The 144179-nt window shown below is 38.5% G+C and overlaps 10 protein-coding genes across 10 annotated transcripts in view; 3 read left to right on the top strand and 7 right to left on the bottom strand.

The window, feature by feature from the left end:
• LOC120853684 (olfactory receptor 11H6-like) overlaps positions 1-282 on the bottom strand; it is a 978-nt gene extending 696 nt beyond the window's left edge. The window contains exon 1 of the mRNA XM_040227638.1: positions 1-282. This exon is cut by the window's left edge and continues 696 nt beyond it. Coding sequence (XP_040083572.1) covers positions 1-276 — 276 coding nt within the window. The 5' untranslated portion in view covers positions 277-282.
• Positions 283-19591: 19309 nt separating this feature from the next.
• On the bottom strand, positions 19592-23354 carry LOC120853318 (olfactory receptor 11H6-like). Its single transcript, XM_040227049.1, has 2 exons — positions 22437-23354; positions 19592-19703 (listed from the first exon to the last, which is right to left on the bottom strand). Exons 1-2 carry the CDS (start codon positions 23352-23354, stop codon positions 19686-19688), a joined length of 936 nt encoding a protein of 311 aa, XP_040082983.1. The 3' UTR covers positions 19592-19685.
• Positions 23355-37563: 14209 nt separating this feature from the next.
• Positions 37564-38502, top strand: LOC120853317 (olfactory receptor 11G2-like). The gene has a single exon (XM_040227048.1). The coding sequence runs from the start codon at positions 37564-37566 to the stop codon at positions 38500-38502; it is 939 nt and encodes a 312-aa protein (XP_040082982.1).
• An 18029-nt stretch (positions 38503-56531) lies between these two features.
• Positions 56532-57455, top strand: LOC120853316 (olfactory receptor 11G2-like). The gene has a single exon (XM_040227047.1). The coding sequence runs from the start codon at positions 56532-56534 to the stop codon at positions 57453-57455; it is 924 nt and encodes a 307-aa protein (XP_040082981.1).
• Positions 57456-71375: 13920 nt separating this feature from the next.
• LOC120853683 (olfactory receptor 11H6-like) lies at positions 71376-72341 on the bottom strand. The gene has a single exon (XM_040227637.1). It carries the CDS (start codon positions 72336-72338, stop codon positions 71376-71378), a length of 963 nt encoding a protein of 320 aa, XP_040083571.1. The 5' UTR covers positions 72339-72341.
• An 11239-nt stretch (positions 72342-83580) lies between these two features.
• Positions 83581-84534, bottom strand: LOC120853682 (olfactory receptor 11G2-like). Its single transcript, XM_040227636.1, has one exon. The coding sequence runs from the start codon at positions 84532-84534 to the stop codon at positions 83581-83583; it is 954 nt and encodes a 317-aa protein (XP_040083570.1).
• A 17584-nt stretch (positions 84535-102118) lies between these two features.
• On the bottom strand, positions 102119-103075 carry LOC120853681 (olfactory receptor 11H6-like). The gene has a single exon (XM_040227634.1). The coding sequence runs from the start codon at positions 103073-103075 to the stop codon at positions 102119-102121; it is 957 nt and encodes a 318-aa protein (XP_040083568.1).
• LOC120853680 (olfactory receptor 11H6-like) lies at positions 103075-115356 on the bottom strand. The gene is made up of 3 exons (XM_040227633.1): positions 114464-115356; positions 108828-108855; positions 103075-103134 (listed from the first exon to the last, which is right to left on the bottom strand). Exons 1-3 carry the CDS (start codon positions 115195-115197, stop codon positions 103075-103077), a joined length of 822 nt encoding a protein of 273 aa, XP_040083567.1. The 5' UTR covers positions 115198-115356.
• Positions 115357-131819: 16463 nt separating this feature from the next.
• On the bottom strand, positions 131820-132791 carry LOC120853315 (olfactory receptor 11H12-like). Its single transcript, XM_040227046.1, has one exon. The coding sequence runs from the start codon at positions 132765-132767 to the stop codon at positions 131820-131822; it is 948 nt and encodes a 315-aa protein (XP_040082980.1). The 5' UTR covers positions 132768-132791.
• A 10749-nt stretch (positions 132792-143540) lies between these two features.
• LOC120853679 (olfactory receptor 4K14-like) overlaps positions 143541-144179 on the top strand; it is a 945-nt gene continuing 306 nt past the window's right edge. The window contains exon 1 of the mRNA XM_040227632.1: positions 143541-144179. This exon is cut by the window's right edge and continues 306 nt beyond it. Within this exon, the coding sequence (XP_040083566.1) occupies positions 143541-144179 (639 nt within the window).

Raw genomic sequence — 144179 nt, 5'->3', positions numbered from 1 at the left:
GATGGTTTTGGTCTCAGATAGGAAGTTCCTTAACATATTGGGAACAGTGGTGTTAATGTAACACATCTCCAAGAACGAGAAGTTGGCCAACAGAGTATACATGGGAGTGTGGAGTCTGTGATCCAGCTTCACTGCAAAGACAATGGCCCCATTTCCCATCAGTGTCAGGATGTAGGACACAGAGAAGAGCACAAAGAGGAGGACTTGAACCTCTCTAGAGCAGGGAAAACTCAGGAGTATGAATTCAGTCACCGTGTTGACTCTTGACACATTCATGGCTTCCTAAGAGGTGGAGAGGAAAAAATGACAGTGACGAAGATGATCTTACTCTCTAATCTTCAGGAATACTTCCTTTTAGAAATCTGTAAGTCCCTCAGATTCTATTACTGTATTAAGTAAATAATGTAAATATGCTGCTGAAGACTGTCAAACTTTGAGAATGCTAGATATGATAAGTCTTTGAATTTTGGACTTTCACATTCCTCTTCCAGTATTTTCTTATACCCAGCAAAACTCCAAAAAAGCAGTTTGGAGAAGATGAATGACAATAGTTGCAAATGTAAATAGGTATTTTATATTTGTATCTATAAGATATGTAGACCCTTAATATTAGACATAGAATTTCGATTTTGTGTTTACTTGGAATTAGAGTCATAATACTAGGCATCACAAGAGGAGGAGAAACGTAACAAATAACACAATGACATTCTGTGCATTTCACTTTTATTCTGGATCAATGTTAGGCTTATAAATGTCAGCTTCCTAAGGTGTTCTGATAACCCAGACAAGAAATGTCATGTGCCATCATTTCTTCAGTGTTCAGCATTGTTTTTTAACTCACAAAAATATGGAAAGCCTAGACATCTACATAACAGTCCTTTTACTAGATGTTTTAATACTTTTGTAAAATCTTGGTTTAGGTTGAAACCAGAAGATCTGGTATATCACAGACTTGAGATTTTTGTCTGAGATGTCAGGATTCTTATAAAACTTGCTATACTTCTAGTTTGTGGTTGGAGGCAGAGGATCATAAATATCAGATACCCATAAGCAGAGACCTCTAGGAACTAAGGACAGTGATGGGAGTCATAAGTGCTCTCTGGACATGGATTCCTCTGATTTCTACTCTCTCCTCTTGTCTCCATCCAATTACAGATGTAGAAGGTTAGAGTTGTTTTGGTAAATTGATTAATCATCTTTGTTAAAGCTTCTTTCTCTGACTCTGAATGAGACTTAGTCTTGAAGACGGTGTGACTTCTATGGTGAGAGAAGCAAAAACAAAGCCACTGAAATCACCTGAGATTCTGTTGCCAGTCATTTGGTCTTAATTTATTAATTTATTTTCTGGATCCCCTCTGTTATTGAGGGACAGTTATCATTTGTATGAAAATGACCCAAGTGACATGATTGAGTGATGATACTTATTCAGGAAAATATAAGTGCAGAATACAAACCTAGAAACATTCAATAACAGTATTCTAGCTAAGAACATTTATTAATGTATTCATGATAAAATGTAATACTTTTCAGATCACATAATGTTATAGCTTTAAGGATGATCTTGATGATTGCAACTAGTGACAAAAGATAAGAGGAAAAAATTTTCATATTACACTTCACTGCAAATTTCCCCTTCAGTCTGTGAATAGATCATATATGGCAGAACAAAGCTGTGAATAATTTTTCTGTAGGAGAAACTGAGAGTTACCCAGAAGCCAAAGTAACCACGAGGAAAGAGAAAACAGCAAGAAATATTTGGTAATGGTGTGTATGGGGATTCCATTGACTTTGTAAACCATATGGGAGTGAACTCACCAATTTGGACTGTTCAGTCATCACCTTGCTCTTCCTGCTTGCACAGGCAGTGGACCATCATTTTCTCTGTGGCAGAGCCAAACACAGCTACAGATAGGGAAGGCTTAAGTTTTTTTTTTTTTTTTTTCTGCCCTGTTCCTCATAGCTGCTTTGTCAGTTATTTCCAGATGTCACTTGGCTAACATTTTTGTTTCCCCAAAGACCTGTTTTTGACTGGGTACATCTAACTCCTGGTTAATAAGAACAGAATTTATACACATCAAAGCTCTTACCTTGTTCTTATTTCCCTCATTTCTCTGATTCCCAGACTTTTTAGCTGCAGAGATGAATCTGCTTAATTTATAAACCTGAGATTCTATTGTTTTCATGCCACACAAAGAAGGCAGAGCTAAAATGAACATCTAAGAGTTGTCTTATATTACCTCTTCTGAACCCATCTTCTTGTAGAACTCAAGGGTCTGACTTATCTTCTGTTTTTGCTGCAGCAAAAGGCATGTAAGATGGAGGGCATGACTTATTTGGCAGCCAACAGCCCAGACAGCTGGTTAATCTTGCTGGACACTGGTACTGGTTTGGAAAGAAACTGGCATATTTGCTGAAAAACAGAGATTTATCTGAAACCTATGTTTTATTTCTCCTAAGGGATATAGTCTCCTATGAATTCAAAAACTGAGTATTTATGAGGGAAGATTATTAATCATATCCCACATGTTCCCCTCCATCGGGAGTCCTTTGTTGGCCTTTGGGACCCTGTTTCTCCAATAGTGGATGATCATCTCATGTTACTTTTAGAGCAGATGTTTATTTTGTCCTTTGGTCTGATTACCTTCATGATGGTGCAAACACTCAGCATCATCAGTTTAGCTAAAGTATGACATTTTTGTTTATCTTTTATTCCTTTACATTCAATTTTATTCATTTTTTGAGTCTGTCTGCAAGTTTTGAACTCTCTTATGTGTTAATATCAGAGTTGCCTTATGGTAGTTCTTTCTTTTTCTTATGGATTCACTCTGGCTTGAAAATATTATTTCATTTTGTTCTTTGGTAAAAGGCTTTCTCTTCTGGGTGAAGCTCTGTGCTTCTAGCCTGATAGTAATAAGTAAAATATCATTTCATGGTGAGCAGGGCCTAGGAAACTGTGGTAGAAGTGGTGAAATGACAAACTTCTAGAAGATTCATCTCCATCTAGTCCTTTAAACTATGTCTCTAAAAGTTGCCATGACAGTTTAAATTGTCTTGCTTCTTTTAGAGATGACCTAAACTTCTGAACCCCTTTGTTTTTATTACTTGCATGTTTGTGCATATGCACATAGGTATGTATGAATTTAGATCAGATATTTACTTATTTTTTCTAATATTGGTTTGAAATAGTCTCTAATGAGATGGACTCTTGCTAACAATTTACTAATGACTACAATATCATTTATTGACAAAAAGAGGTTTTTCTAGGGGGGGTTATTAATTTACCTTGCTCATTTTCTCAGCGTCATTCTGTAAGGTAGAAGTGTTTTTGTCTTTTAAATGGTAACATCACTTCTTCCATCATGAAAATTGATATCTGAGGATGCATGGTCATCAAGTTTTTCAGAATGATTTATTTATTAAAATGTTTGCAATCAGGGAAGAAAAATAAATAAAAGGAATCCAGATTGGAAAAGAAAAAGTAAAACTCTCACTGTTTGCAGATGACATTATCCTCTACATAAAAAACCCTAAAGACTCCAGCAGAAAATTACTAGAGCTAATCAATGAATATAGTAAAGTTGCAGGATATAAAATTAACACACAGAAATCCCTTGCATTCCTATACACTAACAATGAAAAAACAGAAAGAGAAATTAAGAAAACAATTCCATTTGCCATTGCAACAAAAAGAATAAAATACTTAGGAATGAATCTACCTAAAGAAACAAAAGACCTATATATAGAAAACTTAAAACACTGATGAAAGAAATCAAAGATGACACAAATAGATGGAGAAATATACCATTTTCATGGATTGGAAGAATCAGTATAGTGAAAATGAATATAATACCCAAAGCAATCTATAGATTCAATGCAATCCTTATCAAGCTACCAACAGTATTTTTCACAGAACTAGAACAAATAATTTCACAATTTGTATGAAAATACAAAAAACCTTGAATAGCCAAAGCAATCTTGAGAAAGAAGAATGGAAATGGAGGAATCAACCTGCCTGACTTGAGACTATAGTACAAAGCTATAGTCATTAAGACAGTATGGTACTGGCACAAAGATAGAAATATAGATCAATGAAACAAAATAGAAAGCCCAGAGATAAATCCAAGCACCTATGAACAGCTTATGTTCGACAAGGAGGGAAGAGTATACAATGGAGAAAAGACAATCTCTTTAACAAGTGGTGCTGGGAAAACTGGTCAACCACTTGTAAAAGAATGAAACTAGAACACTTTCTAACATGATACACAAAAATAAACTGTAAATGGATTAAAGATCTAAACGTAAGACCAGAAACTATAAAACTCCTAGAGGAAAACATAAGCAAAACACACTCTAACATAAATCAAAGCAGGATCCTCTATGATCCACTTCCCAGAGTAATGGAAATAAAAGCAAAAATAAACAAATGACATCTAATTAAACTTAAAAGCTTTTGCACAATGAAGGAAACTATAAGCAAAGAAAAATAACAGCCTTCATAATGGGAGAAAATAATAGCAAATGAAGCAGCTGACAAAGAATTAATCTCAAAAATATACAAGCAACTCCTGCAGTTCAATTCCAGAAAAATAAACAACCCAATCAAAAAATGGGCCAAAGAACTAAACAGACAAGAAGACATACACTTGGCTAACAAACACATGAAAAGATGCTCAACATCACTCATTATCAGAGAAATGCAAATCAAAACCACAATGAGGTACCATCTCACGCTGGTCAGAATGTCTATGATCCAAAAGTCTACAAGCAATAAATGCTGGAGAGGGTGAGGAGAAAAAGGAACACTCTTATACTGTTGGTGGGAATGCAAACTAGTACAGCCACTATGGAGCACAGAGCGGAGATTCCTTAAAAAACTGGTAATAGAAGTGCCATACGACCCAGCAATCCCACTCCTGGGCATACACACTGAGGAAACCCGAATTGAAGGAGACTCATGTACCCCAATGTTCATTGTAGCACTGTTTACAATAGCTAGGACATGGAAGCAACCTAGATGTTCATTGGCAGACAAATGGCTAAGAAAGCTGTGGTACATATACACAATGGAATATTACTCAGCTATTAAAAAGAATGAATTTGAATCAGTTCTAATGAGGTGGATGAAACTGGAGCCTGTTATACAGAGTGAAGTAAGCCAGAAAGAAAAACACCAATACAGTATATTAATGCATATATATGGAATTTAGAAAGATGGTAACGATGACTGTATATGTGAGACAGCAAAAGTGATACAGATGTAAAGAACAGACTGTTGGACTCTGTGGGAGCAGGTGAGGGTGGGATGATTTGAGAGAATAGCATTGAAACATGTATATTATCATATGTGAAATAGATCACCATTCCAGGTTTGATGCATGAGACAGGGTGCTCAGGGCTGGTGCACTGGGATGACCCCGAGGGATGGGGTCAGAAGGGAGGTGGGAGAGGGTTCAGGATGGGGAACACATGTACACCCATGGCTGATTCATGTGAATGTATGGCAAAAACCACCATAATATTGTAAAGTAATTAACATCCAATTAAAATAAATTAATTAATTTTAAATGTTTGGTGTTTGAGGGTGCAAAGAATTTTTTGACACTAATTTCTGACAAAATTATGATTAAGAACAAAGAATTTATTTAACTGTCAAAAGATGAAATGTGATGTTTCTGATATTTGAACTGAAATTAAATTACAGAATTTAATCAGAGTGAATTGAGGAACACTTTTGAGCTTTAATGTATCTATATCTCTAAATATATAGTAAAGTTCTCCCTTCTGTACAGTCATGATCTGACCACTAAACAAACCAAGCAGACTTAGTAACTACACATAACAGGTGATAGAGATTTCACAGAATTAGAAAAAAAAAGTCTAATATAAATATCAGAAACATGAATAACAAAACCCATAACCGCAACAAAACTTGGAGAAGTGGGGGGAATTTGATGTTCAGAGTTTTCACTTTATATTATTTAAAACATTCCATTTTAAATAAAAAAGAGAGACACATGCAAGAAATACAAAGAAATCATATGGCCCATATACAGGAAAAAACAGCAGTCCAAATGTGGGACTTACTAGGTAAATAATTTAAATGAGCTTTTATAAACAAGCTCAAAGGATTAAAAAAACTCATCTTAAGAATTAAATAAAATTATGAGAATTATGTCTCAAAATGGAAAACATCAAGAAGGATATGTGAATCATGAAAAATATCAGATGGAAACTCTGTTGAAAAGTACAGTAACTGAAATAAAAATTCAATACAGGGGTTCAACTCCTGTATTTGAATTAGTAGAAGCAAGATTCAGCAAACTTGAAAAAGGGTTAATTGGAGATAATCCAATCTGAAGAATAGAAGCCAAAGAAATGAATAAAAATGATCATTTAAGAAAGCTGTAGAACACCATCAAGCATACCAACATATAATGGGAATCCAAGAAGTAGAAAAGAGATAAAAAGATGATGAAAGAATCTTTGAAGAAATAATGGGTAAATACATGAGAGAGTTAATTCTTAGGTAGGTTGATAAAGAGTCCAGGACCCTCAAGAAGGAAGCGGTCTAAGGACCTGGAGGAGGAGAATGGGGTCTGGGGCTCTCAAGGAGGAGAAAGGTGAAAACCTTTTCTTTTTTTTTTTATATTCTTTCTTTCAGCCACATAAAATGATTTTTCTTTAGTTCCTTTCAGTTCAGTCTCTCAGTCGTGTGTGACTCTTTGCAACCCCATGAAATGAAGCATGCCAGGCCTCCCTGTCCATGACTAAATCCCAGAGTCCACCCAAACCCATGTCCATTGAGTAGGTGATGCCATCCAACCATCTCATCCTTTGTCGTCCCCTTCTCCTCCTGCCCTCAATCTTTCCCAGCATCAGGGTCTTTTCAACTGAGTCAGCTCTTCGCATCAAGTGGCCAAAGTATTGGAGCTTTAGGTTCAACATCAGTCCTTCCAATGAACACCCAGGGCTGATCTGCTTTAGGATGGACTGGTTGGATCACCTTGAAGTCCAAGGGACTCTCAAGAGTCTTCTCCATCACCATAGTTCAAAAGCATCAGTTCTTCTGTGCTCAGCTTTCTTTATAGTCTGACTCTCACATCCATACATGACCTCTGGAAAAACCATAAACTTGACTAGATGGACATTTGTTGACAGAGTAATGTCTCTGCTTTTTAATAAGCTGTCTAGGTCGGTCATAACTTTTCTTCTAAGGATTAAGCATCTTCTAATTTCATGGCTGCAATCACCATCTGCAGTGATTTTGGAGCCCAGAAAAATAAAGTCAGCCACCGTTTCCACTGTTACCCCATCTATTTGCCATGATATGCAGATAACACCACCCTTATGGCAGAAAGTGAAGAAGAACTAAAAAGCCTCCTGATGAAAGTGAAAGAAGAGAGTGAAAAAGTTGGCTTAAAGCTCAACATTCAGAAAACTAAGATCATGGCATCTGGTCCCATCACTTCATGGCAAATAGATGGGGAAACAGTGGAAACAGCATCAGACTTTATATTTATGGCCTCCAAAATCACTGCAGATGGTGATTGCAGCCATGAAATTAAAAGACAGTTACTCCTTGGAAGGAAAGTTATGAACACCCTAGATAGCATATTGAAAAGAAGAGACATTACTTTGCCAACAAAGGTCCATCTAGTCAAGGCTATGGTTTTCCAGTGGTCATGTATGGATGTGAGAGTTGGACTGTGAAGAAAACTGAGTGCCGAAGAATTGATGCTTTGAACTGTGGTGTTGGAGAAGACTCTTGAGAGTGCCTTGGACTGCAAGGAGATCCAACCAGTCCATCCTAAAGGAGACCAGTCCTGGATGTTCATTGGAAGGACTGATGCTGAGACTGAAACTCAAATACTTTGGCCACAGCATGCTAAAAGTTGACTCATTGGAAAAGACCCTGATGCTGGGAGGGATTGGGGGCAGGAGGAAAAGGGGACGACAGAGGATGAGATGGCTGGATGGCATCACTGAGTCGATGCACATGAGTTTGGGTGAACTCTGGGAGTTGGTGATGGACAGGGAGGCCTGTCATGCTGCGATTCATGGGGTCGCAAAGAGTCGGACACGACCGAGCAACTGAACTAAACTGAACTGAACTGATGGGACAGGATGCCATGATTTCAGTTTTCTGAGTGTTGAGTTAAGCCAACTTTTTCACTCTCCTCATTCACTGTCATCAAGAGTCTCTTTAGTTCCTCTTCACTTTCTGCCATAAGAGTGGTATCATCTGCATATCTGAGGTTATTGATATTTCTCCTGGCGATCTTGATTCCAGCTTGTGCTTCTTCCAGCCCAGTGCTTCTCATGATGTACTCTGCATAGAAGTTAAATAAGCAGGGTGACAATATACAGCCTTGACGTACTCCTTTTTCTATTTGGAACCAGTCTGTTGTTCCATGTCCACTTCTAACTTACCGGAAGCCAGCGTGAGGAATCCCACCCATGACAAGGTCATGTGGCAGAGATTTGATGGGCAAGGCGAGTCAAATCTCAAGGTGTCCCCCTGGTATTTCCCAGGCTTGTACCCCCAAAATAAAAAATCTGACAGCCTTTGTACTCTGCTTTTTCACTTTTCTGACACTCTATGGAAAAAGTCAAATCAGGGCTTTAGTCTTCTGCATTTGAAAGGGATGTTTCAGTTAAACCCCTCTGATAGCTCTCTAGCTTGCCTAACAGGTTCCCCCGGACCTCTTACAGCTTGTGAATTGCTTACAGCCCCCCAGCTGCGAGAGGCACAAAGCTTAAAAGCATCTTAAAGATACAGAGCCTTTTCTAAAGAGCTAAAAATCATATTGGTGACGGGTTTTCACTGTTGACTCAATGATTGCTGCCAGGCCTCCATATTCTTTATCTTTTAGGCACCTAGGAGGATGTTAATCAATGTAAATGGGATATGGAGGAAGATATATAGTAGTTTTGATATTAGCAACACTAGACTTTTCAGTTACTTTTCTTTTGTTATAAATCACTGTACTCCTTTTACTTGTTATAAATTGCTGTATCTTTGCTGTGTAAGAATGTAACTTTATTTAGTGTTTTTCTGAGAGTGGCACCAGACTTTGGGAAGATCAACACAAATAAGCCTTCTGGTTGACAAACCTTATCAGAAAAGGACTGTAAAATGTTAATTGGCCCTTTTGGCCTGAAGATGATGTAAATTACCTAAGATTTGTGTATACAACTAGGTATGCAGAGAGAAAAGCCTGGTTTTGATAAGAATCTGGGCTGCTAATGCTGCATAACTTTGTGTTACCCATTGATCTCCATGTATTATAAAAAGTATAAAAAGCCTTCTGAACAATAAAGGATGGACCAGTTTCTCAGACTAGTCTCTTGGCCTAGTTTCTTGGGAATCTGGCTCCCCCCGTGTCTCTCTCTCTCTCTCTTTTTCTCCCTCTCCCTCCCTCTCCACTTTACTCTAATTTCAGGCTGAATTCCCATCTGTAGTGGGGCGGCTCACCACATCTACTTACTTGTCCTGGCTTCTAAGACCCGCGTGAAAGGGAGCCCAAGGCAGGGTACCCTTCAATATTCAAGTGGGCGTCGGTGGCCCAACATAGATGGTGCAGATCTCTTGTCCTGAGATTTTATTGGTCTTCCCCGTAAGCCAAGTTATTCAGCCTCCTTTCTTCACTTAATTTTCCTACTACACTATTTCTTCTTAATCTCTTTTATATTTCTATATAAATAAGTTTTTTCCTCGCCTATCCGTCTCCCCTTTGAATCATCCTGGTTCCACCGGGGCTGGACCCCGGCACTAACTGTTGCTTCCTGACCTGCATACAGGTTTCTCAAGAGGTAAGTCAGGTGATCTGCTATTCCCATCTCTTTCAGAATGTTCTACAGTTTATTGTGATCCACACAGTCAAAGGCTTTGGCATAGTCAATAAAGCAGAAAGAGATGTTTTTCTGGAACTCTCTTGCTTTTTCCATGATCCAGCGGATGTTGGCAATTTGATCTCTGTTTCCTCTGCTTTTTCTAAAACCAGCTTGAACATCTTGAAGTTCATGGTTCACGTATTGCTGATGCCAGGCTTGGAGAATTTTAAGCATTAGATTACTAGCGTGTGAGATGAGTGCAAATGTGTGGTAGTTAGAGCATTCTTTGGCATTGCCTTTCTTTGGGATTGGAATGAAAACTGACCTTTTCCAGTCCTATGGCCACTGCTGAGTTTTCCAAATTTGCTGGCATATTGAGTGCAGCACTTTCACAGCATCATCTTTCAGGATTTGAAATAGCTCAACTGGAATTCCATTACCTCCACTAGCTTTGTTCATAGTGATGCTTTCTAAGATCCACTTGACTTCACATTCCAGGATATCTGGCTCTAAGTGAGTGATCACACCATTGTGATTATCTTGGTTGTGAAGATCTTTTTTGTACAGTTCTTCTGTGCATTCTTGCACCTCTTCTTAATATCTTCTGCTTTTGTTAGGTCCATACAATCTCTGTCCTTTATCGCGCCCATCTTTGCATGAAATGTTCCCTTGGTGTCTCTAATTTTCTTGAAGCGATCTCTAGTCTTTCCCATTCTGTTTTTTTCCTCTATTTCTTTGCATTTATTGCTGAGGAAGGCTTTCTTATCTCTCCTTGCTATTCTTTGAAACTCTGCATTCAGATGCTTATATCTTTCCTTTTCTCCATTGCTTTTCACTTCTCTTCTTTTCACAGCTATTTGTAAGGCCTCCTCAGACAGCCATTTTGCTTTTTTGCATTTCTTTTCCATGGGGATGGTCTTGATCCCTGTCTCCTGTACAGTGTCATGAACCTCCGCCCATAGTTCATCAGGCACTCTTTCTATCAGATCTAGTACATTAAATCTATTTCTCACTTCCACTGTATAATCATAAGGGATTTGATTTACATCATACCTGAATGGTCTAGTGATTTTCCCTACTTTCTTCAATTTAAGTGAATTTGGCAATAAGGAGTTCATGATCTGAGCCACAGTCAGCTCCTGGTCTTATTTTTTTGCTGACTGTATAGAGCTTCTCCATCTTCGGCTGCAAAGAATATAATCAATTTCAGTGTTGACCATCTGGTGATGTCCATGTGTAGAGTCTTCTCTTGTGTTGTTGGAAGAAGGTGTTTGCTATGACCAGTGCATTTTCTTGGCAAAACTCTATTAGCCTTTGCCCTGCTTCATTCCATATTCCAAGGCCAAATTTGCCTGTTACTCCAGGTGTTTCTTGACTTCCTGCTTTTGCATTCCTGTCCCCTATAATGAAAAGGACATATTTTTTTGGGTGTTAGTTCTAAAACGTCTTGTAGGTCTTCATAGAACCATTCAACTTCAGCTTCTTCAGCATTACTGGTTGGGGCATAGACTTGGATTACTGTGATACTGACTGGTTTGCCTTGGAAATGAACAGAGATCATTCTGTCATTTTTGAGATTGCACCAAGTACTGCATTTCGGACTCTTGTTGACTATGATGGCTACTCCATTTCTTCTAAGGGATTCCTGCCCACAGTGGTAAATATAATGGTCATCTGAGTTAAATTCACCCATTCCAGTCCATTTTAGTTCGCTGAATCCTAGAATGTTGACGTTCACTCTTGCCATCTCTTGTTTGATCACTTCCATTTTGCCTTGATTCATGGACCTAACATTCCTGGTTCCTAGGCAATGTTTCTCTTTACAGCATCGAATCTTGCTTCTATCCCCAGTCCTATCCACAACTGAGTGTTGTTTTTACTTTGGCTCCATCCCTTCATTCTTTCTGGAGTTATTTTTCCACCGATCTCCAGTAGAATATTGGGCACCTACTGACCTGGGGAGTTAATCTTTCATTGTCCTATCTTTTTGCCTTTTCATACTGTTCATGGGGTTCTCAAGGCAAGAATACTGAAGTGGTTCACCATTCCCTTCTCCAGTGGAACACATGATCTGTCTGTCTTGGGTGGCCCCACACAGCATGGCTTAGTTTCATTCAGTTGGACAAGGCTGTGGTCCATGTGATCAGATTGGCTAGTTGTCTGTGAATGTGGCTTTTTCAACACCTCAGTTCAAAAGCATCACTTCTTCAGTGCTTAGCTTTCTTCACAGTCCAACTCTCACATCCATACATGACCACTGGAAAAACCATAGCCTTGACTAGACAAACCTTTGTTGGCAAGGTAATATCTCTGCTTTTCAATATGTTATCTAGGTTGGTCATAAGTTTCCTTCCAAGGAGTAAGCGTCTTTTAAGTTCATGGCTGCAATGACCATCTGCAGTGATTTTGGAGCCCCCCAAAATAAAGTCTGACACTGTTTTCACTGTTTCCCCACCTATTTCCCATGAAGTGATGGGACCAGATGCCATGATCTTCATTTTCTGAGTGTTGAGCTTTAAGCCAACCTTTTCACTCTCCTATTTCACTTTCATGAAGAGGCTTTTTAGTTCCTCTTCACTTTCTGCCATAAGGGTGGTGTCATCTGCACGTCTGAGGTTATTGATATTTCTCCCGGCAATCTTGATTTCAGCCTGTGTTTCTTCCAGTCCAGCGTTTCTCATGATGTACTCTGCATAGAAGTTAAATAAGCAGGGTGACAATATATAGCCTTGACGTATTCTTTTTCCATACTGGGGGCTCCTCTAGTGGTATCTAATTTTTTAAATCAGCATTTTCCCAGTGACATATGATGTAGAATATCTTTTCAAATACTAAATTTCCATTTGTATATCTTCTTTGGAGAGGTGTCTATTAAGGTTTTTTCCCCATTTAAAAAATCAAACTGTTTTCTTATTTCTGAGTTTTAAGAGTTCTTTGAATAGTTTCAGGTGTTTATCAGATGTGTATTTTGCAAATTTTTCTCCCAGTCTGTGGCCTGTATTCTAATTCTCTTGATATTGTCTTTGTAGAGCAAAAGTTTTCAGTTTTAATGAAGATAATCAATTATTTCCATCATGTCTTTTGTATTGTATTTTTTTTCAGTACAAAATCAAAGGGATTGCTTCTAATATTTTACCACTTATAATCTTTGTAAATTTCTGGTATGGCCACAAAAATATGATAAAACTTTATTTCTGGCTTGTTTAAAACTCAAATCAGATATTCCTGATCAGTGGGTAGCTCTACTTCAAGCAGCAATTTATAAACCAGGAATTTTCCATTTGACTTTCATTTTTCAAGGTTATCATATATATTTGCATCAAACTATATATGTTGACAGAAGGGGAAAGAGCAAATGAAGGATCACGCATGGGAGGTTTTATAAGTAGTAATAGAAATGGTATATATTATTTCCACTCACATCACTGGCCAGAATTCACCTACCTACTTGCAAGAGGGCCTTGTAAAAGGGTAACTGTGAGACAGAGCCCAGCTGTGGTTATAAGAAACAAGAAAGAAGAGGTATGGCAAACAGTGAGCCAGTCTGTCACATCTGCCATGTATCAAGATTTCTTATATAGATGCAATCATCAAAACTGTAGTGGCACAGGGATAAATGAATAGATCAATAGAACAGAAAGCAGAACCCAGAAACTGACCTACAAGTGTGTTAGAAGTCTATATATGAAAGTGCTCACTTCACAAACCAGTGAGAAAATGGGGAACCATGTAGCATAGGGTGCTTGAACAACTGGCCATCTATATGGAAGCCAAAAGAAAATAATATATAAATATTAATAAATATATTGTTGTTCAGTTGCTAAGTCCTGTCCAACTCTTTGCAACCCCATGAACTGCAGCACCCAGGCTTCCCTATCCTTCACTGTCTCCCAGAATTTGCTCAAACTCATGTCTATTGGATCAGGGACACCATCTAACCATCTCACCCTCTGTCTTCCCCTTCTCCTACTTCCCTCAATCTTTCCCAGCATCAGGGTCTTTTCCAGTGAGTCAGCTTTTCATATGAGGTGACCAAAGTACTGGAGCTTCAGCTTCAGCTTCAGCATCAGTCCTTCCAGTGAATATTCAGGGTTGATGTAAGGCCATATGTAAAAATCTAGGTGACCTGAAGGATAAATGTAAAAAAGCAAATTAAATAACTGTTAAGTCTTAGAGAATATCTAATGGTGTTGTTTAGGAAAGATTTCTTAAGCATGGGAGAGAGAGAGGAGAAGAACCAACCATGAAGGAAAAGAGGGATTAATTTGTCTTTTCTGCTCCATTGTTTTGCCTGTTCCTGTGCCAAAACCACCATATACAAAGACATCCTAAATTTAAAGTATTTAAAAACCACAAAGTGGGAGAAAACGTTTTCAAAATTAAAAAGCTATAAAGGATTAATATTCAGGTTACATAAAATAACTTCTTCACTTCAGTAAGATAAAAAGAAACAACCAAAAGGAAAGTAGACAAAGGACACGAACAGCTGATATACTAAGGAGAAAATGGAATTCCCCATAAAAAAGAAAGAGATGCTCAACTTTGTTAATAATTGGGGAAATACACCAAAAAGATCATTAAGACACCGTATCATGTCCATCAAATGGGCAAACATTTAAAAGTCTGGTAGTATCAAGTATGTATTAATAAAGATGTGGGGGAAAGACTTGCACACTGCTGGTGGGAGGGCAAATTAATGCAATGACTTTGGAGAGTAATTTGAGAACACAAATTGACAATCTACATACTTCAGGACCCAGCAATGCCACTCCCTGGTGTGTTAAGCAGAGACATTTTGCTCTTATACACAAAGAGATATTCACAAGGATGCTCATTGCATAAGAAATATGCACTGTACATATGTATCACTGTATGTCTACCAGTGGAGGAAATAAATTACAGTGTTTCCATACAATGAGTTACTCTTCCTCAGGTAAAATGAATGGACCTGGGGTACATGTATCAACATGAACAAATCTCAGAACATAATGTTGAATGAAAACAAGTTGAGAATGCTTCCATTTATGTAAATATGTACCTAATAGTATGTGACAACTTATTTAAATATTAAAAATATATGACACTGTATTTTAATGGATACCTCTATAGTAAAAAGTATAAAAATGTGACTGGCAGGATACACACCAATTTATAATAATAGTTACCTATAAGTTAGTAGTAGTGAAGAAAGTAATGAAAATGGATCAAGAGGAGGGCAAAATCAGACAGAAGTAATACTATGAAAAAATCTTTTTTTAATTAATTAATTATTTTTGGCTGTGCTGGGTCTTCCTGGCAGCATGTGAACTTTCTCTAGTTGCAGCAAGTAAGAGCTACTCTCTAGTTGCAGTGTGGGGGCTTCTCATTGCTGTGGCTTTTCTTATTGTGACGCACAAGCTTAGTTGCCCCATGGCATGTGAAATCTTCTCGGACTAGAGATTGAACCCATATCCCCTGCACTGGCAGGCTGATTCTTTACCACTGGACCACCAGGGAAGTCCAACAGCAAAATCTTCAAGATTGCTAAATATGGATGATGAGCAGAAGGTTGTCATTATATTATTCTATTCTTTCATATGCATGAAATATTTTATATTTTAAAATTTAATAAAATTATTGTTTAGAATCCCAGAAAAGGGGTCTAATTGGTGTCTCCTGAGTCAGCTGCCCACTTCTGGATCAATCATTTGAGTCATGGTAGAATATGGCAGCTCTTGTTATAAGCCATGTATTTAGTAGGGGGCTGGGGATGGAGGTAGTATCCTTGAGAAGAGAGGGGAGCTGTACAGATAGAACCAAAGATACCCACTGAGTATTGGTCCTAAGGGCATAAGCAGCCAAGGTATATGGGCAATTAACCAGGGTACAGATTATAACCCTGGCAGAAAAGTTATGACCAACCTAGGTAGCATATTGAAAAGCAGAGACATTACTTTGCCAACAAAGGTCCGTCTAGTCAAGGCTATTGTTTTTCCAGTAGTCATGTATGGATGTGAGAGTTGGACTGTGAAGAAAGCTGAGCACTGAAGAATTGATGCTTCTGAACTGTGGTGTTGGAGAAGACTCCTGAGAGTCCCTTGGACTGCAAGGAGATCCAACCAGTCCATTCTAAAGGAGATCAGCCCTGGGTGTTCTTTGGACGGAATGATGCTGAAGCTGAAACTCCAATACTTTGGCCACCTCATATGAAGAGTTGACTCATTGGAAAAGACTCTGATGCTGGGAGGGATTGGGGGCAGGAGGAGAAGGGGACGACAGAGGATGAGATGGCTGGATGGCATCACTGACTCGATGGACGTGAGTTTGAGTGAACTCTGGGAGTTGGTGATGGGCAGGGAGGCCTGGCGTGCTGTGATTCATGGGTCACAAAGAGTTGGACACGAGTGAGAGACTGAACTGAACTGAACTGAGCTAATGGCTCAAGGGTATGTTTTTCTTTAAGTTCTGTACTAATGATTATATAACAACAATGTATCTTGCTTGAGGACATGTTTCTCCTTCTTAACAGGGACCGTCTAACTAATCCTGTTGTCTTATGTGGGAGTGGGTCTGGTAAGACCTTTCTACTGTTAGTTCTTTATTTTCTTTATTTATTTTTGCTTTTTTTTTTTTTCTACTGTTCATTCTAATCTTATTAATTTAAGATGTATGTTGTGGGAGTGAATCAGGTAAAGGTATATAAGGCCTTGATAAGACTAGCTAGTTGGGTCTCCATCCTCCTACTGATGTCTATGTCAGAAGTTTTCTGTGTCCTTTCTTACTGTAATAAAACTTTTGCCACACAAAAGCTTTGAGTAATCAAGCCTAGTCCCTGATCCTGAAGCTAAATCTTCTTCAAAGATCATGAATATGTCCACTGTAAGCTATCATACACACCAATTTGATGACATTAATCAACATATCCAAGAAGCTTAATAAATAATAATTTCTCCTCTCATATCTGTTAGCATTTAATTTTTATATTTAATTTCTATGTGTGCCTGCTCAAGTACTTTTAAAAGTCAAACTCCATCTATATTAATCAAAAATATTGTATTGTAATTTTCTCTTTTTTTTTGTAGTGTTTTTATTTGGTTTTGGTGTCAGGGTAATGATGGCTTTATAGAATGAATTTGGGAATGTTAGCTCCTCTTCAATTTTTTTTGAAATAATTTGAAAGGATAGATATTAGTTCTTTTTATGTATTGTAGAATTCCCCAGTGAATCCCTCTGGTCTTGGATTGTTGCTTGCTGGGAATTTTTTTTTTTTTTTTAACAAATTCAGTTTAACTTGTGATCAGTCTGTTCAAATTGTCTGTTTCTTCTTCACTCAGTCTTGTCAGGTTTTGTTTCTAGAAATTTGCCCATTTCTCCTAGGTTTTATATAATTTTTAGCATATAACTGTTCATAGCATTATCTTATGATTTTTTGTTTCTCTGTGGAATTTGTTGTCAAATCTCCTCCTTCATTTCTTATTTTATTTAGGGCCTCTCTTTTTTCTTCTTGGTGAGCCTGGATAAAGGTTTATAAATTTTGATTATTTTTTTCAAAAAACTCAATTTTATGTTTCATTGATATTTTCTATTTTATGATCTATTTTATTTATTTCCTTTCTGATCTTTATTATTTCCTTCATTCTGCTGACTTTGGGCTTTATGTTCTTCTTTTTCTAATTCTTTTAGGTGGCAGCTTAGATTGTTTACTTGATATTTTTCTTGTTTCTTGAGGAAGGTCTATATTGCTATAAACTTTCCCCTTATAACTGGTTTTGATATAGCCCATTAATTTTGGAAAGTTGTGTTTCCATTTTCACTTGTCTTGAGGTATTTTCTGATTTCCTCTTTGATTACAACATTATCTCATTCAATTTTTTGTAGCATTTTGCTTAGGCTACATGTGTTTGTTCTTTTCTCATTTTTCTCCTTGTAGTTAATTTCTAGTTTCATACTGTTGTGGTCAGAAGAAAAAGCTTGATAAAATTCCTATCTTCCTATATTTATTGAAGATTATTTTGTAACCTAGTATGTGATCTATTCTAGAGAATATTCCATGTGCATTTGAAAAGAATGTGCATTTTACTGTTTTGGGATGTATTGTCCTGCTGCTGCTGCTGCTGCTAAGTCGCTTCAGTCATGTCCGACTCTGTGTGACCCCATAGACGGCAGCCCACCAGGCTCCCCCGTCCCTGGGATTCTCCAGGCAAGAACACTGGAGTGGGTTGCCATTTCCTTCTCCAGTGCATGAAAGTGAAAAATGAAAGTGAAGTCGCTCAGTCGTGTCCGACTCTTTGTGATCCCATGGACTGCAACCTATCAGGCTCCTTCGTCCACGGGATTTCCAGGCAAGAGTACTGGAGTGGGGTGCCATTGCCTTCTCCTGTATTGTCCTACAGACATTAATTAAGTCCAACTGGCTTATTGTGTCATTTAAGACCCCTTATTGATGTCTATTGATGTCAGTGTGGTGTTAAAGTCTCCTATACTATTATTGTACTATTGTCAATTTCTTCTTTTATGTCTGTTAGTATTTGATTTACATATTTAGACGCTATTGTACTGGGTATGTATATGTTAGCAAGTGTAATATCCTCTTCTTGTATTGATCCCTTTATCATTATACTTTTCTTTTTAACATTTTTTTAAACTTAACTTTTAAAAATTGAAGTGTAGGTGACTTACAATGTTGTGCCAATCTCTGCTGTACAGCAAAGTGACTCAGTTATACACAAACAAGATTTTTAAATATTCTTTTCCATTATGGTTTATATTGAAGATAGTTCTCTGTGCTATACAGTAAGACCTTATTTTTTATCCATTCTATATATAATAGTTTATATTTGTTAATTCCAAGTTCTTCCCTCCCTCACCTCTTTCCTCCTTGACAAATACAAATATATTCTCTATGTCTGTGAGTCTGTTTCTGTTTTGCTAAGTTCATTTTTGCCATATTTTAGATTCCACATATAAGTGATATCATATAGTATTTGTCTTTCTCTTTCTGAATTCTTCACTTAGTATGGTAATTTCTAGTTCTATCCATATTGTTGCAAGTGGTATATAAAGCCCTGCTTTGTCTTTTGTTATAGCCTTCCTTTTAAAGTTTATTTTGTCTGATACAAGTATTGTTACTCTTGCCTTATCTTCCTTTCTATTTGCATGAAATTTTTTCTTATTCCTTCCCTTTCACTCTGTGTGTGTCTGGCCCTGAACTGAGTCTCTTATAAGCAGCATATTGAAGGGTCTTTTTTTGTTCCAATCAGCCACTCATTGTCTTTAATCAGAGTGTCAAACCAAATGTAACAATGTGTAGAAAGGATCATGCACCATGGTCAAGTTGGGTTTATTCACAAAGGGTTACAGAGATGGTTCAACATATGCAAATCAATCAATGTGATAAAACACATTAACAAAAGGAAGGATAAAAATCACATGATCATCTCAAAAGACACATAAAAACATTGACAAAATTCAGCATCCATTCATGATAAAAAATCTCATCAAAGTGGCTATATATCTCAACATAATAAAGGCCATTTATGACAAACCCACAGCTAACATAATATCCAGTGGTGAAAAGCTGAGCCTTCCTGCTAAACTCAGGAAAAGACAAGAATGCCCACTTTCATCACTTCTATTTAATAATATTGGAAGTCCTAGCTACAGTACAAAGACAAGAAAAAAGCCTCCAATTAAAAATAAATAAGTTAATTAAAAAAAGAAAAAAATAAAACGTCCAAATTGGAAAGGAAGATATAAAAATGTAACTATTTGTAGATGACATAATACTCCATAAAGAACCCTAAAGACTCTACCCAAAAACTTACAGCTGATAAATGATTTCAGTAAGGTTGCAGGATATAATACACAGAAATCTATTGAATTTCTATATACTAAAAATGAACTATCAGGAAGAGAAAGTACAAAACCAGCCAATTTAAAGTTGCATCAACACTCCCCCCAAACACTAGGAATATATTTAATCAAGGAGATAAAGGGCCTATACTCTGAAAACTGTAAAACATTAGTGAAGGAAACTGAAGATAATACAAATAAATGGAAAGATATCCCATGCTCTTGGGTTGGAAGAATTGATACTGTTAAAATAGTCATACTATCCAAAGCAATCTACAGATTTTGTGCAGCTCCTATTAAAATACTCATGACATTTTTTCATAGAAGTAAAACAAATAATTATAAAATTCATGTGGTGCCACAAAAGACCTTGAATTGCCAAAGCAATCTTGAGAGAAAAGAACAAACCTGGAGGTGAAAGGTTGTTGTTGAATCATGACACTGGGATTCTTGGCCCCCGGAGGAGAAGAATTCAATCTGGGGCCAGAGAGGAGCTTGACTGCTCAGAGCTTTTGTGTAGTAAAGTTTTATTAAAGCATAAAGGAGATAGAGGAAGCTTCTGACATAGGCATCAGAAGGGGGCAGAAAGAGTACCCCCCTGCTAGTCTTCAGCTGGATGTTATATAGTCACCAGCAGTCTGTTAATGAAAGAAAAGAATGTCTCAAAACTTAGAATGGCACCAGGCCCCTCACCCATAAGATGTATTTTGGGATAATCTTGGCACCAAATTGTTTATCTTGGGCCACAAAAGGATTAACTTGAATCTTGAAGAAGGGCAGAGCACCATACAAATAATTTCATTTACTTAGATTAGAGGAGTATAACAAACTGGTTTATCAAGTAGGTTCTGAGCCCAAAAGCCAGAACCGACTTGAAGACAGAGTTTGGGGTAAATGCATAGTACATTAGCATAGCTTAAGATAAACATTTCCATAAGAAAAGGGCAATGGTTAACTTCCAGTGAAACCAGGTGTCATTATGGCAACACAGAATTTTAAGAGAAACCTCCTTTTAAATTTGTATAGAGAAGGAAAAAATATCGCTAGTTTGTTTCCTCCTGCCGCTTAAGGGAGATAAAGATGTCTGACACTTGCAGGCTATTTCCTCCATTTGGAGCCCCCTGGCCTTCCTGCCTGTTACCCTCTCAAAGGTATAACCCTCCCAGACTTCAGTCTATACTATAAAGCTACAGTAATCAAAATGGCATTTTATTGGCAGCATAAAAATAGACACATAGATTAATAGAACAGACCAGAAAGCCCCAAAATAAACCTGCACACCAACTGTCAATTAACCGATGACAAAGGAAGCAAGAATATACAATGGATTGGCTGTTTAACAAGTGGTGCTGGAAAAACTGGACAGCCACCTATAAAAGCGGGAGATTAGAACATTTTCTCATACAATATGCAAAAATAAACTAAAAAATGGTTAAAATCTAAAACTAAGAATGGAACCCATAAAACTCAAGGAAGAGAACACAGGCAGAATGCTGATGTAAATTGTAGCAGTATTTTCCTGGATCAATCTTTTAAGGTAGAAAAATAAAAGCAAAAATAATAAATAGGGGGAAAAATGGTACTCTGAGGACAGGAAAGAAATATTGCTAACCTGGGTGACTCCAAAGGCCAGTACAATGCCAGAATAGTTTTTCATATTCTTTTTTTTTTCTATGCATTTATGTTTTTGTTGGTTTAGTCATTAAGTCACGTCTGACTCTTGTGACACCATGGACTGTAGTCTGCTAGACTTCTCTGTCCATGGGATTCTCTAGGCAAGAATACTGGAGTGGGTTCCTATCTCCTTCTCCAGGGGATCTTCGTGACCCAGGAACCAAACCCGGGTCTCCTGCATTGCAGGCAGATTCTTTACTGACTGAGCTATGAGGGAAGCCCCTTTTCTATGCATAATCTCTTCAAAAAAGTATGTACAAATCATTCAAAAGAGATTGCCCTATCTTGGACATAAACTTTTTTTTGGCAAGGCAGTGATTATTATATTTGGGTTATAACATGTCTTATTAAAGGTATAACCCTCCCAGACTTCAGTATATACTACCAAGTTACAGTAATCAAAGCAGCATATTATTGGCAGAAGAATAGGCACATAGATTAATGGAACAGAACAGAAGGCCCAGAAATAAACACACACACCTTGATCAATTAATCTATGACAAAGGAGGCAAGAATATACAATGGAGAAAAAAACTGGTTGTTCAACAAGTGGTGCTGGTAAAACTGGACAGCCACCTATAAAAGAGTGATTCAGTTTGATTGATTTGCACTAAAGTGGCTTTTGAAAAGAAAAGGGGTGTGTATGTGTGTGGTCTCACTCTGCGTTATCACAGAATTTTGTTGTTGTTATTTAGACACTAAGTCATGTCCAACTCTTGTGACTCCATGGACTATAGCGATGCTCCTTTGTCCATGGGATTTTCCAGGCAAAAATGGAGTGGGTTGCCATTTCCTTCTCCAGGGGATCTTCTGAACCCACCACCTGGGAAGCCCATTATAGAGTTTAGAAATTCGTAAATTTGAGGGTTCTTAACCCTCTCTGTATATTACAGTATCTTGGGGGACTTTTCAAAATACCTGTGCCTTGGTCCTAATACCCCCATTTCAGAGTCAATTAGTTGAGAACCACTGCTCGGTTGGAGGTATATGTCAATAGAAAGTGTTACATGTGGTTGTGATTATTGTGAGCCTTTTCAGAGATGAATGATTTTCCAACATTAATTTGCATAGTCCCAGTTTTAGGACCCTCCTACAACTTTCTTCAAAGCGTCTTTCATTTCTTTATTCCGGAGGCTATAGATCATGGGGTTGAAAAAGGGGGTGAAAACTGAGTAGAACAAAGTTGTGAACTTCTGCATGCCCTCTGCTTGTCCTGACCCTGGACTCACGTATGTCATCATGACAGAACTATAGAATAGAAACACAACAGCCAGATGTGAGGAGCAGGTGGAGAAGGCCTTCTTCCGGCCAGCCACTGAGGGCACCTGCATTACAACCCTCAGCACCAGGGTGTAGGATCCAGTAATGTAGAAAAAGGTGGCAAAGATAAGGAGGGAGCTCATGGTACCACATATAAGGACAGTCCCCGGGATTGGGACACATGCTGAAGCCAGGGCCAACAGAGGACCCAGGTCACACAGAAAGTCATCAATCACATTTGGGCCACAAAATGGTAGCTGAGTAACGAGTATCACTGGGATCAGAAACCAGAGGAAACCGTACACCCAGCAAAAGATGACCAGGCAGCTACAGAACTTACTAGTCATGATGGTGGGGTAATGCAGAGGGCGGCAAATTGCCAGGAAACGGTCATAGGCCATGATGGAGAGAAATAAGCATTCCGTTGTGCCCAGTGAGAAGAAGTACAACTGGAGGAGACACCGAGCAAAGGAGATGGTTTTGGTTTGGGAGAAGAAGTTGGCCAGCATATTGGGCACATCAGAGTTGACATAGCAGATCTCCAGGAAGGAGAAGTTGGCCAGCAGAACGTACATTGGGGTGTGGAGCCGGCGGTCCCAGCGCACTGCACACACGATGGCCATATTTCCAAGGAGGGTCAGGATGTAAGTTATGAAGAATATGGAAAAGAGGAATATCTCTATTTCCCAGCGGCAAGGGAAGCCCAAGAGGATGAACTCACTCACAACGTGGGAAATATTTCTGACCTTTGACATCATCATTTCTGTCCATTCTGTGAGGATTGGAGCGGAAATTACATTTACAAAGAGAATTATGTCTCCTGGTTCCTCCTCAGGAGATGAGCACATTTTCCTGAGCATAAGGGAGGGGACTAGACCAATAGTTTCTATTTTTGATTGGGCAGTCCAACAATACAGTTGTTGAGTGTACTTTTCTATATATGACTATTCACTTTTAAACTATCAACAAACCACTGTCAATAAATATAGTAAATATTAGTAAAGATTCTGAAAAAAAGTTTTCTTAGAATTAAAATAAAAATAGAATTTCAGATATTTCCTTTCTGCATCTCTCATTGGTTGCCTGGTGCACTGAACTTTGGAGAACATTGGTCTAGACAGTACAGATGGGTGTCTGCATGCATGCTAAGTTGCTTCAGCAGTGTCTGACTCCTTGCGACCCCATGGACTGCAGCCCGCCAGTCTCCCCCGTCCATGGGATTCTCCAGGCAAGAACACTGGAGTGAGTCACCATTTTCTTCTCCAGATGGGTGTCTGGCTAATGCTAAATTAATATATAAACTTTGACATGGGCAATTTAATTGTAAAAAACTAGAATTGACAGATTTACTGAACAAAAGAGTAATATCAACTAAATACCTTAAAGGAGAGAATGTGAGGCTTTACCCCTCATACTGTGTGGCTGACACAGAGCACAGTGGTATTATAATCTCGTTTGCTCTAGGAACTCATGCAGGCTTAAATTCTTTGGCTTTTTGGGGCAGTAACTTTATACTTTTGACTTTTATTGAATTTTCATTATACTAAAGTCCCTAGAGTTTTATTCATAGAACTTAAAACAGAGTGGCCCCATTTAGTGGTTGTGTCATTGAGTTTTTGAAATGAGGGAGATTAATTACTGAATTTCACCAAGTGTTTCATTGAATGAGATCTGAAGACTTTCAAATATTAACTTCCATTTGTATTTTTATTCCCTGTGAATTTGATAAAATTTCTCATGATTTTCACCTATGTGTTTGGTTAGAACATGTAGAACATTAAAAATTGCCTTTTTAGAGAACTTAAAACTTTTTATAGGTTAACACATATTATTCTCAACAATTGGGGATAGATGGCTAAGCTAAAAACAGATAAACAGCACAAAAATGGTGAAAATGACTTTGTATCTGAAAAACTCTCTGGCATACATTAATAAACAAAGGGCTTATTGAAAATTTTAAAAGTAGCTTTTAAAACTGATGCCTTTGTTCAATTTCAGCTTTTAGAACATTTTCTTCCTTTCTTTAGTATTCTTCAGAGACACCAATAGTGATTTTGAAATCACATCTGTAAATTCTTTCTGTACCCAGGGATATAATTTGCTTAGGTCTGAAAATATGCATTTATTTAAAATTATTAAGTGCTATTTTACTTTGTTTTTCTTGTCAATTCTCTTTTATACATTTTTCTTCTTTCTTTTGAAAGGAGATCAGTCCTTAGAGCTGTCCATATTCTAATTTAGATTGATTGTCCTTGCTGTTTTCTCTCCAGAGGGCAGAAGATAGCCTAGTCTTTTTCCTTCATCTCATAAACTTGCAAGCAAGGAGACCACGATGCTATCAGCTGGTATGGAAAGATGTTCTTGTTTAGGTTTTAGCCCAGTGAAAAGCTCACTAAATTTCTCAGAGAAAAACATTCCTTGTTTTTAATCACTTTATTTCACTTGTTTCTCTGTCTCTCTTTCTGTTTCTTTCTCTCTTCATTTCTTTTTTTCTTAGAATTACTTCTAAGATGACAAGATGACTTGAGATTTTTGTTGCTGGAAAATTTAAGGTCTACAATACTGTCTTATATAGTTTCAGTACATGATAATAAAGGAAAATATTTCCTAACATATTTTTATTAAAATATTTTTAAATAATAACATTAACTTTTTGATTGCTATCCATCATGAACCTTAGTTCATTTTCTATCAACTGCCACTTTGTTACCATAAACTGAATATATATATGCTAGTTACAATCTTTTCAGGCTTAGCTCCTAAATTTAGCTTTATAAGCTAATCACTAAACTAAAGAATTTAAAAAATTCAATAAAAGTTTGCCCAGTGTCTACTGCATTCTTGTATACTAAGCAAGGGGTGTTTTGGAACATATATTTATATCCCTTAATGATAAATACTATTTTCAGTAACATGAAGAGGCACTTTAAGTCAATATAAGTTTCATTGTAAATTGTGGTAGTTAAATCTATAACTCCACATTTCCAGATAAAGGTCACTAATTTAAATATGAAATACATAATTTTGATTTTTCAAATGAACAAAAATGAATAATCATGATACCAGAGTTGATAAAGGTGCAATGGAATGACACTTAGAAAAACTGTTGGAGGGTATATTAACTTGTACATTTTTTTCCTGGGTGGTAATTTAGAAATACTCAGAGCTTTTAAAGCATTTATACCCACTAAATAAGAATTAGAGGTGTAGAAAAAATTCATACAGTGCATAAGAATTTTTAGGAATCATGTTAAAATACAGATTCTGACTCAGAAGGAGTGGATGAGGTTTGGGATTCTAAATTTCTAATAGTGAAGTCGTACTGAAGTCACTCAGTCGTGTCCGACTCTTTGCAACCCCATGGACTGTAGCCTCCCAGGCTCCTCATTTCATGGAATTTTCCAGGCAAGAGTACTGGAGTGGGTTGCCATTTCCTTCTCCAAAATTTCTAATAAGTAATAAGGTAATGTTAATTCTTTGAGTAGTAAAAATTTATAAAGTCCTCCATACTTTATAGAGTTCTTTGTGTAGCAAGAGTTTATGTAGTTCTTTATATAGACTTCTTTAGAAAAAGTAAATAATATTGAAGAATATAAAAATTCCTGGAAAAAATGAAATTAATAGTAAATTTTTCAAGATCAGTGATAGGTTGCATACTTTTCTTCTTTATACATGTCTATGTTTCTTAAAATTTCAATAAATAACATATATTACTTTTATAAACTGAAAAGATAGACATTAAAATATGTTATTCTTGAAGGCATGTTTCTGGATCTTCCACTTTCCCTAACCAATTTTTGTGACCTTTGCTATTTCTGGAATGTTACAAGTTGCTAGGAAGCCCATTATTTATGTCACATGTTACTTACCATGCAGGATATCATTTCTCACTCACTTGCTACTTAGGTTTAAAGTCAATGAAGTAAGTCTCTGTGCCAGGGTTGAGGAGAATGGGAAGATTCCCAGCGGGGCATCCTAAAGGCTGTATTTTACTTGTAAGTGGCCAGCGCCATTTCATAAACCTAGGACACGGATTAGAAGTTAAGTTTAAAAAAATCAAATGTAACATCATGAGAAATGATAGCCATTAGCTTCTGGAGAGAATTTCTGTTATTAGTCTTTTCCCATGGGAAGGAAGCATACCTTATTTTCAATCAATTAATACTTTTCTTCCTTGAGAAAGAAAAAAAAAGGAAAATGATATTTTCCATTTTAGGTTTTAATTTTCTTCAGTAAATTTTAAGGAGAATATTGTAGTTTAGAATAAAAATAAAAAAAATCATGATGATATTAGACTGGATTAAATAAAGGCAATATACTTATTTTTCTTTTCTTTCGCCTTTACAGTTGATGAAATTTGAATGCAATGGTTTCTCTTTCAACTAGACAGGTAGAAAGATACTTTCTTGAACTCACATTTCCACTGTCAAAATATAACAGATATTTTTCTCTGTCCTGTGTTCATGAATATGCTCTTTGTTGAAGGAGTTGATTCAGGCACTTACTGGAATAGGAAACAGTGTCTGCAGATAAGACTTTCCTCTGCTCTTCATTTCCCTTGGATCTCAGATGTGTTTCCCCTACTCCCCATCCAGTAGTAGTAAGAATGAAAGCTTGAATTCTCCACTTATCCCCCCTGAAACTGTTGTTGGGCCAAATCCAATTTCCCTAAAGGGACTGTTTGCTGCTATTCCCTCAGCTGGATGGTCATTACCCTAGGGACTCATCTTTTGTTAAGGTTATTTCAAACATCTGATACTCCTTTTCTCATAATGGACCAATGATTCCATTCTATCAGTTGATGCTATGCATTTGCCATATAATTTTGAGCTTTTTTCTCTGATTAAAGGGACAGTTATTTTTTAAACTTATTTTTTAATTCATTACATGGGATCAAAAGCCTATCCATGCCTGTAGCTACCCTTGTACTTTGGCATACAAATATAGCAGTTAATATTTACTGAAACCTTGTTACATGTCAGGCAGTAAGATGAGTAAATTTATGAGTAATTTCATTTAATCCCCTCCAATCTGATATGTTAGATATACTTTTATTTTTACTTATGGGGAAGCTATTGAAGCTTACATTAATTAAATAATTTGTAACATTTAATAAATGGGAATGACAATATCTGAATTCAGTTCTCTCTGAGAGTGAAGCCTGAGTTCTTAAATAGTAAACTATTTATCTTCCATCTTTACCCATGAAAGACGGAAAACAATTGCTATTGATATCTTATGCTAGATACTGTGACAAATTCTTATATTTAACCCTTACAACACCTTGTGTGCTGGGTATCACTGTTGCAATTTTTAAAAATTCTGATTATCAAGGTAACTTGTGTTTAAACAAAAATTTGGAAGAGTCAGAAAAATTAAGGGAGCTTAAAAAATTACAATTTTTTCAAGCACACATAATTCAAGTAAAAACTTAACATATTCCCTCTGGTCTTTTTTGTTATAAAAATTTATACATATGAGGTCATACAGCATTTACACCTTAGTATTCTGCTTACAATAGCCTGCATTTTTCCATGTAACTAAAACTCTCTTAAATACTATTAAAGCTGCATAATAGTGAGTGTTTTAATATCATTTCCCTAGGGCTTTTAGGCTATTTAAAATTTTCTAATCTTAAAATAGTGCAATAAAAATCACTGGGCTTAAATTTTTTTTTTAATTTTATAACATTTCCTTAGAGTAGACTACTTGAAAGAAAATTACAATGTCAAAAATATTGTATATACATATATCCTTCAGATATATTCTCAGAAGTAGACTTGCTAGATTAGATGGTAGTTCTATTTTTAACTTTTTGAGTAACCTCCATACTGTTTTCTATAATGACTATACCAATTTACAATCTTACCAAGAGTGGACAAAGATCCCTTTTTATACATCCTTGATAAGCAATTGTTATCTCTTGTCTTTTTTGATGCTAGCCATTCTAACAGGTGTGAGGTGATATCTCATTGTGGTTTTGATTTATATTTCTCTATGATTAGTGATTTTGAGTAACTTTTCATGTACTTGTTGGCCATTCATAAATCTTTGTGAAAATGCCTATTCAGGTTCTTTGTCCAGTTTTAAACTGGATTATTTGTTTTTTCCTCTTGAGTTCATGAGTTCTTTATACATTTTGGATATTAACCCCTTATGGAGACCCCAGTTCAATTCCTGGGTCAGCAAGATCCACTGGAGAAGGGATAGGCTATCCACTCCAGTATTCTTGGGCTTCCCTTGTGGCTCAGCTGGTAAAGAACTCCCTGCATTGCAGAAGACCTGGATTGAGAAGATTCCCTGGAGAAGGGAAAGGCTACCCACTCCAGTATTCTGGCCTGGAGAATTCCATGGACTGTATAGTCCATGGGGTCGCAAAGAGTTGGACACGACTGAGTGACTTTCACTCAGTTCACTCACTATCAGATATATGATTTGCAAGTATTTTTTCCCATTCCATAGGTTGTCTTTTCATTTTGTTGATTGCTTCTTTTGTTGTGCAGAAACTTTGAAGTTTGATATCATACCTCATGTTTATCTTTGATTTTGTTGCTTATACTTTAAGTGTCATAGCTGAAAAGTCATTGCCAAGATCCATGTCAAGAAGCTTTTGTTTTCTTCTAGGAGTTTTATGCTTTTAGGACTTATGCTTAAATCTTCAATCCATTTTTAGTTAATCTTTGTGATTAGTGTAGGATAGGGGTCTAGTTTCATTCTTTTATATGTGACTATCCAATTTTCTCAAGATTTTTATTGAAGAGATTGCCTTTTTTTCCACTGAGCATTCTTGACTCCCTTGTCAAATATTAGTTAATTGTATATGTATGGATTTATTTCTGGACTCTCCATGCTGTTCTGTTAGTCTATGTGTTTGTTTTTAATGCCAATATTATACTATTTTGATTACTATAGCTTTGCAATATAGTTTCAAATCAGGAAATTTTATGCCTCCAGCTGTGTTCTTCCTTCTTAAGATTGCTTTGGTGTCTTTTGCGGTTCCATACAAGTTTTAGGATTGATTTTCCTATTTCTGTGAAAAGTACCATTGGAATTTTGAGAGATTTCATTGAGTCTGCAAATTGGCCTCCCAAGTGGCTCAGTGGTAAAGAACCTACCTGCCAAAGCAGAAGAAGCAGAAGATGCAGGTTTGATCTCTGTGTCAAGAAGATCCCCTTGAGAAGGAAATGGCAACCCATTCCAATATTCTTGTCTGGATGATACTCTGGACAGAGGAGCCTATGGTCCATGGGGTTGCAAAAGTCAGACATGACTGAGCACACATACCTTGGTTGAATAGATTGCTTTGGTGAGTATGAATATTTTAACAATATTACTTCTCCTGATCCATGAACATGGACCCATGGAATATTTTTCCATTTACTTGTGCTTTCTTCAATTTCTTTCATCATTATCTTGTATTGATACATCAGTCTTTATTATGAAGCCAAAAAAAAATTGAACAGCTGTGGTACCATGATATTTTTTTTTACCCTAAAAGTAAACAACCAGATGCCAGTCATCAAAAGATCAGAAAAAGGAAGAAAGAAGAAGGAGTGCTGGTTGTGGAATATGTGACTCCTTTCCATTGTTCATGTATTTATAATTTATCTGTTGTGATAACAGTTAAAAAACAAGTTACTGTTGGGAGCCGTGTTAGGCATTACTAACAAAATGGAGGCATGGCCCCAAACCCTTCTCATTCTGCAGGCATGGTCCCGGGATGAAGGAGTTAGCTCTTGTGATTCTGACTTGTTCTTTCCTTTCTTCAGCTGAGTTGGCTGGAAAGAATGTTAAGGTGCTTGAGAGAAGCATGAGAAAGCACAAAGCCTTCTGCAGTTGTGCCCAGAAAATAATCTATAAAATAACCATTGACATTTGTTCAAGGATCTTTACAAAGAATGTCCCAGGATGAGCACATAGGCCGCAGCTTGAGGCCATGGGAAGGATTGTTTCTGAGACCTGTTTGTGAAGGAAATATTTATGGCAAAAGAAGTTTAAGTTTGCTGAGCTTAGGGTTTAGGAATAATTAAGAATAGCTAGAAGGCTTTTTCGGAGAAGGCAATGGCACCCCACTCCAGTACTCTTGCCTGGAAAATCCCATGGATGGAGAAGCCTGGAAGGCTGCAGTCTATGGGGTCGCTGAGGGTCGGACACGACTGAGCGACTTCACTTTCACTTTTCACTTTCATGCATTGGAGAAGGAAATGGCAACCCACTCCAGTGTTCTTGCCTGGAGAATCCCAGGGACGGGGGAGCCTGGTGGGCTGCCGTCTATGGGATCGCACAGAGTCGGACACGACTGAAGTGACTTAGCAGCAGCAGCAGCAGCAGCAGCAGAAGGCTTTTTAGGAGATAGTGAGCTTAAGATTGCAATTGTGTTCTTTGGCATTTCCTTTCTTTGGGATTGGAATGAAAACTGACCTTTTGCAGTCCTGTGGCCACTGCTGAGTTTTCCAAATTTCATCTCACATGCTAATAAAGTAATGCTCAAAATTCTCCAAGCCAGGCTTCAGCAATACATGAACCAATAACTTCCTGATGTTCGAGCTGGTTTTAGAAAAGGCAGAGGAACCAGAGATCAAATTGCCAACATCCGCTGGATCATGGAAAAAGCAAGAGAGTTCCACAAAAACATCTATTTCTGCTTTATTGACTATGCCAAAGCCTTTGACTGTGTAGATCACAGTAAACTGTGGAAACTTCTGAGAGAGATGGGAATACCAGACCACCTGACTTGCCTCTTGAGAAATCTGTATGCAGGTCAGGAAGCAACAGTTAGAACTGGACATGGAACAGACTGGTTCCAAATAGGAAAAGGAGTACGTCAAGGCTGTATACTGTCACCCTGCTTATTTAACTTATATGCAGAGTACATCATGAGAAACGCTGGGCTGGAAGAAGCACAAGCTGGAATCAAGATTGCCGGGAGAAATATCAATAACCTCAGATATGCAGATGACACCACCCTTATGGCAGAAAGTGAAGAGGAACTAAAAAGCCTCTTGATGAAAGTGAAAGAGGAGAGTGAAAAAGTTGGCTTAAAGCTCAACATTCAGAAAACGAAGATCATGGCATCCGGTCCCATCACTCCATGGGAAACAGATGGAGAAACCGTGGAAACAGTGTCAGACCTTATTTGGGGGGGGGGGGCTCCAAAATCACTGCAGATGGTGATTGCAGCCATGAAATTTAAAGACACTTACTCCTTGGAATAAAAGTTATGGCCAACCTAGATAGCATATTCAAAAGCAGAGACATTACTCTGCCGACTAAGGTCCACCTAGTCAAGGCTATGGTTTTCCCAGTAGTCATGTATGGATGTGAGAGTTGGACTGTTAAGAAGGCTGAGCACTGAAGAATTGATGCTTTTGAACTGTGGTGTTGGAGAAGACTCTTGAGAGTGCCTTGGACTGCAAGGAGATCCAACCAGTCCATTCTGAAGGAGATCAACCCTGGGATTTCTTTGGAAGGACTGATGCTAAAGCTGAAACTCCAGTACTTTGGCCACCTCATGTGAAGAGTTGACTCATTGGAAAAGACTCTGATGCTGGGAGGGATTGAGGGCAGGAGGAGAAGGGGACGACTGAGGATGAGATGGCTGGATGGCATCACTGACTCAGACGTGAGTCTGAGTGAACTCCGGGAGTTGGTGATGGACAGGGAGGCCTGTCTTGCTGTGATTCATGGGGTCGCAAAGAGTTGGACACGACTGAGTGACTGAACTGAACTGAACTGAGCTTAAGATGCTTGGGGCAAATAGGATTTAGAAAGATAAATAAACTGAGGAATGTGGCATAAGTTACAATGTAATCACAAATTAAGTATAGGACACATAAGAGAAAGTAGATAATAGATAGTAAAGCCAATTCTGAGAGAATTGCTGAAGCAGGAACTCTGTTTGTAGGACAACAGTGATTTCTGGAGTAAATCAGTAAATCTGGGTGGGGGAAACTGAAAATGTCAAACCTCTGACCTAATGCTTTGGTCAAAGTATGAAAGAGAACCTGAAGCTTGAAATAAACATGTAGCTCCTTACTATGAGTCAGAGACTGCATCATTGTCAGCCGACACCACTCACCCCTTCAGGTTGATTCCCTGGCTGCTGGAGCTGGACTCCGGCAAGTTACTTTAAAGTTTGTGATGCTCACAGGGAAATTGGTCTGACCAAACTGTATCCGTCTCATCTAGAGCAGTTGTTCTCAGAAAAACTTTACTATGGATAAAGTGAAGCTTTTTAGGATCAGAATATTCCTCAACAGGTCTGAGATGTCACACGATTATACTTCCAGGAAGTCAGAGATTGTGCATCCAAATTGCTTCCTTTTCAAGACTCATTAAAAAAAAAAAAACAAAAACAAACAACTGTGGACCCTAGAGGGCAATCAGGACATCTCCCAGTGTTTCTTTTATGTGGGTCCTCAGGAGAAAGCAAACACATTAAGGGGCGGGGAGACAAAGAAGATGGGTTTTCCTTAAATAATAATCTTGTCAGAGCCAGAAGTGATTGAATGCTAGAAATGTATGCTTTTTTCTGCAGACAGGACCCTTGCATTCTAGTGGGGGTTGGACATACCTCATCAGAGTGAGTGTGAATGAATCCCTCCTTTTATTCTATCTTCCACACAATAGACAGATATTATTTCTGTATTAAGTGAATGAATAGATGTCTTGAGGTGGTCAGTTAATTGAGAATTTCAGTGCGTGGTATTTTATCTGTGCAAGGTGGCCAGATAGGGCAAGGCCCTAGGGTTTTTTCTTTGATAAAATTACCATGAAAATGAGCATTACTCTTTGAAACAATCCTAACATACAGGGAAATCCATTATGGAAAAAATTTTCAAAGGTCTCAGACTTCAGGTTTATTGTCTTAAAAATTTCTAAACCAGTTTTAGTCATTGGCATTATGAATAACTCAGCCATCCTTGAAAGGTCTCATAATTTAATATCTCCCCTGGTTGTATAATTATTCTCCTAGTAGTAGAATTTCCACATGATTACTTTCTATGTCATAAATCCTCTCCAAATTCATTCCATCATTCCAAGTGCTTCCCACCCTTTCCAAATCACCGTGCTGTCTTTACCTGTAATCATGTCTGGGCCACAATCACCTCAGTGATGAGTATTGTATTATTGTAGTGCTGTGTCCTGTCTATTGTCACCTTTATTAAAAGTGCTCATTCAAGTGAATGCTGGAAAAGATGGAAAGGTTGATGTTGGAGGAGAGGAGGGTGGTCCATGTTACTAGCTCAATTATTCAAACCAGGGTTCAAATCTTGTCTCTCCCATTTACTTCTCTATGACATGGGAAACTATCAAATATTTTTAAAACCTGGGTTATTTGAAGCTATTCTCTGTGTAAAAAAAAAGCTTTGTCAATCCAGACTAAAGGGATACAACTCCAGTTCTACTCTCCTAGCTTTAACATATACAAGGCAGTAAAGGATAAAGCTGTGCCTGGACTTGTAAACTTTAATTAAAATGGAAATTTTCCTCATAGTGTTTTTTTTCAAGCAACCCATACATATATATTTAACAAATCTGTAGCTGAACCGCTTTGTGGAAGGTACTAAAAGAATAGTGACCAATAGGTTGCGGATCAGAGAAATAGGAACATTGTATAGATAATTATCAAAAGGGGTTTTATTCAAAAGGTAAGGAATTATTAAAGTGATTATTTCAGTGAGCAAATTTCATGTGCTATTTGGGAATTTGAGTATATTTTTATTGAGAGATTCATTCTGAGTTATATATGATGCAATTTTAAGACTTTTTTCCATTATAAGTTAACACCATAGAAGTGCGTTGAATTCATATCATTTGTGAGATTGAATACTCAGAGATAAGAATGTGTATGGAAGCTATATTTTAGGTTCAAACAGATACTTTTAAAGGAAGAATCAGATCAATTGGCTCATGTTTTTCTTATGGTAACTAGGGCAATAAGTGGAGCTCACACTAATCATTTACTTTATTCTAGGCTAGGTGTTTTAAGAATATGTTACATTTAATATTTCATTAATTTCCATGGTAGATATTGTTACTCTGATTTTTAAAAAATTACTTATTTTTAATTAAGGATAATTGCTTTTCAATATTGTGCTAGTTTCTCCCATATATCAACATGAATCAGCCATAGGGGACATATGTCCCCTCCCTCCTGAAATTTCCTCCCACCTCGCACCCCATCCCACCCCCTCTAGGTTGTCACAGAGCACCAGGTTTGAGCCCCCTGTGTCGTACAACAAATTCCCACTGGCTGGCTGTTTTACATGTGGTAATGCACATGTTTCAGTGCTACTCTCTCAATTTGTTCCACCATCTCCTTCAGCCACTGTGTTCACAAGTCTGTTCTCTATGTCTGTGTCTCCATTGCTGCCCTGAAAACAGGTTCATCAGTACCATCTTTCTAATTCCATATACATCCATTAATATATGATATTTGCTTTATGATTTACTTCACTCTGTATAATAGGCTCTTGGTTCATCCACTTCATTAGAATTGACTCAAATGTAGTTTATGGCTGAGTAACTGTCCATTGTGTATATAAGATTAATCTCCAAAATATACAAAGCAGCTCGTGCAGTTCAATACCAGAAAAACAAACAACCCAGTCAAAAAGAGAGCAGAAGACCTAAACAGACATTTCTCCAAAGAAGATATACAGATGGCTAATAAACATATGAAAAGATGTTCAACATCACTTATTATTAGAGAAATGCACATGAAAACTACCATGAGGTATCACCTCACAGCAGTCAGATTGGCCATCATTGAAAAATCTACAAGCAATAAATCCTGGAGAGTGTGGAGAAAAGGGAACTCTCTTGCATTGTTAATGGGAATGTAAATTGATACATGGAGAACAGTATGGAGATTCTTTAAATCACTAGGAATAAAACTACCATAAGACCCAACAATCCCACCACTGAGCATGTACTCTGAGGAAAGCACAACTGAAAAAGACACATGTACCCCAGTGTTCTTTGTAGCACTATTTACAATAGGACATGGAAGCAACCTAGAGGTTACTCTGATTTTGCAGATGCAGAAATTGAAGCAGAGAGAGACTCACTTGTCCTAGGTTATAAATACTGTTTTTCAAAGATCCAGGACTTCATTATAGCCCTCTTGAATTCTACCTCTTCTTTGTGAAAACAAGATGTCATTTCCTGAAAATAAAATGTAAAACCGAAAAAAAAAAAATTCTTTTTTAAAAATTAAATTGTGATAAAACTTACATTGCATTCTTAAACAGTCACTTTGACTTTGCACTTCAGAAGCATTAAAATGTAGAGTCCTCCCTTTATTTATTTATTTTTTAAACTTAATCCTACATATTTAAAATGAAAATTGAGGGAAAATAGTATAAATTAATAAGGAAAGAAAAATAAATGGATTGAAAATCTATTCTAACTAAAAGCTAAAGTATATGATATGATTTTTTAAAATAGTAAACTAGCAAGTTTTGCAAATGGGACTGAAAGGGTATAGCAAATGTGAATGAAAGGCACTCCACAGAGGATAATTGGAATTAAATTAAAACAATTTAAATATTTTAAAGCACATGCTATATTCCTTAATTTAGACTGGGAATTGTTGCATTAGCCTCCAGTTATTTATGAGCTCTCTTTCATTTTACATCCTTGCGCTTCCCTGGTGGCTCAATCGGTAAAGAAACTGTCTGCAATGCAGAAGACCTGGGTTTGATCGCTGGGTTGGGAATATCCCCTGGAGGAGGGCATGGCAATCCACTCCAGTGTTCTTGCCTGGAGAATCCCTAAGGACAGAGGAGCCTGTCAGGGTGCAGTCTATGGGGTTGCAAAGAGTTGGACATAACTGAGTGATTAAGCACAGCACAGCCTCTAACTCAGTAGCATAACCTCCATGTTTTGCTTTCTTTGTTGTCTATTCATAGCTTCTGAAAAACCTCTAAGCTCAAACTTCTCTGGATATTATACCCATATAAGTGAAAGTGAAAGTGAAAGTTGCTCAGTTGTGTCTGACTCTTTGTGACCCCATGGACTGTAGTCCGTAGACTTCCCCAGGCCAGAATATTGGAGTGGATAGCCTAAACCTTTTCCAGAGGATCTTCCTAACTCTGGAATCCAACCGGGGTCTTCTGTATTACAGGCAGATTCTTTATCAACTGAGCTATCATGGAAGTCTGTACCCATATAGAGTGAGTGAAGTCGCTCAGTCGTGTCCGACTCTTTGTGACTCCATGGACTGTAGCCTACCAGGCTCCTCCCTCCATGGGATTCTCCAGGCAAGAGTACTGGAGTGGGTTGCCATTTCCTTCTCCAGGGGATCTTCCTGACCCAGGGACTGAACCCAGGTCTCTCGCATTCCAGGCAGATGTTTTAACCTCTGAGCCACCATAATTCTTAAAGCAAGGTGTATTTTTCACATCAGAATCAACTGGGAATATGTTTTTTTAAAATGGAAACATAAATAAATTAGTGTATTTATTTAGAGGTATGCATTATTATCGTGATCTACCAAGAGTCTATAGTAATGTAGTTACATAGGGAGGAGAGCTTATGGACATTGTGATGATGATCAATCATCACAAGGCAATGAGATAATTTAAGTCCGGCTTAATGGTGTGACTACATTTCTGAAGCTTATTAGCGCTACTTGATTTAAACAAAGGTGGCTAGTTCAGGTGTTTAATGATTCATTTCTATCTCTATTTTTCTTACAGGCTAAAATTGGAAGAAAATATCCTAGAAGAACTATTTAAAGTGAAGTAATATTTAAAGTAATATTATCAATGGTGTTATTCTATCCTATGTCAATGCTATTTTGAGAAAAATTCTTCATATTGACTAAATACTGATATTCTATCTCTACTTATAAAGCCACTTACTTCCAATGATAAATTGAGGCAAGAAAAACTGAATAAAATAGACTCTTAATATGCACTTCTGATTATGTCTGTGCACATTATAAGTTAGAGGAAAATGCATGTTTTGCATAACGAGAGTGTCACTGCTACCTTTCCTGAATTTATCCTGCTGGGTTTCCTGTGTAGCCAAGAAATAGAGATTCTCCTTTTTGTTTTATTCTCCATCATCTACATCTTGACCTTGTTGGGCAACAGTGCTATTATCTGTGCTGTGTGGTGGGACCAGCAACTCCACACTCCCATGTATATTTTATTGGCCAACTTCTCATTCCTGGAGATCTGCTACATCAATTCCAATGTGCCCAGCATGTTGTTCAACTTCCTATCCAAGACCAAGACCATCTCCTATCATGGCTGTATCCTACAGTTCTACATCTTCCTCTCTCTTTGTGCCACAGAACTCTTCTTCCTGGCCCTCATGGCATTTGACAGATATGTTGCCATCTGCCGTCCATTTCACTACCGAACCATAATGACCAGGAAAGTCTGTGGAACCCTTGTGTCTGCTTCCTGGGTGGGTGGATTCTTATGGTTAGTCACACCTGCTGCTCTTATCTCCCAAGTTCCATTCTGTGGTTCAAATGTCATTGATCACTACCTCTATGATCTTGGGGCAATGCTGGCTATATCATGTGTCCCTGTCCCCAAGACAGCTCTGACTTGTAGCACTTTCAGTGCTGTGATAACATTTATCACTTTGTTCTACATTCTTGTATCCTACACTCTGGTACTTCGAGCTGTGGTTCAGGTTCCCAAAGGTTCAAGTAGGGGAAAAGCCTTCTCCACGTGTACCTCCCACCTGATAGTTGTGTTCCTATTTTATGGCTCAGTCACAGTGATGTATGTAAGCCCAGGGGTGGCCAGTCAGCCTGGGCTGCAGAAGTTCTTGACCATGTTGTACTCAATTGCAACTCCACTTTTAAATCCTCTGATCTACAGCCTCAGGAATAAGGAGATGAAGGTTGCTGTGAAGAAAATTATGTGTAAACTTTAGAAACAACTCCTGAATGGGAGACACTTTGGTGAGCTAAAGTTCCTTTTGAGGACTGTTGTAAAGAGTCAAGGAAAATTATACTTAAAAGTAATAAATGTTACTACTTCTAAAATAGGTATTTCTAAAGGAGAATTTCTTAAAATTCAAAGTCTTCTCTATTATTTACTGATTGAGTGACTAGCTATTTAAGTTGATATTTATCTGTTTTCCTAATTTTAACTGGAGATGACCAAGTTAAATCGTATCTCCATCATAATGTGGTAATATATTATCAATAAAAATTGTACCAAAATTTATCATTACTTATTGTTGCCAAGTATGAATTTCAGCAGTTTCTTTTTTCCCAAACTTAAAAAATTATTATTTTTATTATTAAAGTATGATTCATATACAGTTTTATATTTGTTTTAGCTATACAAAATAGTAATTCAATATTTTTATACATAATGCTCAATTTAAAGTTGTTATAAAATAATGGCTATAGTTCCCTATGTTGTGCAATATGTCTTTGTAGCTTATTTATTTAATACATAATAGTTGGTATCTCTTAATCTCCTTTTGTGTCTGTCTCCCCTTCCTTCTCTTTACTGGTAACCACTAGTTTGTTCTCTGTATCTGTGAGTCTGTTTCTGTTTTGTTATATTCATTTGCTTGTTTTTAGATTCCACATATAGGGGATAACATACAGTATTTGTCTCTCTCTGGCTGACTTATTATACTGAGCATAATACCCTCCAGTCCATCCATGTTGTAGTAAAAGCCAGGATTTCATTACTTTTTATGGTTGAGTAATATTAGGGAACCCCAGGTGGCTCAGTACTAAAGGAACTTCCTGGCAATTCAGGAAACGTAGGAGTTGCGGGCTGAGTACCTGGGTCAGGATAATCCCCTGGAGGAGGAAATGGCAACCCACTCCAATATTCTTGACTGGAGAATTCTATGGACAAGAGGAGCTTGGTGCGCTACAGTCCATAGGGTTGCAAAGAGTCAGACATGCTTGACTGAACACTCAGCATGCACACATTTTATGTACATGTGTACATAGAATACTCATCTTCTTCTTTATCATTCCTCTGTTGATAGACACTAAGGTTGCTTCCACATCTTGGCTATTGAAAAAATGCTGCTATGAACATTGGGTTGTGTATGTCTTTTCTAATTAGCATTTTCTTTTTCATCAAATAAATACCAAGGAATGGAATTTCTGGATGATATGGTAGTTCTACTTTTAGTTCAAAGTGTTTTCCAAAGTGGTTGCACCAATTTACATTCCCACCAACAGCGCACAAAGGTTCTTTTTGTCTATGTGTTTGCCAACATTTGGTGTTTCTAGATGATGGCCATGTTGTTGATGATGGCCATGTTGTCAAGTTGATGATGGCCATGTTGTTAGGTGTGAAAAGATGTCTCATTTTGTTTTTGATTTGCCTTTCTTTGATGATTAGTGATGTTGAGTATCTTTTCATCCGCCTGTACATCATCTTGGAAAAACATCTATTCAGGTCTTCTGTCTATTTTTAATCAGGTTGATATTTTTTGAGATTGAGTTGTATGAGCTGTTTATATATTTTGGATTTTAATTGCTTTGTTGGTCATATCATTTGCAAATATTTTCTCCAATTCAGTAGGTTGTGTTTATCTTTTGTCGATGGTTTCCTTTGCTATACAAGTTTTATGTTTAATTAGGTCCTATTTATTCATTTTTGCTTTTGTTTCCTTTGCTGTAAGTTACAGATCCCAAAAAGATGCTTCTATGATTCGTGATAAGAGTGTTCTGCCTGTGTTTTCTTCTATGAATTTTATGGTTCTTATCTTTTAAATAATAATTCTCTTATTTTATATAAAGAAAAAATGCCTATTTAAAACAAGTTTTGAACTTCAAAAGAGGTCTGCATAAGTGCAAATCAAGAGGAGAATTTTTTTAGACTCCCCTACATTTCCTTGTCTCATGAAAATCATAATAATTATCTGTTGGACAAAATCGATGAAGACTGTCTTCTGGTTCTGCCTCAGCAAGAAACTTTCACTCCACATTTTTAAAAGAATATTTGGGGGGGGGGTTTATGTGGATCAATGGCTACCCAGGTGGCACTAGTGGTAAAGAACCTGCCTGCCAATGCAGGATATGTAAGAGACAAAGGTTCAATGCCTGGGTTGGGGTGATCCCCTAGATAAGGAAATGGCACCTCACTACAGTATACTTGCTGGAGAATCCCATGGAGAGAGGAGCCTAGCAGGCTACAGTCCATAGAGTTGCACAGTGTTGGACATGACTGAAACAACTAAGAGCCCATATGGACCAAATGAGAGATCATTTAAAAATATTTGTAAAATATTTGATCATACCAAAGTATGATCAAAAGATGAAAGCAACTTAAATGCTCATCAATGGATAAATGAATGAAAAAAATGTGATATACATACAGTGTGATATTTATTCAACCTAATAAAGAGTGGAAATTCTGAAACATGCTAAAACGTGGATGGACCAGTCACAAAATGACAAATATTGTGTGATTCCATTTATATAAGTTTCCTGGAGTAGTCAAATTGATACAGACAGAAAGTAGAATAGGGGTCACCACCAGCTTGGGGTAGGGAAATGGGGAAGTATTGTTTAATGAATATAGAGTTTCAGATTTGGAAGAAAAAATATTATAGATTGAATGGTGGTAATTGTTGCTCAACAATGTGAATGTATTTAATGCCACAGAACTGTAGACTTAAAAAATTAATTGTAATGTCACATTATGTGTATCTTACCATATTTAAAAATAACTTAAAAATGCAAGGCATACTACCAGTGTCAATTTTTCTGTATTTTATTATTATTGTTTCACATTTTTACTGTACACTTTTTTGGGCAGTCTCTGCAGCTGTAACCTTGTCTGCATGTGCATTTTATTTTCATCCATGATGTTGCTGCTACAACTTTTTCTCAGTAGTAAAAGCTACAAAGGGTAGGATGCATGCGTGCATGCTAAGTTGCTTCAGTCGTGTCCACCAAGCTCCTCTGTCCACGGGATTCTCCAGGCAAGAATACTGGAGTGGGTTACCATGCTCTCTTCCACAGGATCTTCCTGATCCAGGGATTGAACCCATTTCTTTTATGTCTCCTGCATTGGCAACAGGGTTCTTTACCACTAGTTCCACCTGGGAAACCTGAAGGGTAGGATATTTCCCTTGAAATCATGATTACTTCTCCACTCCCCAACTCCAACTGTGTTTTGTCTTCCAAGGTGCCCTTTTGTCATCAAACAGCAAAACAAAAGGGCACCTTGGAGGAGAGAGCAGGGAGGTCTCTCCCTTCTTCCAAATGTAGATTTCTACCTCAGGAATTTCTTTCACCCTTTGTCACATAATTGTTAGAAAATGCACTATCTGACCAAGAATAACTTTAAAGAAAGGAATAATTTTGGATCTGAGATAGATATGTAAGGTCAAGTCCACCTGAGATGGGCAAACTCTTGAGACCCGAAGGAATTTTCTCTGAGGCTGCCCAGTGTTATCCACTCTTCAGGTATACCAGGCGGAGCCTGGGTTGAATCTCAGAAATACTTCCTACCTGAGCCAACTGGATTCAGCCTCCTCCACTGTTAGCCACAGTTTTGATGTGTAAGGAGGAAGACAGCACCTCCTCTGTTTCTAGTCTCAGGACATATAAGGCTAAAGTAGAGCTGTCCAATAGGAAGAGGTGGGCTACACATGCAAGCAACATGTATAAGGTACATTTTTTCTAGTTACTGCATTAAAAATAAATAGTAAATTAGCCTAAAACACCATTTCAACGTGTAGTCAATATAAAATTATTAACCAGAGATCTTGCATTCATTTTTTTCATCCTGCAACTGGGGTGAATTTTATGTACATTAACAGCATGTTTCAGCTTGGATTCACATTTCAGGTGCTCAGTCGCCACATGTAGCTAGTGGTTACCATATTAGACAGTGTAGCTCTTGGCTACCTGTGTCCTCCTTTTGTAATGAGAGTGGGTGGAAGTGTGGTAAATTAAAATTAGGAGATTAGGAGCTTTCATAAGTAACTTTAGATAAATGACTTACTGTGTTTTCTTTACTCTCCCTTCCTCTTTGTCCTCTTCCTCTAAAGGGAGGCTGAAATTCAAAACATAGCTTTTAGAGAAGAGAGAGGGATAAAAACCTTGAAGTGGCAAAAGAGACAAGGAGGGCTACCAATGAAGTCAGGTCAGGGTCACTTTGAGAAAAATAGCATAGTGGAATTGTATTGATGTTTCCCACAGTGATGGTTGTAGAAAGGGGTTGGTAGAGAGGAAGAAGAGGATAACTTATTAGGAGATGACAGAGTTTGCAGCCCCATCTTTAGTCTTGCTGATGGTGGTATATAGACCAGAGGATATGCCTTTTTATACAAAAAACTACGAGGCCTGCAAGGGCTTCTTAAACTTTTAATTGTGTTCTAAGTAGTACATTTGACGTTGATGATACATAGGTGAATATGATAGAATCCTTGTTCGGGAGGAACTCTTGATTTATGGGACCACAGACATGTTAACAATTCAAAAAAAAAAAAAAATACTGGGAGAGAGGAATGCATAAGGTGCCAGAACACAGAGCAGTGTTGGACTAAGAGTACAGGTTTGGGGGGTGTAGGTGGAAAGTGCCAGAGAAGTGTTCTCAGAGAAACTGATATTTCAGCTGAGTTTTGAGTGACAAAACTCAGAGACAAAGGAGAAGAGAAAAGGAGGGCTACCAGTGAAGTCAGGTCAGGGCCACTTTGAGAAAAATAGCACAAACTTAGACAAAACTAAAGACAAAACTTCTCTTTGGAAGTTTTCTAGGTATAAGTGAGGGAATGATGGTGGTTGGTGATGTTACAAATAGTAAAAGGAGCATATAGAACATTCCTAATATATGACTGAATGCACAGTGAGTGTGGGGCTCCTGAAAGGAGATGAACTTAAACCTGGAGAAACTTAGATATGCTAAAGATATTGAACTTGATCCCATAGGTGGGAAGGAAATATATAGGGATGGAAAGCAAAGAAGAGATGACAAGATTTGCATTTTAGAAAATCTGGCATCTTTAAATTTAGGTATTGTTCTGTTTAATGCCATAACACAGCTCCTTCTCTCACCAAATATGTTGTAAGCTATCAGATTAGCTTTAAGGAGAAGATGAATTCAAATTAATTTCATTATCTCAATCTTTTGAGAATTTCACAATTCCCCTTTAAAAAAAAAACTGCTGATGTCTCAGAGTGTTACAGAGTCAAGTTAGTAACAGATCCAGTGAGTTCTGAAGGACCATATATCCCTCATGTGTACACACTGAAATAGCATGAGAACTGCCTTGGTTCTATGATGGCTTGTGAATAGTTAATACAGTTTCCCAGGTCTTTATTTGGTGGGATCACTAGCTCTGTGTTCTTGAGGATCTAGAATGTTTCAAAGGTAGCCATTGGGTCACCTTGGATGAAAAGATAGACTTAAGGGTATGTTCATGTTCTCTCAGTTGACGCTGACTCATATCATCACACTGGAGACATGAAATAGTGTTGCTACACTTATTTATAAAGTCTGGCTTGAAGAACTAGGCTAGCAGCCCAGTACACAGCTTTGGTGCTAAGAACAGAGGGAAAGGTAACGTTAATGAAGAAAGTTCTGGAACTTTTTGGGGTGAGGGAAATGTGACCAAAATTTAAAATATATTCACTCTATGACTCAAAATTTTTGTTTTTCAGGATTTATCCTTCATATACAGTTTCCTTAATTTCTCTCTGTTATTTTAAATTAGAAAGTTGAATGGAATTATTTTGTACACATATAAACTATGACACAGTTGTCGACTTAAAAAATATAGCCACAACCTGAAAGTAGAGAGTTATTTTGTTTGATGGGAATGTTTAGGACTCAGAGCTCAGGAGACAGGCAGGAGGGGAACAAAGGGAGCAGGCAGTTTGAAAGCATTCTATATGTGGGAAGATGCAAACCTCCGGCTCACTGAATTCATTCCTTTAACATGCATCTCAGGGGCCAATCTTGCTTCTTGCATTTCCCCTGCCCCCCAACCCCCCTACCCCCACCTCAGTAATCATTGTAAGGCTGGCAGCATTTGCTGGATTACAGTTTGGGGAGCCCTTATTCACAGGGAGGCCTGGCGTCCTGCAGTCCATGGAGTCAAAGAGTCAGACACGACTGAGCAACTGAACTGAACTGATTCACATTTTGAGGCCAGAATTGCTGATGGCTGTGACATTTCTTGTTTATTAACATGGCAAGAGATATTTTCATTTCACATAGTCAACCATGGATTGTTTTCTTTATATATTTATATATTTATCAAAATATAAATATTTGACTTAGTCACATTTTTGTTCTCCAAACAAAGTTCTTTTGTAGTGGGTTGCTTGAAAGATGTTTACTTACTAATTTAAATCCCAAACAGGTATTCCTGCTCCACAGGAGATTGTTCTTCATGTGATGATCTGGAACTTAGGTTTTTCCAACTTGGGCTTTGTCATCTTCAGAACCCAGCTTCTTGGGTCAACATGCTCAATCACATCAGAGAGCATCAAGGACTGTGTATGGGTAAGGCCTGAAGTATTGCACATGAGCTTTAAATACCTCACAACAAGTAGAACTCAGTCATATGAGCACACCTAGGCTGCAAGGAAGGCTTAGAAAAAAAACTTGAGTTGAAGAAGAGGAAATGGATTTGTTGCAGTCATACAATTAATGTCTCAACTTCTTGGTTGACCAATACCTATCTCGTTTGATCTATATGTGGAAATAAGGAGTTTTGTAAGGAATAGAGATAGCTCTGTGGAATAGGCTTGTGTGTGTGTGCGTGAGGAATTTCCTCAGTTCTGTCTCATTACAACAAAAATTTGAAGCGAAGGACCAGCATTACAGCCCTCAGACAGACCATGTCACAGCTCTTGGACAGATCAGTGTTACAGCTCAGTTTTATTTAGAAAATAAAGGAAAATACATCCTCGAGGTGTAAGGGTATGCTGGCCCAAGACACAAAGAGAAGAGAGAGAGACCCCCAGTCCTTTGGCTCCTCTTTTTATATGTTTTTCTCCTCCCCCTTGGCCTGCCCTATGTAAATTGAGCTAGCCAGGAGTGCTGTTTGTTTTACCTGAGGTCTTTACTCCAGTCCTTGGACCTTCTTTTGTTTGGGGGCCTCTCCCTTCTTTGTCATTTAGCCACTGCCCTTCTGGACTCCTTTTTCCACTTTCAACTACCTAACAGGCTCATTTTGGATTTAGTGGATGAGATCTTTAAATTGCATTTGGACCACAGGAATGGGAAATTCTAGGTCTAACAAAGCTTGAAGGTAATGGTACATATCATGTCAAAAAACTTTGTTAGCTAAGAAGTAATTTATAAAGTTAGGAGACACAACTCTTGAGGGAGCAATAATGTGTGAGCCTAGAATATTTGGGTGTATATGTTTGCATGTATGTGTGTTTGCATGTGAGTCTATATATAAGTGTGTGCACATGCATGTGGTTTTTATCTCCAATCTGATCATCACTGAAGATGAAACATCCTTGAGTCTGTATGATGCATATTAATTGCTTCCATTGCTCCTGGGGTTGAGATCTCCAGAGACAGGTTTTAGAGTCTGGAAGGAATAAATAATGAGAAATGGAGAGATTTGTGGTATATTCTATTCCATGAGTAAAACCTGAAAGGAATCTTTGTGAAGAAAGGTACCTAAAGGTGTTTTACAAAGGAGTTGACACCTTAGACTCCTGGGAAGCATTAGGATAAATGTATATGGGCATTTATTTCCAGAATTCTGGGAGGTGGATCATAGAGGATCCTGTTGTGGTTTATGTCAGAGAGTGTTTTGCCTATGTTCTCCTCTAGGAGTTTTATAGTTTCTGGTCTTACATTTAGATCTTTAATCCATTTTGAGTTTATCTTTGTGTGCGGTGTTAGAAAGTGATCTAGTTTCATTCTTTTACAAGTGGTTGACCAGTTTTCCCAGCACCACTTGTTAAAGAGATTGTCTTTACTCCATTGTATATTCTTGCCTCCTTTGTCAAAGATAAGGTGTCCATATGTGTGTGGATTTATCTCTGGGCTTTCTATTTTGTTCCATTGATCTATATTTCTGTCTTTGTGCCAATACCATACTGTTTTGATGACTGTGGCTTTGTAGTAGAGCCTGAAGTCAGGCAAGTTGATTCCTCCAGTTCCATTCTTCTTTCTCAAGATTGCTTTGGCTATTCATGTTTTTTTGTATTTCCATACAAAATTTGAAATTATTTGTTCTAGTTCTGTGAAAAATATCGCTGGAAGCTTGATAGGGATTGCATTGAATTTGTAAATTGCTTTGGGTAGTATACTCATTTTCACTATATTGATTCTTCCAATCCATGAGCATGGTATATTTCTCCATCTATTAGTATCCATAAACAAATGGGACCTAATTAAAATTAAAAGCTTCTGCACAACAGAGGAAAATATAAGCAAAGCGAAAAGACAGCCTTCAGAATGGGAGAAAATAATAGCAAATGAAGCAACTGACAAACAACTAATCTCAAAAATATACAAGCAACTCCTGCAGCTCAATTCCAGAAAAATAAATGACCCAATCAAAAAAATGGGCCAAAGAACTAAATAGACATTTCTCCAAAGAAGACATACGGGTGGCTAACAAACACATGAAAAGATGCTCAACATCACTCATTATTAGAGAAATGCAAATCAAAACCACAATGAGGTACCACTTCACACCAGTCAGAATGTCTGCGATCCAAAAATCTGCAAGCAATAAATGCTGGAGAGGGTGTGGAGAGAAGGGAACCCTCCTACACTGTTGGTGGGAATGCAAACTAGTACAGCCACTATGGAGAACAGTGTGGAGATTCCTTAAAAAGTTGCAAATAGAACTGCCTTATGACCCAGCAATCCCACTGCTGGGCATACACACTGAGGAAACCAGAATTGAAAGAGACACATGTACCACAATGTTCATTGCAGCACTGTTTATAATAGCCAGGACATGGAAACAACCTAGATGAATGGATAAGAAAGCTGTGGTACATATACACAATGGAGTATTACTCAGCCATTAAAAATAATACATTTGAATCAGTTCTGATGAGATGGATGAAACTGGAGCCGATTATACAGAGTGAAGTAAGTCAGAAAGAAAAACACCAATACAGTATACTGACACATATATATGGAATTTAGAAAGATGGCAATGACGATCCTGTATGCAGGACAGCAAAAAAGACACAGATGTGTATAGCGGACTTTTGGACTCAGTGGGAGAGGGAGAGAGTGAGATGATTTGGGAGAATGGCATTGAAACATGTATAATATCATGTAAGAATCGAATTGCCAGTCTATGTCCGATGCAGGATATGGCACGCTTGGGGCTGGTACGTGGGGATGACCCAGAGAGATGTTGTGGGGAGGGGGGTCGGAGGGGGGTTCATGTTTGGGAACGCATGTACACCCGTGATGGATTCATGTCAATGTATGGCAAAACTAATACAGAATTGTAAAGTAAAATAAAAAATAAATTTAAAAAAAAAAAGAAAAAAATGTATATGGGCATATGGAACAGCCACTTATTTCCCATGTCTTGATGTCCATTTCATTTTATATATTATTATGAAAAAGGAGCATAAATTTTCATGATTGCTTTCATTTACAAATACTATTTTTAATAAAAAAATCTTAATAGACATGGAATTAACAAAAAATTTTTTTGTCAAGATGTCATTTTGTTTTTTTACAAGTTGTCTTCAAAATAACTGTATTTTTCGCAGACAGGAAAATGGAAACTTTTTTCTTGACAACTTGGGCAATAATTTAGATGAATCTCTTGTTTTCTGTTCTCTTTCACACAGATGACAACATAGCAAATCAACACCCATTTTGTGTGGCTTGTGAGGGAAGAAAACTTTGTAAGTAGAGGCTAATTTATTTAATGAAATATGCAGATTCAAAAGAGTCAAAAGAAAATGGGACTGGGGAATCAAGTAGGATACTTCACAGTCTGAGCCACCAGGGAAGCCTTCTGAGACATACCCGAAGGCAAAACAGGAGTGACTATTCAGTGTGTTGATCTATGGGAACTGAAGGGCCCTTCAGTTCAGTTCAGTTCAGTCGCTCAGTCATGTCCGACTCTTTGCGACCCCATGAAACGCAGCACGCCAGGCCTCCCTGTCCATTACCAATTCCTCGAGTTCACTCAAACTCACATCCATCGAGTCGGTGATGCCATCCAGCCATCTCATCCTCTGTCGTCCCCTTCTCCTCCTGCCCCTAATCCCTCCCAGCATCAGAGTCTTTTCCAGTGAGTCAACTCTTTGCATGAGGTGGCCAAAGTATTGGAGTTTCAGCTTTAGCATTATTCCTTCCAAAGAACACCCAGGACTGATCTCCTTTAGGATGGACTGGTAGGATCTCCTTGCAGTCCAAGGGACTCTCAAGAGTCTTCTCCAACACCACAGTTCAAAAGCATCAATTCTTCGGTGTTCAGCTTTCTTCACAGTCCAACTCTCACATGCATACATGACTACTGGAAAAACCATAGCCTTGACTAGATGGACCTTAGTTGGCAAAGTAATGTCTCTGCTTTTGAATATGTTATCTAGGTTGGTCATAACTTTCCTTCTAAGGAGTAAGCGTCTTTTAATTTCATGGCTGCACTCACCATCTGCAGTGATTTTGGAGCCCAAAATATAAAGTCTGATACTGTTTCCACTGTTTCCCCATCTATTTCCCATGAAGTGATGGGACCAGATGCCATGATCTTCATTTTCTGAATGTTGAGCTTTCAGCCAACTTTTTCACTCTCCTCTTTCACTTTCATCAAGAGGCTTTTTAGTTTCTTTTCACCTTCTTCCATAAGGGTGGTGTCGTCTGCATATCTGAGGTTATTGATATTTCTCCCGGCAATCTTCATTCCAGCTTGTGCTTCTTCCAGCCCAACATTTCTCATGATGTACTCTGCATATAAGTTAAATAAGCAGGGTGACAACATACAGCCTTGACGTACTCCTTTTCCTATTTGGAACCAGTCTGTTGTTCTATGTCCAGTTCTAACTGTTGCTTCCTGACCTGCATATAGGTTTCTCAAGAGGCAGGTTAGGTGGTCTGGTATTCCCATCTCTTTCAGATGTTTCCACAGTTTATTGTGATCCACAGAGTCAAAGGCTTTGGCATAGTCAATAAAGCAGAAATAGATGTTTTTCTGGAACTCTCTTGCTTTTTCAATGATCTGGTGGATGTTGGCAATTTGATCTCTGTTTCCTCTGCTTTTTCTAAAACCAGCTTGAACATCTGGAAGTTCATGGTTCATGTACTGGTGAAGCCTGGCTTGGAGAATTTTGAGCATTACTTTACTAGCATGTGAGATGAATGCAATTGTGCGGTAGTTTGAGCATTCTTTGGCATTGCCTTTCTTTGGAATTGGAATGAAAACTGACCTTTTCCAGTCCTGTGGCCACTGCTGAGTTTTCCAAATTTGCTGGTTTATTGAGTGCAGCACTTAGAATGTATCTATTGTGCTGAGAATGGCGTTTGCTCTGAGGCATCCCAGGTGAGAGGACAATTGGAAGACAGCTAAAGAATATTACTGTGGAAAATGAAAAGTAAGTTCTCTCTTTTCTGTCTTCCTCCTGTGCTCCTTGAGCAATATTTAATTACCTCTGCTTATTTTAAAGACCAGGAGATTAGGTTTCTACTACTGCCCATCTCTTGAAACAAACCCTGGTATCTTTTTGCACATTTATTACCCAAGGTCAGGTTCTTCACACTTTCTCCTTGGGTTATCAAAACAGCTTTCTAATAATTTCTTGTTAATTTCATCAGCCTATAATTGTCTGGTGAATTGTCTTGCAAATGCAGCTTCCATAAACTCTTGATCATTTTACTGTTGTACTAGACCAGCTCCAGATTTCCACTGACTAGCAAATTAAGCCTGAATGAGTCAGATTGTCAGTGAGTCCTCTGCTATGAGGCCCTATCTTTGTACCTAATATCTGACTATACCTTTACAGATATTCTAACTTCCACTCTTTTGGATTGTTCTGTAAACATAATTTCTTGTATTCAAATCTTTTCATATTATATGCATTGATATTCTGCCTCCATCATTGCTCTTGGAAATGTGTGTTTTGCCAAGGTCCATCACCCTCTCAAAAGCCTTTCCTTTTTTTTTTTTTTTAATTGAATATAATCGTCATGTCTCACATGATGCAGAAACCAGTACTTGAGAAACCAAGCGCCACACTCAGAGAGTTGGAGAACTCATGTTTATTATGCCGGTGGGCCCAGAGGAGTTAACACTCCAGGCTCTGAGCCCCAAAGGGGTTACAGAATTTTTATACACGGGCAGGCCTGATTAAGTTGATTTACAGGCTTGCGGGGGCTGGGTGATTGCAAAGAACAAGACAAGGGTGAGTGAGATAAGCTCCAGTTCCTAGTATTGTAAGTCCCTACTTTTGAGATAGAAGTGATCCATACTTTGCAAGGAGCAAGCTGAGTTACAGAGGCAGAAGAAGCAGGAAGTTATATAAAAAATTTAACTTTTCTTCTTTCCCCTCTCTTGATGCTTCTATCACTCATTGAAGAAAGCATCATCTCATGTTTCAGTAGGACATTCAGAGCTCCCTGTCATTTAGGGGGCTATTTGAGCTATTACCATTTGTAACTTTATGGATTCAATTTTAGAGGTTATGAACTGGGTAATAGCATTGAGAATACAAGGCCAAACAAGAACACCACAAACAGTATGAAGAGAGGACCTGTTAAAGCGAAAAGTCATGATGCCCAGCTCCAGATATTGTTCCAGTTACCCCAGGAATTAGCTAGTTTCTCTCTCCTCTTTATGATTTGTTTCCTTTGCCGTTGGGCCGTGTCCCTGACTATTTCTGATTGGTTTACATGAAAGCAGCATTCTTCATTCAAAAAGAGGAAGAGTCCTCACTTTTCAACTGTCAGTATGTCTAGCCCTCTAGTATTCTGTAAAACCACCTCAGCCAGGGAGTCTAGTTGGTCCTGTAATGAAGAGCACAGCAATGATACCAATTAGGGATAGAGGCTAGGGTTGACAATGAAAATCCATTGATATTTTGATAGCTGGATCCTCAAGCTTCTTCCATGCGTTGATCGGCCAGCTGCCGGAGCGTGGCTGGAGCAAGACTGAAGAATCCTCAAGCTTCTGCCTTGCATTGACTCATCAGCTTCTGGAGTGACCAGAGCATGGCTCAGTGTCCTTCGTGGGTGAGGGCCGTTGTCTTTGGAATCAGACCTTGAGGAGGTTTTTGGGGTCCTGAACTGCTTTCTAGGTGTCCTCATCACAGGAAGTAGCTCCTTCTTGACTGGTGTGGTGGATCCAAGGGATGACACCTATAACTTTAACAGCAGTAGGGGTTGACAGGACGACCGTGTGAGGGCCTGTCCAAACTGGCTGAAGTGTTTTTTTCTTTTTCCTGCAGCCATGAAATTAAAAGATGCTTACTCCTTGGAAGAAAAGTTATAACCAACCTAGATAGCATATTGAAAAGCAGAGACATTACTTTTCCAACAAAGGTCCATCTAGTCAAGGCTATGGTTTTTCCAGTGGTCATGTATGGATGTGAGAGTTGGACTGTGAAGAAAGCTGAGTGCCGAAGCATTGATGCTTTTGAACTGTGGTGTTGGAGAAGACTCTTGAGAGTCCCTTGGACTGCAAGGAGATCCAACAAGTTCATTCTGTAGGAGATCAGCCCTGGGATTTCTTTGAAAGGAATGCTACTAAAGCTGAAACTCCAGTACTTTGGCCACCTCATGCGAAGAGCTGACTCATTGGAAAAGACTCTGATGCTGGGAGGGATTGGGGGCAGGACATCTCAGTTCTGCTAGTTGCTGGTGATCTCCCTTGAGCTTTTTATCACTGGGAGTGGTCTCCCATATAAGATCGCAAAAGGAGAATAGCCTGAGGACCTTGGGGTGCATTTATGGAGAGAGATGAGAGTCCACAGACTGATAAGGCAGTTTGTTCTAGCATTGTCTGGGTTTTGGCCAGGGGATATTCTTGTTGTACCACTACTTGGAGAAACAAACTTAACAAGAAAGTTAAAGATATATGGCCCAAAGATTAATAGATGTAGGAAAGCTGCTGAGGGGCTAGCCAGGAGAACCAGGTCCAGACACTGATTCATGAAATTAGTGTTTCTCTAGGTATGAGAAGATGCAAGAATTTGTACTCATAAAAATCTTTACCTGAAAACATCTGACAATCTGAAAGCCTATTCCTCCCCTGCCCCAAACCACCCCACCACCCCCAGAGCACAGCGTGCCTTATTTTTTTTGTCTCCACCCTAAACTCCTTTAAAGGTGGTGTTGAAGGTCAGCATCTTGTAGTTATGATTTAATCTTTATGGAGACAACTGGCAAGGGCCAACTTTCAGTCAGCAGGACCCCTTCATAACCACATGTTTGACCATGTTTTGGGGGCATTTCATGGTCATTGTGTCCTGCAGTGCTGGGAAGGCTCATTCCAAGGTCAAACAAAGATTCCATTGACAGGCCACTCAATGTCTTGTCACTAGACCAGGTCTTGTATGTAGCAAAAGTCTCTGGACCATACCTCTCTTACTAGCCTCTTGGTCCAGGAAAATATTTCCTCTTGTTGTTTCTTCTCATATCTAGAGTTACATTGTTATAATTATTGATCTCATATAGAACTGCATATCAGCATTTTATCACAGGCTCAGTCACACATTTGGTAATGTTAGAAATAATCTTCTGAAGCAAGCTACATAGAAAGTAATATCAGTCAGTCAGTTCAGTCGCTCAGTCGTGTCTGACTCTTTGCGACCCCATGGACTGCAGCCCGCCAGGCCTCCCTGTCCATCACCATCTCCCGGAGTTCACTCAAACTCACGTCCATCGAGTCGGGGATGCCATCTAGCCATCTCATCCTCTGTCGTCCCCTTCTCCTCCTGCCACCAATCCCTCCCAGCATCAGAGTCTTTTCCAATGAGTCAACTCTTCGCATGAGGTGGTCAAAGTACTGGAGTTTCAGCTTTAGCATCAGTCCTTCCAAAGATCACCTACGGCTGATCTCCTTTAGAATGGACTGGTTGGATCTCCTTGCAGTCCAAGGCACTCTCAAGAGTCTTCTCCAACACCACAGTTCAAAAGCATCAATTCTTCAGCATTCAGCTTTCTTCACAGTCCAACTCTCACATCCATACATGACTACTAGAAAAACCATAGCCTAGACTAGATGGACCTTCGTTGGCAAAGTAATGTCTCTGTTTTTGAATATGCCATCTAGGTTGGTCATAACTTTCCTTTCAAGGAGTAAGCATTTTTTAATTTCATGGCTTCAGTCACCATCTGCAGTGATTTTGGAGCCCCCCAAAAATAAAGTCTGACACTGTTTCCACTGTTTCCCCATCTATTTCCCATGAAGTGATGGGACCAGATGCCATGATCTTCATTTTCTGAATGTTGAGCTTTAAGCCAACTTTTTCACTCTCCTCTTTCACTTTCATCAAGAGGCTTTTTAGTTTCTCTTCACTTTCTGCCATAAGGGTGGTGTCATCTGCATAGCTGAGGTTATTGATATTTCTCCCGGCAATCTTCATTCCAGCTTGTGCTTCTTTCAGTCCAGCGTTTCTTATGGTGTACTCTGCATATAAGTTAAATAAGCAGGGTGACAGTATACAGCCTTGACGTACTTCTTTTCCTATTTGGAACCAGTCTGTTGTTCCATATCCAGTTCTAAGTGTTGCTTCCTGACCTGCATATAGGTTTCAGTCCTAACCATGCACAAAACTTTTTTCAGGGTCCACTTTCCAGAAACTTTTTAATCACTTTCTGTAACAGCCACCTGTTAAGTCAGACATGCTTTCTCTTCCCTTTACAAAATATAATTTTATTTTTATACCTTCTTTATTAAAATCATATATCCTACTTTCCTTATTATATTAGCAAACAAACATTAATACTAGATATTTAATATTGAATATTTCCCAGTTCACATGAATCTGAAATTTATTTAGATTAATTTTTCTTGTATTTAGAATTGCTTGATTTGTAAGCACTCTTTTCTTTAGGCCAATTAAATTAGAACTCATTTACAACTTCAACAATACTATCAGAAAAAAATACACTGAAATATATATAAATTCAGACAGACAGACAGAGATCGTGTAGATTTTTGTTTGAGATTAAAATATCTTTTTGACTCCCGCTTTTTTTTTTATTTGTTTGAAGTTCTAATTTGCTCAAGGCTGAGGTCTCAGTCAAAGTTGGCTATTTATTTCAAGGACATGGAAAGTGTTAACTTCAAGCTTTTTCCTAGGCAGGCCTTTTAACAAGCTAGTTGTTTTTAATTGCATATGCAAAAAGAATTGGTTTAGCAGTTTCCATAAAGAAAAATTTCTCTCACTCTGTTCAATCAGCAGTCATGCACTCACAATCATTCAGAGATTATCACAGTGCCTCCCTTCTCCTGAGTCCTCAGGTTTCCTTAACTGTTGCTCCCTTCCTGGGAACTCCAAGGAGGTTGTGTCACAATGCCTTCCTTCTCCAGAGTCCCCAGTTCTCCCTATCTGATACTCCCTTCCTGGGAGCTCCAAGGAGGTGATCAGTCTCCTCTTTTATCGGTTGGGGTAGGACCTGACTGGGGACTGGCCCCGGGGCCTTACCTGATCCTGTGGCCATTCCTGGTGAGTTGGTCTGTCCCTCCAATGAGTCCAGTCAGGGCGTGGCCATCCAGAGAGTCGGAGCACCATCTGAAAGAGAACCTGGAATACTGTCAGGTGGCATGTCTCCTTGTTCATCTTGGGGTTCCTTTGCTTCAGCCTGGCCAAACCACCAGTTCTGTGGCTCAAGGGGCCATTGTGGTTGGAATCTTGCTGAGGCTTCCAGAAATGATGCAGAAACCCAGTACTCAAGAAACCAAGCACCACACTCGGAGAGTTGGAGAACTCAGATTTATTATGCTGGTGGGCCCAGAGGAGTTAACACTCTAAGCTCTAAGCCCCAGACAAAGGGGTTACAGAGCTTTTATACATGGACAGACATGATTAAGTGGGCTTGTGAGTTTGTGGGGGCTGGACAATTGCAAATAGCAGCACAAGGGTGAGTGAGATAAGCTCCAGTTCCTAGTATTGTGAGTCTCTACTTTCTGAGACCTATGTGATCCAGACTTTTCAAAGAGCAAGCTGAGTTACAGAGGCAGAAGGAGTAGGAGGTTATGTAAAATTTTAACTTTTCCTCTTCAACGTGACAACAAAAACTTTCTTATGTCACATCACACTGTTAACTGTGTCAGTGGCGGCGCTACAACCTAGGTGGAGGGCTGCTAACATCCAGTCCATATTCCATATTAGCTCCCCATGAAATTACCACAAATAAACACACAATCTAAGCAAAAACAATTTCCTTGCTGTGCAAATGAGGTTCCAAGGTAATTTCCCTTGCTGTTGTAGTGCATGCACGCCCAGTCGTGTGTGACTCTGTGACCTCATGGACTGTAGCCTGCCAGGCTCCTCTGACCATAGGATTTTTCAGGCAGGAATACTGGAATAGGTTACCATGTCCTCCTGCAGGGGATCTTCCCGACTCAGAGATTGAACGTGCATCTCCTGTGTCTTCTGCATTGGCAGGAGGATTCTTTACCCATTGAGCCACCTGGAAATTCCCTTAGATCTCTTCTAATCAGATTCAAACTCCCTCTATATAGAAATTCTAAAGCCCTTAATGTGTTATTTGAAGTCGTTTTGAGCAAAAGATGTTTGACATAACCCAAAGAGCAGGGACTCTGCTTTTTTGTTCATTGTCTTTCCTACCTCCTAGAACAGTGCCTGGCAATAGTATGCACAAAATAAAAGTTTATTAAATAAACAAGAAGGAAAAGGAGAAAAAGAGGAAAGAAACACTCACTTTTCCAGAGGGAAGACAGAAATACAAAAAACCCAAATTATGGAAAAGAAACATATCTCTTCATCAGGAATTGGAAAAATATAGATATTTCTGTGTTTCTCATTGTCTCTGTTACTTCCACAGTTCAGACGAATGAGGACATTAGAGACTAATACCTCTGGGTCTGTGAGTAAGTTCATTCTCCTGGGCTTCCTCTGCCTCAGAGACCTCCAGTTCCTCCTCTTTGTGCTCTTCTCCATCATCAATTTCCTGATCCTCATGGGGAACGCAGCCATCATCTGTGCCGTGTGGTCAAGCTGGAAGCTCTATACACCCATGTACATCCTCCTGGTGAACTTCTCCTTCCTGGAGATCTGCTATGTCAGTTCCGATGTGCCCAAAATGTTGGCCAACATCATCTCCCAGACCAAGAGCATCTCCTCTGCTGGCTGCCTGCTCCAGTTCTACTACTTCTTTTCCATATGTGCGGCTGAGTGTTTATTTCTGTCAGTGATGTCTTTTGATCGATTTCTTGCCATTTGTAGACCTTTGCATTATCATATCATTATGACCCGTTGCCTGTGTGTGTTGTTAGTGGTCTTCTGCTGGGCAAGTGGCTTTCTCTGGTTATTGACACCTTTGATTCTAATATCTCAAGTGCCCTTCTGTGGTCCAAACACTGTTGAGCATTTTCTCTGTGATCTGGCTCCTTTGCTGGCACTGTCCTCTGCTCCACTATCTGGAATTAGGCTGATTTGTGGTATCATGAGCTCTCTAATCATCTTCCTCACCTTACTGTATATTCTTGGCACTTACTTTTGTGTTCTCAATGTGGTGCTACGGATGTTCTCAGGCTCAGGAAGGCAGAAGGCTTTCTCTACTTGTGCCTCCCACCTTGCTGTGGTATCCCTCTTCTGTGGCTCAGTCATGGTGATGTATGGTAGCCCAGGTTCTGGCGAATATCCAGGGATACAGAAATTTGTCATCTTGTTCTATCCTTTGGCAACCCCTTTTTTTAATCTCCTGATCTACAACTTCCAGAACAAAGATATGGAAGAAGCACTAAAAAAATTTTGAGTGTTTTAGCAAAGGAAATTTTTAAAGGCTCCAAAAGTCGAATTTAACATAATGCATAATTCATGTTTAGGAGGATGCAAGATCATGAGATGAATGAGGTTATGTTTTTTTCCCTTTCATTTTCTTTTCAAATATTGGGAAGATGACTTTGAAAAGTCCATTAGACCCATGATTTAAGTCTTAAGAAGTTATTATTCATGGACCAGATATGTTTGTACCTTAGATATAGTTGTTTTGAACGATTTAGTAAGATTTTCACATATTTCTCTTTTGGTATGCATTACATTTTGCTGACTTAACATCCTCAAATTCTGCCTTCATCAAAGCCAGTTCTTTTTTTTAGAGCATAGCAAATGCCAGCGTATTGCAATCATATGAATATTTAGCCAGTAATCCTTCAGATAACCAGATTACCAGACTTTTAAACAAAATCCTCAATATCAGAGAAAATTTAGCAGAATTTCTTTTGTGTATCCCATTATTCTAAGTATTGTTTTGGGCACCAACAAGGGTTCTTAGTAAGATTATATTGTCTTGATCAACTCTCCACATTTTGCCAGTACTGTCACTTTAGGAGGCAGGTCCTCGTCTTCTATATGCAGATACATGAAGATTAGTTCATATTCAGTGTAAGCCAAAGAGTTGTAGACTTTGTGGGATCACTACAATCCAGTCCAAAGGTACACTTATTTTCTTTTTTTAAAATTTATTTTAATTGGAGGTTAATTACTTTACAAGATTGTGGTGGTTTTTGCCATACATTCACAAGAATCAGCCATGGGTGTACATGTGTTCCCCATCCTGAACCCCACTCCCACCTCCCTCCCCATCCCATCCCTCAGAGTCATCCCAGAGCACCAGCCCCAAGCACCCTGTCTCATGCATTGAACCTGGACTGGTGATCTATTTCACATATAATAATATACATGTTTCAATGCTATTCTCCCAAATCATCCCACCCTTACCTTCTCCCACACAGTCTAAAAGTCTGTTCTTTACATCGGTATCTCTTTTGCTGGCTCACATACAGGGTTATCATTACCATCTTTCTAAATTACTTATATATGCATTAATAAACTATTGGTGTTTTTCTTTCTGACTTACTTCACTCCGTATAATAGGCTCTAGTTTCATCCACCTCATTAGAATTGAATCAAATGCATTCTTTTTAATAGCTGAGTGAGCTACCCCATACCTGAGGCTAGGGGCGGCAGCTGGGAGGAGCTAACCCATGCCCAAGGCCAGGGACGGCGGCCGGGAGGAGCAACCACACATCCAAGGAGCAGTGGCTGCATGGGTGCAGGAGAGCCGAGAGGAGCTACTCCACGTTCAAGGTCAGGAGGGGTGGCAGTGAGGAGATACCCCACGTCCAAGGTAAGGAGCAACGGCTGCACTTTGCTGGAATAGCCGTGAAGAGATATCCCATGTCCAAGGTAAGAGAAACTCAAGTAAGACGGTAGGTGTTGCAAGAGGGCATTGGAAGGCAGACACACTGAAACCATAATCACAGAAAACTAGTCAATCTAATCACAGTAGGACCACAGCCTGGTGTAACTCAATGAAACTAAGCCATACACTGTGGGGCCACCCAAGATGGGCAGGCATGGTGGAGGGGTCTGACAGAATGTGGTACACTGGAGAAAGGAATGGCAAACCACTTCAGTATTCTTGCCTTGAGAACCCCATGAACAGCATGAAAAGGCAAAATCATAGGATACTGAAAGAGGAACTCCCCAGGTAGGTAGGTGCCCAATATGCTACTGGAGATCAGTGGAGAAATAACTCCAGAAAGAATGAAGGGATGGAGCCAAAGCAAAAATAATACCTAGTTGTGGATGTGACTGGTGATAGAAGCAAGGTCTGATGGTGTAAACAGCAATATTACATAGGAACCGGGAATGTTAGGTCCATGAATCAAGGCAAATTGGAAGTGATCACACAGGACATGGCAAGAGTGAACATCAACATTCTAGGAATCAGTGAACTAAAATGGACTGGAATGGGTGATTTTAACTCAGATGACCATTATATCTATTACTGCAGGCAGGAATTTCGTAGAAGAAATGGAACAGTCATCATGGTCAACAAAAGAGTCCAAAATGCAATCTCAAAAACGACAGAATGCTCTCTGTTCATTTCCAAGGCAAACCATTCAATATCACAGTAATCCAAGTCTATGCCCCAACCAGTAATGCTGAAGAAGCTGAAGTTGAACGGTTCTATGGAGACATACAAGACCTTTTAGAACTAACACCCCCAAAAGATGTCCTTTTCATTATCAGTTCAGTTCAGTTCAGTCACTCAGTCGTGTCCAACTCTTTGTGACCCCATGAATTGCAGCATGCCAGGCCTCCCTGTCTATCACCATCTCCCGGAGTTCACTCAGACTCACGTCCATCCAGTCAGTGATGCCATCCAGCCATCTCATCCTCGGTCGTCCCCTTCTCCTCCTGCCCCCAATCCCTCCCAGCATCAAAGTCTTTTCCATTGAGTCAACTCTTCGCATGAGGTGGCCAAAGTACTGGAGTTTCAGCTTCAGCATCATTCCTTCCAGAGAACACCCAGGACTGATCTCCTTCAGAATGGACTGTTGGATCTCCTTGCAGTCCAAGGGACTTTCAAGAGTCTTCTCCAACACCACCTTTCAAAAGCATCAATTCTTTGGCACTCAGCCTTCTTCACAGTCCAACTCTCCCATCCATACATGATTACTGGAAAAACCATAGCCTTGACTAGACGGACCTTAGTCGGCAAAGTAATGTCTCTGCTTTTGAATATGCTATCTAGGTTGGTCATAACTTTTCTTCCAAGGAGTAAACATCTTTTAACTTCATGGCTGCAATCGCCATCTGCAGTGATTTTGGAGCCCCAAAAAATAATGTCTGACACTGTTTCCCTATCTATTTCCCATGAAGTGATGGGACCAGATGCCATGATCTTCATTTTCTGAATGTTGAGCTTTCAGCCAACTTTTTCACTCTCCTCTTTCACTTTCATCAAGAGGCTTTTTAGTTCCTCTTCACTTTCTGCCATAAGGGTGGTGTCATCTGCATAGCTGAGGTTATTGACATTTCTCCCAGGAATCTTGATTCCAGCTTGTGTTTCTTCCAGCCCAGCACTTCTCATGATGTACTCTGCATATAAGTTAAACAAGCAGGGTGACAACATACAGCCTTGATGTATTCCTTTTCCTATTTGGAACCAGTCTGTTGTTCCATGTCCAGTTCTAACTGTTGCTTCCTGGCCTGTATACAGATTTTTCAAGAGGCAGGTTAGGTGGTCTGGTATTCCCATCTCTTTTAGATGTTTCCACAGTTTATTGTGATCCACACAGTCAAAGGCTTTGGCATAGTCAATAAAGCAGAAATAGATGTTTTTCTGGAACTCTCTTGCTTTTTCCATGATCCAGTGGATGTTGGCAATTTGATCTCTGTTTCCTCTGCCTTTTCTAAAACCAGCTTGAACATGAGGAAGTTCACGGTTCACATATTGCTGAAGCCTAGCTTGGAAGATTTTGAGCATTACTTTACTAGCATATGAGATGAGTGCAATTGTGAGGTAGTTTGAGCATTCTTTGGCATTGCCTTTCTTTGGGATTGGGATGAAAACTGACTTTTCCAGTCCTGTGGCCACTGCTGAGTTTTCCAAATTTGCTGGTATATTGAGTGCAGCACTTTCACAGCATCATCTTTCAGGATTTGAAATAGCTCTACTGGAATTCCATCACCTCCACTAGCTTTGTTCATAGTGATGCTTTCTAAGGCCCACTTGACTTCACATTCCAGGATGTCTGGCTCTAGATGAGTGATCACACCATCGTGATTATCTGGATCATGAATATCCTTTTTGTACAGTTCTTCTGTGTATTCTTGCCACCTCTTCTTAATATCTTCTGCTTCTGTTAGGTCCATACCATTTCTGTCCTTTATCGAGCCCATCTTTGCATGAAATGTTTCCTTGATATCTCTAATTTTCTTGAAGAGATCTCTAGTCTTTCCCATTCTGTTCTTTTCCTCTATTTCTTTGCATTGATTGCTGAAGAAGGCTTTCTTAACTTTTCTTGCTATTCTTTGGAACTCTGCATTCACATGCTTATATCTTTCCTTTTCTACTTGGCTTTTCGCTTCTCTGGAATGCAAAAGTAGGAAGTCAAGAAACACCTGGAGTAACAGACAAATTTGGCCTTGGAATATGGAATGAAGCAGGGCAAAGGCTAATAGAGTTTTGCCAAGAGAACGCACTGGTCATAGCAAACACCTTCTTCCAACAACACAAGAGAAGACTCTACACATGGACATCACCAGATGGTCAATATTGAAATCAGATTGATTATATTCTTTGCAGCCAAAGATGGAGAAGCTCTATACAGCCAGCCAAAACAAGACCAGGAGCTGACTGTCGCTCAGATCATGAACTCCTTATTGCCAAATTCTGACTTAAATTGAAGAAAGTAGGGAAAACCACTAGACCATTCAGGTATAACCTAAATCAAATCCCTTATGATTATACAGTGGAAGTGAAAAATAGATTTAAGGGCCTAGATCTGATAGATAGAGTGCCTGATGAACTATGGACAGACGTTCGTGACATTGTACAGGAGACAAGGATCAAGACCATCCCCATGGAAAAGAAATGCAAAAAAGCAAAATGGCTGTCTGAGGAGGCCTTACAAATAGCTGTGAAAAGAAGAGAAGTGAGAGGCAAAGGAGAAAAGGAAATATATAAGCATCTGAATGCAGAGTTCCAAAGAATAGCAAGGAGAGATAAGCCTTCCTCAAGGATCAGTGCAAAGAAATAGAGGAAAACAACAGAATGGGAAACACTAGACATCTCTTCAAGAAAATTAGAGATACCAAGGTAACATTTTATGCAAAGATGGGGTCAATAAAAGACAGAAATGGTATGGACCTAACAGAAGCAGAAGATATTAAGAAGAGGTGGCAAGAATACACAGAAGAACAGTACAAAAAATATCTTCACAACCAAGATAATCACGATGGTGCAGGATCACTCACCTAGAGCCAGACATCCTGGAATGTGAAGTCAGGCTATTCCAGTTGAGCTATTTCAAATCCTGAAAGATGATGCTGTGAAAGTGCTGCACTCAGTATGTCAGCAAATTTGGAAAACTCAGCAGTGGCCACAGGACTGGAAAAGTCAGTTTTCATCCCAATCCCAAAGAAAGGCAGTAGTACCAAAGAATGCTCAAGCTACCACACAATTGCACTCATCTCACACGTTGGTAAAGTAATGCTCAAAATCCTCCATGCCAGGCTTCAGCAATACGTGAACTGTGAACTTCCTGATGTTCAAATTGGTTTTAGAAAAGGCAGAGGAACAAGATATCAAATTGAAAACATCCTCTGGATCATTAAAAAAGCAAGAGAGTTCCAGAAAAACATCTCTTTCTGCTTTATTGACTATGCCAAAGCCTTTGACTGTGTGGATCACAATAAACTGTGGAACATTCTGAAAGAGATGGGAATACCAGACCACCTGACCTGCCTCTTGAGAAACCTATATGCAGATCAGGAAGCAACAGTTAGAACTGGACATAGAACAACAGACTGGTTCCAAATAGGAAAAGGAATATGTCAAGGCTGTATATTGTCACCCTGCTTATTTAACTTCTATTCAGAGTACATCATGAGAAACGCTGGACTGGAAGAAGCACAAGCTGGAATGAAGATTGCCGGGAGAAATATCAATAACCTCAGATATGCAGATGACACCACCCTTATGGCAGAAAGTGAAGAGGAACTAAAAAGCCTCTTGATGAAAGTGAAAGTTCAGAGTGAAAAAAATTTGCTTCAAGCTCAACATGCAGAAAACGAAGATTACGGCATCTGGTCCCATCACTTCATGGGAAATAGATGGGAAAACAGTGGAAACAGTGGCAGACTTTATTTTTTGGGCTCCAGAATCACTGCAGATGGTGACTGCAGCCATGAAATTAAAAGACGCTTACTCCTTGGAAGAAAAGTTATGACCAACCTAGATAGCATTTTGAAAAGCAGAGACATAACTTTGCCAACAAAGGTCCGTCTAGTCATGGCTATAGTTTTTCCGGTAGTCATGTATGGATGTGAGAGCTGGACTGTGAAGAAAGCTGAGTGCCGAAGAATTGATGCTTTTGAACTGTGGTGTTGGAGAAGACTCTTGAGAGTCCCTTGGACTGCAAGGAGATCCAACCAGTCCATCGTAAAGGAGATCAGACCTGGGTGTTCTTTCGAAGGAATGTTGCTAAAGCTGAAACTCCAGTACTTTGGCCACCTCATGTGAAGAGTTGACTCATTGGAAAAGACTCTGATGCTGGGAGGGATTGGGGGCAGGAGGAAAACGGGACGGCAGAGAATGAGATGGCTAGATGGCATCACTGACTCGATGGACGTGAGTTTGAGTGAGCTCCGGGAGTTGGTGATGGACAGGAAGGCCTGCCGTGCTGTAATTCATGGGGTCGCAAAGAGTCGGACACTACTGAGCGACTGAACTGAATTGAACTGAACTGAATATTCCATTATGCATATGTACCACAGCTTTGTTATCCATTAGTCTGCCGATGGACATCTAGGTTGCTTCCATGTCCTAGCTATTGTAAACAGTGTTGTATGAACATTGGGGTACATGTGTCTCTTTCAATTCTGGTTTCCTTGGTGTGTATGCCCAGTAGTGGGATTGCTGGGTCATAAGGCAGTTCTATTCCCAGTTTTTTAAGGAATCTCCCCACTCTTCTCTGTAGTGGCTGTACTAGTTTGCATTCCCACCAACAGTGTAAGAAGGTTCCCTTTTCTCCACACCCTCTCCAGCATTTATTGCTTGTAGACTTTTGGATCGCAGCCATTCTGACTGGCGTGAGATGGTACCTCATTGTGGTTTGATTTTCTTTTCTCTGATAATGAGTGATGTTGAGCATCTTTTCATGTGTTTGTTAGCCATCTGTATGTCTTCTTTGGAGAAATATCTGTTTAGTTCTTTGGCCCATTTTTTGATTGGGTCATTTATTTTTCTGGAATTGAGCTGCAGGAGTTGCTTGTATATTTTTGAGATTAATTCTTTGTCAGTTGCTTCATTTGCTATTATTTTCTCCCATTCTGAAGGCTGTCTTTTCACTTTGCTTATAGTTTCCTTTGTTGTGCAAAAGCTTTTAAGTTTAATTAGATGTCATTTGTTTATTTTTGCTTTTATTTCCATTACTCTGGGAGGTGGGTCATAAAGGATCCTATTATGATTTACATCAGAGAGTGTTTTGCCTATGTTTTTCTCTAGGAATTTTATAGTTTCTGGTCTTACATTTGGGTCTTTAATCTATTTTGAGTTTATCTTTGTGTATGGTGTTAGAAAGTGTTCTAGTTTCATTCTTTTACAACTGGCTGACCAGTTTTCCCAGCACCACTTGTTAAAGAGATTGTCTTTTCTCCATTGTATATTTTTTCCTCCTTTGTCAAAGATAAGGTGTCCATAGGTGCATGGATTTATCTCTGGGCTTTCTATTTTGTTCCATTGATCTATATTTCTGTCTTTATGGTGCACTTATTTTCATGTAATTCTCTATAAAATTCTCTGAGTCCCTCAGAGGTAATTTCTACTCTTCTAATTTCTTGTTTTCTAAAATAGGAACTTAATTTACAATATTGCACTTCATGAGGAAACGTTATGCTAAAATTTTGTTATGGAATAGCTTCAGCAATAACTTAGTGCTGAAGTGATTTCAAACTTAGTCAAACATTAGAAAACACCCGCTGCATATTTTTGCATGAAGATACATTTCCAATTTTGATGTCTAATCCTAACATTTTAATCTTTTAAATTAGGTCTAGTCGTACTGATTTATCAGTGGCTCCACTGAGCTATAGCTTGAACTTAAAGTCTTGACATTTACTTTTTTGAAATTGAAGTATAATTTTGTTATAATGTTGTGTTAGTTTCTGCTGTATAGGGAAGTGCATCAGCTGTATGTGTACATATATTCCCTTCCTCTTGGATCTCACAAAATGAAATAGTGTGGTATTTACCAAGAGTAAGTGTAGACCAGTAGAATATAATATATGACTTAAATATATCTGATTATTAAAGAGATTTTAATATAAAATATAAATGTTTTTCATTTTTGTTGAGAAAGTTCTGAAAAAAATCTTAACAATCAATAAGGAATCTTAATTCTAGTTTTCTGTGAGTGTTGTTTTTCAAAAGGCATCTCTAATTTAACCATCTTAACCCTAGGAATACATAAATACAGTCAGCCCTCTGTATTCGTAGTTTCTGAATCTGTGGATTCAAGGAACTGGGGATCAAAAAAAAAAAAAAAAATCCAGAAATTTCCAAAAAGAAAAACTTGAATTTGTTGTATACAAGCAACTATTTTCGTGACATATACATTGTGCTTATAACTACTTACATAACATTTACATTGTATTAGGTATTATAGGTAACCTAGAGATGGGTTAAAGTATACAGGATGTGCTTAGGTTACATGCAAATATTATGCCATTTTATATAAGGAAATTGAGCATTCTCAGGTTTTAGTATCTGTTGGGGTTCCTGATATTCTTTCTCCTTCCTGATTTTCTCGCAAATACAAATAAGAGTAGAGACCACCTCGGGAGAGGATGAGTGAGTGCAGTACTTTGAGAATGCAGGAAAATATATCCTTGGAACATAAATAATCTTTGCTGGTATTAAGAAGAAGGTAGAATTGACAAGCTTGACAACTTATCTCAAAAAAAGAGCTAACAATTTCTGTCCAATGCCCTATTTAATAAGTAGAAATCTTGCTCATGATTTTTACATTATATGTCTCATATTTATGTTGTTCTCATACACAAAAGTTGGGCTTTTCTGCTGGCTCAGCAATAAAGAAACTGCCTGCAATGCAGAAGACACAAGAAACGAGGGTTCAGTCCCTGAGTTGGGAAGATTCCCTGCAGTAGGACATGACAACCAACTTCAGTATTCATGCTGAGAAAAGCCCATGTACAGAGAGGCCTGGCAGGTTACGGTCCATGGGGGCATAAAGACTCGGACACGACTGAAGTGACTGAGCACGACACACACACAAAAGTTAGATTTAATTAGCAGCATCCAAATTTTCAGTGAAGGAGATTGCTTCCATGGGAAAACCTGAAATTAAAATGTAAAGATTTATGTATGTATTTATATATACACCAGAGGAATCTGCTTTATTGTGTCATGACAGAATAAGACTAACCAATATAAGAATTATGTACATTAGCCAGAATTTCTCTTACTATGTCAAGACAATGACTAAAGTAGTTTCGCTGAAATAAAATATAGAAATATACACTTAAAAATGGATGAATAATATCCAAGTGGAGATTTATAAGTAGACAATTTTATATGCAAGTCCATAAGTGTAAGTTGAGGTTGCAAGTGGAGGTAAAAACCTAAGAAGTATCAACATATGAATGGCATTTTAAGCCATTAGATTCTTTGAGATCTTTCTAAACCGGTTCTGGGATACAATGTGAACCACGAACAACACATATGTAGTTTTTAATATTCTAATAACTGCATAAAGAAACATTGAAAGAAATAGGTGAAATTAATTTTGATAATATATTTTAACTCAATTTATCCCAAAGAGTATCATTTAAATTTATAATCAACTTAAACATTATTAATGAAATATTTACATTCTTTTATTATACTAAGTTTTCAAAATTGGTGTGTGATTTTACAATGATTACATTCTTCATTAGGATTAGTAGTCACATTTCAAGTGGTCAATAGCCACATGTGGGTCATGGCTGTTGTACTGGAAAGTGTAGGTATACATAGAGAAATCTGAGGTATAATTAAGGAGTTCAAAAACTTGTTGAGGTTAAACAAGTAAGTGAATTGTCATTTTTCAGAATACAGTTTCTTTGCTTAGAAAGAATCATTATCCTCTTATTTCACTGGTTTTCCTATTTTAAACCCCGATTTTGATGGCAAAAAATCCCACTGAGTACACTGTATTTTGGAAGTAGTTCTCTCACACATCCATGTACCATCTCCTTGAAGAAAGTCTTTCCTGAAGAACTGTATCTTCAGCTTCATTGCCCTAATTTGTTCCAAACTGACAGAAGACTCTGCAAGAGCTGGATGAAAGTCTTCTCTTAGACATTGCTTTTTAGGTGAAAATTGGAAGTGATCAGAGAGTCAGTCATTTGTAGAGCAATACTTAGGTATAATCTAATTTATTGTTCTTGCTGTTCAGTCTCTCAGTCATGTCTGACTATTTGCAACCCCATAGACTGCCGCATGCCAGGCTTCCCTGTCCATCACTAACTCCCAGAGCTTGCTCCAAGTCATGTCCATTGAGTCAGTGATGCCATCCAACCATCTCATCCTCTGTCACCCCCTTTCCTGCCTTCAATCTTTCCTAGCCATCAGGGACTTTCCCAATGAGTTGGCTTTTCCCATCAGGTGGCCAAAGTATTGGAGTTTCAGCTTCAGCATCAGTCCTTCCAATGCATATTCCAATTTATATAGTCGTTCAAAACCTATATTTTATATGTAAATGCACAGAAAAAATATGGATGTATACCCACCAAACCTAACACATTCCTGTGGAGAGAAGTAGGTGTATAGAGGTGTGGAACTATGAGGATTTTCATTATTGTGTTCAGTTTTGTTTTTTATGATGAAAATTGTTAAGTATAAAGTACATCATTTGTATAATTTTTTTAAAATATAGAGAAAATGGAATATAATTCATCCCAATGTAGCTAAATAAGCCCTCAGTTCAGTTCAGTTCAGTCACTCAGTCGTGTCCAACTCTTTGCGACCCCATGCATTGCAGCACGCCAGGCCTCTCTGTCCATCACCATCTCCCGGAGTTCACTCTGACTCACGTCCATCGAGTCAATGATGCCATCCTGCCATCTCATCCTGGGTTGTCCCCTTCTCCTCCTGCTCCCAATCCCCCCCAGCATCAGAGTCTTTTTCAATGAGTCAACTCTTCTCATGAGGTGGCCAAAGTACTGGAGCTTCAGCTTTAGCATCATTGCTTCCAAAGAAATCCCAGGGTTGATCTCCTTCAGAATGGACTGGTTGGATCTCCTTGCAGTCCAAGGGACTCTCAAGAGTCTTCTCCAACACCACAGTTCAGAAGCATCAGTTCTTCGGCATTCAGCCTTCTTCACAGTCTAACTCTCACATCCATACATGACCACAGGAAAACCATAGCCTTGACTAGACGGACCTTAGTCGGCAAAGTAATGTCTCTGTTTTTGAATATACTATCTAGGTTGGTCATAACTTTTCTTCCAAGGAGTAAGCGTCTTTTAATTTCATGGCTGCAGTCACCATCTGCAATGATTTTGGAGCCCAAAATATAAAGTCTGACACAGTTTCCACTGTTTCCCCATCTATTTCCCATGAAGTGATGGGACCAGATGCCATGATCTTCGTTTCCTGAATGTTGAGCTTTAAGCAACTTTTTCACTCTCCTCTTGTTATTGAAAATTCTATGTATCTAACATTTAGGGCAAAACCAAAGATATTTAATTTCATATATGAATATCTTTTTCAGACACCATGAAAACCTAGGTGTAAGGGAAGATCTTAACTATTTAGTTAATTGTGGCCCATTAACCTTCAGGCTAAAACTTTTTGACTCAAAGTGAAAGAGTAAATGAAGAATCTTTATCCATTCCTTGCCAGTTCTAAGTAAAGCCTGTGGGCAGCCTTAAATCTCACTGCACTTAATAGAGATTTTCTCAGACGATGGACAATTTGGTTCCCTTTAGTTGAACTTCTGTCTCTCAGAACTCCAGAGTGTAGTAATAACTTATAAACTTCATATTAAGTTCTAACAGCACTCATTGTGAGATAGACAAGCCCTCAACTACCCACAGTGAAGTTTATTTCCTCTTACTCATCCTGCTGTGACTTTCCTGTTGTTACATAGGTGGATTATTTAGCTAAATCCTACCCTACAGAACTTCTAAAGGGGATATAATGCAGGCATATCACAGGGGAGTCGAAATGAATGTGTTGTTATAGTTGGTATTTTTCTTTTGTTTTTGTTGCCGAGTATCTCAGTAGAGACTTGGAGCTCTTTGTATCTTTGTATAACTGGAGTTTTTATTTATAGGTATTAGCTCTCCCAGCCTCTGTTGCAGCTATAGTAGAGAGATGTACTCTTGGTTCCACCAAGCAGGTACAACTACCCCAGGTTCTGAGTCAGGATAGTGATGCAGGATGGAGAAATGGGATGGTAGGGGATAGCAATTTGAAATATTGGGGAAAAAGTAGCACTGAAGCAGTTAGCACACTTATTGCAGGAAAGACAAATCCCTGGTGCAGAATTGGCAGGATCTTAGTGCAGTAACTGCAGGAAGATTCTTTACCATCTGAGGCATACTCAGGATAGGCAGCACTGTGACATCTGGTGGCTCACAGCAGTAGGCATGGCTGTAGTGATAGTGATTTTTCCTCAGACCAGTTCCACAGGATGGTTTGCACATTCATCTTTGATGCTGAGCTTCAATTCTGATTCTTTCACTTTCACTGATTCTGTGACATTCCTGATATCCTGTCAATAAATCTTCCCCATTGTCATGCTTAATCAGCCAAAGTCAGCTTCTGTTGTATGCAGATAAGAAACCTGCTATAATTACATCATAGTAGATTTGCCATAGGAAGGTGCAGTCTCAGTAATCTGCAGAGAGCAAGAAGAAACTAACCCTTCTGGATTGGTTGGTTGCCTGGAATTCTCTGATTTTACGGTGATTCAGCAGCCTCACTACTTGGCATATTTTATTACAGGAAATATTCCCCAAAGTCAGAATAACTTGAAAGAGGGCTTTAAAGCCTTCTTTACTTGTTGTGTGCAAGTAAGAACCCTGTTTTCTACATAAAAACAGAAAACATGAATTGAAGTCTGGTTTGGATTGCACATTGTCAGTCAAATCAGAAGATTTTCTTTACTATATAGGAGAAAATTTACAAAGCAACCCCTCCCCAGAAAAATAAATTTTGTGCTACAGTTTAAAATATGATACATATTGTTGAACACATGAAACTTGTCTAATGTTATAAACCAATGTTGCCTCAATAATTTTTTTAATTAAAAAATAAAACATGAACATTTCAGAGTACAGGCAGATGATCAAGTCGAGCCAAAAAATTTATATTAAGTGCTGACTGTCTTGATTTAATTGGCAGAGTCTGTTTTCTGGTTTCTCATGCTTGTTTTCTGCTAACAGTAAATGTTCCTCTACTTAAAGCTTGGAAGGTGCAGAAATGCAGTTTTGAGTAAGGAATACTTAATGATTTGGCACATGTGAATATGTGCTTGTCTTTGTACTCTCTTCAAAGTTGGACCAAGAATTTTCCTTAAGAAGAAACCATATAAATTCCTATTTTAATTTGCTACATACTGTGTATAGCTCATCAGTGCTTGGTATTAAGGAAAACACAAGTGAAAAACACTACTGTTTCAGTGACAGATATTGAGTCCTTGATCTTATAAATAAGCAACTGGCTTTTTTCGTGAGCATAGTAAGTTGGTGATATTTCTCATTATAGAAAAACTTATAATTGGGAAAAAATAGTTGATAAATTTAAAGTGCATAAAACAGTATTAGGATAAAAGCCAAGATGCAAGTTGGAAACATGAGCCTTAGTTTTGTATCTACCAACTTGATTACATTAGTTTTAGGACTACAAAAAAATCTTTAAAACATAAAAATTGTATTAATACACTGGTGAATAAAAACTATGAAATTTTGCTGCAATAGATCTTTGGAACTGTGGGTATTTTCTTTTGAGATAAGATGAGAGTTTTTTGGTGTGTGTAATGAATCATACTTTTATGCGATTAAGAAGTCAAATACTCAGACATACCCAGAAAATAGTTTTTTTTAATGAGAGAAATTCTGAATTCTTGAGAGAATAATGATGTAAAAATGTATATCATTTCTCTGTATTTTTAGAAATTTCTGATGCACAGAGGACTTTCTTCAATGCATATTTCATATCTTTGTTCCGGAGGCTGTAGATCAGAGGATTAAAGAATGGAGTTGCCATGCAGTAAAACAGGGTCACAAATTTCTGTGTCCCAGGATGGCTCCTGGAGCCTGGACTCACATACATCACCATAACTGAGCCATAGAACAAGGAAACCACCAAGAAATGGGAGGCACACGTAGAAAAAGCTTTGTTCCTGCCTGAGCCAGCTGGGACCCGAAGTACAGCCCGCAAAACTAAGGTATAGGACCCAAGAATGTAGAGGAAGGTGATGAAAATGATAAGCGAGCTTACAGTGGCACACGTTAGAGTAGTTTTGGGCACAGGGGCACAGGACAGTGACAGCAATGGTCCCAGGTCACAGAAAAAATGGTCAATGACATTAGGGCCACAGAAAGGCACCCGAGACATAAGAACTGCAGGCATCAGTATTGATAGAAAGCCACCTGCCCAGCAGAAAACCACTAATCGGGCACAGACTTGATAAGTCATGATGGTGGGGTAATGCAGAGGTCGACAAATGGCAAGGAACCGATCAAAGGACATCACAGATAGAAAGTAGCCCTCAGCCGCACACATGGAGAAGAAGAAGTAGAACTGGAGCAGGCAGCCAGCGTAGGAGATGCTCTTGGTCTGGGAGATGATGTCGGCCAACATTTTGGGCACATCGGAACTGACATAGCAGATCTCCAGGAAGGAGAAGTTGGCCAGGAGGACGTACATGGGTGTATGGAGCTTCCGGCTTGACCACACAGCACAGATGATGGCTGTGTTCCCAAGCAGGGTCAGCAGGTAGATGAGGGAGAACACGACACAGAGGAGGATCTCGATCTCCCTGCGGCAGGGGAAGCCCAGGAGAATGAACTCACTCACAGGCCCAGAGGTATTACTGGCTTCTGAGATGTGCATTCTTCTGATCTATGAAGGGAATGATCATTATATTAGCCATGTCTTTCTCTTGAAAGGTCATTTTTTTAATCTTCTGACTTCTATTTACTCCTTTAACGCACTTTTGTGAAAGGGCTCCATATGGTTCTGAATTTCACTCATTTCCCAATGATCTAGCTTAGTACAATGAGAGCAGAGTTTTGAGAACCTGAGCCAATATGTTACTATATGCTCCCACAGCACCTCCTGTAACAGTCTTATTTTTTTCAGAATATAAATTTCACTGACATCATGTAACATAGAGTCAAGATTGTTTTCTATGTTTGCATTGACCTTAATTCTTCTTTGATGTAAAGTTTCATAAGATACACCCTCATACATACATCTAATTTCTTTTCTCCTTGTTGCAAAGAAAATTTTATTTAGAATTTTGGAAAATTCTAAGAAAAATCAAAATTCAAATTATTATGGTAACAGATGGTGACTAGACTTATTGTGGTGATCATTTTGTAGTGTATAAAATTATTGAATCATGATCCTGTACACCTAAAGCTAATATAATATTGCAAGTCAATTTTACTTCAATTAAAAAAAATGGCCTGGCAATATTCATAGCAGAAAAGCAGAATTCAAGGCTTGTCTTCAACAAGACAAAGAGAATCATTTTATATGAATAAGAGGTAAAAGATGAATGAAGAAATATTAAAGCTTGTCATGTTGTAAAAAAATAATAAATTACTATGAAGTTGAATTAGGTCAGTACAAAAAGAGTACCTTACTATGCTGTCAGTTAACATTTTTTCAAGATATCTGTCCTGGATGGCTCTGTTAACTGAAGCAGGGTGGTGAAGACATTGCCACAGATTCCATTTTAGACAGTATCTATTAGTTTCTTAGAGCTGGTATTTAACTTCTACTTGTCCTGTGTCCTAATTTTTGGCACTTTTTATGAAAGTGAAAGTCACTCAGTCGTGTCCAACTCTTTGTGACCCCATGGACTATACATCCATGGAATTCTCCAGGCCAAAATACTGTAACGGGTAGCCTTTCCCTCCTCCAGGGGATCTTCCCAACCCAGGGATCAAACCCAGGTTTCTGGCATTGCAGACGGATTCTTTACCAGCTGAGCCACAAGGAAAGCCCAATAATACTGGAGTAGGTAGACTATCCCTTCCCCAGCGGATCTTCCCGACCCGAAATGAAATTGAACTGGGGTCTCCTGCATTGCAGGCGGATTCTTTACCAACTGAGCTATCAGGCAAGCTCTCTGACTTGAACCAATTTCTGAACATATTTTTAAAATTTGGCTTCTAAGGTAGTGAGCATAACAGCAACTGCTGTTATGTATGAAGCATTTATCGTGACCATCATTAACATTCATTATCTCAGTAAATTCTACTCTCTCTCCTTTCCAGTTCTAGAGCCTTAGGAAAAAACACCTTCAATGTAGCATTGAATTTTATTGTCACTCTGAGCATGTTGATTCTAAAATCCAACTTTTTTCCCTACACAGATGTCAGCTATGTATATATTAGCTGTGTTTCCTTATGTATTGTATTCAATTTGTTCTTCTGCCACTTGCCTATATCAAATTTCCACTTGTGCATGTGGAGGACTAGCCTCAGTAAAGCTGTGACTGAGGCTATATACTATAGGAAAAGATTATTTACATATTTCTCACAGTCTCTCTCTATAGTATACATCAGGTACATCATTAAGATGATGAGGCAGGTATCTTCCAAACTAGCAGCTTCCATCAAATACCAAAGGGAGATCAAGTATAAAAAGAGTTTTGTGTTCATTCAGAAAGACCAACAGATGTGTGAGTTGAGATGAAGTATAAGCAATACATCCCAGGTGATGGGCTCATTAGAGAAGACTTTGGAAATTCAGTGATTGGAAGGGATAATATGATGCTTCAAATCAGAACTGCTGCTGCTAAGTCACTTCAGTAGTGTCCAACTCTGTGCAACCCCATAGACGGCAGCCCACCAGGCTCCCCTGTCCCTGGGATTCTCCAGGCAAGAACACTGGAGTGGGTTGCCATTTCCTTCTTCAATGCATGAAAGTGCAAAGTGAAAGTGAAGTCACTCAGTTGTGTCTGACCCTTAACGACCCCATGGACTGCAGCCTACCAGGCTCCTCCATCCATGGAATTTTCCAGGCAAGAGTACTGGAGTGGGGTGCCATTGCCGTCTCCTCAAATCAGAACTAGACAACCTAAATTTTGATATATAGTTAAAATATGTATAGTAACAGCCATCACACTTTTTATTGTGACCATAATTTTACTTATACAGTTGAACTGGCTATGGTGGGTAAGTACAGTTGAACTGACTATGGTAGGTAAGATTCTGTGTAAACAGGGCAAAGAAACTAGATAAAGAAAAATAGTGGAAGGGAGGTGCATTGCAGGGATGTTATATTTGAATGGGAACTCCCCCTTCACTCATGGTCAGAATCAGTGTATCTCACCTCAAAATTAAGGTAAGAATAAGAGTATGTGAGAAGTCTTTGATGTTTTAACAGTGGCTCTTGAATGAGCAGACGTTAATCAGGATTCACAATAAGAAAAAGGAAAATGTCATCAAAGAAAAAGAGAAAGAAACAACAGATTTTCTTTCAAATTTTTATCTGTAATACAACCTGGTAGTCTCATGAATGTCTTCTTTCCTTTCCTAATAAAAAACTCCTCTGTTCCTGCCTCACTGTTCTAAGTTCAATTCACCCAGGGCCCTTTTCTCCCTGCCTTGGGTCACTATGGATTCTACTTGAGACTACATGCTTATTTTTCCTTTCACTGCAAATACAGGAATTCTTCAATCTTAATTACACTTAATGAAAATAAATATAGATTACTTACAAAGTTTTATCTCCTTTGAAGTGATATGAAGCTCATTAGCTTCTATCATTTCTTTATCTGAAAAATAATGCAAAGCAGAGAAGTGTCAGCTTAAAACTTCCTGATGGGATTTTTGAACAATTGTATGCTGGATAGATGTGATTCTACCAGGAAGAATGAAGATTTTGTAAAAAATTATATATTATTTGATCTATTACCTTGTCTATAATATGAAATATATTTATAAATAAAAATCCAAAGGAACATTCACAGCCCTCCTTCTGTAGCAATAATATATACACACAGTGGACATTGCAACAGGCAGTCAAGGGGCTACCACTTGTGCTCTGTTAAAGATCGTAGATGAAGAATTTGGGGGTCCTGGTGACATTCTGCCACACTTTGAGCCTTACAAAGGATTCTCTTTAGCTGTGAAAAAAAAAAAAAAAAAAAAAGAGAGAGAATAAAATGCCAAGAAACTCTCCGTTTTAATATGTATACCTTTCTGGACACATACTGTCCCTAGAGGCCATCCCTCAGGAGCAGCAGGGACAATCAGAGCGCATCATTCAATCCCCAAGTGTGTTTTACTTTCAGTGTTGAGCTCAAAGCTGAAAAGGCCTTCCTGAATCCATCGGTGAGACTCACCTAGTAATGGCCCCTCTAGTTTGCTGCTCACCTGACACCCACAGACAGGCTCTGGATTTAAAACCAGCTCCATATTGGGTATCACCTGTTGCTTTAAGGCTCCTAGAGCTCCCCCTGTTAGCATATGTGTTTCTTCAAATGACATTGAACGTTCACTTTAACAAATTCCCAAATCCGGAGTATCTTCTTGTGGGAGCATGCTCAGTTGTATCTGACTCTTTGTGACCCTGTGCACTATAGCCCACCAGTCTCCTCTGTCTGTGGGATTTTTCCAGCAAGAATACTGGAGTGGGTTGCTATATCCTCCTCCAGAGGATCTTTCTGACCCAGGTCAAACCTGTGTCTTGCATCTCCTGCTTTGGTAGGCAGATTCTTTACCACTGAGCCACTGAGGAAGCCCAGGTATCTTCCCCATGACCCACTAAAAGTAACCTCCCTGCCTATCTTTATCAGTTTGTACAGCAGTGTTAAAAGTTGGTCTGCATTCCCTGAGTATACTCCCGGTGGCAGGGACTGATTCACACTGGAACTGTCTAGTAACTTTTAATCCTCATGAGTATAAGAAAACCTAGGGCCTCAATTAACATTCAGAGTCTCCTATCATACCCTCAACCTCAAGGATTTTATATCTTCTTAGGTTTTCAAATTACCTTCTCCTGTCTCAATGGATATAAACACTCTACCTGGTTTTTATTATGTTTAGGTGATAGTGTTTAGTATTTGCTATTTGCTGATTACTATGTCAGCAGATTTCATATGCATTACCTAATATCTATGCATGCATGCTCAGTCGATAAGTCATATCCGACTCTTTGTGACCCCATGGACTGTACCTGACCGGGTACCTCTAGCCATGGAATTCCCCAGGCAAGAATACTGGAGTTGATTGTCATTTCTTCCTCTGGGGTATCTTCCCGACCCAGGAATTGAACCTGGGTCTCTTGTATTGCAGGTGGATTCTTGACCACTGAGCCCGTAATGCTCATTAAACTCTTGAATACTGCCTCATCCTTTTAAAATGATTGAACAGAAGCCCACAGAGGGTAAGAGTTTATATTTGGCTCTAACTCAACTTGGTTTATCTTTTTCTACAAATAGGATGCCTAGAGTGAAAAATTATATCTAATCTGCCTATGGCTTCTACCTGTTACTCTTTCCTGGTCATGGTTATGCCTTTCTATCCCTCTGGGAAAATTCTATTAATCTTATTATTTTGGCTTCTTGTCTTCCTTAAATAGTTTTACTTCAAACACTATATTTGAGAAAGTTGTTCAGAATCTGGTTTATGGCTTAACATCTTATTTTATCTTGATACAACAAATTTCTCTGAAAAATGATTGCTATTGTGAACAAAGATTTGTTTAAAACAGTTATTTCCCATAAGCAGCTTTCAAGGTAATGAACTACTTTGGCAAAAGTTCCAGCAAAAATCCCATTCAAGGTCAGAACTTTAATTCTTTTTTATTTTTTGCTGTGTAAGTAGACACAGGGTAGTCTTGACAATGAGGTGCATTTGAATTCTTGGTAATACTATTCCTGCCTGAAAACTCCCATGGACAGAGGAGCCTAGCAGGCTATAATCCAAAGGGTCTCAAAGAGTTGAACATGCTGAGTATGAGCACACAATGTCTCCTAGCAAGGTAGGAGTCAGACCAGATTCAGATGTTACTTCTGTTAGACTCTATTCCTTTTGCTAGGCTCCGTCTTTCTTCTCCAAGCTTTAGTTATTTTATCACAGAGATACCAGATGTCCTAAACCAGCCAGAAAGTCTCTAATCCAAGCTGACAAAGACAGCAATATTGGAAGTAGCCCACTCACTCTGTTCCATGTCCACTAGTTCCAGCAGAAAGCAACCTGAGGGAAAAATAATTCTGAGTTAATAGTAACCAGGTCCTTGTACTGTAGCCCTGCTTCCTGTTGCTTCTTCTAGTAATAACTTAAGGTTACTCTAATTTTCCATTTTGGAAGCACCAGTGATGTATCTGCAAGTCATAGACCCACTGATACTTTCACATTGTGTTTGCAGACTCATCTTTAATCTCCCTCATTGACTTGCTTTAAAAACTTTTCATTCTTTGTTGCTTTGATGATGACAGTCTAACCTTTTAAAATATTTTGTTATTGATAATGTTTATTTTTAGTATTTCATTAGCATGTAACCTTCCAAATCAGTTCTTTCCCTTTTTAACTTCAAAAATACCTCAGAAACCAGTCCTCTCAGATATGTCAATTGCCCCAAGAAAGAAAGCCATCCTGAAAAAAATTGAATTTTTCTAGATGTTTCAGTTTCAGACAAATCTCTCAAATGTAAGTTTGACCATATATTTTTCTGTCATTCTTCATGATTATTACATTTTCTCTTTTTTCTTTTCATTCTATGACTTGCTTTCTCTGTGTTTTCATCCTAGAATTGGTGCCATGGCAACCGAGGCTCTGTGATGCCGACAGTGAGTTCACTGCCACTTTTGTTCCTCTTGATCTGTCCATGGGTAGTGGAGCTTATACGGTGAAGCTCTAGGGGTATGTGAACTGTGTCCTGTTTGGATAATCCATGACATTCTAAACTTTAGTCAAACAGGACATTTTACTGCTGAAGAGAAATTGTCCTTTGGGCCTGAAAATCGTTGCTTAAGATAGGAAACCCAAGGAAAATGAGGTGCTGATTAAGTTTCTGGATTCAAACTCTGGGAAAAAATCAGCACTGGACTTGAAAGTCAATGGCAGGAAGTGGTGTATCCTGGAAAATTGGACCTTCCCAGGCACTCTTTTTGTTCCAGGCAGGATATTGTGGAAGGTATGGCAGCTAAGCTCAAAGGGCTATGTTGAACCAGGTTCAGCTTTGGGCAGTATGGCCCAGGATGCCAGGTCCTTCTCTTTGCACAGCCTTCCCCAGGCAAGACATAAAGACTCTTGGTGTTGCTGTATTCCTTGTGAATTTGGGCAGAAGAGAGAAGTGGCCAAAAATACTTATACTGATCACTTTATACTTAACTTTAGATTGATGATATCCAAACTGTTGGAGATGATATAGGTAGTGCTTAATTTCACCATTCTGCTTTTGTTCTCACCAAACATGCCCTGTACATTGAATAATGAATTTTAAAATGAAAGCGAATTTAACTAATTTAATTCTGAGAATTTTCTGGTCTTTTGATAGTCTCCCGTGCAATTTTGACATGACTTAATCTCAGACAAGAGGTGGCATCCCTGACTCAGAAGAAGTTGGGCAGAAATATAATTTTAATAGGCTTGGAATCAGGCACCTGGGAGTGGCTCAGAGAGACCCTGATTACGTGAAAAATGCCTGTTACACCCATAAATTTCCTCACTCCCTCCACTGCTCCACACACATTCACATTGTCTTTAGAGCACTGTTTGGTGATTTTTTTTTTCTCCTCTTGGTTTCTCCCCAAATACTGATTGATTTAATCACTACTAGGAACATAATCATTTTATGGTTACAGTGTAATATAAGTAGTTCTCTCCTGTTGGACATTTAGATTGCTTTGCAATTTTTTTCTATTATAAATTGTTCTGTGATGATGTTCTCTTACAGTGAATTAGTATAAGTGGATTAGCTGATCAAAATGTATATATAATTTTAAGGCTTTTATTTGCCATATTGCCAGATTGCTTTCTAAAAGTGTTGTCCTAACTTACAGTCTAACTAGCAGATGGTGAGAAGACTCATTTTCCTCACATTTGAAACACACACACACATACAGCTTATTATAATTCTGTCTAAAAATTACCATTATGAGTATTTTAAAGTAATATTTCAGGAGCCGCATTAGGCATTACTGACAAAATGGAGGCACGGCCCCAACTCCCTCTCTTTGTCCCGCAGGCACGGACCCGGGATGAAGGAGTTAGGCCTTGTGATTCTGACTTGTTTTTTTCCTTTCCTCCGGTGAGTTGACTGAAAAGAATATTAAGATGCTTATCGTTCTTGAGAGGAGCATGAGAAGGCACAAAGCCTTTTGCAGTTGTGCTCAGAGAATAATTCATAAAATTAATCATTGACATTTGTTCAAGGATCTTTTTTAAAAAAATATAAATTTACTTATTTTAATTGTAGGTTAATTACTTTACAATATTGTATTGGTTTTGCCATACATCAACATGAATCCACCACAGGTATACAAGTGTTCCCCATTCTGAACCCCCCTCCCCACTCCCTTCCCGTACCATCCCTCTGGGTCGTCTTAGTGCACCAGCCCCAAGCATCCAGTATCATGCACTGAACCTGGACTGGCGATTCATTTCATATATGATATGTTCAAGGATCTTTACAAAAGAGTGTTCCAGGATGAGCACATAGGCCGCAGCTTGAGGCCATGGGAGGGATTGCTATCTGAAACTTATTTGTGAGGGAAATGTTTATGGCAAAGGAGTTTGCTGAATTTAAGGCTTAGGAATAATTAAAAATAGTTAGACGCTAAAGATTTAAGGAATGTTGTAATGTTAGCATATTTTACTATAGCTTATAGAGATTAGGAGTTTTAGAGATATTAATAACTAGAAGCCTTTTTAAGAGATAGTGAGCTCAGGATACTAGGGTCAAACAAGATTTAGAAAGATAAGAAATAAACTGAGGTTTCCGGTATGCAGCCTAGATATAAGCACGAGTTACAATGTAGTCATGAGTTAAAGTAAACACAATTCTGAGAGAACCGCTGAAGCAGAAGGACTCTGCTTGAAGGACAACAATGATGTATGGAGGCAATAAATCTGTGAGGGGAAATTGAAAATGTCAAACTTCTGACCTAAAGCTTTGTAAAAGTATAAAAGAGAATCTAAAGCTTGAAATAAACATGCAGTCCAAGAAAACTAAATGAGAAGCTGCATCGTAACTCGCCGACACTGCCCATCTCTTCAGGCTGATTCCCTGGTTGTTGGAGCTGGACTCTGGCAGTAATGTGTTATTATTCGAATGTGTATTTATTTAATTAGTAATTAGGTTAAGTTTAAAAAATATTTTTTGGTCATTTTGCCTTTTTTTCCTTTTCTTTTCATTTTTTTATATAACATTTTTCTAATCATTTGATCCTTTTTCTTCATTTAAAATAATTTCTTGTAACTTATAAATATCTTTGCCATTTTTGACATTTGCCTATTCAATACATGTGCATAGTAATTTTTTTGAACCAAAGGTATTTTTTATGTAGTCACATACTCTTTCTTTTAATGGTTTATACTTTGGTTTTATGCTTAGGAATATAGTCACACCCTGAGATTACATATTTATAACATATATGATATAGAAATGGAAAGATATCTGTTTTTGTGAACAGAAAATGTATGCAATTATCAAAAGGGAAACACAACCAGTCTCCAGAACTTGTGGCAATTTCAGAAAGGATAAATTTCAGAAGGATAAACCCCTTCTCCATAAAAGAAGGGGTTACTACTGTAATCAACTTGCCACCAAGTGGCTGACTCTAATGACTTTTGAGAAACTCTGAGGCAGAAATTTGAAAGATATGTGGTGGTTTTCAACTGGGACACTGTTAGTATGAGTTAAAATACATATAGAACTATTCAGTACCACTGCAGCTGAAAAAGAAGCTCACCAAAAGCATCTGCTACAATAAATGTCTGGCTCCATTACCATTTACTAGTTGTGTGATATTGGGGAAATTCCTGAACCTCACTAAAACTGTTAATTTTCTAATTTTTTAACATCATGCTGATAATAACTTGCTCCATAAGGTTGTTATATGTATAAAATAAATTTATATTATATATAATAAATGAAGTGACTGTTCTCAAAATATTCAGTGTGGTAACAGTTCCATAAGGTGATTTGGGAGAAAATAAAGTTATCCTGTCAAAATTGGATAAAGCTCCATTTCAGTACATGTATTTTGGAGATTCATAACACTTAAAATGTTTTGAAGACTTCATGAATTTGCTTAATTTGGTGTAACCCTTTACTTGCTTTATTTAAATATGGCACTTAAAAAAAATTGAGCAGACATTTTTCCTCCTTTCCTATTAACTTCACATGGATTATTCCTAGAAAAGCATGCTGGTAAATTTGGAGATAGTTTATAGAAGTAGTTTAGCTCAGTGATTAGCAACTGATAAATTCTTAGAAATAGTAGTGCATGTAATTGAAATGAAGGTAGTAGGCTGCAAGGCTGACCTCTGTATGAGAGGAGATAAGAATTTGTTTTATGGTTTGGAAAGTATGTCACTTTTTAATGGTGAGATTGAGGGAAGTATTTGAGGGAAGTGGTAAAACAAGAAATTATTTATTGAGTAGGATAGACTTTGCTTGTATCCTTGTAAATAATCTCCTAAAATAAATTAGACAAATTTGAAGTTTAGATTTCACTATATCCTTAACTTATAAAGTCCTGAATTAAGCAAAAGTTACTTTAAAAGTTGAATTTCATTTCATTTTAATTAATAAATTAATTCCATTTTAAGTATCAGCAGCCTGAATTACAAGCTAAGTGTTTCTGATATGTAAACTGTGAGATGCAAAAAGCCTAGTTAATTATTATCCCCAAGTCAGTTACAAACGCAGAAACCACACATCTTTAGAAACAACAGTACATTTTATTCACTACATATTTTAATTTCTTTTCCCTATCTGCTCTAAGAAAGCTGGATGACTGTAGAATGAACAAACCATAAGCACTCAGAAGGAAATAATAGTTAAAATAATCGAGGAAACAACATCTTTATTTTAGATGATGTTCTTAATTAAGCATTTTTGCTTAGGTAGATAATTTGTCCAGGCAATTGTTTACCCATTCAGTCCATTTTGTGAAATAGGACAGAGAAAACTTGTTATTGAACCCCCAGAAATTCTGTCCCTCCATGTCCAGACAACTTCAAATTCTTGGTTCTTTCTTAAAGGAAGTCCAATTTCAGTTGTACTTCACTTTGTGGAACAGATGATTTTCTGAAGGCTATAAGTGTGGCTCCCTTAAATTACACTTTATTTCTCTGTTATATTCTTAGAATCATCTTTAAATAATATGTACTAAGGTTGAAAGTAAAATGCATAATCAAACAAACATTTGTAACTATATATTTTATTATATATTGTAATTATATATTTTAAATAGAACATCTTTAGATACATTTTGGATAATACTTAAATATGTCAAATGGCAAAAATATTGAAATAAAATATGGTCCTACAACCTATCAATTGACACTGGATTTGCAGCATAGAGAGTTAAGTCCTGACTAATGCCCTTACATTTAGCATATATCTTAACACTATTTGAATAAACACTAGCCACTAAATTCCTAATTCTTATTTTGAGTGCTTTCTGACTTATTATTTAATATCCATCTAAGGCTATTTGTTTCTTTATGATCCTTAGAGTAGAAACATGAATTATTATTTGGAGCAGAGTGAAAATATCACACCAGTAAGGCTGTACTTATTTCACACAGTAATCCTTCCTTTTACTCAGTCACTACCAGTGGAGAATATTTTGCAGTGTAGATATCAAAATAAGTTTATGAATCCTGTTGAATCCTTATATATTGTTTCAATTCTGAAATACAAAGCAGATTTATACTTCCTTTTAAAAGCTTGGTTATAATGAAAAGATCAATTTTATTAAGACAATTTTATTTCTTAAAAAAGACTAATCCATCATGTAGTGAGTGACTTTTATGATAATAGTAGGCTTTATTGTAACAGTTCCTTAACCAAAATTATTATTAAATTTTCTAGAAAATCATCCTGTTCGTGTCTTATTCAGATAGCTTGTGTTGCAACTTAGTTCACTATGACTTCTGATTTATGTTTTAAGAACAGATATTTCAGTCCCAAAGACTTTCTTTAGAGCAGCCTTCATCTCATTGTTCCTGAGGCTATATATTAGAGGATTGCAGAGGGGTGTTATTACAGAATAAAATAAGGTCACAATTTTTTGCATTTTCGCTGGGTGTCCTGATCCAGGACTAATATACATCACCATAACAGAGCCAAAAAACAGAATTACCACAGCCAGATGAGAAGCACAAGTAGAGAAAGCCTTGCGTTTGCTGGCTGCTGAGGGCATCCTTAACACAGCCAGAATCACCAGCGCATAGGAGCAAAGGATGAAGAGAAAGGTGCCAGTCATGAAAACAGCATTGAAAGCAGAGTAAATGAGTTGTGTGGTGATGTCTTCAGAACAGGACAGCATCATCAATGGGACAGGATCACACATAAAATGGTCAATGATATTTGGGTTGCAAAAGGGCAACTGTGAAATGAGAACAACAGGGGTTAGGAAGAGAATGAACCCACAGGACCACCCAAAGATGACGAGGCCAGTGTAGAGCTCTTTAGTCATGATGCGTGGATAATGCAGAGGACGGCAGATGGCAAGATACCTGTCAAAGGCCATGATGCAAAGGAAGAAGCCCTCGTCACACCCGAAAGAGAAGAAGAAGTAAAATTGTGCAAAACAACTCACGAAGGAGATGGACTTGCTTGAGGACAGGAAGTTGGCCAACATATTAGGGACGGTTGTGGTGACATAACATATTTCCAGGAAAGAGAAATTCCCCAAGAAGATGTACATGGGGGTGTGAAGGCGCTGATCCCACCGCACAGCACAGACAATGGCTGTGTTCCCCATCAGGGTCAGGATATAGGCTGCTGAGAAGAGCCCAAAGTAGAGGAGCTGCATTTCTGGGCTTGAGGAAAAGCCCAGGAGGATAAAGTGGGTAACAGAGTGGGTGGTTTCCCTGCTGGACATGTTCATTAGTCTGGAAGACATGGGATGACAGAAGTTACTGAACTTTAACAGAGTATACTTATTCTCCTGAAAAATCCTAATTTCATTACCATTTTGAGGAGATTAAGTAATAAACAATGAGTTTTGTTTTAAAGCACCCAAACTGTGGTCACCATAACCTATTGCCCAAGAGTATGACTTCATTTTGATGTTATTGTTTAGTCAGGTAGTCATGTCTGACTCTTTGGTGACCTCATGCACTATAGCCCACCGGGCTCCTCTGTCCATGGGATTTCCCACGCAAGAATACTGGAATGGATTGTCATTTCCTTCTCCAGGGGATCTTCCTGCATTGGTAGGTGGATTCTTTACTGCTGAGCCACCAGAGAAGACCTTCATTTTGATAAGATGCAAATAATAATATAAATAAGAACATGGTTTGGCATAAACATTAAACTAGATTGGGATCCTGGATAACACATAAGTGTAAAGTGTGTAATTCTGAGTAAGTCACAACCTTCTATGTGTGTTTCCTCATCTATTTACCATAAAAAAGAATAGTACATACAAATCAGCATATGTGGAATTTCTAAAGTATTATGTAAAATTAGTTTTTTGTAATTAGTGATATAGATAATAATAGCAAATGAAATTTCAAAAGGCTCTGTCTCACTGAGATAACAAAGAAAGGATACAGGGAATATTTCTTTTTGTGCTTGTTTAAGACATTGTTCAGAGAAGGCAATGGCACCCCACTCCAGTACTCTTGCCTGGAAAATACCATGGACGCAGGAGCCTGGTAGGCTGCAGTCCATGGGGTCGCTAAGAGTCAGACATGACTGAGCGACTTTACTTTCACTTTTCACTTTCATGCCCTGGAGAAGGAAATGGCAACCCACTCCAGTGTTCTTGCCTGGAGAATCCCAGGGATGGGGGAGCCTGGTGGGCTGCCGTCTGTGGGGTCGCACAGAGTCGGACACAACTGAAACGACTTAGCAGCAGCAGCAAGACATTGTTAAGTAATGATGAAAAGGGCTTCTCTGGTACCAGCACAGGTGGTATATTATGTGACTGTACTAAACACGTTTGACGTACAAGAATGTTTTTTCTCTGTCCGGCCTGTTGGATTCAGTTCCACAGCACAAGAAGAGCCCTAACCTTTGGCACCTAAATATCTCAGGTTGAAAATTTTGATATCATCTCATGAACATGAGAACTAGATATGCCATTTGGGGCAACGGACCTTAAGGAGAGCAACTACTTGGAGTGACTGCCCTGTTGAATGTGACTAGACTTGGTCCATTTTGCTGCAAAAAGGTTGTGACGTAGAGAAAAGATTTTGATTTGTGTGCATGGCATTTCCATTATTTTCATAGCTGCTTTCTATGTTTGGTCTCTTTTTCTCTTTTTTACACATAACCTCTGAAACATTTTTATGCTCATTCTAGGCATCTTCTATTGAGACAGTCTTGACATGGAATATCTTGCTTAATCATTCTTGCTCCCCTCTTCCCCTAGTTTGCAATTATTGAATCAAAGCTTTATGTTTTGCTTTCTTAGAAGCCTACTCTTGGCTATCACATTTGGCACCTAAAGTGAAAGGACTGTTATTTATGTATTCTCATTGCTCATGGGGATATATAGATTTTATCAAGTCTGCATGCAAGCTGGTAGTTCAATCTATTTGTTTCTCATAGCAATCACCTTATATCAGGTGGCACACAGGTACTTCTGTGTGTGTGTGTGTGTGTGTGTGTGTGTGTGTGTTTATTTTGTCCTCAAAGACAGTCTCCTTTTATATACTGCAATTGTGAAGCAAGATTTTGTAAAAGAAGATTATTTAAGATTTTTATCATGAATAATTATATGATTTTTCTCAACTGAAGCTTTTGTACAGTAGCTGAGAAAGAATAAATGTCATCTTGTCTAGAAACTGAAGCTATGGAGCTAGTGAATCTTGGCTAGTCACTATAAATGAGAGTGTCTTTCACTTAAGAACATATAAATTGTACTTAAGCACATACAGTGAATACAAAATATGCAGAAACAAAGAGAAAAAGCATAACATTAAGAGGCAATTCATATGAATAAGCTTCAAAATTACCCTTAGATATCCACATATTATTCTGCTGCTTTTATTGAAGAAAAAGCCCAGCTAACACACATGTCTTAGTGGTAGCTTCATAACTCATTTGACTGAATTTTTAAAACTCATTTAATTTTCGTCTTTTATATTGCAGTGGGTGTCTTGATACCTTGAAACGCTGTTTGATTATATTGAAATTGCTCATTTTTACTGACAAGGACTTCCCCAATGGCTCAGCAGTAAGGAATCTGCCTGCAATGCAGGAGACTGGAGATGTGTGTTCAATCTCTGGGTTGAGAAGCTCTCTAGGAGGAGGAAATGGCAACCCACTCCAGTATACTTGCCTGGAAAATCCCATGGACAGAGGAGCCTGGCGGGCTACAGTCTATTGTATTGCAAAGGGTCAGAGATGACTGATGACGGAGCATGCAATGCAATCCACAATGGCACCCTAGCAAGTCAAATCAATGTCAATACTCACCCTGCTTGGGTCTCCTGTTACAGATTTTCTTGGGAATACTAATTGTATAAAGTGACAATCCAAAGAATATCCTACAAATACAAGAAACAGGAAACATACAGATGCTGAATGGTGTTTTATCACTTAAGAAAGAAACATGAAATTAGTGAGCCTGAGAGCAATATGTGGGTTGGAGGGCTGTGATATCAGAGTGGAATCAGAGATTTGTCATATTATTTCTACTGAACAAAAAACAAAATTCATTATAGTATTGGTAATAAATCTACTTCAAGCAATTTACCATTATACATTTAAAACATAAAATCACCAGGTCTCTTTGTAAACAATACCCATTAGTATTTTAAAGGAATCAGAAAATTAGGTATATATCCTAAAGCTCAGGAAAATAAGAGAAAATTAATATTTTAAAATTCTCTGTCTGAATTTTATTGTAATCAGATATTTACAATATTAGAACAAGAAGAAAACACTTGTCAGTAAATCCATGTATGCAAAAATCTCAGCATTTGAAATAGGGCATGAAAAAATTTAACTCACTCCTTACATGTGTGCCAAGAAGAAAAGTCAGAAAGGGGAAATAAAATATTCCCATAGCATGTGAGGAACTTCTGATGAGATGGCGGATCCAGTTTGTAACCTGCCATGAGACACAAAGAGTGGATTTTAAGTTTTTTCTCCCCAGCTTCAAGGGTCATATTCATAGTCAAGATGAACACCCAGATGAAGGTGTTGTTTATATTCATTTCCTTGCATCATGGCCTTTTGAGATTTGGGAGCCATGCCCTGATATTTTGAAAGTATTTGTTCAGCAGATGAGATGAGTTTTGAATTGTCTTTATTTACAATGAAATCCCAAGCCCTGCTATTCCTTGAGGAATAGCGCACTTGCAGAGTAAGTTATTATCTTCTCTTGAGCTTCCACTAATCAAGTTTTGCAAAATTTTTCTGGGGAATAATTAAATAATAGTAGCATTCACTGTAATAGTTACAATAAAAAGATGTACCATTTGACTCTTTCTATTTTGAAGAAAGAGAAAAATAAATTTTCCTCGGTAATATTCTCAAATTTTTTGTTTAGAGACATTTTAGCTGTTATTTTATGATAGACATTGGAAAGTTGCATTTTCAGGGCTAAGACTGCTATGCTGCTAAGCCTTGACTAGATGGACTTTTGTTGGCAAAGTAATGTCTCTGCTTTTTATTATACAATGTATTAATTTGATACACTTAAATAGTCAAGGCTATGGTTTTTCCAGTGGTCATGTATCAATGTGAGAGTTGGACTGTGAAGAAGGCTGAGTGCCAAAGAATTGATGCTTTTGAACTGCGGTGCTGGAGAAGACTCTTGAGAGTCCCTTGGACTGCAAGGAGATCCAACCAGTCCATCCTAAAGGAGACCAGTCCTGAGTGTTTATTGGAAGGACTGATGCTGAGGCTGAAACTCCAATACTTTGGCCATCTCATGTGAAGAGTTGACTCATTGGAAAAGACCTTGATGTTGGGAGGGATTGGGGGCAGGAGGAGAAGGGGACGACAGAGGATGAGATGGCTGGATGGCATCACCGACTCAATGCACATTAGTTTGGGTACATTCTGGGAGCTGGCAATGGACAGGGAGGCCTGGCGTGCTGCAATTCATGGGGTCACAAAGAGTCGTGACTGAACTGAACTGAACTGAACTGATATATTGCAAAATGATTACCTCCATAACATTAGCTAACACTGCCATCCACTCACATAATTACTGTTTCTCTTTGGTGGCCAGAACATTGAAGATCTTCCCTGTTAGCAAATTTAAGTATATAATGCAGAATTGTTGACAATAATCACTATGATGTGCATTAGATTCCTGAGTTCGACTTTTTAAGATTTTACATAGATGTGATATAATGCAGTATTTGTCTTTCTCTGACTTATTTCACTAAGCACAATACCCTCAAGGTCCATCTGTGTTGTTAAAAATGGCTAGACTTCTTTCTTTCTCATTGCTGAATGATATTCTACCATATATATATATCATATCTTCTTTATCCATTCGTCTGTAGATGGACAACTAGATTGCTGGATCATATGATAGCTGTATTTTTAATTTTCTGAGGAACCTCCACACTGTTTTCCATAGTGGCTGTACCAGTTTGCATTCCACTACCACTGACAGAATGTGGTCCACTGGAGAAGGGAATGGCAAACCACTTCAGTATTCTTTCCTTGAGAAACCCATGAACAGTATGAAAAGGCAAAATGATAGGATACTGAAAGAGGAACTCCCCAGGTCGGTAGGTGCCCAACATGCTACTGGAGATCAGTGGAGAAATAACTCCAGAAAGAATGAAAGGATGGAGCCAAAGCAAAAACAATACCCAGCTGTGGACGTGACTGGTGATAGAAGCAAAGTTCAATGCTGTAAAGAGCAATATTGCATAGGAACCTGGAATGTCAGGTCCATGAATCAAGGCAAATTGGAAGTGGTCAAACAAGAGATGGCAAGAGTGAATGTCGACATTCTAGGAATCAGCAAACTAAAATGGACTGGAATGGGTGAATTAAACTCAGATGACCATTATATCTACTACTGTGGGCAGGAATCTCTCAGAAGAAATGAAGTAGCCATCATGGTCAACAAAAAGAGTCTGAAATGCAGTACTTGGATGCAATCTCAAAAATGACAGAATGATCTCTGTTCGTTTCCAAGGCAAACCATTCAATATCACAGTAATCCAAGTCTCTGCCCCAACCAGTAATGCTGAAGAAGCTGAAGTTGAACGGTTTTATGAAGACCTACAAGACCTTTTAGAACTAACACCCCCAAAATATGTCCTTTTCATTATAGGAGACTGGAATGCAAAAGTAGGAAGTCAAGAAACACCTGGAGTAACAGGAAAATTTGGCCTTGGAATGCAGAATCAAGCAGGGCAAAGACTAATAGAGTTTTGGCAAGAAAATGCACTGGTCATAGCAAACACCCTCTTCCAACAACACAAGGAAAGACTACACATGGACATCACCAGATGGTCAACACTGAAATCAGATTGATTATATTCTTGGCAGCCAAAGATGTAGAAGCTCTATACAGTCAGCAAAAACAAGACCAGGAGCTGACTGTGGCTCAAATCATGAACTCCTTATTACCAAATTCAGACTGAAATTGAAGAAAGTAGGGAAAACCGCTAGACCATTCAGGTGTGACCTAAATCAAATCCCTTATGATTATACAGTGGAAGTGAGAAATAGATTTAAGGGCCTAGATCTGATAGATAGAGTGCCTGATGAACTATGGAATGAGGTTGATGACATTGTACAGGAGACAGGGATCAAGACCATCCCCATGGAAAAGAAATGCAAAAAAGCAAAATAGCTGTCTGGGGAGGCCTTACAAATAGCTGTGAAAAGAAGAGAGGTGAAAAGCAAAGGAGAAAAGGAAATATATAAGCATCTGAATGTAGAGGTCCAAAGAATAGCAAGAAGAGATAAGAAAGCCTTCTTCAGTGATCAATGCAAAGAAAAAGAGGAAAAGAACAGAATGGGAAAGACTAGAGATCTCTTCAAGAAAATTAGAGATACCAAGAGAACATTTCATGCAAAGATGGGCTCGATAAAGGACAAGAATGGTATGGACCTAACAGAAGCAGAAGATTTAAGAAGAGGTGGCAAGAATACACGGAAGAACTGTACAAAAAAGATCTTCATGACCCGGATAATCACGATGGTGTGATCACTCATCTAGAGACAGACATCCTGGAATGTGAAGTCAAATGGGCCTTAGAAAGCATCACTGTGAACAAAGCTAGTGGAGGTGATGGAATTCCAGGTGAGCTCTTTCAAATCTTGAAAGATGATCCTGTGAAAGTACTGCACTCCATATGCGAGCAAATTTGGAAAACTCAGCAGTGGCCACAGGACTGGAAAATGTCAGTTTTCATTCCAATTCCAAAGAAAGGCAATGCCAAAGAATGCTCAAACTACCGCACAATTGCACTCATCTCACATGCTAGTAAAGTGAGAGTTGGACTGTGAAGAAGGATGAGCGCTGAAGCATTGATGCTTTTGAACTGTGGTGTTGGAGAAGACTCTTGAGAGTCCCTTGGACTGCAAGGAGACCCAACCAGTCCATCCTAAAAGAAATCCATCCTGAAGGATTTAGCTGAAGCTTTGATGCTTTGACCACCTGATACAAAGAGCCAACTCATTTGGAAAAGACACTGAGCTAAGAAAGATTGAAGGTAGGAGGAGAAGGGGGCAGCAGAGGATGAAAGATGGTTAGATAGCATCACCAACTCAATGGACATGAATTTGAGCAAGCTCTGGGGGGAGAGTGGAGGACAGAGGAGCCTGGTTTGCTACAGTCCATGGAATCAAGATTGCCAGGACAAATATCAATAACTTCAGATATGCAGATGACACCACCCTTATGGCAGAAAGTGAAGAGGAACTAAAAAGCCTCTTGGTGAAAGTGAAAGAAGAGAGTGGAAAAGTTGGCTTAAAGCTCAACATTGAGAAAAGGAAGATCATGGCATCTGGTCCCATCACTTCATGGCAAATAGATGGGGAAACAGTGGAAACAGTGTCAGACTTTATTTTGGGGGGCTCCAAAATCACTGCAGATGGTGACTGCAGCCATGGAATTAAAAGACGCTCACTCCTTGGAAGAAAAGTTATGACCAACCTAGATAGCATATTGAAAAGCAGAGACATTACTTTGCCAACAAAGGTCCATCTAGTCAAGGCTATGGTTTTTCCAGTGGTCATGTATCAATGTGAGAGTTGGACTGTGAAGAAAGCTGAGCGCTGAAGAATTGATGCTTTTGAACTGTGGTGTTGGAGAAGACTCTTGAGAGTCCCTTGGACTGCAAGGAGATCCAACCAGTCCATTCTAAAGGAGATCTGTCCTGTGTGTTTGGAAGGAATGATGCTAAAGCTGAAACTCCAATACTTTGGCCACCTCATGTGAAGAGTTGACTCATTGGAAAAGACTCTGATGCTGGGAGGGATTGGGGGCAGGAGGAGAAGGGGACGACAGAGAATGAGATGTCTGGATGGCATCACAGATTCGATGGACGTGAGTTTGTTTGAACTCCAGGAGTTGGTGATGGACAGGGAGGCCTGGAGTGCTGCTATTCATGGGGTCACAAAGAGTTGGACACGACTGAGCAACTGATTTGAACTGAACTGATGGGGTCACAAAGAGTCAGACATGAGTTAGTGACTGAACAACAACATAACCAAAACAGATTGGGATACTGAAACTTGGAGTAGGGACCTCTGAGTGGACTTGGATGAAATTGAAAATCTTGAAATTCTGGTATCCAGCCTCCTTCCTATGGAATGAAACATGATCCCATGTCTTAGGATATTATCTTTCCCTCAAATCCTATTAAGGAACAGACTCCTTTTTCTTTGAAAACCAGTTTTCTCACTTGTTTTAAGTTCATCATATTGAAGTTTTTGTTGTTCAGTCACTCAGTTGTTTGTTTGTGACCACGGACTGTATCATGCCAGGCTTTCCTGTCCTTCAGTATCTCCTGGAATTTGCTCAAGCTCATATTCATTGAGTTGATGATGCCCTCCAACTATCTCATCCTCTGTTGTCCCCTTCTCCTCATGCCCTCAATACTGAAGTCATTCTGTTTTTCCCTTGTTGTGCATTTCACATGGTAATACCAGTTTTCCTCTTTAGGTATATGGAATTTAAAATCCTAATTTGTTGTTGTTGTTGTTCAGTTGCTAATTTATTCTCGGATTCAGTCCAAACTCAATTTTGTCATGTTATCTGAAAAATAATAGGAAACAAAGAGGAGTTAAAATGACTTTGGCAAGACTTTCAAGCAAATATTTCCAATATTCTCTTGGAGGGCCAAGCAAACTGTATGTGGATTTGTAAAAGAATGTCATGTTATTGTTTATACTTCTTTTTCTATAAGTGGATATATGTATATGTATCACAGATCCACTTCACTGTGCAGCAAAAACTAATACAATATTGTATATCAACTATACTCCAATAAAAATTAATTTAAAAAGAAACTCACATTTATAATGGAATTAAAAGTGAATAAACAACAAAATTATTTTTAATTAAAAATGTTAATAGATAAAATAATAACATTCATGGTCTCTTGTTAGCAACATTTACAACAAAGTGAACAGTGAATCAGGATAGTCAAAGGGCTCTCACATATACTTAAACTTTCTAAATAGTCTTAGATATCCAAGATTTTGGAACCTGGTACAGCACTGATAAAGGCTGGTCTTTACAGAAGGTCCTCTTTAGCTGCTATACAAAAATGGAATAGAGAGTTTCCCTGGTGGCTCAGTGGTGAAGAATCCACCTGCATGTGACATGGGTTTGATCCCTGATTCAGGAAGATCTCACATGCTTTGGATCAACTCAGGCCATGTGCCACAACTATCAGCCTGTGCTCTCGAAGCTGGGAGCCACAACACGTGAAGCCACTACAGTGAGAAGCCCACACTAGAGAGTAGCCCCTGCTGGTGGCAACTAGAGAAAAGTTCATGAAGCAATTAAGACCCAGCACAACCAAACTAAATAAATAAATATAATTTTTTAAAAATGGAGTTGAGTCCAGAAACTCTCCCTTCCTTTTATTCTGTATCGCTTTCTGGCCCAATATTGTCCCTGGAGGTCGCCTCTCAGGAGGAGCAGGGACAATCACAGTACGTCATTCAGTCCCCAATTGTGTTTTACTTTCTGTGTTGAGCTCAAAGCTGAAAAGGCCTTCCTGAATCCATTGGTGAGACTGTTGCCTAGTAATGGCCTTTCTAGTTTGCTGCTCACCTGGCATCTCCTGACTCTACAAATGGACATCACCAGATGGTCAATAGTGATATCAGACTGATTATATTCTTTGCAGCCAAAGATTGAGAAGTTCTATACAGTCAGCAAAAACAAGACGAGGAGCTGACTGTCACTCAGACCATGAACTCCTTATTGCCAAATTCAGACTTAAATTGAAGAAAGTAGGGAAAACCACTAGACCATTCAGGTATGACCTAAATCAAATCCCTTATGATTATACAGTGGAAGTGAGAAATAGATTTAAGGGCCTAGATCTGATATATAGAGTGCCTGATGAACTATGGATGGAGACATTGTACAGGAGACAGGGATCAAGACCCTCCCCATGGAAAAGAAATGCACAAAAGCAAAAATGGCTATATGGGGAGGCCTTACAAATTGCTGTGAAAAGAAGAGAAGCGAAAAGCAAAGGAGAAAAGGAAATATATAAGCATCTGAATGCAGAGTTCCAAAGAATAGCAAGAAGAGATAAGAAAGCCTTCCTCAGCGATCAATGCAAAGAAATAGAGGAAAACAGAATGGGAAAGACTAGAGATCTCTTCAAGAAAATTAGAGATACCAAGGGAACATTTCATGCAAAGATGGGCTTGATAAAGGACAGAAATTGTATGGACCTAACAGAAGCAGAAGATATTAAGAAGAGGTGGGAAGAATACACAGAAGAACTGTACAAAAAAGATCTTCATGACCCAGATAATCACAATGGTATGATCACTCACCTAGAGCCAGACATCCTGGAATGTGAAGTCAAGTGGGCCTTAGAAAGCATCACTACGAACAAAGCTAGTGGAGATGATGGCATTCCAGTGGAGCTCTTTCAAATCCTGAAAGATGGTGCTGTGAAAGTGCTGCATTCAATATGCCAGCAAATTTGGAAAACTTAACAGTGGCCACAGGACTGGGAAAGGTCAGTTCTCATTCCAATCCCAAAGAAAGGCAAAGCCAAAGAATGCTCAAACTACTGCACAAACTACTGCATTCATCTCACACGCTAGTAAAGTAATGCTCAAAATTCTCCAAGCCAAGCTTCAGCAATACGTGAACCATGAACTTCCAGATATTCATGCTGGTTTTACAAAAGGCAGAGGAACCAGAAATCAAATTGCCAACATCCACTGGATCATGGAAAAAGCAAGAGAGTTCCTGAAAAACATCTATTTCTGCTTTATTGACTATGCCAAAGCCTTGACTGTGTGGATCACAATAAACTGTGGAAAATTCTGAAAGAGATGGGAATACCAGACCACCTGACCTGCCTCTTGAGAAATCTGTATGCAGGTCAGGAAGCAACAGTTAGAACTGGACATGGAACAACAGATTGGTTCCAAATCGGGAAAGGAGTACGTCAAGGCTGTATATTGTCACCCTACTTATTTAACTTATATGCAGATTACATCATGAGAAATGCTGGGCTGGGGGAAGAACAAGCTGGAATCAAGATTGCCGGGAGAAACATCAATAACCTCAGAGATACAGATGACACCACCCTTATGGCAGAAAGCAAAGAAGAACTAGAGTCTCTTGATTAAATTGAAAGAGGAGAGTGAAAAAGTTGGCTTAAAACTCAACATGCAGAAAACTAAGATCATGGCATCTGGTCCCATCGCTTCATGGCAAATAGATGGGGAAACAGTGGAAAGAGTGTCAGACTTTATTTTGGGGGGCTCCAAAATCACTGCAGATGGTGACTGCAGCCATGAAATTAAGACACTTGCTCCTTGGAAGAAAAGTGATGACCAACCTTGATAGCATATAAAAATGCAGAGACATTACTTTGCCACAAGGGTCTGTCCAGTCAAAGCTATGGTTTTTCCAGTAGTCACATATGGATGTGAGAGTTGGACCATAAAGCTGAGCACTGAAGAACTGATGCTTTTGAACTGTGGTGTTGGAGAAGACTCTTGAGAGTCCCTTGGACTGCAAGGAGATCCAACCAGTCCATCCTAAAGGAAATCAGTCCTGAATATTTGTTGAAAGGACTGATGCTGAAGCTGAAATTCCAATCCTTTGGCAATCTGATGCTTAGAGCTAACTCATTTGAAAAGACCCTGATGATAGGAAAGATTGAAGGCGGGAGAAGGGGATGACAGAGGATGAGATGTTTGGATGGCATCTCCGACTCAATGGGCATGAGTCTGAGTAAATTCTAGGAGTTGGTGATGGACAGGAAGGCCTGGCATGCTGCACTCCATGGGGTTGCAAAGAGTTGGACATGACTGAGTGACTGAAGTGGACTGAACTGACATCTTCAGGCAGGTTCTGGATTTGAAAAGCAGCTCAATTTTGGATGTCACCAGCTGCTTCAGGGCTCCTGAAGTGCCCGTTGCCTCATATGTGCTTCTTCAAGTGACAGCTAAAATTTACTTTAATAAATCTCAAATACCTTCCTAATTACCCACTAGGAGTAAACTGCTGGTCCACTTTTCTCTCCCAGTACTGAGGTATTAAAATTTCATCTCCTCTTCCATCTACGGGTCATTCAGCAGAAGAATTGATGCTCACTGGAATGGTCCATAGCCTTTACACTTCAATGTGTAGAAGAATCACCTGGAGTTTAACATAACCTTCAAGTTCTTGGGCCCTCCTCACAAGACTATCCCAGGCCAGGCACTGTGCCAGCAGATTTTACATGCAAAATGTGGGGGAGACATTATTCTTTTCAAGTGATAAAACAGCAACTTACAGACGTGAAGAGAATAGATTTTGCCATAATTCAGCTAGGTGTTTTATCTTTCAAGAGATTAGGATAGCCCTAGTGAAAATTATACCTAATCTGAGTATGGCTTCTAGCTGATGTTTAACTGTAATGTTTTCCCTCTTTGCTCTGGTCAACATTATAACATCGTTTTTTTTTTTGTTTGTTTGTTTTTCTTAGCTGATTTTTAAAATAATGTCACCTAAAGCACTATACTTGATCAATAGCTCGATTTAATAAAGAAACACTTAATGTTAGCTCCGGAGGGACAAGATTAATTAATCTTTGCCCTCAAGGATCTCACAATCTACCCAGCCACCCTGATCAGACCATAGTCCTAGGGGCAAAAATCCACTCAAGAGCAGAATTTCAGACTGATTAATTTTTAGCTAATGCAGTAATTATGTTGTCATCTGACACTGATATTGATGTACAGTCTTGGCCAAAGTGATTTCTATAGGGAGGAGAGAGGAGGATGTGTTCTGAATTTACTTCTTCCGTTAGACACTCTAATTCTTTCAGCACTGGCCTCTCTTCTCCAAGATGTCTGCACATTGGCCCAGAGCCACAAGGTGGCACGATAAGCCTCATCATTTCTCATCCAAACCAACTGAAGCCATAGGCTTTTAAGTGCATGCTCGCTCTGCCCACACCTCTCAAAACTCATGCTGGGAGATATTTAGAGCAAATATTATCCAGATTAGTGTTACCTCGGGTAACTTGTTTCCTTCTACCACCCACTCATCAGTTCTACTCTCCTTTCAGTGCTAACTCAAGGACATTCCAAGGTTATGCTTTGGAGTACCCCTGGAGCATCTGGGATTTCATCCTGGATTTCAAAACCTTTTCACGTCTTACTCAACGATCTGTTTACATAAAACATCTGTTAATTTTGCCATTTTAATGGCTATCTAGCTTCTTTAATATGAATGTCTTGGTATTACAATAGCTTGTATATTTCCAACTCAGTCAGAGATTCTTTTTCTTTTAGTCTAAAATGAGCTGTTGCTCAGAATCTGTTCTTCCATGAAGCCATATCTCTCCAGGACTTCCCTGTAGCTCAAACGGTAAAGAATCTGTCTGCAATGCAGGAAACCAGGGTTCAATACCTGGATTGAGAAGAACCTCTGGCGAAGGGAATGGCAATCTACTCCAGTATTCTTGCCTGGAGAATCCCATGGATACTCAAGGAGCTAGGCGGGCTACAGTCCGGGGGTTGCAAAGAGTTGGACACGATGGAGAGACTAACACGTGCGTGCGCACACTTCTTTCCAAGTCATGGGAAAGTCAGCCTTTCTGAGAAAGTTTTCGTTTTCCTCAGAAGTTTCAACACATTTCTCAACTCCAAGGTTAGAAACTATGTTTTTCTATTATTCTTCAAGTGTTCTTGCATTTCTCTCTTTCCTTTCACTTCTACCCTTCTCTGTGTTAACTTCTAAAAACTGCTGGCATGGAACCAGGCTCTGTGACATCTCTGGTGAGCTCATTGTCTTCTATTATGCTTAATTTTATAGGTATCTGGCCCCAGACAGTAAAACTCTGAGAGTACTATAACCATGTAAACTTAGTGTACCAGAATAATTCTGAGCTCATCCATTGCCAAGTAAGACAAATTATTTTAGTGCAATGGCAAAACAAAACAAAAATAAGCAAAAAAATCTCCTTGAACATTCTTTCAGGACTCAGGAGCCATTAATTATAATAACTAAGAACTCCTGAAGAAAATTAGATCCTGACTTGGTTTCTAAATGTGGCTGCTGTGTAGAAACTAGGACCTAAAAACAGTTAGAATGAAATGGCACACCTGAAGTGAAGCCAACTTTCCCAGATACTCTATTTAGGTAAGAATAGGTTTGGAAGCATCACAGGCTTGATTACGCGTCAGGTCTCTTTAAGCGGTACTGGTCAAGACCCTTGGAGCCTCCCCTTTCACCCTGTCTTTTCTGGGGTAATGTATGTGGCTCTGAAATCTTTTATGTTCCCTTCTGTAATCTAGAAGGAGGGAGAGAAGACACTCACCTCATATCCTGTGTCATTTAGTAACTGGTCTTACAGCAATAATTTATCATCTTTTGAAATTAGATTTGGTTTTACCACTCTGCTATTATCCTTCCCTGACCCTCCAAATATGTTGTAACAAATGTGTGTGTGTACCTTCCTTTTCAGAGTATCAATTGTACCTACCTTTGAGGTAACTCTTTGTATTTTAGGTTTTCTTACATTGAAGTGATGAATCCCTAAGTCAGAATAAGTTGGACACACAAAATTTTGATTGAGGTAATTGCTCAGGCTTAGTGAATGAAGGGCAGACATCTTTCTTTTCTTTTTCTAAGACTTATTTTTTTAAGAGCAGTTTTAGGTTAAACTTAAGATGATATACAGAGATTTCCCATATAGCTCCTGCTTCCACATGTGTACAGATTTCTATATTATCAACTTTTCCCACTAGAATGGTACATTTATTAAAACTGATGAACCCATATTAACATGTAACTACCCAAAGTCCATAGTTATCGAGGGCTCATTCTTGGTGTTGTACTTCTATGTGTTTAGATATGTACAATACCATATATAGGCTTTCCAGGTGGTGCTAGAGGTAAATAACCCACCTGCCAATGCAGGAACCTTGACGTGGGTTCCATCTCTGGGTTGGGAAGATCCCCTGGAGGAGGGCATGGAAACCCACTCCAGTATTCTTGCCTGGAGAATTCCAGTGGACAGAAGATCCTGGAGGGCTATAGTCCATAGGGTTACACACAATTGGACATGACTGAAGCAACTTAGCATGCACACACAATGACATATATCCGTCATTATGGTATTGTACTATTTTCACTGGCCAAAATGCCCTCTGTGTTCCACAAACTCATCCCTTCAACTACCATCCCCACTCCCTACCCCCAAGCTCCTGGCAACCACTGATGTTTTACTGTATACATTGTAGACTTTTCAGTTTGGCTTATTTCATTTAGTAATACACATTTAACTTTCCTTCCTATCTTTTCATGGCTTGATGGCTCATTTCTTTTTAATGCCATAAAATATTCCATTATCTGGATGTATCATGGTTTATTTTGTGATTTCAAGGACATTTTGGTTGCTTTCAAGCTTTGTCAATTTTGAATAAAAATGCTAAAAATATCTGTGTGCAGGTTTTTGTGGGCATAAGTTTCAGCTCTTTTGTTGGGTTGTACGGTAAGAGTGTTTAGTTTTGTAACAAGCTGCCAATTATTTCTAAAGTGGCTGGACCATGTTTCATTCATACGTGCATTGAATTAGAGTTCTTGTTGTTCTACATTCTTGTCAGCATTTGGTGTTGTCAATGTTCCAAATTTTGGACATTCTAATAGGTGTATAGTGGTATCTCATAGTTCTTTTAATTTGCAGTTCCCTGATGACACCATGTGGAACATCTCTTTTTATACAATTCTTGCTTTTTAAATTAAAGTATAATTGATTTTTAATATTAGTTTCATGTGTTAGCCTAGTGATTCAGTTTTTTGAATCACTAAGATTCAAAAATATTAATATTATAAATAAAACTGATCAATTTAATTTATAATATTAGTTTCATGTGTTAACATAGTGATACAATTTTTACAGATTGTACTTTATTAAAAGTTAGTACCAGCTAATGGCTATACTTCCCTGTGCTATATACATGGTATATCCTTGTTGCTTATCTATTTTATACATACTAGTTTGTATCTCTTAATCCCATATCCCAAACTTGACCTTCCCCATTCCCTTTCCTCATTGTTAACCACTGGATCTGTGAATCTGTTTCTGTTTTACTATATACACTTGTGTTGTTTTTCAGTTTCACCTATAATTGATGTCATATAATATTTGTTTTTCTCTAACTTATTTCATTAAGCATGATATTCTTTTGGTCCATCCATTTTGCTATAAATGACAGAATTTCATTCTTTTTTTATGGCTGAGTAAATTCCATTGTATATATATAACATATCTTCTTTTTCCATTCATCTGTTTATAGTCTCAACAGACTCATTAAAAACATTTGACAGAATTCAATATCCATTTATGGTAAAAAAAATTCTCAACCAAGTGGTATAGAGGAAGCAAGCTGCTGCTGCTGCTGCTGCTAAATCGCGTCATTCATGTTCGACTCTGTGTGACCCCATAGACGGCAGCCTACCAGGCTCTGCCATCCCTGGGAAGCATACTTCAACATAATAACCCATATATGCCAAACCCACAGCTAACATCATACTCAACAGTGAAAAGCTGAAAGATTTTCCTCTCTGATGAGAAATAAAACAAGGATACCTACTCTCACCACTAATTCAATATAGCACAGGAAATCCTAGCCAGAGTGACTGAGCAAGAAAAAAAACAGTCACCCAAATCAGAAAGAAAGAAGGAAACTGTCACTATTTGCAGATGACATGATGCTATAAGAAAACAACCCTAAAGACTTCACCAAAAAACGGTTAGAACTAACAAAGGGATTCAGTAAGTCACAGGATAAAAGATCAATATACAGAAATCTGTGGCATTTCTCTATACTAATTGTGAAGTATCTGAAAGAGAAATTAAGAAAATAATCCCGTTTACCATTGCATCAAAAATCACTAATATCTAACTAAAGTTATTTGTCTGTTTCCTTGAAGTGAAGACAAATGCTACACTCTGGCAAGGTGAACTCCTTCAAACTCAGATTCTATCAGTCAATATATCTCAGAGGAAAATCACCGGCTTACAGGATTAATCCCCTAGTCAATCTATGATCTCTATTACATGTGTATTATTAGTTGCTGCAACATAGTAATGCAAAGTAGACTTCTATCTTCTTTTTAGAAACCAAGTTATGTATAGAGAGACTGATAGGTTTAGATATAACAAATTGCACTTACTTGATAGTAACTCTGGGGGTTCCCAGCTGGTGCAGTAGTAAAGAATCCACCTGCCAAATGTAGGAGACACCAGAGACATGGGTTCGATCCCTGGGTCAGGAGGAAATGACAACTCACTCTAATATTCTTGCCTGAAAAATTCTATGAACCTCTAGAGGAGGCTGGTGGGCTACAGTTCATGAAGTCACAAAGAGCTGGACACAACTGAGTGAGCACACAACTTCAAAGTTGAATTCACTTGTTAAAAACATATTTTTTCTTAAATAAGACTACTGCACTTTGTGGTGAGTGGTAGTAAGGTGATAATTGGCCCTCATTACAGTAGCTTCTTAATAAAACAATGAATTTGGAGACAAATATATCACTTGTCATTTTTTGGGGGCTTACTGTTTATTTTTTTTTATTTTTTAATTGGAGTACAGTTGCTTACAATGTTGTATTAGTTTCTGCCGTATAATGAAGTGAATCAGCCACATGTATACATATATTCCCTCCCTCTTGGACCTCTCTCCCACCTCACCCCCCATCCTTCCCATCTAGACCAACACAGAACACTGAGCTGAGCTTCCCACACTATACAGTGGGTTCTCACTAGCCATCTATTTTACACATGACTTATTAAGCTGAGTTGCATTTGAGAGATAAAATTTAGCTCTCATTTGTATTTTATTAACATGTTGTCCAGTCCCAAAACTTTCATTAGGGCAGCCTTCATCTTCTTGTTCCTGAGGCTATATATTAGAGGATTGCATAAAGGTGTTATCACAGAATAAAATAAGGTAATGAATTTTTGCATTTTCACTGGGTGTCCTGATCCAGGACTAATATACATCACCATAACAGAGCCAAAAAACAGAATTACCACAGCCAGATGAGACGCACAAGTAGAGAATGCCTTGCGTTTGCTGGCTGCTGAGGGCATCCTTAACACAGCCAGAATCACCAGTGCATAGGAGCAAAGGATGAAGAGAAACGTACCGATCATGAAAATAACATTAAAAGTAGAGTAAATGAGTTGTGTGGTGTTGTCTTCAGAACAAGACAGCATCATCAATGGGACAGGATCACATATAAAATGGTCAATGATATTTGGGCTGCAAAAGGGCAACCGTGAAACAAGAACAACTGGGGTTACGAAGAGAATGAACCCACCGGACCACCCAAAGATGACGAGGCCAGTGTAGAGCTCTTTAGTCATGATGCGTGGGTAATGCAGAGGACGGCAGATGGCAAGATACCTGTCGAAGGCCATGATGCAAAGGTAGAAGCCCTCGTCACACCCGAAAGAGAAGAAGAAGTAAAATTGTGCAAAACAACTCACGAAGGAGATGGACTTGCTTGAGGACAGGAAGTTGGCCAACATATTAGGGACGGTTGTGGTGACATAACATATTTCCAGGAAAGAGAAATTCCCCAAGAAGATGTACATGGGGGTGTGAAGGTGCTGATCCCACCGCACAGCACAGACAATGGCCGTGTTCCCCATCAGGGTCAGGATATAGGCTGCTGAGAAGAGCCCGAAGTAGAGGAGCTGCATTTCTGGGCTTGAGGAAAAGCCCAGGAGGATAAAGTGGGTAACAGAGTGGGTGGTTTCCCTGCTGGGCATGTTCATTAGTCTGGAAGACATGGGATGACAGTGGTTTGTGCTTTAATGGAGGGCACGGATTCTTCCTGAAAAAACAAAACAAAACAAATTCTTTACCTTTCACTTCATAAAATTGTAAACAAATTTTTAGCAACAGAACTGTGGCTTTCATGGCTCAGCACTGAACATATATTACTCTAAAAATTCACAATAAGAGAAGAGGGAAAACGTGAAATGGAGAACAATTTTTACTTTTCTAAGAAAGCTTAACTAGATACTAGGAATGTATGTAATTCTGATAAATTACCTATGTTAGTGTGTTCTTTCATCTGTTTACCTATACTAATGATATTACGTTTCTGTGCGTATGAAGTTTTTCTAATGTGTCTGTGTTTGGTATCCACGGTCAACTTAGATACTATATATATAAATGATATCACATAGTGTTTGTATTTCTCTGACTGATTTCACTAAGCAGAATGTTCTCGAGGTCCATTCACATTGTTGCAAATGGCAGACATGGAAGCAAGTCAAGTGTTCATGAACAAATGAATGGATAAAGAAGATGTAGTATACACACCTATGTATGTGTATACATATATATATATATATACACATACCACATATATTATTGTATCAGTAATATTCCATTGTAATAGAATATTACCCAGCCACAAAAATGTCTATTAACATGTTCATTGTGTCAGGTAGGCTTTTAAGTGCTGGACATGACAGATCTTAAGCTCATGGAGCGTATAATCAAGAGATTACCATAAATTTTAATATATTTTTTTGCAAAATTTTGATGTGTTTCCTACTATTGGAAATATTTTTGCATTTTACAAAAAATATTTAATAAATCAAGGAATCTTTTTCAAGGTGGGAATCCAAGACTGAGTCAGCGAGGTCCTTGATATATTTCTGTGTAGAAAGGTAATGTCTGAATTCCTAAGTCAGACTGCATAGATGACTGACTCTTATGTGATGATTGAGATGGCACCTAAATTGGAAGGACTATTTATAGATCCTCATTGCCCTTTGGATTGTATAAATATGGATGTAGTAAATTAAGCCAGCTAAATATGTGATGGTACTATCTAAAATAGTCTGTTAATACTTTTAAAGAAAGAACTCACTATTTACACAAGGCTTTTAGGAAACACATCTTCTAATAACTTGTTTGAAAGATATGTATGTATTTGAATGGATTATCTCTCTATCTTTTAGAAATTTCTGCAACCTTTTTACTCAGGATCTTAGTATCAGCCACCTCTATTAATTTATTTTACGTACAGAAAAGTCATTGACAAAGGATTAATTTTAAATCATTACTGATACTTACCCTTTTGTTTTGGAATATTTCCTGAGGATAGTAATTGTCCAATGACAGATTTAGAATAAATCTTGTATGTACAGCAAAAACTCATACCTACATGTGAAAAATTGTTACTTCAAAAAGAATTAATCCATGTTAAACCAGGGCTCATTAATCTAATGGAAGTGAAAAACAATATATGAGCTTGGAAAAGAATGTATCTCTGAGTTGAAATATTTGCCATATTTCCTCTACTACCAAGCAACAGAAATCATCTAAATAAATTCTTCTCCAGCAATTTATGAGTTAATATGAACACCAACAACTGCATCTTCATTTGAAATCTTAAGCTTCTTTGCTTATATCTCTTATTCACCCTTTAGAGAGAGAAAGACATGAGACTTAGACCTTAAGCTTCTAGGATTTAAGGAAACAAGAAGGAACATATTTAGGTTATTTTTTGGGGGATGGGGGGTTAGCATTTTGTCCTAATGAAATATTTAGTTTTCTCAAAGAAGAAAATGCTTCCTATTAAATTATTTTTGCAAACTATAGAACACATATGTGGCTCACATGATATGGTTTCCACTTGTTGCTTGGCTGAATGCTGAGAAGAGTTTCAGGGATGGAAGATTAAATATTACTCCATGGAGCAAAAGGTATGTGAGGGAGTTCCAAGAAACTGGATGATGCAGTTTGTAATCTTTTAAGGGTTGCAAAGGGTGAACCCTATAAAATATTTTTTCTTGAGTTTCAAGGCACATGTTTGTGGTTAAGACAAAAGCATGGATGAAGGAAATATATATATGCATACTTCCTTGCATCATAATCTTTGGGGATTTGGGGTTTTCTCTCTTAATGATCTATTAGATTTGTTTAAAAGAGGAGATAATTTTGAATTTTCACTTATATATAATCAAACACCAAGTCCTAGTATTCTCCAAAGAATAGTGAAGATGTGGAAATCAATTTTATTTATTTATTTTTATTCTCTAGTATCCATGTATAGTTGAAGGTTCCTGGGGAATAATTAAGTAATAATTGGAATTGTCATAATAGCTGCAGTAGGAAGCTTTATCACTGGGTTCTTGATACCAACTTTGAAGAAGAAGAAACCATTCTTCTTGTCCATCAAATATCTGTTCTCACATAGCTTGTTAGAGATATTTAAGCTGCATTTTTTTAGAGTAAAAAGAGTTGACAACTCAAACTTATAGAAGTATTGGATTGGCCAAAAATTTTTTTCAAATTTTTCTGTAAGGTGTTATGGAAAAATTTGATGAACTTCTTGGCCAAAGCGAGAGAATGGTGATTGCTGGGAACTCTGGGGGATGAAGGAAATGGGAGGTTGGTCAAAGGGTGCAAACTTCCAGCTATAACATGAATAAATTCAAGTGAACAGCATGGTGGCTATAGTTAAACTATATTACATACTTGAAAGTTGCTAAGGAAGTAGATCTTACATCTAGTAATGTAGTATATTAATTAATTTTCATAAGTTGAACTCTCCTTGCATTCATGGGATAAATTCTGCTTAGTCATGTGTATAAGCCTTTTAATATGCTACTGAATTCAGTTTTCTAGTATTTGTTGAGAATTTTGTGTCTGTATTCATGAGGATATTGGTCTGTAGTTTTCTTATCTTGTCATATCTTTTACTGGCTTTGGTATTTGGATATGAATAGCCTTTTGAATGAATTAGGAAATGTTTATTCCAATGTCAGCATTAAAACTTTGTCAATTCTGTTGATATTTTCTATATTTTTTCTTTATAAATCACTTATGATTCTTAACACTTTTTTCTCCTTTTTCTTTAAAGCCAAATGAAATGTTGTTCTAAACAATTTATAATTATTAACTCACATTAATCCTATAAACTATTGTTAGTAGTTTCAGAATCAATAATATCATTTATTTGTGTTGAATCTGTTAAAGACAATCTCAGGCACATTGTTGTATGGCTTGAAATTCAAGAGGAAAATTAGGAAAAATTCCTGGATATAGATAGGCCTGGAAGAATATGGGAAAAGCTAGATACAACTATTAAGGAAGCTAAGCTTGTTGAAATACACAAATCGTGCCACTTCCCCATACATAGGGCTGATACAACTATGAGAAAATTGTCTTAGGAAGACAGTTTCAAAAGCCTAGGACTCACGGGACTAAATCTCTCTGAAAATACCTCTTCTAGTGCACTCTCATCCCAGAAATAATATCATTGACACCTTTCGCACATAAAAATTTTAATTATTTTACGTTTCATACCACCGTAGGTATTTGCTCTTTCACTTGTTTCTAGACATTTACACTATGTCAGAAAATTATGTGACTAATTTAGAAAATAAAACTAAGAAAAATAGTCTAATATGAAAATATAAAGCAGAGCGATTGAACTGAACTGAATACTGGTAAAATATTCTATCACGTATACATACTAGGAACTTCCTAAGTGATGCTAGTGGTAAAGAGCCTGACTGCCAAAGCGGGAGACATAGGAGATTTGTGTCTGATCCCTTGGTGGGGAAGGTCCCCGGAGGAGGACATGACAATACACTCCAGTATTCCGGCCTGGAGAATCCCCATGGACAGAGGAACTTGGCAGGCTATAGTCCATAGGGTCACAAAGAGTCGGGCATGACTGAAGCAACTTAGCATGCATGGGTACATACTATAATGGTCTTAATTTATTTATTGGTGCATATGTAATTTGTTGACAGTTTCAGATATTCTCCAGGGATGACTTCGTATGAAAAAGCTTGAGGAACTGAGATACAGAAGAGAAAATGTAGATGACAGAAGAGAGAACTGGTTTGAGGAAAGAGCACAAAACCAAGAAGGGGAAATTTTGGTCATAGTTGGGGTACTTATGTGATTAGTCTATAACACTGATGCTATTAAGGGGACACTGATGACATCCCCAAGATGACACATGCAGCAATTGTGTCTTAAGTGAGCTCTAGGTAGCAGGCAAACGTTCTAAGAACAATTATAGGAAATACAAGACATAACAAGTTGTGTATTTGTGTGTTTTACGTAGGTTTTATTTTGTTCTTGAAGTAGTAGGTATGCATTTAGTACACTGGTTTTGAACCAGTTTTAGTTTTGGAGATAGAGTCTATTATCGAAATTCTTTCCAGATTTTGCTGCAAAAGGTTTATCAGTGGCTGCTTCAGCCAGCAATGTATAAACTCTGGATCAAAGTCCTAGTTTGTTGGCTCAGCTTCAGTTCCAGAAACAATATTTCCCCCATTTCATTCTGAGGGAAGAATTCAGTTCAGTTCAGTTCTTTCGCTCAGTTATGCCTGATTGTGACCTCTTAGACTGCAGAATGCCAGGCTTTCCTGTTCATCACAAACTCCTGGAGCTTGCTTAAACGCATATCCCCTGAGTCAGTGATGCCATCCAACCATCTCATCCTCTGTCATCCCTTCTCCTCCTGCCTTCAATCTTTCCCAGAACCAGGGTCTTTTCCAATGAGTTGACTCTCACACCAGGTGGCCAAAGTACTGGAGATTCAGCTTCAACATCAATCCTTCCAATGAATATTCAGGACTGATTTCCTTTAGAATAGACTGGTTTGATCTCCTTGCAGTCCAAGGGACTCTCAATAATCTTCTCCAACACCAAAGTTCAAAAGCATCAATTCTTCTGCACTCAGCTTTCTTTATAGTCCAACTCTCACATCCATACGTGACTGCTGGAAAAACCGTAGCTTTGACTAGACAGGCCTTTGTTGGCAAAGTAACGTCTATGCTTTTTATTTATTTATTTATTTATTTTTCTCGTGAAGTTTAGCCTTTCATTTTATTCATTTTTCTTTTTTTCAGCTTTATTTAGGTATAACTAATAAACAGGAATTGTATATATTTGTGTACGAGTTGATGATCTGCTATATGTATAAACTGTTAAGATAATCCTCGCAATCAAGCTTGTTAACATACCCATCACCTCAGTTCAGTTCAGTTCAGTTCAGTCGCTCAGTCATGTCCGACACTTTGCGACCCCATGAATTGCAGCACGCCAGGCCTCCCTGTCCATCACCAACTCCCGGAGTCCACCCAAACCCATGTTCATTGAATCAGTGATGCCATCCAACCATCTCATCCTCTGTCGTCCCCTCTCCTCCTGCCCCGAATCCCTCCCAGCATCAGGGTCTTTTCCAATGAGTCAGCTTTTTGCATCAGGTGGCCAAAGTATTGGAGTTTCAGCTTTAGCATCAGTCCTTCCAAAGAAATCCCCGGACTGATCTCCTTTAGGATGGACTGGTTGGATCTCCTTGCAGTCCAAGGGACTCTCAAGAGTCTTCTGCAACACCACAGTTCAAAAGCATCAATTCTTCAGTGCTCAGCTTTCTTCACAGTCCAACTCTCACATGCATACACGACTACTGGAAAAACCATAACCTTGACTAGATGGACCTTTTTTGGCAAAGTAATGTCTGCTTTTTAATATGCTGTCTAGGTTGGTCATAACTTTCCTTCCAAGGAGTAAGCATCGTTTAATTTCATGGCTGCAATCACCATCTGCACTGATTTTGGAGCCCAGAAAAATAAAGTCAGCCACTGTTTCCCCATCTATTTGCCATGAAGTGATGGGACCAGATGCCATAATCTTAGTTTTCTGAATGTTGAGCTTTAAGCCAATTTTTTCATTCTCCTCTTTCACTTTCATCAAGAAGCTCTTTAGTTCTTCTTCACTTTCTGCCATAAGGGTGGTGTCATCTGCATATCTGAGGTTATTGATATTTCTCCCTGCAATCTTGATTCCAGCTTGTGCTTCCTCCAGCCCAGCGTTTCTCATGATGTACTCTGTGTTGGCCGTTCATCTCCAAGCCCACGACAAGGCAGATGAAACGCACTCGCTGGAGGTCATCATGCTTGTCACCTTTCGTGTTTCCTTTATCACCTTCCCAGGCAGGGTTGTCAGAGAGCCTCAGTTCTGTCACATTCTTAATTCTTTTAATGTGAGAGGCTGCCTTCCCAAGAGCCTTTTCGGAAGATTTGTCCAATAAAAACTCAATGACTGCATCTTTGTTGTAGAGTCTGCCAAGTTCACAGGCAACTATTGGTCATCTTAGTATTTCCTGACTTAAGAGTACAGTAGTTCCACTGGGCCACTAATTCAGCATCCTTGTCAACCTTCTCAACCTTCTTCGGCCCCTTCACCAGTTCATGCCTCTTAGGGATTGTTCCTCCCTCGCAACCCATCGCAAGCCAACAGAGTCCAGAGCAATCACCTACAGCAGCAACTTCCGGAGTCCACATCTATGCTTTTTAATATGTTGTCTAGGTTTGTCATAGCTTTTCTTCCAAGGAGCAAGCGTCTTTTGATTTCATGGCTACAGTTACCTTCTGCAGTGATTTTGGAGCCCAAGAAAATAAAGTCTGTCACTGTTTCCATCTATTTGCCATGAAGTGATGGGACTGAATGCCATGATCTTAGTTTTTTGAATGTTGAGTTTCAAACCAGCCTTTTTCACTCTCCTCTTTCACTTTCATCAAGAGGCTCTTTAGTTCCTCTTTGCTTTCTGCCAGAAAAGTGGTGTCATCTGCATATCTGAGGTTATTGATATTTCTTCAGGCAATCTTGATTTCAACTTATGCTTCATCCAGCCCAATACTTTTTATGATGTACTCTCAGTTCAGTTCAGCCGCTCAGTCATGTCCGACTCTTTGCGACCCCATGAATCGCAGTATGCCAGGCCTCCCTGTCCATCACCAACTCCTGGAGTTCACTCAGACTCATGTTCATTGAGTCAGTGATGCCATCCAGCCATCTCATCCTCTGTCATCCCCTTCTCCTCCTGCCCCCTGCATATGAATTAAATAAGCAGGGTGACAATATACAGCCTTGACATACTCCTGTCCCAATTTTGAATCAGTTCTTTGTTCCATGTTCGGTTCTAACTGTTTCTTCTTGACCTGCATACAGGTTTCTCAGGAGGCAGGTAAGGTGGTCTGGTATTCCTATCTCTTGAAGAATTTTCCATAGTTTGCTGTGATCCACACAGTCAAAGGCTTTTGAGTAGTCAATGAAGCAGAAGTAGATGTTGTTCTGTAATTCCCTTGCTTTTTCTATGATCCAATGGATGTTGTCAATTTAGACATAAAGAATAAGCCTTTTTTAACATTGTCAAGTTGAGATTTTTGTATTAACTTTAAAAAGACTTTGGTAAGAAAAATTAACAGCAAGCTTATAATAATAAATTTGTAAAACACTTCAGGAAGCAGAACAAAATCTATAATTTTGTTAAAAGATGGCAGCTATAAAATTTTCTATAAAAGTCCTTCATTTAATTTCTTAATTACAAAATATGTTTGGAAACAATTATGTAAGTCCACTCAATTTTGGAATAAAAGTTTAGATTTAGCATTATATTGTTAACATATCTAAATGATATCCTAAAATTTAACTGTGTTATAATTCACTTTTTCTCCAGTTACTAAACATTTGGATATATATGATTTTGATGTTATCGTTATTTTATTTTCATTAAACTAATTAAATTATTTGGAATGAAACAACAGATTTACAACATTTACTTGTTACATCCAGAAAAATGGTAGATATCTCTACCTATTCATTTTTTTTCCTGTTTATGGTGAAGTATTTGCAGTTTTCTTTTTATACACTTTACTGATTTTTGATGTACTTATTTAGAGTTGTACTGCATTTTTGTTGATATTATGAGTGACATTTACTTTTATTGTATTTTCCTCCTGATTATTATCTATTCTATATTTACTTTGCAGGAGGCCACCATTTAAAAGTTTCTTTTCTGATTTTAATCATTTTTGAAATTATTTTTATGAAAATTCACATCTAATATCTGCTAGTGTGTGATAAAGAAAAATGGGCAGAAAAATAAGTTTTGGGATAAGAGTAAATTTCTGAGTTTTAATTCAAGAGCTAATTGATGATCAATCATGATGTGTTATGTTTTAATCCCTATCTTCTCCCTCTTTCTTTTGGGAGAATTGGAGGGTTAAACGCTTGCCTTCCCTTTTTCCAGTACTTTTAATGAGAGAAGGTGGGGAAGGCTCCATGTGGCTTACTTCTTCCCTCCACTACCAAGGGTATTGTAAGGCTCTGTTGGTTGTTCCTGACATAAGGGAGCCTGTCCAAGAGAGGGAGTGGGGGCTGTCACTCAACCTGTGCCCAGGGAATAGAAGTGTGCACCCTAATGTGAATGAGAGTCCCCCTGAGGAAGGGGTGCATAAAACCACCTCTGGTCAAGACTTGTAGCTAAGGGGCTGCTGCTTTGTGATTTTATAATTTATGCAAAGGGCTTCAGAGACTAACCTGAGGCCCTGCACCCAAACTTTAAATTAAATCATACTATCACCTCACTTAGATCCTGATTTTACCTCCCTTGCATAGCAAAAATGAAGATATATCAGTAAATCTGGTCTTTTTGTGCTTCTATGGAACTAGCTATAATTTCATTAGTAGATAAGATTGTGTCACTCAGAATGAAATTTATTTACTAAGATGCAGTATGATGATTCCAGGCCACTTTGAAAATTAACTGCAGAGTAATGTACCTCATTTCAGACATTGGCTAAACTATCTTATTTCTGTCCTCAGACTTTCACACACTGTCCTTGCTGCACGATTAATCTTCATTCTCGTATACACAGGGGGAAAAGCACTTTAAAAAATCTTAAAGTACTTAAAATATGAATTATTGTGGCCTTATAAATTTTTGCTAGGGAATCTTGTTTCCGGGTCTTGCTTGTATTCTGTTTAAATACATTAATTCTTTTATATTGAGTGCTCCCAGGTTGTACTAAAATAAAGATGTAATATATCAAGTCATATGATTTTAAAACAATCCCTAAACTAAGGAATTGGAGAAAACTATTTTCACCAGATGGTGTTCAAAAACTGACTTTGCTAAGAAGAAGTTTTTTGACAAACTTATCTGGGGAAGAAGCTCAAACTCTAAAGAGCCTGCTGCTGCTGCTAAGTCGCTTCAGTCGTGTCCGACTCTGTGCTACCCCAGAGACAGCAGCCCACCAGGCTCCCCCGTCCCTGGGATTCTCCAGGCAGGAACACTGGAGTGGGTTGCCATTTCCTTCTCCAGTGCATGAAAGTGAAAAGTGAAAGTGAAGTCGCTCAGTCATATCCGGCTGTTAGCGACTCCATGGACCGCAGCCTACCAGGCTCCTCCGTCCATGGGATTTTCCAGGCCAGAGTACTATATATAGACAAAATTATTCTGAATATGAAAGGGAAAGACGTTCTGGTCACTCTGGTGGGTGACGGGGAGAGGGTGAGAAAGGAAGAGATAGAGATAGCACCAGGTATACTATGAGAACTTGACTGTGTGTTCAGCACGAAGATCCTTCCTCTTACTTCCTAACTCCATCCTGTAGTCAGGTATATTAACTCCCAAAAAGCTGGAATCAGTTTGATTTTGGATAAAATGTTGCTGGGGATGAGTCTCACACTCAGATTGATGTGGTCAAAACAAGATAGCAGGCAGACTAGGAGTGAGAGGAGAGAAACACACATGAACCTCTTGTGTAGTGTGTATCTAGGAAAATAGTGGTTATATGGCACATGTATAGGGAGATAGTGGTTGTATGATGCGTGTGTAGGGAGATAGTGGTTGTATGGCACATCTGTAGGGAGACAGTGGTGGTATGGTGTGTGTGTAGGGAAATAGTGAGGGAACTCTAGACATCTAATCACTATACAGTTAGGGGTCAGAGACAAATCTACTTAAATTTGCAAAAGCTAGAAACTGAGCAGTTGACATCTGGGTTCAGTTCAGTTCAGTCACTCAGTCATGTCTAACTCTTGGCAACCCCATGGACTGCAGCATGCCAGGCTTCCCTGTTCATCACCAACTCCCGGAGCTTACTCAAACTCATGTCCATTGAATTGGTAATGCCACCCAATTATCCCATCCTCTACTCTCCCCTTCTCCTCCTGCCTTCAATCTTTCCCAACATCAGGGTCTTTTCCAATGAGTCAGTTCTTCACATCAGGTGGCCAAAATATTGGAGTTTTAGCTTCAGCGTCAGTGCTTCCAATGAATATTCAGGACTGATTTCCTTTAAGATCGACTGGTTGGATCTCCTTGCAGTCCAAGAACAGTTCTTCTCCAACACCACAATTCAAAACCATCAGTTCTTTGGTCCCTAGCTTTCTTTATGGTCCAACACTCACATCCATATATGACTACTGGAAAAACCATAGCTTTGACTAGATGGAACTTTGTTGGCAAAGTAATGTCCCTGCTTTTTAATGTGCTGTCTAGGTTTGTCATAGCTTTTCTTCCAAGGAGCAAGCATCTTTTGATTTCCTGGTTGCAGTCACCATCTACAGTGATTTTGGAGCCCAAGAAGATAAAGTCTGTCACTGTTTCCATTGTTTCCCCATCTATTTGCCATGAAGTGATAGGACTGGGTGCCATGATCTTAGTTTTTTGAAAGTTGAGTTTTAAGCCAGCTTTTTCACTCTCCTCTTTCACTTTCATGAAGAGGCTGTTTAGTTCCTCTTTGCTTTCTGCTTAAGGGTGGTGCCATCTGTATATCTGAGGTTATTGTTATTTCTCCTGGTAATCTTGATTTTGGCTTGTGATTCATCCAGCCTGGCATTTTGCATGATGTACTCTGCATATAAGTTTAATAAACAGGGTGACAATATCCGCCTTGATATACTCCTTTTCCAATTTGGAACCAGTCTGTTGTTCCATGCCTGGTTCCAAATGTTGCTTAAATTTGCAAACTGAGAAGTTGACTTAGAAACCTAGAAACTGAACAGTTGACTTCTGAGTTATATGTGTTTTTTTCCTGGAAAAATATAAGAGAATGTCTGGCATTTTCCAGTTTCCATACAGTACGCACAGGAACACTAATACAATAAAGCCTAGAACAAATGATTTATGTAAATTCTGGTGCCATCTTATTTGTTATTTGCTTCATTGTAATGCAACCTAAAATATTTTAGGGAATATAGGAAACATTTTTCCCTCAAATTTATTAAAACCATTAATGTCTGAAATTTTTATATTCCTATATGTCCTACATATATATAGATTCTAGTTCTTGAGAGGCTTTCTTTGACCAAATATCATGCTCCTAAATCGTTTTCTCAGGGCCTCCTTCATTTCCTTATTCCGGAGGCTGTAGATCAAGGGATTGAAAAGTGGGGTCATCACAGAATAAAATAAGGTCACAATTTTCTGAATTCCTGCTGGCTTGCCTGCCGTTGGGCTCACATACATCACCATGATGGAGCCATAGAACAGAGACACTACGGCCAGATGGGAACCACATGTAGAGAAAGCCTTATACCGGCCTTCTGCTGAGGGGACCCTAAGCACAGCTCTGATCACCAGGGTGTAGGAGCTGGTAATGAACAGGAAAGTGGAAAAAATTAGGACTGAATTAAAGGTGGCACAGATAATCTCAGTGGCAGGAGCTGGCATGCAAGACAACTTCATAAGGGGTCCTGGGTCACATAGGAAGTGATCAATAGTATTGGGGCCACAAAAAGGAAGCTGGGAGATGAGATAAACTGGGAGGAGAAAACAGGAAAAGCCACACACCCAGCAGCAGGCTCCCACTCTGATGCAGCGTTGCACTGTCATGACAGTGGGGTAGTGAAGGGGCCTACAGATGGCAAGATACCTGTCAAAGGCCATGGCAGACAATATGAAGGTCTCAGTGGTGCCCATGGAGAAGAAGAAGTAGAACTGGAGGAAGCAGCCAGAGAAGGAGATGGTCTTGGCCTCAGAGAGAAAGTTGGCTAGCATACTGGGGACAGTAGAAGGGACATACCACATCTCCAGGAAGGAAAAATTGGCCAGCAGGATGTACATGGGGGTGTGGAGATGGTGGTCCCACCACACTGCACAGATAATGCACAAATTTCCAGTTAGTGTCAAAACATAGATCACAGAGAAGAGTGAGAAGAGGAAGATCTGAACCTCCCAGGTACAAGGGAATCCAAGGAGAATGAATTCATTCACAGGGTCAGAGTGATTATTTCCTTCTGGGCTTTTCATTTTTTTTTTCTTCTCCAGAAAACTGCAACAACAAGACATTACCATGTTACAAATGATTTTACAGAAGTTTTCTTATTAAGATGTTCTCTGAACTTCTTTACAATTCAATAAGCAGCATAATTTTAGATTGCTTAGAGATTTCTAGCATTCTTTGCCCCAGTGTGATACTGGGAAGAAACAGGGAATTTGGAGGTCGTTTGCTTATTATAGCTTTATCTTCATGATCACCATGCCCATCATGGGCCATTGAACACCTGCCTCTGTGTAATGTCCTCAGCATTACATAAATCAAAATAGATTGTCCTTGCCATTCAGAGGCTTTCAACCTGGTTCAGAAACAACCATCTGGGCCAAACCTATATAAGAACACATGAGGTTTTCATTGTTGCTCAGTCGGTAAGTCATGTACAACTCTTTGTGACCCCATGAACTGCAGCACACCAGGGTTCCCTGTCCTTCACTATCTCTGTGTTTGCTCAAACTCACGTCCACTGAGCCAGGTGGTTCTAGTGGTAAAGAACCTGGCTGCCAATGGAGGAGATGTAAGATGTCAGGAAGATCCCCTGGAAGAGGGCATGGCAACCCACTCCAGTATTCTTGCCTGGAGAATTCCCGTGGACAGAGGAGCCTGTTGGCTTACAGTCCATAAGGTCACAAAGAGTCAGACGTGACTGAAGTGACTTAGCACGCACAAACATGGAGTTTTAAATAATAATAATAATAGTTCATGATGTGTGTAAATGGAAGAAAACATTGCAAGAATTCATAGTTGTAAATTAAGAGTTTATTACTATAAATTTAATAATAATATGTATATCATTTTAGATGGAGTTTCCATACTATTAGAAATTTTGGATACAGAAGTAAGGAAAATGATGTTTTATCAATGATTGCTTACAGCAAGCCCAATTGTGGTATTTGCATTCTCTCTTATTTTTAAAAACTCCATGAAAACAATTCCACAATTTGCATTGTTAATTTCTCTCAGGGTTTAGTGACATATGCACAATCCTCAAAACACTCTTTACTTTTAACTTGGTCCTCTTTGTAATAAAAGAATTTGCAGAAGAAGAGTAAGCTTCATATATTTTCAGCTAGAATAAGCATTTAAAAATGAAATTGGTATGCATGAAGGAGGGTCACACTGCAAACTAATATAATTCTCTTTTAACTGAAATTTATCTTAAGTAGAGGACACAAGCTTCAGTGCCCAGTTGAAATTTATCATATGCTGGGAAAGTACCTTATGATGGTACTCTTAATACGTATTTTGCCACATAGAAAGGAAATAACTACAGTGGTATATGTCATTAAAGCACTTTTGAGTTTTGAATTATATTAATTGGAGATCTGTTCATAGACTATTTGTTCTCATTATTCTCTATCTCTTTTATTTGAGACTTCTATGTTAGAGTTCCTTCTGGTTGCCTTGACCTATAAATGTTGTTTTAGGACCTAGTCCTTGATATTTTTCCTTTTCTAATTATGCTCTCTCTGTAAGTGATGTGACAGCTTGCCCTTTGACATAAACTACTCATGTAAAATGAAACCACATTTTCTCTAACTGTGAAGTCTCTTCTGCAACTTGGATTTATCTACCCAATTTCTTACTCAACATCTCCATTTGCTATTGAAGGTAACTAAAACAAGAAGCCCATGACAAAACTCTTGATTTTTCTCACCAGAAACTGGCTGATCCTTACTTCTTTGCCATATCACCCAGGAGCACCTCCATTTACTCAGTTGCTCAGGTCACAAACTTTGGCCACATCCTTACCACCCCTCTTAATACTCCACATCCAAACCATCAACAAATGCTCTAGGCCTCCTGTTCAAAATATAGTTTTAAAAAAAATCTGATCATGTCAACTACTTGCTATCAATCTTTCAAATATACTTATAAGAGAGTCTAAAGCTCTTCACAGTCTGTAAGGCCAACGAGACCTAACTCCAGGCCCTCATTTCCTAGCACCTTTCCCTCTACTGACCCCACTCCAGACACACTGATACTTGCCCATGCCAAGTGTGGCCAGTATCAAGGTCTGGAATGTCCTTTATTCCTCTTTGCAATACTCATATGCTTTAACTTGTTCCTTTGTTCAGGTATCTGGAAAAACCAGAGACTCAGAGAGGCCTTTCTTAAACTTACACATGTGAAGGCTCGATCTCATCTGACTCTTTGTGACCTCAAGGACTGTCGCCCACCAGGCTCCTCTGTCTGTGGAATTTTCCAGGCAAGAATACTGGAGTGGGTTGCCATGTCCTACTTCAGGGGATATTCCTGACACAGGGACCAAACCGTGTCCCTTGCATCTCCTGCCTTGGCAGATTCTTTACCACCTGGAAAATCTTCCTTGATTTAGCCCATCTTTACTATTCTGTTTCCCAATTCTGCTTTGGTTTTCTACAAAGCACATATCACTACCTGGCATTGTATTATATACTTCAGTTCAGTTCAGTTCAGTTTCTATTTCAATTGCTTGAATATAAGAGGACATCATTTTGCTCACTGATGTATTTCCAGAATCTACGATAGTGTTCAAGACATATTTTTTGTTGTTTAGTCTCTCAGTCGTGTCCGACTGTTTGTAACCCCATGGACGATAGCCCACCGGGCAAGGCATATTAGGGATGCTCATTAAATATTTGTCATCTCAATCAGTGCCTTGCCCTAATAGTAACTAAACAGGAAAACCATTCCTTTAGACAGGGAAAAACGTTTAAGAAAATGTAAAGATTGGTTTCTCCAGTTTGTTAAAAACACAAAAGCAACGCAACACCTTTTGTATGGGGAAATATCCTCAGTCTTCATAAACAGGAGATCATGAGAGGAGCCCACTCAAGACAGTCCTATTGAAGCCACCTCTCTCTGTGAATCACACTGTCTCTATGTTCCTTTCATCCACTCTGCTTTGTGCTCTGTGCTTTCTTCTTGTTGCTAAGTGAAAATCATGCTCCAAGGGAGTGTGTGTGTGTATGTGCGCATAAGCAGTTTTCTTTATCTATTCTCTCAATCTGTTTCTGTATCTGATTGTCCATATTTTAAATGAATATTTTTATAATTTTTTTTTCTTATTTTTAAATAGGTAAGTGTTTTTGATTTCTCCTGCTTAAAATCAAAAGAGCAGCCTAAAGAAAATGTGGCTGTTCAAGTTACTTAAATAGAAAAATGCTCTTACTCCCTGATTTTCCTTCTGTATCATATTCAGAAGGAAATCTGGTATATCTGACTTGAATATGTAATAAGATATAAAATAAAGTTGTCATCCACAGTTTGTTCTTGGCCCATGTGGTTTTGTGATATAGAAAACATATTCATAAGAAAAATATTATTTTTTTAAAATATGTTAACCTATATTTTAGAAATGAAACACACAAAATCTAGCATTTAGTCAGACCAGTTCTAATACCAGAAGCAATGTTATATAATTGAGAATTTAACCAGTTTCCATTATGAGGAAGCTATTCTATTTACATTTTTATATGGAGAAACTACAACATGGGGTTAGAGGAAAGTGAAAAAGGCATTACAAAGAAATTTGAGCTGTATATTACCTGAAGATCTTGTGTGAAAATTACAGAATCTGGCAGAGAGCAGAGTTCAAATTCAGGTTTCTCTCTCCTGGAATATGCAGTCAGCCTCAGTCTCCTTGTTCTCTCATTTCAGCAGAAGAAAATGTGCAGCAAAGCCAAACAGTGGAGCTGGCATCCGAGTATCTGATGGGTTCTAAAAGAGGGTGAGTATTGGAAGGTAATATTATCAAACATAGCACTTACCTGAAGCCCATACAATGACCATATTGCTTAAACAACTTGAAAAGGCGGTTATATGTAGTTGTAAAGAACACTGTAGTCTTTTCTGGTTTGGGAAGAACCAATTCCATTCCTGCTTCTAAAGGAGAGTATGTTAACAAACACATTCTGAGTTATGGCTGATCTGTTCCGGGCAGCCCATCTTGGAGGGAAGGTGATCCAGGGCACTCTATGTAGTCAGCTCTTAACCATGAGCTCCTGTTCCCCACACAGTTTTTAATAATATGCCACAATTGTCTCTGACCATCCTGGATTACTGAACTTCTCCCTGTGGCCTCATCTGGGGATAATAATGAGAAAGTTTTGGCCAGATCTCAGAAAGTATTTTAAGTGATGTCTAAATTGGTCCAACCTCTCAAGGAAAAGGGAAGGATAATGAAGCCTGAGTCTAAGGTGAAAAATAATTTGGCCTTATGCCTTGAATGAGAATATTAAATATAACCAGAGACATCTGTATGCATTTTTATAGTAATGCAGCTTTGTTTTCCCATGTTAGAGATGATACTGGGTTTAGGAAAAAAAAGTAAGACCAAAGACTCCTATGAAGCCAAAAGATATGCAGACAGGTTAGTTGTTGCAAAGAATTAAAAAAAAAAGCCTTCAGAGCCTTTATCTATTTGTTCCTTTCTTTCCACAATTCCACATATGTACTAACCTCACATATACTATGGTAATGTTGAGATTTTTGGATCTGTAACAACTGTTCCATTCATTCTCTATTATAAACTGTAGCTCTGGTTGTTTTGTGAATTTGTCCTTTGAATCTCACTTCAGCCAGAGAAAGCTAAACATTTAAATCAAAGTAAAAACTCCAATGTCTGAAATTATGGCAAAATAATTTATAAAAATCTTTTCCTTCTTAGCAAAGACTGACTTTACAACTGTTCTTTGAATGATGAAATTCAAATGAACTAGGGAACTTGGGAGTGTGTCACGACAATTGTGATGCAAATGTGCAAAGTCACTAATTTATTTTCTTACATATTATATTTTCCTAGTCATATAAGTTGATAGAAAAGAGGTTTTCTAGAAGGAAAAAAGAATTAATAATGTAAAGTGATATGAAATGCAAAATACAAGTAATATAAACTTGGAGAAGAACTGGAAAATATCTCTGTGTTAATCAAGTAAGAGGTTATAACTAACCTTTGAGACTTCAGAGTCAGAATAGCACCAGTGAAAACCAGTGTATGAACTGTCCAAATGAATAACTGCATGATGACAGAGGGAGGCAACTGGTGTTTCACAATTTTTTTTTTAAAGAAAAATGTGACAAATAATTTGCAAGATTATTAGAGTTAAAGAATGTCTTCAAGTTTGGCTGTGATCTAAACAACTTTCCTCTCTGAGATTAAATAGCATATGAAAATGAAAATATTGAAATTTCAAAAGGAAGTGCTTGGTCAAAAGAACACATGGCATCAGGGAACAGAAAAAAAGGTTGGCAGATGGGCAGGATCATTCTGACTTTAAAGATTTTTTTGGTGTGGACCATTTTTAAAGTCTAATTGAATTTGTTACAATATTGCTTCTGGTTTTTTTTTTTTTTTTGTTAATATTTTTTGGCTGCAAGGAACGTGGGATCTTAGCTCCCAGATCAGGGATTGAGCCCACAACCCCTGCATTGGAAGGCAAAGTCTCAACCACTGGACCACCAGGGAAGTCCCAGGGCAGGATCACTTTGGATAAAAGTCCACAGCTTTTGACAAAAAATAAGGAAAGCAAAAAAAGTAAAGAAAGATTTTTCAGTTTGTTAATCTCTTTATATTCATCCAGTTTTCACTACTACACAATCAATTAAATAAATATTAAGGATGTATGACTTTCAAAAATACTTCAAAAGAACTATGATTAGCACAGGCCTTTTAAAGCTATAGCTATTTCTAGCCCTCAGTCTTTAAAAACTAATACAAATATAACTTAAAAATAAATCAACATTATGATTGCCATAATTACTAATGTGACTAGATATTTAAATGAAGGTAAAGATCTAATCCTGTTTGATTCTATCTTAAGATATCAGAGATAGAACCCTTCATAAGTCCTGAATATCACAGTTTAAGAACGTGGGCAAAGATCAGTGAATTTGGAAAGGGGCTTACAAGTATTAAAAGAAGTAACTGGAAGGAATTAGACTTTTAAATTGGAGTAAAAAGAACAAAAGAACTTCAGAAGAAAGGAAAGATGATTGTTTAACAGAGCAATTGCATTTGTCTCATTTAATCCCCCCAATATAGAATTTAAAATAATCGTTTTTAATAGAAGTTGTAGGGAGATACAGGCTTTCCTGGTAGCCCAGCTAGTAAAGAATCCACCTGCAATGCAGGAGACCCTGGTTTGCTTCCTGGGTTGGGAAGATCCCCTGGAGAAGGGATAGGCTACCCACTCCAGGATTCTCAGGTTTCCCTGGTGGCTCAGCTGGTAAAGAATCCGCCTGCAATGCCGAAGATCTGGGTTAGATCCCTGGGTTGGGAAGATCCCCTGGAGGAGGGCATGGCAAACCACTCCGGTATTCTTGCCTGGAGAATCCCACGGACAGAGGAGCCTGGTGGGCTACAATCCATGGGGTCAGAAAGAGTCGGACATGATTGAGGAACTAAGCACAGCACATAGCGAGACACATTGTAATTAAATGTGGAGAATAACTTCGAAAAGGATTCCTAGACAGTGATGAATAAGCTGTTTCAGAAGACTACTTTCTATTATGGATTTCACCAGATAAAGGCTGAGAAAGTGGTAGAGCAGGTTTAAACATCAGATGCAAATTTCTCTTACTACTGAAATTTGGTTATATGCATTTAAGATGTATCAAAAAAAGAAAAAAGGAATAATGTGAAATACTACGTTTAATGAGAACTTGAGCTTTTCACATTAACATTGATAAAAAGGAATGGTATATTCTAATGGTCATTAGTTGACAGGAGACAACGGGGACAAAAAGGGAATTCTGGACTGCAGCTTGGTCAGCAAAGTCCCAGAGTTATATACTGGGACTACAAATCGTGTAATCCTATTAACTAAAGAAATTGGCATTTTTTTACAATGCCAATTTTTCACACACACACTGAAAAAATGTGTGTGGAACTCTTTCACTCTTTGAGCCTAAAATTGAGTGGCTCCTTGGTTTGGCCAAAGATAGTTCTGCAAGTGGTTGTAGGGTGCTCAAGGGACTTCAGGGCTGGACAAGGAAAAAGACATGGCCTCAGGGTGGCAGTAGTGCACATAATTTTGTCTGGTGACACTGCTTTTACAGTTCAGCTTGCAGGAAATGCCTCAGAGCAGGAGACCTTCCAGAGGCTTATGGACTTGGGGGCTGCTAAGAAGGGAAGGAGAGCTAAGGAACTCCTAGGAGGAAGAGGGAGAACAGAGAGAAGGCCTACTTGTCTAAGTGATGTCAGCCTGGTGAGGGTGAGGACGCTGTGCCAAGGATTTCTGAAAGGCAGTCATTTGGAACATTTACCTATGGCCAGCAGGTGCTGGGCACAGTTTTCTGGAATGTGCAAAGTAGGCAGGCTCTAAATGGCTAAAAACCTGCACATCTGGACCACGAATGAAACTGCTGGATAAGTAACAATTTTGTCCTGTGTGAGTCTTTGAGCTAGTAAACTACAGTTTGCTGTGAAGAAGTAAATAACCTATGGGCCAGTATGTGGAAGCCATCTTTGGCTCCTTTATATGATGAATGGTCTTTGAAATCGGTGGTTTGTGATGGCTTTGCACTCTGTTTCCTCCATTTACCCAGATTTCAGCATCCATGCTTTCTCTAAAGCTCCCATTGTGTCTCCATAAAGTAGAGATTACTTAATTTAGTCTGTATTAATTGTTTTCACTTTTGAAAGAGATTTTATTTTTATTATTAGGAAGTAATATATGCTTATTTTAAGAAAAAAATGAATAAAACAGAAATATATAAGAAGTTTAAATTATCCACAATTCCATTTCTGGGGCCATTTATAATTTACATTTCTAATCTACATTTCTAATCTTCTCTCTTCTGGTGGTGGTTTAGTCACTAAATCGTGTCTGACTCTTGTGACCCCATGGATTGTAGCCCAACAGGCTCCTCTGTCCATGGGATTTTCCAGCCAAGAATGCTGGAGTGAGTTGCTATTTCCTTCTCCAGGGGATCTTTCCGACTCAGGGATTGAACCTGGGTCTCCTGCATTGCAGGGGGATTCTTTGCCAACTGAGCCACCTGGGAAGTCCAATCTTCTCTCTTCTACATATTTCCTATGTTAGGTACATATGCAAATTTTTCAAAATTGGATTATAGTACATGCAATTAGTAAATTTTTTGAACATTTTAAAATTAGAGTAGAATGTTGATTTCAGGTGTACAGCAACATGAATCAGTTATATATACACATATATCCACTATTTTTTAGATTCTTTTCTTATATAGGTTAATGCAGAATATTGAGTAGAGTTCCCTGTACTATACGCTGTGCTGTGCTCGGCTGTTTCAGTCGTGTCCAATTCTGAGGCCCTATGGACTGTAACCCACCAGGCTCCTTTGTCCATGTGATTTTCCAGGCAAGGATACTGGAGTGGGTTGCCATGCTCTCCTCCAGGGGATCTTCCTGACCCAGGGATCAAACCCGAATCTCCTGTGTTTCCTGAATTTCAGGCAGATTCTTTACTGCTGAACCATCGGAGAAGCCCCCTTGTGCTATATAGTAGATCTTTATCAGTTATCTATTTTGTATAGAGTAGTGCATATATGTTAATATTATGTTACAAGTCTTTCCTCATAAAAGTACATATCTTTCAAGCATGATTTTTAATGAGTGCATGATATTCCATTTTAATCAATGTACTTAAACTATCTTCCTCTTTGGGAACACATAACATTATGCAATTTTCTGGTAATCTTTAAAATTTTTCTTTCTTTAAGAAATTTTATAGGGACTTGATCTTATATTTGCATATTTTTAAGATTTTTAACTTGGTAGGAGGCCAAGTGGTCGTTTGTTAGAGATCACTGGAAGGCAGTAGAGTAGGGTAAGCAACAGCCTCTAAAAGAGGCCCAAGCCTCTGAAGCGGGAGAAGGAGTGTTCCTGAGGTTCAAGTTTCTCAGTGCCAGCACCTGTAACTTTAGAGGCAGCTCCTCCAGGAACATCTCCAGCTTCACTGAACTTGGTGCATAGCACATCCAGGTGCCCCAGCTCCAACACTTGTGGCCTGGGCATCACAAATAGACATAGACCTTCTGTACCTTCATGATCAGACCAGAAGTGCAAGTGCTCCAGGAGTGGAAGCTATGGGAGGAATCTCTAGATTAATGGCTAGAGAAGATGGAGGGCATGCAGCCTCTCAAAGCGAGGTGACGCAGGGTGGATGGTGTCATCTGGATGCAGCAACATATGTGAAGGTTGCAACGTGAGATTCTCCAAGAACAGGAAGGGGTCTCTATAAACTCACTGCAAACTTCTGTCCAGACTCCAAGCTGAACAGTGCTACTATGCCAGGGAGAATAGGTCTTCAACATCTTAGAAGAACCCAGCCGCAGATGGCTCAGCTTCTGGGGACCCTGGAGCTGTCTAAGATCTACTTAGGAGGTTCAGTGAGGTGAGGGCAGGAAGGGAGGAGAGTCAGCCTGGCTTCAGTACCTCATTTTAGTTCCACTTCAGGTTTAGAGTCTTTTCAGCCACCTCAGTCCCTCCAGGTTCTTGTTGGGTAAGGTGGAATTATTGTTACCACTCAGCCAGAGCTCCTGGAGTTGAAGGAGAAAGGAGAGGACCCCAGAGCTTGTTATGGGACAGATCTAGCACCCTCAGGCTGAGCTGAACTGGCCCACTGGGAGCCTTCTGGGCCCAGTTTATTCTTTGACAGAGTGAGCCTCTGAAGCTGGGGCAGGGCACTCAGGAGCCTGGAAGGAAGTGACTACAAGCCATTGGCATGAAGGCTGAGGTGTTTCAGGGAGCAACAGTTCAGGAAATCCCTGTCCTTTACAATTTGAATTTGGTTCTTCCCAAGGTCAAGTATTTCCCATGAAGTGATGGGACCGGATACCATGATCTTCATTTTCTGAATATTGAGCTTTAAGCCAACTTTTTCACTCTCCACTTTCACTTTCATCAAGAGGCTTTTTAGTTCCTCTTCACTTTCTGCCATAAGGGTGGTGTCATCTGCATATCTGAGGTTATTGATATTTCTCCCGGCAATCTTGATTCCAGCTTGTGTTTCTTCCAGTCCAGCGTTTCTCATGATGTACTCTGTATATAAATTAAATAAGCAGAGATGGGGAAACAGTGGAAACAGTGTCAGACTTTATTTTTTGGGGCTCCAAAATCACTGCCTATGGTGACTGCAGCCATGAAATTAAAAGATGCTTACTCCTTGGAAGAAAAGTTATGACCAACCTAGATAGCATATTCATCACTTTGCCGACTAAGGTCCGTCTAGTCAAGGCTATGGTTTCTCCTGTGGTCATGTATGGATGTGAGAGTTGGACTGTGAAGAAGGCTGAGTGCCAAAGAATTGATGCTTTTGAACTGTGGTGTTGGAGAAGACTCTTGAGAGTCCCTTGGACTGCAAGGAGATCCAACCAGTCCATTCTGAAAGAGATCAGCCCTGGGATTTCTTTGGAAGGACTGATGCTGAAGCTGAAACTCCAGTACTTTGGCCACCTCATGCGAAGTGTTGACTTATTGGAAAAGACTCTGATGCTGGGAGGGATTGGGGGCAGGCGGAGAAGGGGACGACCCAGGATGAGATGGCTGGATGGCATCACTGACTCGATGGCCGTGAGTCTGAGTGAACTCCGGGAGTTGGTGATGGACAGGGAGGGCTGGTGTGCTGCGATTCATGGGGTCGTAAAGAGTCAGACGACTGAGCAACTGAACTGAACTGAACTGAAGGTCAAGTATACAAAGCTGGAAGTAGTAGAAATAAGTGGTAATCCCGTGTCGTTCATCCCAGTCCAAGGAAGATAGACAGGTGACCAGACTGGTGCCTGAGAGACCAGATATCATTTATCACAGTGAATACACCCTCCTGAGAGGGATTTAGCTTTTTCAGTAACTCGTGACTTCAGGCAAAGAAGGATTTGGTATTGAAACAGACTTTTCCTCCTTCCCTTCGGTTGCCCATGAAGACAACATGTCTGAGTAATCACAAAAAGGCTGACTCTGGAAGCATTAAACTACCTTTCCTCGAGCAGCACAGTTGTATGTGTCTCAAACTTCAATGAAAAGTTCAGAGGAGGCATGAGGAGAAGGGCCTGGGAATATTCATCCTGGTAACTTGACCTTGCAAAACCACCAGCCTCATGTGTCACTCAATATACTTCATGCTGAGTGCTTCTGTCTCCATGGCTATTCCTTGCATTTTAGAAAGACTGTTTCTTGAGCTCACCCCCATAATCCTCTATATGTCAAGTGGCATGCCCTTTTTTTCTTGGACTTCCCTCTCTTTCCTAGTACCTAGGAGATTTCAGAGCCTGGGATAGATCTCAGACTAGGAACACACAGTGACCTTGGAATACAAGAAGAGTTCTGGGCGTGGAATGTCCTTTGTCCTTAGGAAATTAGCTTTGTTGGCATCACTTAGATTATCTGCAAATGATGGTTCCTCATTTGGCCAGTTACATGTTGCTAGTTTTAACCCAAATGTTCCCCTTAAGCTCTGCCCAGCCCCTGCCTAACTTGAGGCTTCTGGCTCCCCTGGAGAAGTCCAGGATCTCTATGTAGGAGAGATTCTCCATCTTTGCTGTCATCCTTGTTTGTTTTCACTATTTACTCTTCCACACTGTCCGCAAAGCTTACCCGGCACTGGAGCAATTTCTTACCTTTGAACAGAGGAAATGAAGATCAGTGGAGACAGAGTTGACATTTCTCAGGATGGATTTTTTCTCATCTTCTTTTCTATTTTGGGGCCTCTTTGAATCTTTGTTATGGTGCATGTGCCAGCTGTAGTGTGTGGGTTTCTCTCTTGTTGTGGCACCCAGGCTCTAGGGCATGCTGACTCAGTAGGTGCAGAGCATGAGCTTAGTTGCCCCGTGGCATATGGGATCTTGGTTCCCTGACCAGGGATCGAACCTGCATCCGCTGCCTTGGAAGGTGGATTCTTAACCACTGGACCACTAGGGAAGTCCCTCTTTCTCATCTTCATTTCCTCTGTGATCTTTTCTTCCTCTCACCCATAAGTGTGACACCGTTTTCAACTGAAGATGGGAAGTGTCAGGGCAAAGAATACAGTGCTTTGTTAACCTCTTAACTTCTCCAACTTACAAGGTTTTCTTTCTCTTTTCCCTCTTAATAGCTTTTTCTATTTCATGATTTCTCTTTTCCAATCTGGTTTGGGGGTTTCAGTTCTCACTACTTTTGTGTCATACCTCCTGATGTCTGAAATAATGAGATGCTTCTCTGTTTTCCAGGAGAGTTTATGTTCTTCCTTATCGTAAGTACAATCCACTATTTCACCATTTCTATCTCTTTCCAGTTAGTCCTTCTACTAGTCTTAATATTAAGTCCCTTTGTATTAGGAAGATTAAAGATGGGCCCATGATTTTTCTGGAGAGAACTTGACCTTCAAGCTATAGACTGGGAGTGTAGAGGAGGAAGGAAGAAGAAATAGAATGGTGGATTTCCACCTGAATGGAATTATCTCCTTATCTTGAGTATATGGGCTATTGAGATACTTCTGTGAGGAAGTCTTGAAATCAGAGCCAGGGTTGGGTTTTGGTAACTTAGTGTCCCAAAGAGAAGGTTCCCTCAATTCGTATCATGCTTGACTTGACTGAAATTCTTTTTGGATTTTTTTTGCCTGTTTTTGGAGTAACAATTTCATAAATTTGAATATGGATATCTTGAAATATTTCTTTTACCACTTGTATCAATAATTCATTTTTTTTTTCAAGTACTGTATGAGGTGATTTTGTTTGTTGAGGATCAGGGAAACAAAAGTTTATTTTTTCCACATACATTCATGAGTTTTTACTTTTATAACCCTTGCACAATATAACATTATAATTTGTATATGACATTTTTTCAAGGCCAAACTGTATCCCAAAGACAGAGAAAAAGAGAGAGAGAGAGAGATGAAGGGAGAAAGAGCAGTAGGAATAACAGTAAGAAGATAGTGTTCTTTTTTGTTTGTTTATTTTTAGTACTTAAGCTTTCAAAAGAAAACAGAAAGGTCATGTTTAAAAATAACTGTGATGGTTAGTGGTTTCCTCAGGGGAAATAAAAAGAAAAAAATCAGTAATTTTTTTTTACCTTTAATTCAAGTCATCATATTTATTAATTGTCTTTAAACCCTTGTTAAGCTGACCAAACACTGAATCTCCCTCAATGCTGCTAACTCCTTTGCAAAGTTAAATTTATTTATAAAATCATACTTTATTAATGTTCCAGATTCCAGGAAAAATAAGGGCATGTAGGATGTGGGAAAATAATATTTCTAGAAAAAAGAAAGTGAATTATGAGTTTAACAAGTTTTAGATGTGCAAATTCACCACTACAAGGCTTGTTGTTGTTGACTACTTTGAAAAGAATAATAATTAACATTTTGAGCCACTTGTTTTGTGTCAGGCACCATCTTAAGTTCTTTACATATATTAATGAATAAATGAAGCCAATCAAAATAGCATATTATACATGATATTATAGAATTGATGTCACTTTGTTGTTCAGTCACTCTGTTGTGTCCAGCTTTTTGTGACCCCATGGACTGCAGCATGTCAGGCTTCACTGTCCACTATTTCCTTGAGTTTGCTCAAACTCATGTCCATTGAGTCAGTGATGTGAAGCCATCCAACCATCTTGTCCTCTGTTGCCCTCTTCTCCTCCTGCCTTCAATCTTTCCCAGCATCAGGGTCTTCTCCAATGAGTTGGCTCTCTGCATCAGGTGGCCAAAGTATTGGAGCTCAGCTTCAGCATCAGTGTTTCCAATGAATATTCAGGATTGATTTCCTTTAGGATTGACTGGTTTGATCTCCTTGCTGTCACTTAATTTTATGAAACTCTTCCATTAGTAAAGCTCTTTAACATTTACAAAACACTTTGACACAGTGACTGCAAGCTATTGCAAATTATTTGACCTTTCTTTTTTACTTTTTAATCTATAAAATTGAGCTAATGAGAATACTTTCATTATGTTTGGGGTTATAAGAAGAGGTCATTGAAAACCAGTGGCTGCAGAAACATATTAACTTATTAATATGATTTTAATATGTTAACTTGGTTAACATATTAACCAGGGCAGGGTGGAAATATTTCCTGCCTCATTATTTCTTCTTAAGTCCATTTCTTACTTGGTTTCCGGAAATTTAAAAGTCATGTAGCCTGGAAAAAGGCATAGAGTTAGAAAGCATCTCAATGGACTAGAGAAGCAAGAGATTATATGGCAGAGTTGTGATAAGTAAGAATGATTTAGGAGCTTGAGCACTCTTTACACCAAAAACAAATAATTTTCTTACCTAGAACGTCCACTTCAAAACTCACAAATGCATTTCTATGTTTTGAACTGGGTCATCATCTCTTTCCCAGGAACAAAACAGGGAAAATTGTTACATAAACAAAATATTCTTATATCCTGGATTTTCTGGGGCAGTTTTTTGGAGGTTAAGTAATGAGTCCTAAATTAGGTTTGCAATGTATCTCCATGGCAAATCTTTATAAAGATTTTCTTAAAGTACTATTTTTTACAATAAAATAATGAAAATAATATTCAAGAAAAAGATTGGTAGTGGATGGAACAAGAGTCTGATTCCCTGAGTACTAATTCTGTAAGCAGTCATTATTATTTAGTGGTAACATATATTTTTCTCTTAATCTCATTCTGAAAATTCCTTTATATCCTTCACAAGTCAGCTACAAGGGAGTTGGAAGAACAATTTTCCTTCTGGAGAAGAGTTACTTCATTAAGTAAAAACTTACAATCCATGACACATATTTGAATGGAATATTATAGTTTCTAAAAATAATTATAAAGATGTCATAATATGGAACAAATTTGACATTATATTAAATGAGACATATATACAAATGAAAATAGCTTTATTGCAGGGATTGAATTCTGGATGCTTTTTTAAAATTGTCCCTCAGTGTTATTTTAACACTGCTTTAGTAACAAATAACCTTGAACTGTCACTCATTTATTTGATCTTAAGTAGTATATTCCCTGGAGAAGGCAATGGCACCCCACTCCAGTGTTCTTGCCTGGAAAATCCCATGGACAGAGGAGCCTGGTAGGCTGCAGTCCACCGGGTCGCGGGGAGTCAGACAGGACTGAGCAACTTCTTTCACTTTTTACTTTCATGCATTGGAGAAGGAAATGGCAACCCACTCCAGTGTTCTTGCCTGGAGAACCCCAGGGATGGTGGAGCCTGGTGGGCTGCCATCTCTGGGGTCTCACCGGGTCAGACACGATTGAAGCAACTTAGCAGCAGCAGCAGCAGAAGTATATTCCCAAGACCATTTCTCTCTCCAGTTTCTAGGTGGAGATTTCTATTACCTAAAACCCCATTACAGGAACAATCAAATATTTGGTGACACTTTGATGAAAACATTAGTATTCAGAATACTGCATTTCTGAATACTTTGATTGATGCTGCTATGTAGGCAGTAGAACCTGTCCTTTAAGGCTTCAGAAAGGGGTAATATGTAAAGGAAACAACCTATGTCTGGATGTCATTAGGCTAGCATTGACCATTACTGTTCAACAGAATGAAAAAAATTTTTTTTTAATTTGTACTGGCGTATACTGCTAGTGGTAAGGAAACCGTCTGCCAATGCAGGAGATGTCAGAGATGTGGGTTTAGTCCCTGGCTTGGGAAGAACCGCTGGAGGAGGGCATTGGTGACCCACTCCAGTATTCTTGTCTGGAGAATCCCAAGGCCAGAGGAATCTGGTGGGCTACAGTCCATAGGGTCGCAGAGTCTGACACGACTGAAGTGACTTAGCCCACGTGCACACACAGCTGATTAACAATGTTGTGATAGTTTTAGGTGGACAGAGAAAGGACACAGCCATATGTATACATGTATCCATTCTCCCCTAACCGCCCCTCCCATTCAGGATGCCACATAACATTGAGCAGAGTTCCACGTGCTGTACAGTGGGTCCTTGTTGGTTATCCATTTTAGATAAAGTAGCATATATAGGTGACTGTACATTCCCTACAGAAATTTTGTATAATTGCTTTTAAGTGTTTATTTACTAAGAATGATCACATCACAAAGATAATAAAGTCAAATATGATAAGAACTACAATTGGAAAATAATATATTAATGATTCCTTTTTTACTTTACAACTAGCCAACTGAACAAGCAAAATGATATAATTTTATTGATCCCAGAACTATTAACCTAAATTATCAAATAGATGATAGGAATTTTGACCACAGGTGAGTCATATTAACTATTCAAAAAACACTTAAGTGTGGTGTACATTTTTTACTTATCATACAGGCTAAATGCCAAGGAGGAACCCAACACTACCATTTGTCTATAAAATCTCAGCATTTTATGATTATAAATGGCCTCATAAATATTTTATTTCACAGGCTGATATAAGTTAATATCACTAGACCCATATTTGAAGCTTAGATGACAATATAATTCTGATTGTTTGATGTTTGACTATACCAACCTGAGAATGGATGGATCATCTAATATGTCTTACATTATGTTGAAACTCCCAAGAAGTTTCCTCAAGGCTGCTTTTATCTCCTTATTCCGGAAGCTATAGATAAAGGGATTGAAGAGTGGGGTCACCATAGCATAGAACAAAGTTGCAACTTTCTGCATCCCAGCAGAATGTCCAAGCCCTGGGCTCACATACATGACCATCAGAGAGCCATAGAACAGGGATACCACAGCCAGATGAGACCCGCAGGTGGAGAAGGCTTTCTGTCTCCCAGTAGCTGAAGGCATATGCAACACAGCTGTTAGCACAAGAGTATAGGACCCGAGGATGAAGAGGAAGTTACCAAAGATAACTATTGAGCTTAGACTGTAGCAAAGCAATTGGGTTTTGGGGGCAGAGACACATGCCAATGCGAACAGTGGCCCTGGGTCACACACAACATGGTCAATGATGTTTGGTCCACAGAAGGGCATCCGAGAAATGAGAACAATGGGGATCAGGAACCACAGAAATCCACAGACCCAGCAGATCAGGACCAGTTTGGCACAGAGATGCCCAGTCATGATATTAGGGTAGTGCAAGGGACGGCAGATAGCAAGGTACCGATCAAAAGCCATGACAGCCAAAAGTAAGCATTCAGTCGTTCCCAAGGAAAAAAAGAAATAAAATTGTAGGAAACATCCAACAAAGGAGATGGTCTTTTTATCTGAGAGGAAGTTGACCAACATCTTGGGGACTGTAGAAGAGACATACCAGATCTCTAGAAAGGAGAAATTCCCCAGGAATATGTACATGGGGATGTGGAGTCGCTGGTCACACCATAAAGCACAAATAATGGTCCCATTCCCTGTTATGGTCAGAGCATATATTGTAAGGAAGAGTGAGAAGAGGAGGCTCTGAATCTTCCACTCATAAGAAAAACATAGGAGTATAAATTCTCTTATGAAAGCAAAGCTGGAATCTGGCTCAGAGATGTTCATTGGATCGGTAACCTGCAAGTTCAAAAGACATGTATTTATCATTTAGAATTCATTTCAAATGTGTTCTTGTTTGAGAATGAGGAGAAGATATTTTTCCAAAATTCATCAGTTAGGAAGAGAATATAGTTTGCTTGTTCCGCTATATACTCTGAGTTCTGGGCATCGCAGGTAACTGGTGGCACAGAAACAAACTTTTGCCTGCTTCTGAATCTCTCCATTACTTTGATAGAACAAGAGAACTTTAAACATATTTTGTAAGCTTGTTATTTTGGGGACAGAGATGATCTATGACAGTTTTTGTATAGCATGTAACCCAAAGTTAACACCATAAATGCACTAGTTTTTTTTTTTTTTTTTAACTAACCCCATCTTATGGTGAAGTACTCAGCAGAGAAGATTTTACAATTTACGTCTCAGTTGAATATATTCCTTATCATATCATTAAAATGTGAAAAATAAATGGACATATTTTACAGTAAGTTGGCAGTAACCATTTTAAGGGCAATACCTCTGTTTTTCTGCAACATAAAAATATAAGAGCATAATGTTACTCACCGTCACTGGCTTTTATAACGTTACAGTGATTCTCTAGAAATCAGTGGCTTTCAGTTTGCACTTTGTCTTTTACTTAAAATTTTGTAGAAAAAAGAAGCTAGGTATGGGACTATATTTTGTAGTATTTTTTTTCACAAGTTTTTGGGATTGATTTTACTTATAAGCTAGTTCAAGAGAAGGCAAATGCTTTCTTTTGTCGTAAGCAAATTTCTTTTTACTCTATATTCTCACGGAAAGGATTGCAGATATCTGAGTTTCTTGAAATTTTTTTTTTGTGTGTGTATGGCAATATGCAGGCATGTGGGTCCTAAAAGTTATGAAGGCTTATATTTTCAGCACAAACACAAAATTTTCTAAAGTAATTTTCTCCCACTTATTTTCCACACCAGTGTTCTGAGAAGTCTTTCACAATGATTTGCTAGAAGTGTGTGCATCTTTTAGCAATCTAAATCCTTTTAAAATCACTCCAAATCAATAGCATTAGGAAATCAATATAAGGAGATGGGGATAAAAGGGAGTTGGCGTAATGGTGTCAAGACTCTCTGCTATGCTCGGAAGAAAGACCTATGGTTTTAATGTGGACCAGATCTCTAAGACCTGTTTAATAAATCATATCCTTCTGTCTCTAGCCGAGTAAAGAGTTTATTGCTTCACAAAATTAAGATTTCACTTTCTTTATCACAAGTTCTCCTGAGACGTGGCCTCTATAGCTTTAGGGAAGTTCTCTTCCAAGCCAAAGTTTCTTTATAAAGTTAAATTAATGCACATTCTCTGAGGGATCAGTAAAGAGAAGTAGCAACTTCTCTGAGGGCCCATTATTTACAAATAACTTGCCCACTTGAAATATAGATTCCAAAAGTTTCCAGAAAACACAGTTTGTGGAGCAAAAAAGACACACTATGTCAGCCAAAGTTCTGATAGGAATATTTCAAATATCCTTGTGTATATTTTGGAGAATAGAGAGGAAATGTTCAGAGACCCCAGTGAGGCAAATGTTGAGATATAGAAACTGTAGGACACTGATGATGAAAATTTGGAGAATTTGGAAGTATCGTTTAGAAGGGCAGTATGGTAGAAGTCTTTAGATTTTAGAGAAAAGAGCGAGAAGTATCAATATTTAAGCTTATTGACTAAAATACTTCAGAGGAATGTGTGACTTCCCAGTTAACATATAAAAGCAAACTCTTTACACTGAAAGACTAAAGAGGAAAAATATTACTTTGACATTATTACCTCTTGGTGATACTAAGAAACCCCCAAAGCAGTCTTTATCATTTGCCTGCTTAAAATCCACCAGTGGTTTCCTTATTCAAAAATTTCCCAGTTCTCCACAAATAGACTTCAAATGACTTTCTTTCTTACCTTTTCCTACTCTTTCTTTCAGAATAATTTTGGACAGCATTTCATTCTCTGAGTAGCTTTTAGTTTTCCATATTTGATTCTTTGTGGCCACTTTCTCTATATGGAATTCTCATTACCTCCCTCTGTACCTGCAGATTGATGCTTTTGAGCTGTGGTGTTGGAGAAGACTCTTGAGAGTCCCTTGGACTGCAGGAGATTAAACCAGTCAATCCTAAAGGAAATCTATCCTGAATATTCATTAGAAGGACTGATGTTGAAGCTGAAACTCCAATACTTTTGCCACCTGATGTGAAGAATCAACTCATTAGAAATGACCCTGATGCTGGCTGGGAAAGACTGAGGGCAGGAGGAGTGGACAACAGAGGACAAGATGGTTGGATGGCATCACTGATTCAATGGATATGAATTTGAGCAAACTCCAGGAGATGGTGAAGGACAAGGAAGCCTGGCATGGGGTCACAAAGAGTGGGATACGACTGAGCGATTAAACAGCAGTACCTGCAAAATCCCATTTATCCTTCAGGGCCTAGTTCAAATGACATTTTCCCATAAAAATTCTCCTTATTCCCCTAATGGAAGCACTTTTTCCACCTCTGAATTTTTATTTCACCATTTGTGTATCTTTCTTTTTACACTTTTCATAAGCTGCTTTATGTTTACTTGTTTGTATACATATCTTTTCTCCCCTCCCAGATTTTAAGATAGTAGAAAAGAGGTATTATTCAAGTTTGAACTAAATCAAGATGATATAAATACATTGCATTTATTTATCCACATTAACTATTTGTTGAATAAATGAAATTCTTATTTTTTGTTATCTGAGTTTTCTTATTTGTATTGGCTTCCCTGGTGGCTCAGTAGTAAAGAATCCACCTGCCAATGCAGGTGATATGGATTTGATCCCTGGGTCAGGAAGATCCCTTGGAGAAGGAAACCCACTCCAGTATTGTTGTCTGGGAAATCTCATAGACAGAGGAGCTCGGCAGGCTACAGTAGGACACGACTTAGTGACTAAACAACAACCACAATTATTAGTAAAATCAACACCTCGTGCACCAAAGTAAAAAAGACAACACCAAGGTGCCTGACAATATAACATTATATTCACAGATGGGAAAGAAATTCAGAGGGAAAGAGAGATGTAAGTAGGTTACAACTCATGAGAGACTTCTTTGGAAGCTCATTGAAGAAACGGCTTGAGATCGCATATAAGTGATAACACACACTATTTGCCTTTCTTTGTATGGCTTATTTCATTGCATATAAGACATTCCAGTTCATCCATGCTGTTGCAAATGGAAGAATTTAATTATTTCATTGACTGAGTAATATTCCATTGTGTATATATTTATGTCTATGTTACATCTTCTTTATCCATTCATATATTGATGTATACTTAAATTATTTCTGTATCTTGCCTACTGAAATAATTGTGCAATGAACATCAGGATGCCTGTATCTCTTCTATTAAAGAGGGGTTAACAAGGAACATAAAGGCTGATGGATACGTTCACTCTCTTGATTTTGATGATGTTCATTGTTGAACACATATGTCAAATTTTATCAAATTGCACACTTTAAGTATGTGCTGTTTGTTATATATTAATTATACCACAATAAAATTATGTAAAAGACCTTAAAGATCAAATTAAATGTATTTTATGCTAGTATCTGTGTTCTTTGGAAGATGTCTTAATAATTTGACTTCCAGTGCATAACTATCAGGACCTGAAGTAATCACAGATAATGTTGAAACAAATTAGTCAGGTGATCAACATTACCTGTCTATTTAGAAAAGATTAGGCATGCATTAGAGCATGCCATCCATATCAAGGTTTTCTGTTGGTGGTCATATATCATAGCGGTCAAGATATGATTTCTCTTGGAACTGGAACTATTAATAAAACCTTAACTGTATCTGATGATTTAGATTTAGTTAGAGACTAAGATCACAGAAGACATCTGCCTAGTACTTATATGTTAAATGAAAAATAATCTAAAACTTCGCTTATGGTTAATGCTTAGCTGCTTTATATGTGGATTTTCTTGTCTCCCTCTTTTGAGTCTCAGAATATGCAAATTTTATTACTCTTAACAAAGAAGTTCCCAAGAGATGTCCAGTGCAAATTATTTTCATGAATCTTGTTCTGTCCAAAACAGAGAATAGGAGAATTTCACCCAAGGGATTCCTTCCAGTGGTAGATATGTGTCAGGCTGAGGGAAAGTTCTTGCATAGATACTGTCTCTACCCAACAATGGAGATTATCTCAAGCATATAACAGAAGAGAAGAGTAAAAAATAATCTGGTCTTAGAGAAAATTGTGTATGTAAGTTATCTCATATTGTCTGGGACTCTCTTCTTTAAAAGAATTTAAAAAGTATATCTGTTTCTGTCTCACACATGCCTGTTATGCTTGGACCTGAGTATGGCTCATTTAACTTCTGAACTTTAAAGAGATCATTCATGGGTTTTCTCCTCGTACTCTATCCCTACTGGAATTTCTGTGGCTTCTTTAACAAATGCACATATCATCATGATGCTGTGTCTCAGCGATGCTCTCAAGTCTTCTTTGGGAGGTCACAGGGCTTTGACAGCTACTTGATTTTGAACAACTTCCAGCTATCCTGGCTAAATGGCTCTTACCATTTAAGAAAAGAAGTGTTTTATATCAGAGAGAGTATTGCATACTAAGACAAATTCTAGCATAGAGATAGAAGTGAAAAAAGTTATGTATCCAGTGAGAAGTGATGTAAAACTCATTTGTTATGGGATTAACAGGATTAAAATTTGTAACTTTAGAAAAAAGGAAGGCAATTTTAAATAGAAGAAGGAACTTGGAGTATCTCCCTGTGTACCTCAACCAGTGTTTATATCAGGCAATCTATTAAATTCTCTGAGTCCAAGTTTCTCTTTGTAATATTATAAGTGTTGAGAACCTCACAGCTTTAGGATTACTATCATGAAAAAATTAATGGAAGCACATGGCATCCAGACTAGGATGAAAAATATGTTGCTATATTTTAATACTCAAAAAGAGTAACTCAGTTTACCTCCTTTCCCTAATTTTTCAATTTCACTAATCCCAACTGAAAAATTCAAATCTTTCAATTTCACCACTTCCTTTTGTGAAAATCCACCCTAAGTTATGGTGGATCATGGTATCCAGTCCAATCACTTTGTGGCAAATAGATGGGGAAACAGTGGAAACAGTGGCTGTTTTTCTGGGCTCCAAAATCACTGCAGATGGTGATTGCAGCCATGAAATTAAAAGATGCTTACTCCTTGGAAGGAAAGTTATGACCAACCTAGAAAGTGAAGTCGCTCAGTTGTGCCTGACTCTTTGTGACCCCATGGATAGTAGCCTGCACCAAGCTCCTCTGTCCATGGGATTTTCAAGGCAAGAAGTACTGGAGTGGGTTGCCATTTCCTTCTCCAGGGAATCTTCCCAACCCAGGGATCAAACCCAGGTCTCTCACATTGTAGACAGATGCTTACCCTCTGAACCACCAGGGAAGTCCGTGACCAACCTAGACAGCATATTAAAAAGCAGATACATTACTTTCTCAACAAAGGCCCGTGTCTAGTCAAGGCTATGGTTTTTCCAGTGGTCATGTCTGAATGTGAGAGTTGGACAATAAAGAAAGCTGAGCACCGAAGAATTGATGCTTTTGAATTGTGGTGTTGGAGAAGACTCTTGAGAGTCCCTTGGACTGCAAGGAGATCCAACTAGTCCGTTCCAAAGGATATCAGTCCTGGGTGTTCATTGGTAAGACTGATTTTGAAGCTGAAACTCTAATACTTTGGCCACCTGATGCAAAGAGCTGACTCATTTGAAAAGACCCTGATGCTGGGAAAGATTGAGGGCAGGAGGAGAAGGGGACGGCAGAGGATGAGATGGCTGTATGGCATCACCGACTCGATGGAGATAGGTTTGGGTGAACTCCGGAGTTGATGGACCAGAGGCCTGGAGTGCTGCAGTTCACCGGATCACAAAGAGCTGGACACGACTGATCGACTGAACTGAACTGACCCTAAGTTATAGAATTCAAAAGGTGCTTTAAAAGAACGTGTAACTACCTCTTGTCAGTCTTTTTAAAATATTAAATGCCTCCTGGATAAAAGCAGAATTGAAAGGTAAAAAGGTTATTAAGCTCGTGGAAAGCAATAAGCAAGTCTGATAATTCACTTGCCTCTACATCCTATAGGGTTGCTAAGCATCTACTTATTACTTTAAAGAAAATATAAGCAGTAGGTATTTTAGGTTCAAACTGGGGTCTCCTGCATTGCAGGCAGAATCTTTACCAGCTGAGCTACCAGGGAAGCCCACAAAGAAAGGTTATGCCATGTATTTTGGTTACAGAAGGTGGTTTTCCATTCATTAAGATTTTTTCCAGTAAGTTTTGGGAACTGTAGAGCTTTAGATTGCATTTTAATGTATGAAGAAGGGAAATAACCAATATTTATTAAATATGCGCTATCAAAATTTTAATTGCTTTCTGTATATTTTCTGACTTGATTACAAGTTTATTAGACTGCGTGTTGTCTTTTTTACAGATGAGGAAATGGAAACAGAAATAAATTTAGCTCAAAGGCATAAGGTCAACAAGTAACAGGGTTCAGACTAGATCTGACTATTTTTAAAAGTCCATGGTTATTCTATGAATTATCCCAAATGTTGGACTGATATTGATCGAATAATATCTCTACTAACATTGTGAAATATTAGCAAGTTCAAAACTGATGAAAACATATGATTTCTTATTGATAAATTGTTCCTTTGCAAACAATTTTCTTTTAGCAAATTCCTCTCTCAAACACAGTTGAAATTATAATTTTGCTATTGTTTATCTTCCATGTCTCTTATTCCAATCATTACAAAACTAATTATTGAAAACTAGTTTTGGGAAGATTTACCCTGACAAAAGTTAAGTTCAAGGTAAAGGTCAAATTATTCAAATTTCTAAGGAGACATAGGCCATTTGAATGCAGAGTTCCAAAGAACAGCAAGGAGAGATAAGAAAGCTTTCCTCAGTGATCAATGCAAAGAAACAGAGGAAAATAATAGAATGGGAAAGACTAGAGATCACTTCGAGAAAATTAGAGATACTAAGGGAACATTTCATGAAAAGATGGGCTCAGTAAAGGACAGAAGTGATAAGGACCTAACAGAAGCAGAAGATACTAAGAAGAGGTGGCAAGAATACAAAGAAGAACTGTACAAAAAAGAGCTTCACACAATGGTGTGATCACTCATCTAGAGCCAGACATCCTGGAATGTGAAGTCAAGTGGGCTTTAGGAATGGGCCTTAGGAAGCATCGCTACGAACAAGCTAGTGGAGGTGATGGAATTCCAGTTGAGCTATTTCAAACCCTGGAAGATGATGCTGTGAAAGTGCTGCACTCAATATGCCAGCAAATTTGGAAAACTCAGCAGTGGCCACAGGACTGGAAAAGTCAGTTATTCCAATCCCAAAGAAAGGCAATGCCAAAGAATGCTTAAACTACCCACAATTGCACTCTTCTCACACGCTAGTAAAGTAATGCTCAAAATTCTATGAGCCAGGCTTCAGCAATATGCGAACTGTGGACTTCTAGATGTTCAAGCTGTTTTAGAAAAGGCAGAGGAACCAGAGATTAAATTGCCAACATCTGCTGGGTCATTGAAAAAGCAAGAGAGTTCCAGAAAACCATCTATTTCTGCCTTATTGACTATGCCAAAGCCTTTGACTGTGTGGATCACAATAAACTGTGGAAACTTCTGAAAGAGATGGGAATACTAGGTCACCTGACCTGCCTCTTGAAAAACCTATATGCAGGTCAGGAAGCAACAGTTAGAACCAGACACGGAACAACAGACTGGTTCCAAATAGGAAAAGGAGTACGTCAAGGCTGTATATTGTCACCCTGCTTATTTAACTTATATGCAGAGTACATCATGAGAAATGCTGGGCTGGAAGAAGCACAAACTGGAATCAAGATTGCCGGGAGAAATATCAATAACCTCAGATATGCAGATGACACCACCCTTATCGCAGAAAGTGAAGAAGAACTAAAAAGCCTCTTGATGAAAGTGAAAGAGGACAGTGAAAAAGTTGGCTTAAAGCTCAACATTCAGAAAATTAAAATCATGGCATCCAGTCCCATCACTTCATGGCAAATAGATGGGGGAACAGTGGAAACAGTGGCTGAATTTTATTTTTCTGGGCTCCAAAATCACTGCAGATGGTGATTGCAGCCATGAAATTAAAAGATGCTTACTCCTTGGAAGGAAAGTTATGACCAACCTAGACAGCATATTAAAAAGCAGAGACTACTTTTTCAACAAAGGTCTGTCTAGTCAAGGCTATGGTTTTTCCAGTGGTCATGTGTGGATGTGAGTGTTGGACTATAAAGAAAGCTGAGCACTGAAGAATTGATGCTTTTGAACTGTGGTGTTGGAGAAGACTCTTGAGAGTCCCTTGGACTGCAAGGATATCCAACCAGTCCATCTTAAAGGAGATCAGTCCTGAGTGTTCACTGGTAAGACTGATTTTGAAGCTGAAACTCCAATATACTTTGGCCACCTGATGCGAAGAGCTGACTCATTTGAAAAGACCCTGATGCTGGGAAAGATTGAGGGGAGGAGGAGAAGGGGACGACAGAGGATGAGATGCTGGATGACATCACCGACTCAATGGAGATAGGTTTGGATGAACTCCGGAGTTGTTGATGGATGGGAGGCCTGGAGGGCTGCAGTTCATGGGGTTGCAAAGAGTTGGACACTACTGAGCGGCTGAACTAACTAAGGCCTTTTGGATATATAATCAGAATATTTTTTCCTTAGAAATTAAATAAATATTATGGAGATTGTTTATTTGTTAGTTGTGAAACTATTGTCACATGTTCCCATTCTCCCAGCAAATATGTGACTTACCTAATTCCTTTAAGAAATTCTTTCTTTCCATCCTTTATCTATGCTTATTAGTTCTCAGTATAAGGGAAGGGAAAACTAGTGCTCATGATGAGATAATGGTTTTCATTTTTGCTCTCCTGCTCCTCTTGGTACCACTCTTGAGATTTCAAGGATAAAAGAAGATGCAACATATGTACAAATGAACTTATATACAAACCAGAAATAGACCCACAGACATAGAAAACAAATTTGTGGTTATAAGGGGGGGAAAGGGTGGGATGGGATAAATTAGGAGTTTCGGATCAACATATATGCACTATTATATATATGTAGATAGCTAATAAAGACCTACTGTATAGCACAGGGAACTATACTCAATATTTGTAATTACCTATAAGGGAAAGAATCTGAAAAATATGTGTGTGTGTGTGTGTGTGTGTGTGTGTGTGTGTGCGTGTATGTACATGTGTGTGTATAACTGAGTCACTTGGCTGTACACCTAAAACTAACACAATGTTGTGAATCAACTATATGTCAATAAAAAAATAAAATTAAAAAAAGGAGATGCAACAGCCTAAAAGTAAAATGAGGTCAAGAAAAATAAATAAAATGAAAAGAGAGAGATATAACTACTTTTCCACCAGCCAACTTGAGAGGAATTCTCAATTTATTTCAGGATGAATATAGGCAATGTCATTATTCCATTTACAGGTGATCTCTAAAGTTTTAACTTCACATCAGTCAGTACTAACAAAGATGTACTTTGCTTACACATGTCTGTAGCTTATTTTCACTTTAGAAAATATACATTTAAAACTTTTATGGCAATATTTCAAAGAATCCATTGGCATAGTTGAAGGTAAATATTTTCTATTGATAAACTTGAGTTATAAAAAACCTCTGCAGAGGTCATTAAATCAGAACGTGAGTCTGGGTTGCCACCAAAGTGGAAACTTTGGTCAATCCCTTTCTCACATAACATTCCCCTGACATTTTTTTCCTAGTAGATTCAGTTCACTAAATGAATTGCATTTAATTGTGATCCTAAATAATGGTAAATTATGGGTTTATTTTGCATTTGAATTATCATGCCATGGTATTTTTTATATGGCCTTCTGTATAGCTTCTCTCCTAAAGCTTCTTCCAACATATACTTGAAAAGTGAAGTGGAAGTGTTGGTTGTTCAGGCACATCTCACTCTGTGTGACCCCATGGACTGTAGCCTGCTAGGCTTTTCTGTCCATGGAATTCTCCAGGCAAGAATGCTGGAGTGGGTTTCCATTCCTTTCTCCAGCGGATCGTCCAGACTCAGGGATGGAACCTGGGTCTCCTGCATTGCAGCTATATTCTTTACTGAGCCACCTGGGAAGCCCATATTTTACAGTAATAAACTAAACACTTATTTTATTTTATTTTTAAGTTCAACTGAGGCTTGAAGAAATCATTATGCTTAACACAGAGAAACTGTAATTTTGTGCCATGTCATTTGTTCTGGATTTCAGTATCTATTCACCATCATCTTCCTAGGTAGACTACTTAAATTTTAATTATTAACTTATAACAGTTGTTGGTCACGCATCCAGATTCTTTTCACTGGAGAAGCAAATTGAAACTAGATTCTAGGTGGCCCAATAATCTTTTCTCAGCCTTTCATATTGCTGTCCGACCTTTCTCACTTCCTCACTGTGAAAGAACCCTCTCAATCATTCATAAGAATCCGATCTTGGAAAGCCAGTTTTAGGCATTTTACTTCTTTTTGGGGCATGCTACCCTGAGTATTTTACCAAAATTTATCTTCCCAATTATACTTTTCACTTTTAGATATAGATGCTGAATTTCAATGAAATTTAAATTTCAGTGAGATAAATTTTAACCAAAGTCTAGAAAATAAGTAGCCTTTCCCATCCTACTAATTGACAATCTATCTTTCTCTCTAGGTTATTTTAGAGGACATGCTGAGTAAATGGATAAAAGAAATCGGTCTGTAGTGTCAGAATTCATGCTTCTGGGACTTTGTCAGTCATGGAATAAGGAAGTCTTACTCTTACTGATATTTTTTATGCTATATTTGATCATTGTATCTGGAAATATTTTCATCATGATCTTAATCATCACTGACCCCCATCTGCATTCTCCCATGTACTTTTTGTTGGCCAACCTGTCCTTTGTTGATATGTGGCTTTCTTCAGTAACTACTCCTAAGATGATTACAGACTTTGTCAGAGAGAACAAAACTATTTCCTTTGGAGGCTGCATGTGCCAGATCCTCTTTGTGCATTTTGTTGGAGGGGGTGAGATGGTGCTATTGGTGGTAATGGCCTATGACCGCTATGTGGCCATCTGCAAGCCACTCCACTATTCAACCATAATGAACCTGCAAAAGTGCATTGGGCTTGTGGCAACTTCCTGGACCATTGGCTTTGTGCATGCCATGAGTCAAACGGCTGTGATTGTGCAATTGCCTTTCTGTGGCCCCAGGGAAACTGACAGCTTTTTCTGTGATATACCACTGGTAATCAAGCTTGCCTGCATAGACTCTTATAACTTGGGAATATTAATGAATGCTGACAGTGGGGTTCTGGCCATGACCTGCTTTGTTCTG

This window comes from Oryx dammah, unplaced genomic scaffold (genome assembly GCF_014754425.2).
Source record: "Oryx dammah isolate SB20612 unplaced genomic scaffold, SCBI_Odam_1.1 HiC_scaffold_26, whole genome shotgun sequence".
Classification (NCBI taxonomy): domain Eukaryota; kingdom Metazoa; phylum Chordata; class Mammalia; order Artiodactyla; family Bovidae; genus Oryx; species Oryx dammah.
The sequence above is the reverse complement of the archived record's forward strand: the minus strand, read 5'-3'. Positions and strand labels throughout refer to the sequence as shown.

Coding starts and splice junctions, on each gene's coding strand:
- LOC120853318 (XM_040227049.1), bottom strand. CDS start 23,354: ATGTCAAAGGTCAGAAATATTTCCCACGTTGTGAGTGAGTTCATCCTC.
- LOC120853317 (XM_040227048.1), top strand. CDS start 37,564: ATGCATGTTTTGCATAACGAGAGTGTCACTGCTACCTTTCCTGAATTT.
- LOC120853316 (XM_040227047.1), top strand. CDS start 56,532: ATGAGGACATTAGAGACTAATACCTCTGGGTCTGTGAGTAAGTTCATT.
- LOC120853683 (XM_040227637.1), bottom strand. CDS start 72,338: ATGCACATCTCAGAAGCCAGTAATACCTCTGGGCCTGTGAGTGAGTTC.
- LOC120853682 (XM_040227636.1), bottom strand. CDS start 84,534: ATGAACATGTCCAGCAGGGAAACCACCCACTCTGTTACCCACTTTATC.
- LOC120853681 (XM_040227634.1), bottom strand. CDS start 103,075: ATGAACATGCCCAGCAGGGAAACCACCCACTCTGTTACCCACTTTATC.
- LOC120853680 (XM_040227633.1), bottom strand. CDS start 115,197: ATGTACATCCTGCTGGCCAATTTTTCCTTCCTGGAGATGTGGTATGTC. Junction 108,856..114,463: donor ATGAAGGAGGCCCTGAGAAA/ACGATTTAGGAG, acceptor AATTAAACGATG/CTTACTCCTTGGAAGGAAAG. Junction 103,135..108,827: donor TTGGAAGGAAAGTTATGACC/AACCTAGACAGC, acceptor TTGTTTTTTCAG/GAAGAATCCGTGCCCTCCAT.
- LOC120853315 (XM_040227046.1), bottom strand. CDS start 132,767: ATGAACATCTCTGAGCCAGATTCCAGCTTTGCTTTCATAAGAGAATTT.